The following is a 144,179-nucleotide window of genomic DNA, read 5'->3' on the forward strand; positions in this document are numbered from 1 at the left end:
ATATAATATATAAAAGAGCATCAGGTACAACATAAGCAAGGAGTTTTCACATTTCCTATTTGTCATGCACAGTTTTAAGTGGAAGTTTAAGAAGAATAACACTTCTTTTTTGGGGGGCAAGAAGGAGAGAAGGAGTGGAAACCAGGGCACAAGGGAATAAAAATCAAACAAGTTTTCCAGTGAGTAAAAACTACTGGAATCATTTCCTAAGACTTTCAAAAGAAACATTAGATGCAAAGGATATTAAGCAAGAACCTGAATGTGTTGAATTAACCACTGGGGGAATCAGAGAAATTATAGGAATTATACTTTAAATTTAATTAAGCAGTTTAAATTTTTTAATTGAGAACACAAACAACTATTTAACTTAACATGCATATTAATTCCAAGTACAACGTGCAAGTTGCAATAAGCCATTTATTGTCATGGAAAGCTTTTGTAGTCTATAAACAAGGTGAGAAAAGTAATTACTTTAAGAACAGTAACAAACATTTAGTACGTCGTCAACAGTTTTTAACACACAGAACATTTCAAAAAGATTCCCTGATTTTTTAGAATATATTACACTTAGAAAACTAAGCATTTTGTCATATAATGCAACTTGTATCAGCACCATAAAAAGCAGTAAGAAAAGGCTTATTTTACTGCTGGTACACTTACAAGATACTTCTTAGCATTTCAAATGTGTGCTAAATGCAAGTATGAAGGATGCACTGGAAAAATCAGAAATTGTTACACATTGGGGGAAAAGGTAGCTTTGAAAAGTGCCCATTGAAAACAACCTTTAGGAATTTAACAGCATTGGTATTTCTCTTTTAATCTTTACAGTATCACCAGATTTTATTCAGCAAAGGAAACATGCAGTCCTACTCACAGTTTGTATCTGCATTTATTATAAGGCTTCAGAGCACATCCCTTGACAATTAGTCATTCTGAACTGAGCTGCACTTTTGGAAATCCAAAATAACTAATGATTGGAGTTTTAACTACAAGTCAAGATGAAAAAACATTTTGGGTCCAGTTACCAAAATTTATTTGTGGCACTCCTGATGTTAACCAAGTAGGGATGGTGAGACCCTTGGATAAATACAGCTATAATACAAATCAAAGCAGATACATACACTTCACATTTTAAGACATGCGTACGTTAAAAGTGGTGCACTGCGTATTCATTGCTGAAGAACTGAATACTTAAGGTAAGAAAATTTCCAGATTTGCTCTAGAAAACAGTTTTATTGCTGATGACATTCTGTTTCAGGAGTTGCTTTAGAAGAGACATATAATGTAGTGTATGTTCCCTTCCGTGTTTTCTTCTCAGGCTTGATTATTTTCTCATTCAGGTCTTCATCTTTCACAGTTTCAAGTCTGGATCCAGCTGTTAACCTACAGGCAAAGCAGCCATTCTAAATACATATCTAATTAAAGAAGAAAAAAAATGTGACCCTCAGCCTTGATTAACTTAATCAAAAAACTAAACGAAACACCAACTGGCCTATCCACAAGTGAAAGTGGCTTCTGCAAGTATTTTTACTGCAATATTTGCAAAGCATATAAACATCAAAACAGGTCTGAATTCACATAGCAATGTTCCCCATCTTTATTTTGCCATCTTAAAAAAGATGTTGGTTTCCAATTTGTTTAAACTACTGAACAAGTCTGAGATTATGGTAACAGTTTTCAGCCTTAGGAAAAAATATCATGCCATGCATGAAAAAATAAAGATGAACATAAGTCACACACAAAAAGCACAAGTTCCCAAAGAAAGCTACCCATTAGTTCCTCATTAATATATCTCATATGACCTTAAAATGGCAAAACAATCATTAAATTTTTGTATTAATAATGGACAAAAATATAGGGCCATGCTGAGTGCAAACAATTCCTAGCCAAGCTCTCTGCTATGGTAGCCTCTGTCCCAATGGTCATAAACACCTTAACAACTCAGTTTTTAGCAACTTACTTGGGCTCAACGTAGATCTTAATTTACAATAACCATGGTTTTAAACTACCAGTATTCTAAATAGGAGAAAAAAATGCTGGCTGACACTCTGGTGTAAGACCTTCATTAAGAGGCAGGTTCTCATACTTCAAGCTAGAATTACACAAGTTTTCAAACTGCAGAATATTAGCCAACCTAACTTGACTGTAAGTGATTTTTACAAGCCTGACAACTTTTGGTACATCATATTTGCCATGTTGAGTCTTACCGCTTGTAATCTATTTCCAGCATACATAACAAATTATTGGGTTGTTCTCTAATAGCTCTTGTATGACACTGGCACTTCACTTGTTCCTGCCATATAGCCATTTTCAATGCACATGGCTTTCCTATTATTTTTCCATGTAAACAAATACTGCAGTTGCTAGAGATCACTTGCCACAGAAAGCGTGGAATAAGGAAATCTACTTGTGGAGACTTGGAAAGCTTTGTTGGAACATCACCTGATTTCTAGGGTACTCACCCTGACCTAATCTATCTGCAAACATCCCACTACTAAGTTTTTACCCCACACACAATGGCATAAACTTCTCACCAGTTGCAGTATGTGGCACACAAGTTCCTGGAAGCACTCAGTTCTCCAAAATAATAAATCTCAAAACTTCAGACCAAAGAACTAGGCTCCATAGCCAACCTTTACAGGATAACAAAGGAAAGATTACTTACCTTACAGTAAGTAATCCCTGCCATAGGATGCATGTGCCCATACGTTCTTGAAAGGAGAATGAAAAGGAGCGCCCGCAGGTCACAAGTGGATAACAGGCAGGTGTGAGGCCACCACCATTCAGTTCCTTCTTAGCCACAAAGCCAGAAATTCCACAGTAGAAGGAAAAGAGGTAGGTAGGTGGAGCTCCCACAGGGACAAGCATCCTCTCCTTCAAATACATGTATCAATGGACACTCCTCCATAGACCGCTCCCAAACACTAATTGAAAGAGTTGGTGGGTATTGGGAAGGTAAATCAAGAACTGTTCAGAGAACTGCATCAAAGGCAGGGTAATTTCTAGAAGCAAGTGAGATGGCAACATATTTGGCAAAGGTCTGAAGAGAAGCCCAAGTTGCAGTTCTGCAGGTTTCTGCTATGCGAACATCTTTCACTTCTTATAGGGGTAGCAGGGTTAGTCTGCAGTTTCACAAAAAACAAGCAGTCCTGTAACACCTTAAAGACTAACAAATTTGTTATTTGTTAGTCATTAAGGTGTTATAGGACTGCTTATCTTTTAGTATGTTTGGATTGAGCTCCAGCAAACTGGACTATCATTCAGTGACTGTGTCCCAGGTCTTTCCTAACAAATCAAAATGCAACCCAAAATTCACTTAGACACATACTGTGTAGAAACACAGTGACTTTTCATTTTTTCTGCAAATGGAAAGGTACTATATTTTGTGCAGTAACTGATGCTCTTCAAGATGGCTGCCCCGTGGGCGTTCTACTTTAGGTGTTCTGAAGCCTTGCAAGTATAAACAGATTTGTATTAGCAGTGCCCAGCTGGGCCACACACCACTTCTATCTCACACAACTCTGAGCAGTTACACAGTGGTGCATAGCCAATAGTCCCTCATGTTTTTTTCCTTCTCTGCCCCATAAAATGTGCATGGAACTCTGAAGGAGACGAGGAAGGGTTGAGGAGCACCCACGGAGACAACAGTCTCAAAGAACGTACGTTACTGTGCAAGATGAGTAACCTTCTCTACTTCAAGGAGAGCCCCTGTGGATGCTCCACTTTAGATGGTTACTGGGCAGTACCCCTCAGTGGAGAGAGGGGCTTTAGAGTTGCAGTATGGATGGTGGATAGCACATTGACTCCAAAGTATGTGTCTGAATGTATGAACTGATGCCCAATTTGTTGCTCTGCAAATGTTAACAATGGGGACACTCAGGAAGACTACTGATGTTGCAATTGCTCTGGTGGCGTGCACGCAGATGTTCATTTGGACTGATATCCACGTAGTCTCTATTCTGAAACAGCTTTTCTTAGCGACAAAGAGTGTTGGAGTTTTTCCAACTAGTATGGTTCTTGTAATATAGAAAGCTCGAGCTCCATGAATGTCCAGCATGTGTACTGTGTTCTTGGCATGCAATAAACCCAGTTGTCCAACTGGCTGCAAGGATGCCAATGAACCAACTCGTAAATTGAGTGATAGGGAAAGGACGCCCAGAAGTCACACTCAATAGTGAAATCACAGACAAATGTCTGCTGTCATACCCCCATGGGTAAGAGTCCTGTTTTACTTCAGATGTTGAGGAAGAAGCTGGCACTGAAGGATGTATAGTAGCCCTAGGTGTATCAGTGCACAGAGTATCAGTTGCGTTAGGCTGTCTGGTAGAGAGCTTTAGACAACCAACCACAATTCAGACAAGGATTTTTACATGGTACCAAAAACGAAGTATCAAACTGAGAGCCTCTGTAATACCCTTTAAGGACAAGAGTGCTCCCCAAGAGGGGCTGTACTGAGTGTGGGGGGGGGCGGGGAAAAGGGGACAGGGAAAATCTCCCCATTGCCCTAGGCCCTAGTCAACCCCACATGCCGCAGGATCCACCCGTTCCCTGCTCTGCTCCCACCATGCCTCCTTGCCCCCACCCCAACTAACAGAGCCAGGGATTCCATGTGGCAGGGCATGGCAACAGCAAATAGTGGTGGCAGCAGCAGGGGATGGCCTGCCCTTGGCCCCCCTTGCACTCACCATGCGGTGTGTGTGGCAGCCTGCTCTGCTCAGTCACACCCTCCCAACCTGCTGAAACCCACCTGCCTGCAGAGAAGCAGGGCTCAGTGGGCTGCATGGTGAGTCAGGGTGGAAAGGAGTCAGGCACTGCATTGTCCTGGGTAACCCTCCCCACTCCTGTCCATAGGACAGCTGGGGCAGCTGTTGAAGGGCCCTCAAAAGCTCAAGGTCTAGGTTGGCTGCTCCACTTCATCCTATGGAAGAGTGCCTATTACAGCATCATCTACTCAGGTTTTTTTTTTATTTTTCTGGTTAGGGACTGGTTAGGTGCTGCTGCTTCTATGAGATTTTCAAGTCTGTGATCAAACACTAAATGATCACTGACAAAATAAGCTTGAGATTTTGAAGCCATGTAGGGGAGGAAGGAGAGGCTTTCCCTGGATATGGGGCACATTCTACTGGGAGGAGTTTTAATCTACCCTTCCTATCCCTTTTGGGCCTGCCCATAAATCTCCGACAGACCTGTATTTTGAGAGGATTTGGGATTCCCACACACACCATAGGCTACTCAACTATCATAGTGGGGAGAAAACCTGGTATAGGAAAAACAAGTATTTTAGGCATAAACTATGCTCAGGCACAAAACTCCAGAAGTGTGGGTAGGGAATTCTCCTCGGGAAGACTAAAAAGGTGAATAACTGGGAAACAATGTATAAAGACTTCCACAAGGTTAGAAAGGCAAGAAGCTGAAACAATTAATAGCAAAGACTGTCTAAAGCGAAAGGCAGCTAAGGAGGAACTGAGTGGTGGCTGGAGTTTCCCTATCTTATCTATAGTTTCTTATTTGGACCACAAGATGTCATTCTGTGCAGACATAGGGCAATGAACGCTGCTCTTCAGTCTCCAAGAGCACATGGGCATATGTACATACTATAACACTGAGGTGGACGCACTCAGAATAACCAACTAAAAATTCTCTTGCTAGCTTCATGATTAGGTAAGGAATCTGGTGTCCAGCTAGACTGGAAAGCGTCATCTACAAAAAGTAGATATGTTTCTATTGCACGTGGGGCTTTGCTAGCCGAGTTACTGCTAGAGGAATTCTGCGCTAATGCATGTATACATACTTAATGAGCGTCACAGATTTCTAATTTCTTGTGAAGAAAAAAAGCATTTGACAATGTTGCTGCAATTCGTCCTTTTTCCACCAGAGGAAGCTGTGGCACAAGAACAGCGACAGCTCCCACCATGAAATAATTCCCTTTGCCCACCAGAGGGCACTGTGGTAATTGAACCAAAGGCACCACTCACAGCCAGGTGTGGAAGAGAAAGCCTGTCTTCTCCACTATGCCTCTGGGCAGGTGTAGAGACTGGCCTGTGGGTTGCTGGGGGAGAGAGCTCAGAGAGGCTCTCATAAGACCTAGTGGGAGAAGACGGGGGCGGGCAGACTCTGCATGGGATACGAGGCAAAAGGTAGAATGTGTGCAGAACTTTTCAATTTTTGGTTCCGAATTCCACAAACAGTACCAAGTATCTTCTTTGGTGATGAGCTTTCATGTGACAGGCCCACTTCTTTAGATCATAACCTTACCAGAACAGACTCAATATATAAAGCACAAAGGTCCAAATTTTTGCACCTCTGTGCTTTACATATTGAGTTTGTTCTGGGAAGGCTATGACCTGAAGAAGTGAGCCTGTCCCACAAAAGCTCATCACCTAATAAATTATTTTGTTAGTCTTTAAAGTGCTGCATGACTACTTTTTTGTTGTGATAGAACATAGACTAACACGGCTACCTCTCTGTCAAGTATCTTCCTCTTAGTGCTCTCTTGGTTTGATGGTTCCTCCACCCTTTCTTCCCCTGATGCCCTCTGGACCCTTACCTGTAAGAACCTCAGGCAGCTGAAGATATATAACAAAAGCACCCTCTGAAAGAGAATTGAAAGTGTGCTATTCTGCTCATTATCTCTGGCTCCTAATGTTTAACCAGTGGTTTCTACAGCCTAAGGAAGGAGATGATTGATTAAAATGTTATACTGTGCCTGAATTTTTGTTTGTCTCCACGCATAACACACAAGAATGTTTAATAAAAATGGTGGAATTTTCCTGACAAAATATTGGCAGAAATCCAAAACTCACAGAAGACTAATTAAAATCCAGTATGCTTACAGTACAAATTCTGGCAAAAAAAACATTCTGGCAAGATATGGGCCTGTGTCTATGAACAACAAAACATCACATATATCAGCAAGTTTCAAGCTGTAACACATTACTGCATCATGTACGTCAGTCAACAACTCCCCCACACCATGTTATCAGGTAATTAACATTTTAATCTAAACCAAAAAATACTGAGCCAACTGACAGCAAGGCAACTGTCAAGCCAGATGTACAAATTCTCTCTAACCATCATCTGTTATTTTCCACCCTAATTAAGTAAAGGAAAGATGGTACAGCAATATCTAGAGGGAACTTTTGGTGAACTCAACTCTCCTTATCGGTAAATTAGCTTCCTTTTGCCTTCACATTTTTCTTCCAATTCCCCTTTATAGTATACTGTGAAACAAACAGAGAGCTGAGGCGAGATAACTACACAGAGAATGAAGGCATGTGTATTGCCAAAGAGCATGCATCTGGCTCCTACATAGGAAAATGTCTCAGGAAAAGTCAATTTAACTACAAATTACAAATTTTAAAGAAAGGACACTGAGTAAAGCAGTTGCTCCTCCCTCTGAGGATCATGAGTTAAACAGATGTCAAAATAAAAGCTTACAGGAATTTGCCAACAGGAATGAAAACCTTGCTGTTCTCTAATGAATCTGTACTATAGGACAGTGGTTCTCTACCAGGAGCATAATGGACCCCGGGGGGTAAAGAGAGCACTTCCAGGGGGTACTTTAACTCAGTGTTTCTCAATCTTTCTTATGAATAAAAAATTGGACTTATTTTCATCTTTTTTGCACAATCTTAAGTATAATGGCAAGTTTATTGCCTATAGGCAATGTCTTCCAACCAATCAGTTACAATTGATTAAACAAATGTATTGCAATGGCAGAAAAAGGGTGCCTGGAAATTGTAGGTACTGGGGGTACTCACAATTTTTTAAAAGGGGGTTACTTTGTAAAAAAGGTTGAGAAGCACTGCTAAAGGATATGGGAGCACACAAAAGATAAGCCAAGAGGAATTAAATGAAATTACAATAGTTGACTCAGAACACTTCATCTTGCTGGGAAAAGAAAACTCAGGAAAACACACCAAAGACCAAAAAGCCTTAAGAGTTTTTATTTTCTTTTCTATATGTACCTGCTATCTAGGCCAACAGAGAGGAATACAAGAAAAAAACAAGTTTCGCCTTCTGAATTAAAATTTTTGCTTGATTTTATTTAGTCCTCATCCTTCTCCCCACTTTGACTTCCCAAACCCTCCATCTGTCATACACACTTTCCTGCCTGGTTTTAACCCCACTTCAAACCCACAGATGACTTCTCTAATCCCACATTTTCACCCTCAAAAATGCTACATAATTTTAACTGCTTGCCAGTAACCACTGAATTATGGCTGTCATTTTCTCCAAAGCCTGATGATACTGCTTCAGCAGTTAGTCATACCAGGGCACATCCTTCACAACCAGCTTTTAAGGGCTTCCTTCCTTCAGTTCAGGCAATATAGCCTCAAAGGAGGCCAAAAACTCCAGAATTCATTGTAACTACTTCGGCTATCTCAGGCCTTCCCAGTATTTGACACTCCTCATCTTTCTCCTAGGTAATTGATGTGGGAGTCAGTACTTGGGACTAATCAACTTAGAATTGGCTGGACAATAAAGCTCATAAAACCATAGACGTTCCCCTCACAAACTGAACTGGAAGCTCAAAAATTGTGCCTTCCAAAACAAAACCAATATCATCTGAATTATATCACACAAGCCAAAAAAGTGTGCACCCAATAATTTCCTTTGAGTTTCTTATTTGCTCTTACCTAAATGTCATGACCATTTCCACACAGTTGTTACAGCTGAGTTTGTTATTAAGTCCCACTCTCACCCATTAAAAAACATATTCTAGTAACTAATGGCAATAGCTGTACCAACCATTATCATTTTGACTCTTCCCTGACCAATACTGGATTCTGTCTTACCATATCCCCTCTGCTCTTCTTACCCAAGCCGCTTTCCAAGCTGCTGCATGTGTGTCATGCCTTCAGCAATACCACTTACCAAGCCACAGCCCCATCTTCATTCAAAGCCTCATTACCTCCTCAGTCCATGTAACCTATTTAAAACGTAACTAGGAAGTTCTTCCAATCTACTGATGATGCAATCTTACTCACTGTACTTTCTCAGTACTTTCCTCTATTATTCATCAAATCTTCTCTGAATTTTTAGTAAAAAGCTTCTCTAAATAGCATAAATACAAAACATAGTGAAGTGCAGCAAATGAGACAATTTTTCCAAAAAAATTGTGATCTTGCCATCTTAAATACCTCTACATGCACACAAGGAAGCAATAAACATTTTGCACAGAAATCTTTACTTTTGGTTTTTCCTGACTTGGTCCTCACAACTGTAACATTCATTCAGCATAGTTCTGTGTCTAGTTTCCATAAGATCTTTTTTAGAGCAGTTTGTATTAACTGTAGTGTATGGTCCCAATATAAAGCTAGTTAATGCATTTATTCAGTACCATAAACAGTGATAAACCAAAGCCTAGGGAAAAAATATTTCATGAACAAGTGAGAAGAGAAAAAAGGGGACCTTTTTGAGGGGTACTATAAAGGAAACAGAGTCAATGTTAGAGTGAGTGCCTCATATTCCTGCAGCAATTATTTTCTGGAAAACCAGTCTGCCTACTGGGAGCTGTATGCAATACGAAGTTGGATGACTGAGCTGACACCATGGTAAAGAACAAAGTAATAAGTCAGCTGGACTCCTCATGGAAAATAAACACTTTTTAAAAGGAAACTTAGCTTCCCCCCCGCCCCAGCATTCTAGTCCACCCTCCTTTGAGGACAGCTTCACTCAACAATCCTCTCAAGAAACCAAAACATGGCTAGACTTCTGTGGGCAGAGCTTGACCTGAAATACTAGATAGCCAGTGTTTCCTCATTATTTTACTTAAGTAACGTCAAGACCTGTCAAAGCTCAAATATTAGCCCTTCAAATGATTTCTACACACTCACACGTTCCCATGAGAATATCAGCTCAAACAGAGTAGTGTTTGTTTTACAAAGACAAAAAGCTTGGACCTCTGTGCACAGTGTTAGGACTATCATTACTGAAAGTTTGAATTAAGGGGTCAAAGTTTCAGTAATCTTGACAAATATTGGTTTTCAAAACAAAGTAGCATTGCATAACTCATTAATACATGATCTTGAATAGTAAAAATATTTGAAAGGTACCAGAGAAGTGCAAATTTTAGGCAAAGTCAAGTTTTTGTGCTACTTTTGGAAAGAAATTTCCAAAGCCCTTCCATTTGTCTTGAATGGCACCCTCAAGCTGACCAAGAAGAGAAGTCTTATATTGAAGCCTCAGCAAATTAAGTGAATCTATCATGGTTAAATTAAATATATACCAATCAGCAGAGTGACAGTCTGAATAATAGTAAACCTTAAATATCCATTATTCCAAAAATCCAGGTTTGTGATTTTAAGAGTCCGTTTCATTAGTAATCATTTTAGTCTTTTTAAAAGGTTTTGAAAAGTTGAATGTAGGCAGCCGGAACTGAAGAATTACACTGCATGCAACACTGAGAAAATAGATAAAGAAGCGAATAGCATAGTTCATGCAGCGAAAGAAGACAGATGCAGGTCTGCGCTGATTGCCATGAGCATACACACAAGATGACACTGACCTGGAGGCAGGTGGAGTTAGAGAGTTATTTCCATTTCCTTCACTTGAATCTTTGGTGTTCTGGTCTTGGATTTTAACTCTTTTCCTGGCCTTTTCAGATTCACCTATTTGTTGTGTTTCCGGAAGAGGAGTGATGTTCATTGGTGCTTCCACAAGTACATATTTTCTCTGAGGGTCATCACTTGGCTCCAAGTTTTTGGAACACGTCTTTCTTTCTTCTGTATTTTGAGATGAAAAGTGAGTAGTTTCCTTTACTACATCATTTTTGCTATCTGCTGTTTCAGATGTCATGTCCACTGGAATCTTCTCCCTCTTTTTTATGCTTTTAGGGATTTTAATTAATTCTAGGAAAGGAAGACAGTTACGCTCATATACAAAGAAGCCCATGTTGATAATTAAAATAAACTTGCAAGTTCACACGATTATTGAAATCAGCAAGATAGAACTGAACCTGTTTGTGAGACAATTTGTTTAATGCAGACCATTCCAAGATCCTTAACTACTTCTGATGAAGATATCAGTAACTCCTTAGTAGCATATATCTAAGAGTCTGAAAAGACTTACGTTGAAAGACCTAACTGGTACCTCCACTCTCCTTTTCTCACCTCTATCTTGATTCAACAACCACTTTTAAGCAGATATACCTAACTGCACATACATCCCTTCATGTTTTCTGATTATTTTTCACATTTGGGCTATTATTCTAGTAGTGGAAACTTACTGATGATACATTGTGCAGATAAAAGGCAAAAACTTCTTTTGTGCAGACTGAGCTACTTCAAATAGTACTCCAGTTATTAGTTTCTTTTTTTCCCATGACCATGGACTTCTCCCACATTTGTTTTACTACAGATGAGTATTGCAGAGCTAATGAGCAGGTTACAGTGGGGCACAGCATCCTCTCTGGGTAGCAAGTGTGACCTTCCCTAAACTTACAAAAATGCTGACTTTTTATGATTATGAAGACCCAATCAATCCATCTTTATATATATATATATATATATATAACACACACACACACACACACACACACACACACACACACACAATTTGAAGTGACCAGGAAGCCAGGGAATTTTAGACAGTAAGGCTATGTCTACATTAGCACCCCCCCTTTCAAAAGGGGGATGCTAATGAGACACTGGGATATGCTAATTAGTATTAGCATAATGGCAGCCACAGCACTTCGAAAGTGCTGCTTTTGATCACGCACAACTCATCTACATGGGCTCCTTTTCAAAAGGACCCCACAAACTTCGAAATCCCCTTATTCCTATAACAAAATAGGAATAAGGGGATTTCATAGTGCATGGGATCCTTTTGAAAAGGACCCCATGTAGATGAGCAGCGCGTGATCGAAAGCAGCACTTTCAAAGTGCTGTGGCCACCATTATGCTAATGAGGTGCTGCATATTCATTGCAGCGCCTTATTAGCATATCCCAGTGTCTCATTAGCATCCCCCTTTCGAAAGGGGGGGGGGGGCTAGTGTAGACATAGCCTAAAGGATTTGCTACTGCCTGCTTATCTCACCTAGCAATTTGTTCTTTCATTGCTTATCCTTTTACCATTGTTAATTTGCCTATGTCTCAGTCTCTTCCTGCCTGAAACACTAACTGAAAGCATCAAGTTATTAGCCATATATTGAAAGAACTTGTAGTATCTCATTCTCTCTCTTTTTTTTGTGTGTGTGTGTGGGGGAGCGCAGTGCACAATAATTTCATAAGGTATTTGTTTACAAATTAGTGCAAAAATATAGCCCTCATGGGGGAGGAATAGTTCAGTGGTTTGAGTACTGGCCTACTAAACCCAGGGCTGAGAGTTCAATCCTTGAGGGTGCCATTTAAGGATCCAGAGCAAACAGATTAAAAAAAAAAAAAAAGTTTGTCAACAATGGTGCTTGGTCCTGCTGTGATTGGAGGGGTGCAGACTGTATGACCTCTGAAGGTCCCTTCTAGTTCTATGAAATAGGTATATCTCTATATGTTAACTCAAATTCTATTAAAACTTTCTGGACATTCAAACTCAGGATTCACTCCTTTGAAATGCTTCAGCAGAAAATTTGTTCTCTTCTTTTAAGAGATGTTGAATCTTCACAAACTGTCATAATGGTGCAGTGCTCCTACCCTGCCCTCTAGTCTAATCCTTCAGTGTACCCATCTCCTCTGCTCCAAGGAATGCACTGGGATATTAAAACTGGCCTAAAATAACTAAAAGAGAAAAAACCTGAGGGTTATAGGGAGACCAGTATACCTGGCATCTTAAAGATGCTGGAACGGTAGAAATAATCACAACAGTTCTCCTAACACTGAAATAGGCTTTACTTCACTGCTGAATAAGACAACAGTTCAGCTGCCAAAGCCTTTTTAGCTAAAGGAAAATATTTTTGCAGGCAACAGAAAATGTTACCAACAATTCATTTCTAAAGACAGATCTCTGCCAATCTGAGACACTGAGCTTGCACTCTTCTTCCTGTCAGTACCTGAGATAGCTGAGCTGATACAGCTCTGAGACTCTATCGAATTCCCATTGTGGGATTAAATTTCAGTTGAAAACTGACTGTACAGAAGCTTTATAGGAGTACACAGCATCGAAAAGGCTTCTCAGGGCGACAGACTCTGGAAGACTTCACTCAGAGTAAGTACTGTGGCATTCTGAATTTGACTTTTCTCCAGTTTGAGCCATGATGGGGAAAAAGTCAAGGCTAAGAGTATGAATGAGTGCTAACATGGCAGCAAAGTCACACTGAACCACCATGTAGTCCTTTCTAGGAAGATCTGGTGAATGCAAGAAAGATTCAACCTAATGAGGATTTTCTAGTGGAGGAGAAATGATCCAGTTTGTCTACTACGCCACATTGAACGTAAGGCGGGTGGGGGTAGAGGGTAGAATAACCACCACACAGAAAGGAAGTATCAGAGGGGTAGCTGTGTTACTCTGTATCCACAAAAATGAGAAGTCCTGTAGCATCTTATAGATTAACAGATATTTTGGAGCATAAGCTTCCGTACAAAGCATCTGACAAAGTGGGTCTTTGCCCAAGAAAGCTTATGCTCCAAAATATCTATTAGTCTTTAAGGTGTCACAGGACTTCTTGTGGTTTTTACAGAAAGGAAGGAGTTCAATAGGTAAATATTCAATGAACAGCACTTTTGATTTTGTACTCATCTGTGACAATGAGCCTCCAATCATGGGTCAATGGATTCTGGTTCAGGCTAGTGCTCTCAGATTAGCTGGACAGTTTGCTGTTTGAATATGTATGTGGCTCTGGCTCAAAGCTTGGGCTCCAAAGGGTAGAAAGGTGTGGACTCCAATGCATAATAATGGACACTGCTTTGTACGCATGGCTGAGACAGCAATGTGTTAAAAATCACTTCTGTTCAGCAGATTATGGGGCTTTAAGACAACCACATGTTTAACACACACTTATTTAAGGAGAGTGTTTATGGTCAGGTTGATGACATCTTTATTTGGTTGGAAATTTGTGTCTCAAAAAGCTAGTCATAGCAAAAGAGGCACAGTGTTCATTTTTCTCAACTATATTAGTGATCAGAAATAGTTACCTTCAGGTTCATACTTCATTTTCAGCTCATCTAGCATAACTCGCAAAGTCATGTTCTCACTTTGGCAAATCTGCAGGTGCCTTTCATTGGCAAAAAGCTTCCTTTCTACTTCCAGAACCCTCTGGCTCTCATACAAAGCTTTCATTCTTTGTAAGGATAATTCGTTTCTCAAAGTTTCAGTCTCCTTACTGGGAAGGAAATTCACAAGGGTCAAATTAGGCAACAATTTACAATGAGCTTTCAAAGCTTGGGGATATACTTGCTTAAACACCCTCCCTTCCACTCCCTCATCCCCACAGAACATTTAATTGCAATTGGAAATCCAAATTGTCTAGTGACTTAGGAAAAATCCCACCTCCAAGCTGCACTTTGAATTTTGAAGTTCTTTCTATGATAGGAATAATATCTTAATTCATAGAGAACACAAGGTACTTGAACATAAATGCTTGTACACTGTAGTATTATACCTACAAGTTTAATCTGACAATCTTCTCTCCCAATAAATCACTTATGCATGGACAGATACAATTTTTAGTCTTGTATTTAACTTCAGAGTCCATACTTGCAGTGTTTGGACTGGGAACAATCCATTTGTGCTAAATACTATAGACTGGGGCACAGAGCTCTGACTAGTCTAAACAGTCATGGCTCCACTGAAGCCAAAGCTTTACTGCTGTGCATGAAGTATGCAAGTTGGGTTATTTTAGTTGGAGACTCTACTACTGCTATTGCATATGATCACGCCTGGACTTCAAACAAAAAGGAAGTTCTCAATATTTTAAATCATTTCCTCCTCAATTTGAACTAATATGTAACCTCAGATAGAGGGTGGCTACTACATTTTAAATTTTAAAACTGAAGGGTAAAAGTGAAGCCAAGGACCTCTAGAGCTAAAATCCAAGCCAATAAAAGCTTAAAAACCCTAGCACAGCAATCAATGATTGTGAAAGACATTGTCCATCACTGACATTTAGGTTTCAATTTCCTGAACAAAGAAAGACGAATATAAACAGTTAAAAGACAGATGAACCATTTTAAGTATTAAATAAAGGGCATGCTGAAGCCAAGAAGTTAGGCTGCAAAGGGATACTTGAGGACATTGCGCCTGGGGAGGAACTCTATACCCATGAGAAAAAAAAAGGGCTTCAATAACATCAAAGGCATCTTTGGCACTGTCTAAAGCAGAGGAGACCAGAAAATATCTTGTTACCATAGCCACACTACCAAGGAATAGGGCCATCAGCCTGTGTGTCACACAGGAAAGCATCCAGGTGGGTTGACAGTATGCACATGGCTGGCACTGGTGTATTTAATACAGACTAGGTGACATTAAAGTGGGTAGTACTAATAAGGCTAGTTCTATAACGCGCAAACTTGAAGTACTCTGTACTGAAGTGATCTAATGACTTGGCCGCTATACCATGGGCAGATAACGCCAAATCTCAAGATGGCATCAGAACAAAATTTGTCAGGCTTATGGGGTGTCAGACAGAACAGGCATCTCCTGTATCCATCATTTACTGAACCTGCTGCCTGGAAGAAAGGGGATTATTAAAGACAGAAGACTACAGATGAATCATTCCCAAGTGCTGGTATTGTAGCCAAACAATCAAGTTTAACTTCCAAATAATAAAATCATCAGAGTTTTACCAAACAGGCTGCTATCATGTCAGCAATGAAAACTAAATTGCACACAACTTAGTAATTTAAAAAAGAACGTGTAAAAGCCACAGGAATAGACTTTTACCAGCAAGGGTGGTGAGAAATAACGGGGGCAAAGTGGGGCTCTCTCACTTTTTCATGGTACTGATACACAGGACACTGATGACCAGATGATATTACTTGAACACATAGGGTCCCTGTGCACCAAGAGTAGAAAACATGTGGAAGCTGACAGGACAAAGCACAAACACAGATGTAAATGGATGCAGGTTACAAATTTTACTATTTAAAATAATATGGTACCTAAATTCTATTTCTTGGCTTTCAACCCTCACACACTTACTTGGAATTCTCAAGTTTCATTTGAAGCAGATCTGTATAATACCCATCTTCAACTTCTCCACCTCTTGAACTACTAGAAGGTTTTGATTCTTCCATGTTCTCATATAAATTCTGATACAAGGGAAGAGTTCAAAAACAAAAAGTTAACTAGTGGTTCTTCAAAAGTGGACTATTTCTATTCTCTTTACAGTTCAGTGTTCTGTCCAAATTTTAATACAGCTGCTGCAGACAAAAGCTACTGCTAGGCAGTCTTTGTGCTGGGATTTGATTCAGAAGTGGAGCCAAAAGCCTCCTCTCTTTTGACTGTTTCCATCCAAAATTTTGTCACAGAAAAGCAGCTAGAACCAGGGGAAAAAAAATCCTCTAGTCTTGTACACAAAAAGCCTTGATTAAAAGTGCACCCTCCTTTTCCAGTAAGCTACCCCTACATTCAGAAGATTATTAGTGAAAAACAGAATTACTGATCCCAAAAGTGTGAACAGTCACAATGTTAACTGCACCTCAGACTCTCATCTTGAACTCTATAAGGGCATCCAATGCCTCAAACTTTAGCCTTTACCTTTCTCAAAACAGACACCTGCATCCCTGCTCCTCCAGCTAGGTATTTAGGCTTGCAGTTGCCCTACAAGTCACTGCATTTATTTCAGCAAGTTTGGCCTTAGTCTAGCCCTTGTAGTTCTCCCTCAGATGCACCATTGAATACCAATGACCAGCTAGCCTTTACAAAGCAAAATACATTTATTGTAAAGGGGTGGGGGGAGGTGATTTTACTTCTATATATGGCAATGCTCAGACAATGGAATATTGCATCCATATGTAACTTTTTTAATTAGCAAGGGTGCACAGAAAAGATACAAATGTTTTTCAAGGGCCAGAGGCGATGCCCCACAGTCAATGATTTATATGTAGGGACTTACCAATGTTACAGGCCTGAAAAAAAATGCATCAGAGACCATGAAACAAGCTCTTCCCCCATTAAACCTGGTGTTTCTTTGCTCCTAGGATTATCCCATCACCAGGGGTGTTCTAGCTCCAACTGTGCAAGGGAAGAACAGGACTTGTCCCTCCCATGCAAACTGCTTTAGTTGTGGGAAGGGGAGGACCAGACCAGGGGTCCTGCAGCTGGAAGAGACTTGGAGTTGGATCAAATCTTCCCCGGGCAGCTGGGAGTACCTCAGATAAGCGGGCTTCTTCATTCTTACTGGGCAACAACTCCCATCTCCTTTCGGGTTGGGATGCCATAGCTACACGACCATGAAATTTCAGATTTAAACAACTGAGAATGGGAAATTTACCAATTTTCAAATCCTATGGCTGTGAAATTGACCATAATAGATCGTGAATTTATTAGGGCCCTATTTATAGAGCTCTGCCTGTTTAGCTCATCAAACTTGTTTGCAATGTGTAAATACCTTTATCAGGGTGAGAAAAAGATACAGTGCTCTAGAGAAAAAAGGATAACAAGAACCAAATAGCTGGATGTTATAGCCAGACAAATTCACATTAGGGAAGGGGAAAAAAAAAGGCATTTTTAAACCATGAGATGGATTACTTATTTGAAAAAGCTACCAAGAGAAGTATCGGATACTCTATGTCTTCAATTCAAAACTAGAAACCTTTGTGGAACATATGCTCCAGCTAAACTTATTACTGTGCTCAACGTGTGCAAATGGGTGAAATTTAATGAAGGAAAGCCTGTGAAATCTAGGTGGTCAGACTAAGTGATACAATGGTCTCACTGGCCTTAAAATCCAAAAAACTGAGTCCTTTGACTCTTTAGGGCTTAAAAGATGCACATAGCTGTAAAATGGAAACTTAACCTAATATGAGAGTTCCAAGCACCACTGAGATAAGAATTTACACTAAAAGTCTCCTCATTGTAAATAAATCATTTGTCTGACATTACAATAGTTAAACTTTACAGGTTATTTTGTGAAATACATACCTTAAATTTCTCCAGCTGCCTCACTTTCATTAGAAGATCTTCTATTTCACCATTTTTTTGTTCTAACATTGATTGCAAACGTTCTAGCTGCTCAAGTTCTTCCTGAGAGCCTTTCATCTGCAGTAGCGTAGCCATTTGTAACTACAAAAATAACATAGGAATGTTAGACTCGGAGAAAACCTGTCAATTCACATCCTTACCCAGGTAACGTGGGGGACTTGTCCTAACTCAGCAGCTGACATTCACCACAATACTTTTGAAAATGCTTTTCTACTCCTAGAAATACAAGACCATTGAGTTATTGCAATTAGCATATTAAATATACTCCTATACAATAAACAAGATTTTAAATACTTGCTGGTCCTGCAACTCAACCTGGACCGATTTTTCAAGTGTCTTTGTTTTGAATCACAATCAAGTGATGGTTTTCCAAGCCTAGTTATGCACTCAGTGGCTCCTTCATAAGCCCAGTTAGAATTTCACAAACAATTGTGTTGTTTTTCCATAAGAAAGCATGAAGGCATTAAAAAAAGTATTTGACTCTTAAGTAATGTGGGCAACTGGAGCCCTGCACAAACTCTGGGAGGGAGAGGAAGGAGCAGAAAGTAAGTGTAGGGCTCCAGTGCACGAGAGGGCATGGGGAAAGAGGAGACGCAGGTGGAACCCAGCGGGCAATGGTCTGCTGCAGCCCACTGAGAGGAAGGAGGGTGCCTCATGAGAGCCACTCACTATTCCTGTTTGCCCCTCGACGCTCTAAAGAAAGGAATGATTTAGTACACACAGGGAGCAGATCCAAGAAGATGTATCTGTGTAGTCATTTAGCTATAGCAGCCAAAAAAAGTTTCCATTGACCGCACACATTTTCGAAGAATAAACTGTGGCATACAAATGATTGAAAGATTCATTTCAGCTACAGCAAATACTTCTAAATGTGGATTCAACCAACTTGCTTTTGAAATGGTTCTTAAACTAGCATTTATGTAAAAGAACAAAGCTTTCATCTAGCTTTCATTTTTACAGTACAGTGTGCATCCTTCAGTCTGCATAGACTGTGGATCGCGCCCTTTAAAGTTTCAATTGAGGACTTCATTTACAGCGTCTGTTGTGACTATGAAGACCCACACGAGAGTGACAGTCCTTGCTGCATCTCTTGCAGATGTAGTGCGTGTCTGGCAAGTCCTTATTGCGCTTTCTGTGCGCTCGCTTCTCCTCTGCTAGCTGTCTGATCTTCAACTCGCCCTTCTGAAGGCCCTTGTGTAACCCCTGCCTCCATCTGCTGCGGTCGTCTGCTAGATCTTCCCAGTTGTCCAGCTCGATGTCTACCTCTCCAAGGTCTCTCTTGCAGACATCTTTGTAACGCAACTGGGGGTGTCCGGGAGGTCTTTTGCCAGAGGCTAGCTCACCATACAGGATGTCTTTTGGAATCCTTCCATCGTTCATCCTGTGGATGTGGCCAAGCCAGCAGAGTCGACGCTGCCTGAGGAGGGTGTGCATGGTTGGGATTCCAGCTTGCTCGAGGACGGCGGTGTTGGTCACTCTGTCCTTCCATGATATTCCAAGGATGCGCCTGAGGCAGCACAAGTGGAAGACGTTCAGCCTCTTTTCCTGGCGGGCATACAGGGTCCAAGTCTCGCTGCCATAAAGGAGGGTGCTGAGGATGCAGGCTCTGTAGACTTGCATTTTGGTGTGAGTGTACAGCTTGTTGTTATTCCACACTCTCTTGCTGAGTCTGGACAGAGTTGTGGCCGCTTTTCCGATCCTCCTATTTAGCTCAGTGTCCAATGACAGGGTGTCAGTGATGGTGGACCCGAGGTAAACGAACTCGTGGAGAACCTCTAACGTATAGTTTTCAATGCTGATTGATGGGGATTCAGCAACATCCTGACCGAGTACGTTTGTCTTCTTTAGGCTGATGGTAAGCCCAAAGTCCTTGCACGCTTTGGAGAACCGATCCAGCAGTTTTTGAAGCTGGTCTTCTGTGTGAGACACTACAGCAGCATCGTCTGCGAACAGCATGTCTCTGATGAGGACTTCTCGCACCTTAGACTTGGCTTTCAGCCTTGCAAGGTTAAACAGTTTCCCATCAGATCTTGTGTGCAGCAAGATGCCCTCTGTTGAAGATCCAAAGGCATGCTTCAGGAGGAGTGCAAAGAAGATCCCAAACAATGTCGGAGCAAGCACGCATCCTTGTTTGACGCCGCTCCCGATTCTGAAAGCATCCGATAATGCGCCGTCATATTGGATGGTTCCTCTCATGTTTTCATGGAACGACTGGATCATCTTCAGTAACCGTGGAGGACAGCCTATCCTGTGGAGCAGTTTGAACAGACCATCCCTGCTGACCAAGTCAAAAGCCTTGGTCAAGTCGATGAAGGCTATGTAGAGTGGCTTTCTCTGCTCCCTGCACTTCTCCTGCAGCTGCCTTAGAGGGAAGGCCATATCAACGGTAGACCTCTCTGCGCAGAATCCGCACTGCGATTCGGGGTACACCCTCTCAGCAATCTTCTGGAGTCTGCCAAGGATGACGTAAGCGAACAGTTTACCAGTAACGCTTAGGAGGGAGATTCCACGGTAGTTGTTGCAGTCGCTTCTGTCTCCTTTGTTCTTATACAACGTTACAATGTTAGCATCACACATATCCTGTGGAACCTCACCCTCTTTCCAGTACAGGCACAGTAGCTCATGCAGGGGTTCCAGGAGTGTGTCCACGGCACATTTGATTACCTCTGGTGGTATACCATCCTGATCAGGGGCCTTTCCAGCTGCAGTGCTGTCGATGGGTGTCTTCAGTTCATCCACATTCGGCTCTTGGTCCAGTTCGTCCATTACTGGTAGGAGCTCGATGGCATCGAGGGCTGCGTCAACCACAACATTCTTGCATGAGTACAGCTCGGAGTAGTGCTCAACCCAGTGCTCCATCTGTTTGGCTTTGTCAGCGATGACTTCACCAGATTTGGATTTCAGAGGTGCCATCTTGTTCTGGGTGGGTCCTAATACCTTCTTCATATCCTCGTACATTCCTCTGAGATTACCAAAGTTGGCACAGGTCTGAATGCTGCTGCATAGCTGGAGCCAGTGGTTGTTGGCACAGCACCTGGCTGTCTGCTGTACTGTTCTTCTGGCCTCTCTAAGTGCTTGCTGGGTACTCTGGCTCGGTGAGCGTTTGTACTCCAGCAGTGCAGAGCGCTTCTTTTCAATGACTGGAATCATCTCATCAGCATTAGCTTCGAACCAGTCGTTCGTGTTTCTAGCTCTTCTTCCAAACACTGACAAGGCCGTGTTGTAAACTGTATCCCTCAGATGTTGCCATTTGGATGTCGCATCGACGCCCCCAGGGCCGCTGCGCAGATTTTCCTAGAGGGTCTCTCCGAACTTTTCAGCTTTCTCCGAGTTTGCCGCCTTTCTGGCATCAATGCAGGGCCTTCCAGCAGGTTTAGAGCGGTACAGCTTCTTCGGTCTCAGCTTGAGCTTGGAGCAAACTAGCGAGTGATCTGTATCACAGTCAGCACTATGATAGCTGCGTGTCAGAAGGATGTTTTTGAGGTTATTACGCCTAGTGATGACCACATCTAGTTGATGCCAGTGCTTCGAGCGTGGGTGTCTCTACGACACTCTGTGCTGTGGCTTCGCTCGGAAGAATGTGTTTGTGATGCACAGATTGTGGTACGTGCACAGTTCAAGGAGATGCTGTCCATTGTCATTCATTTTTCCCACACCGAAGTGGCTTAAGCAGGAAGGCCATGAGGCCCAATCAGCTCCAACTCTTGCATTGAAGTCACCCAAGATGTACAGTTGTTCACGAGCAGGTATTTGCGCTACAACAGCACTAAGCACGTTGTAGAACTTGTCTTTTTACTTCTGGTGTGGCGTACAGGGTTGGGGCATAAGCGCTGATCAGGTGGACAGGACCGGCGCAAGTTTGAAGCGTGATCCGAAGAAGTCTTTCTGATCCGCCCATGACTAATTCCACCATTTGTAGAAGGGTGTTTCTGACAGCAAAGCCAACACCATGCTCTCTGGGTTCTTCTTGGGCTTTACCATGCCAGAAAAAGGTGTAGTCCTTTTCCTTTAGAGATCCCAAATCTGCGAGTCGCGTCTCTTGCAGTGCAGCGATATCAACTCTGAGCCTCTTCAGTTCCTCGTTGATGACAGCGGTCTTTCGGTTGTCACTGATGGCCTGAAGATCTTCAGTCAAGCCAGTCAGCATGGTCCGCACATTCCAGCAAGCAAGCTTGAATTGTTGATTCTCATTTCTTGTTGATTTTCTTATTGGTTTGCCTGGTGCCCAAATTTCACTCACTTGTCAGGTTCAGGACCTTAAGCCTCACGCACCCAGCGAGGCAGGTGAACTGTGGCGGGACAGTACCCTATTAGCTGGGGGTGCCCAGCTTGAGGTGGGCAGTGACTGTCCAGTGAGATGCGAGGATCCCTCCCACCGTCGAAGGCAACCCCTGGTGCTCGTTCTCTACGCCAATTGAGCAAGAGCTTATAACTGGTAACTGTTGCCTCCCGTGTTGATGCAACGCTGTTCAGCGATGCCGGAATACCTCTCCGGGCGTGAGCCTGGGCATTTGTTATGGAGACTCTGGGCTGCCCAGACACCAGTGTCCCCCTCTCGGCTTTACTGATATAGTCCAAAGGAGAGGATCACCTCCACATCTGGTACCAGCTCAGCTGCAGGAGTTGCCGGGACAGTGCCAGAAGCTGTCACCGAACCGCCTTCGGACTCCACTCCGGATTTTCTGTCAGGGTTTACTCCCTTAGCCTCTCTCCTTCCCAGGATAACCCAGAAGGCAGTGGGTTTCATTTTTATTTTTCATTTTTATGCTTTCATTTTTATTTCATCCAAATTAGTTTATCAAGATCCGGCATCATCCAAAACATCTTCACTACATGGCCTATAAAGTCCTAAGATCTGTCCTCTACATCCAAGAGGCTTCATGTACACAGATTAGACATTAAACTAAACTCAGGTATAATAAAAAAAAGGAGCAACTGCAATTAAGCAACACAGAACAGCAGTGTATATCCACTAAGTGAGACCACAGGCTGAAAGCGATGCTATGACAAAGACATTATGAACTACATTTCACTGGTTTAGAAAAAATTTTAATAACCTAATATACCGTTATTAAATAATACCAAGCAGAAGAGAGAGACATAGGAATTAAGACTATATCTATATGTATGTTACCAAAAAGTATAAAACAGATAAATGATTAACATTTTCCCTTGAACCCTGCAAGTCCTTTACCTTTAAGATTTGAGAGAGACAGGAGCTGGAAAGCTTCTGCTTCTTCAGCTTCTTCCTAACCCAACTAGTGCTGTCTCTCCCAACTCCTTTTTGCTGTGTGACGCTACCCTCCCCGTAGGCAAAAAACTCAAATCACGTGCCCTTCACTCATTTTAGAGCAGAGCCAGCACTGTCAGATTCTACCCCTCCAATATTGCTCACCATGTTGGTTGCCAGTGGAAAGAGGAGAAGGAATTGACTATGGAAAAGCAACATTTCAGATGTGACAAAGTTAGGGAAATCAACAACTTTACACCACACTCAAAGACTGGATCCACAGGCACAGGTTAGTACCTAATACACTTAGCATTTACTTGAGGAGTGAAAAGGAGGTGGCAACAGTGGGTATCGACAGAGTGTAGGATGGTCCTAAAGCATGTGATTTCCTCCTCTACTGCTACCCAGTGCTAATCCAGCTGAGGACTGTTGGACATAGTAGTGTTAGGCAAGACATGGAGAACATTACAATGCAGAAAAGAGTTGAAAACTAACAAGGCTAAAGGATGTGGAAATCCATAAACCTAGTCCTCTCTTATCCAAATTAAAATTGGCCATTTAACCTTACTATCGTGCACATATCCTAGCTTCCAGGCTATCTTCAGAGTTTCTTGTAGACAACTTTCCCCTGGAGTTTTTTCTGTAAAATTGGACAATTACATTCTAATTCAGGAGCATGGACAATATTTAATGTTTAGATGTGATCATTTTAATTGACAAGCATGTTGGAATAAGTGGAAAGGCTTGTGGAAAGGTCTAGTTAAGTGTATGACTAACTTGAGTATTGGCATGGGGATGACAGACAGGTGCTCAAGAAAGTAATAGGTAGAAAAAAGCAGCAGGATCAGAGGAGAAAGGTGATAAAATGCTTAGTTCTTGGCATGACCTGAAATGCATAGGCAGCCAATGTCATTACTGCCAATCTCTATTAAGGCACAGAAGTAAACAGTTAAAGGTACAAACAGACTCCAACAGTAAGGCAAAGGACAGCACATGAACATTTGGCAGGGTAAAACAAGGACAAAAATAGGGTAATCATTTTGCATACCTTCAAAATTTATATTGAATGACTGACGGCAGAACAAAACGGCTATTAAGTGAGGTAGCTTTAGTCTAATGTTTGATATCATCAGATGACTGAAAATATTTGTTAAGTTTTCAATAAAATATGCCTAAGAGTAATTTAAGTCTTCATGCCATGCTAACCTGGATATGGAAAGAATCCTCAGACATTTTATTTTTTTTTTTTGTATGAACAGTGCACCTGTGTTTTTTTCTCTCTAGCCCGTGGAATCAAATTCTTAACCTTTTTTCTTAAGCAACATCTTGTCAGACCTCGAAGAAACCCTGGAGTATTACAATAATGGTCATACCTTCATTCTTTGCGATTGTTCTCTAGTGAATGCATGCTGTTTTTGTAGTGACTGATATTTTACTTTCACACTGATCAGTTGACGTTCCATTTCTGCCCTACGGTCCTCCACCTACAGAACATTGTTAACACATTATTACTATGAAAACCATAAGGATGGTCAATTGGATGGTAGTTTGTAAAATATTACAATAAGAACATGAGATTACAATCATCACCAGTGACATTTCTGGAAGCGTGACTTCAACAAAACTCCCACAAAGTACATCATGTACCTTTAAGGCAGCTAAAATGAGCAGTCATTACCCGACAGAAGCAATGTCAATAGACTGCAATAGAGATTTTAGCCCCTTGTGCTATGGCTATACAAGTAAGGTAACTCCCAAGATCTCTTAATAGTACTGTATATACTAGAGTTTTCTACTGACATTTGTGCAAGTTGTCATGACATTTTTATATCCCTAGTTACATCCATTCACAGGGAGAACTTGGAACAGAACAACAGGGAACTCCCATAAATGCCATGTAAGACGACAACATCCCTTCAGTTAATTGACTTATCCATTACTTGTATGTCTCAACAACTAAACCAAAAACTGGCAGGCTCCTATATGAGGTCAGATGAAGCCCCATCAGTTAACTCCCCAGACATATTAGAGAAGAGCACCCAGTTAAGTATTCCCTCCCAGTTTAGGATTTTAAACTTGTCTTAAGATGGCAGCCAAAAATAAGCCACTAACCCTCAAGTTTCTCTAAAGAGGTCCATTGGCTTTAGCAATACTTCTACTACATTTTACTCCCACACCCCTTGCAGAGATAGAAACAGATGTCTACTACTAAGTCCCCACAACCAGCTCAACTCCCAAGGTAGTCTTTAGAGAATCATACTGGAAACCTCAGGAACAAAAATGTATCTGCATTTAGCGTGTACCTGAAGTTACAAGTTTTCAGTGATTTAATTATTCATAGTTCTCCCCAATTAACACATTATGCAATAATTGTGCTATAACATACCTCTGCAAACAGAGAATTGCCTTTGCTAGTCGGGTCCAAAGCCTGAAGCTGTGCATGATCCAACTGACTTTGAAGTGACTGGTTAGCTTCACGAGCTTTCTAGATTAAAGCCAGAAAAACAGTCAGTAACTTGTCTATATTACAGGCCAGAACTGGGCAGTAGACCATCAACTTACGGACAGGTTGTGTTCTTGCACAACCCACGTAAGTCACATTTTGAGTAACTGGTGAGAACCAAGAAACTGACCAGCACAGCAGTACTGCTGGTCAGCTTCCCGTCTCTGGTAAGTGGCAGGCAGCTGAGAGCCTGATTCTGGACTGCCTACTGCTCACAAGAGGGGAAAGTGACCAGTGCTGCTGCAGTGGTCAATTTCCCCCAACACCTGTCAGGGGCAGCAACCTGACTCTTGCTGCCCAATAGGAACAGGAAGGCTGTACCTCTTGGCTGTCACCCCTGACAGGAGCAGGGAAACTGACCGGCACAGTAGTGCTGGTCAGTTTCCCCATTCCTATGAATGGTGGGGAGCTGGTGCCTGTCTCTTGACTGCCTGCTACTCACAGGAATCAGGACACTGAGCAGCGCATGTCAGTTTCCCCACTCCTCTAAGTGGCAGAGAGCTGGCGACTGGCTCTGGGCTGCCCACCACGGATGGGAGCCAGGAAACTGACCACCACTGCTGTGCTGATCAGTTTCCCACCTCCCCTGAGTGGTGGGCAGCCCGGAACCAGGTGCCAGCTCCCTGTCACTCAGAGTCATGTTAACCCGAGATACATGGGTATCTTGGGGTTCTACTGTAAAAGTTTTCAAGATATTAACCAAGTTCCTCACAGTTGTTCCTGGAACTTTACTATTCAGCACAGGCCACTAGAAGCATTCTTTCAAAGCTGTACACACACTCCAGCAGCTGATTATTATCAACAGAACAAGTACAGGAAACTCATTTATCCAGTATTTGATCATCTGGAACTATCAATTAAATGGCACTCTATTCAGCCCCAACCACACCCTTCTTACTCTGGCAGCCTCTGGCTCCTCCACTCTCCCACCCAGTGCTCTCCACCCAGAGTGGCTCTCAGAGCAGCCATGGCCCTTGGAGCAGTGCGGTAACCGCCAGGTGCCCGCCACAGGCGGCGGCTCTCTGCCGAGTACCTGCCACAGGCAGCCAACTTCAGCAGCAGCTCCCTGGCCAGTGCGCACCAGCAGTAGGGCCTCCCCAAGCACCCATGCAGCAGCTGCCCCCAGAGCAGCTCCTCCGCCCCTTGCCCACTGCTAGCAATAGCTCCCTGTCCAGTGCAGCTGTGCCAAAGCACCGCAAGCTGGTCCCCACACCACCCTCAACAAGGTAATGGGGCAGCAGTTGAGCAGGAACCATGGCTGGGGTGGGGGAGGAAATTCGCTTTGTTATCTGGCATATTTAAATATCCAGCAGCCTCCCAGTTCCAAGGCTGCCAGCTATGAAAGAGTTTACTGTAATGTGATATGTCATTAAGGCAACTGTCTAATTCTCCCTTGGGGTGGGCGAAATGAGCGTGTTATAAATTGTACTCCAGTGTTTGAGGCTACCAGAGAGGACACAATAAGAGAAGATGCTAGCAGCAAATTATTAGGTGATGAATTTTCATTTTACATCAGTTTCCCTCCTTGGTCAGGAGGCAGTAGTCATTGCAACACACACAAACAATAGGGCAGGAAGAAGCAACAGAGTTAATAGTAGAAAAAAAGTACAACATGGATGAGTCCCCAGTAAAACCTGGTTCCTAATTTTGAATTACAAACTTCAGTGGTACATTATCACTATAGGCTGCCCTGCCCTCTAGAGGGGACCCTGGCAATTATAGACCGATAAGTTTAACATCAGTACCAGGCAAATTAGTAGAAACACTAGTAAAGAATAAAATTGCAAGGCACGTAGAAGAGCACGAATTGTTGGGCAAAAGTCAGCATGGTTTCTGCAAAGGGAAGTCGTGTCTAACTAATCTATTAGAATTCTTTGAAGGGGTTAATAAACATGAGGACAAGGGGCACCCAGTGGACATAATATACCTAGATTTCCAGAAAGCCTTTGACACGGTCCCACACCAAAAGACTTTTATGTAAATTAGGCGGTCATGGGATAGGAGGAAAGATCCTTTCATGGATCGGGAATTGGTTAAAAGACAGAAAACAAAGGGTGGGAATAAATGGTAAATTTTCACAATGGAGGAGGGTAACTAGTGGTGTTCCCCAGGGGTCAGTCCTGGGACCGATCCTGTTCAACTTGTTCATCAATGATCTAGAAAATGAGGTAAGCAGTGAGGTGGCCAAGTTTGCAGATGACACCAAGTTGTTCAGGACAGTCAAAACCAAAAGGGATTGTGAAGAACTACAAAAAGATCTCAGCAAACTGAGTGATTGGGCAGCAAAATGGCAAATGAAATTTAATGTGGGTAAGTGTCAGGTAATGCATGTTGGAAAAAGTAACCCAAATTACACGTACTACATGATGGGGTCAAATTTAGCTACGACAGATCAGGAAAGGGATCTTGGAGTTATAGTGGATAGTTCTCTGAAGACATCCACGCAGTGTGCAGTGGCAGTTAGTAAAGCAAATAGGAGGTTAGGAATTATTAAAAAAGGGATCGATAATAAGACAAAAAATATCATACTTCCCCTACATAAAACTATGGTACGCCCACATCTTGAGTACTGCGTGCAGATGTGGTCTCCTCACCTCAAAAAAGATATATTGGCATTAGAAAAGGTTCAGAAAAGGGCGACTAAGATGATTAGGGGCTTGGAACGGGTCCCATATGGGGAGAGGCTAGAGAGACTGGGACTTTTCAGTTTGGAAAAGAGGCGATTGAGGGGCGATATGATAGAGGTATATAAAATCATGAATGGTGTGGAGAAAGTGAATATAGAAAAATTATTTACCTTTTCCCATAATACAAGAACTAGGGGACACCAAATGAAATTGATGGGTAGTAGGTTCAAAACTAATAAAAGGAAATTTTTCTTCACACAGCGCACAGTCAACCTATGGAACTCCTTGCCCGAGAAGGCTGTGAAGGCCAGGACTCTATTAGGGTTTAAAAAAGAGCTTGACAAATTTTTGCAGGTTAGGTCCATAAATTGCTATTAGCCAGGGATAAAGTATGGTGCCCTAGCCTTCAGAACAAGGGCAGGAGATGGATGGCAGGAGATAAGTCACTTGATCATTGTCTTCTGTTCTCCTTCTCTGGGGCACCTGGCATTGGCCACCGTCGGCAGATGGGATGCTGGGCTGGATGGACCTTTGGTCTGACCCAGTATGGCCATTCTTATGTTCTTATACAAGGCATGGAAATCTACTCACTATATCTTCCACATACGTCTTATGTCACGAAGGACCCTTCCCTTCTCCATTAATAGTTTCCCAATTGCCAGAAGCAAATCAAGGCCCTAACGCCCAGTATTTTGGATGGAATAATGAACAAGGTACAATTTGTGAGTGTACTCCATATGTCTGTTATACCTTCAGAGTTCCAGGAAGGTTCATTCATTACCAACTTCCAATGGGGCCACAACAATGTATGTTATGGGAAAGTTAATTCCCAGGAACTGTAGAAAACTGGATTTCAAATAAAGGTTTCTAAAACTGTAATTGCCTCTTCACTGCAAAACCAGTGTGATCCTCACATACTTATATAGATCAGTTTCAATCACCCCCCTTTTGGAAGTAAGATGAAAATCAAATTGAGCCACAGACTTGTTTAACATCATTCCGCATAATCTCAACACCAGGAGTCCACTGCGTCCACCAAAATATCAACAGTAGCGTTGGTACCCCTTTATGATGTCAAGCCACAGAACTCCATCCATCCAGGAAAAACTCTACAGTATTGGAGGCAGGAGTCAGCAAGGCAACATCAAGAGACTACAGCTTCTTGGTTGTATATGTGTCCAGCACAAGGTTTCTGACCTGAGCAATTTTGTTTACTTTCACACAGAAGCATAAGTTTCAAAGGCTCTCTCTCAGGCTTCAAGGGAAAAAGGATTGAGTCTATGGGGACATGCAGAGAAGCTGTTAATCATGTAAAGCCCCTTCTCAAGATGCAGTCTTGTGTGAACTTTGGCTGTCTGGCTTTGGGCCCAAGAATTTTTGCTCTTCCAGGGAATGGGACTGGGCAGGAAGGGGAGTCTCAAATTAAATTAAAAAACTGGTGTTCTAGGGCAGGAAGTCCATTTCAACCCCCAGGACAATGATGTCAACTGCAAATGTTAAGTGGGCAACATGAATGGCTCTCCTTCACCTCAATGGGCAGTAGTAGCCCACAGGGGTTCCAACTGCAGCCCTGCACCCCCTGCCTCCTCTGCACTTTTGCCACACTTGGCTACCAGCCTTAAACTTCCCTGCTCCTTCCACTCCTTCCCAGCACTTTTGGAGGGTGTGTATCATGTGACTCACACTGTCCCCACTGCCCCCCCATTATTCAATGTTCAAGTTCTAGATGGGATGAGGAGGAGAGTAGGGATGTAGTACAAACACAGGCAATTCACTTGATCCAAAAGTGCTGGGAGGGAGGGGGCAGGAGGGAGCTGGGAACTGCAGGGAGCTGGGGCTCCAGCAAGTGAGAGATGCATTTGCGAGAGGGGGTCAGACAGGTGGTCTTTCGGTTGCAGGTGGAGACCCACTGGGATGCATGTGACCTGCTGGCTACAGGTTTCCACCACTGCTCTGGGAGCTCAAAGATGAAGCAAAAGCCACCTGCCAGCAGCTGTTGTCTTATAGACAACTCAGTAACCCCTCAGATGATAGTACAAACTGAAGAGAAAAAACCTGTATCAATATATGGTTGACATTTTCAAAGATGTTTTGGCGACGTACACATCCTTCCCCTTATTTTTTATTGAAAACATTTGGTCTCCTAGACTGACACAGAACCAAAAATCACCTGCACAAATATCTACTTTGCCGAGTTCCATTAGACTCAAATCTTTAAATCTAGATAAACAGAATTGTCGGATATGCTGAATCATGAACTCTGTAATTGTGAATAAACCCTTGGCATTTTGATTCTCATTACCAGCTCCATATGAAGTGGTATTTTGATAGCTGAGGTTACACCACTTAGTATAATACACATAGTACCTCTAAGGCATTGCAGTAAGAAACTATTTCTTTTTCTCTCTCTTCTTTTTCTTCCAGAAGGCGTTCCAACTGGCTGCGTAGATTATTGTTTGTAAGTTCTAATTGTTCTTTACTGTACTGCAATTCATTCATCTTCTCTTCAACACTGGCCTGTCCCAAAAACAATTGGTAGCAAATTATTTTACTTGTATTTTCTTTTTCATCAGTCGTTAGGTACTCTGGCTTCAGACTACCTGCTTTCAAGTGAAGCTTGCTCAAAAAAAGGTTCACACCCTTTAGCACCCATCTCACCACAATAAAAAGATTTTCCCTAGCCATCACTGCTAGCTTTTAAAAGAACTGTATGATGATACCAGTTCATTCACAAGATGCAGAATACTGTACATGAGACCATCTAAAACTGAATAAATGCAAGAGGAGACCAGAGGGTAGATATCTTCTTCAAATATAATTTTCATGCTATCAACTTACACTGAAAATATCAGCCACGTACCTTCATGCTTTCAAGTTCTGTTAGTTCAAGTTGGAGATTTAGCATTTCTGAAGACATGGTTTCATGTACACGTTCAGACATCATGCGCAGTTCTTCCGATTTCGCATTAATGACTCCCTTTTGATGTTCCACTTTGTGCTTTAGTTGTTTCTCACTTAGTCGGGTTTCATCTAGGTCTGCTTTCAGCTTCTCCAACTTAAAAACATAGTAGTTAAGCAACTGATATTGCAGACATTGCCAGAGCCACAGGCACAACCAGAAGAATGAACCAAAGGCTGTGAATTAGGATAGCCCAGGGATTCTCAAACTTAAAAATTAATACATTGCTACTATAGGAGTGGGGAGACCAAACTCTGAGCCTGACCAAGCCCCACTGCCCCAGTTTGGAGCCAAAGCCTGAGTCCCACTACCCTGGGCAGGGAAGCCACAGCTGAAGCCCTAGCCAGAGGGCCCGTAACTGAGCCCTACCACCCATAGCAGAATCCTGAAGGCATCAACTTCAGCCCTGGGTGACAGAATTCAGTCTTCAGCTTTGGTCCTGGCAAGTCTAAACCAAATGGTCACCTTATTAAATGAGATTGCAACCCACTTTGAGTCCTGACCCAAAGTTTGTCAACTGCTGGAGGTAGGCCTTACTAAAATTACAATACTGGATATCAGCTAACCAAATATGCACATTCCTAAATTAACAAAATGAGATACATGGCATTCTCAAATAGCTACATCTGCAGAAGTGATAGAAGAACATATCGACCTCTTGTAAAAATGTAGAAGGAATGACAGAATAATGAATAAAGCTATTTTGTTACCACTACCAGGTACAAGAATAAAAAGTGGTAACTAAAACATCTAGTGTGTCATACCTAAATTGTTCGTTATCAACGTATCAAAGGAGAAGTCATAGGAAGGACATCTTTTACTAGCTTAGGCAACAGTAGTACATCATGCTGATAAAGCTTCTGTTTTGCCTTGGGCATCTCTCTTAGCGTACCTCTAGCCATTAAGCCAAGGCACTAGAACTAGGATTGTGCTTTGTCAACAGTAAACCTGGCTCTCATCACCAAACTATGTAACACTGAGGTCTGCTGAATCAACATGCAGCCACCCTCTGCTAAGACATAACATACTGTTTTGTAACAGGCTACCATGAAAGCATCCACATTTCTTGTCATGACCCTTTCTTTATATTCCATCCAAACAGCACATTACACAAGCCAACTACTCACTGGAAAACTGGAAAACACACTGATCTTGTATAGAATCAGCAATATTCATTTAAATGTTATTTTCAATTAAACTTCCCAGTACTGTAGCATTAAATATCAGGGAAGTAATAAAGCATCCAGTTACACAACTAATGGATGCTGCTTATCAGTTTGTGCTACACATTTTTACTTGGAGCCCCACACCATGCCACCCCTAGTAAACAGGGAGTGGCTGGCTCAACCTCTGTCCTTGCTTGAGCCACAATCAGGCAGTTTTTAACTACTGTCTCCACCATGGGGACTGGGTTCTTCCCTGACAGGGACGTGGAAGGAATCCTAACCCCACACCAGGGACAAAAGCTGAACCAGCCTGCGTGCTGGCTCAGCCTTTTAAATGCAGAGCTGTGTTGGGGCGGGAGTTCAGTGAGTAACCAACAGAAATTTTGGCTCCTACTTGGTTACAAGGTTGCTCACTCTTCAACATACCTAATTAGTACCTAATAAAATAGCATTGAGACAATGGCTGTTTATGATAGAAATAGGAAAGTAAGTAAGGGGTCTTAAGGACTGATAGTTAACTGAATTTTGGAATTTTCAGTGCAGGTCCCAAGTACAAGGGGAAAAAAAATGTCTGCATGCCTAAATCATTCACATGATTTGTTGGGGTGACAGTTGCAATTACCTCAAGAAATACATCTCCCTAAAAATCTGGCAAATATTCCTGTATATGCACATCATTAACATTTTAACAGTTCATTACATCCCAAACCTTGTTCTTAAGTTGGCTGATTTCCTGTCCGTGGATTCTTTCAAATTGTTCTCGCTGTTTGTCCAGTTGCATATTTTGTTGCTGCTTCAGAGCATCACATTCAAAGCTCAAGCTTTCTAACATTCTACTCTTGAGCTCTACCTCTCTCTGAAGTGAATATTTCTCTTGTTCAAACATCTGAAAAACAAATGTGATAGTCATATAAAAGTTTTTGGATCTTTTCAAGTTGTTTCTCAGGCATTGGTTTATTTTAATGCATTTAGATTCTTGAGATCCAACACTAATAACTAGGACTTTTAATTATGAAGGACAGGTCAGCCGGAGTTATCTACTGCTTACTGGAGATTTTTATATCTATATTACATGAAAACAGACGCCTACCCAGCATTTTTTAACACATATTTATTTGGTAGTTCCAAATTTCCTCCAATTCTCCAGGCAGACTGCAGAATCCCCCATCCCCATTGGGGAAAATGACTCCTGAAACAGCTTGTGACATCACAAATCAACTGTCTGACAAAGAAACCTGAACACAATACAGAAGTGCTTTAAAAACATTTACTTATTTCTGTAACTGGTGTTCTTCAAGATGTGCTGCTCATGTCTATTTAAAATAGGTGCACATGGCAAGTGTACACACATTTCAATGGACATGAGCAAGCATTCAAAGACGACTGTTTTAGCATATAACTGTCATTTAAAAATCTTCACTTACATGTCACACTGCATCTATTAATAAGGAAAATAATTATTCAGATGCTTACTGAAGACCAAGTGTTTTCACAAGTGCTGAATAACTAGATCTGAATGTCTGGCAGATACCACATGACAAAATAAATGCAAGTCCCATTTATCATTCCAGCTTGCAGTATGAAGAATCATCCCAATGGTTTATTACAAGAATACCCAACTAGGACGATAGCTAACTATAAAAGGAGAGCTTGGGTTTCATCCACTTCCATGCTTTCATTCATCTGGAAATTCAGAAAAAGATGCTATTCCAAGGGCAGGATTGTATATAATCCTAAACCAATGGAATCTAATGAAACAGAATGGCAGACACCACTCTAGGATAGCGTAATACAATTAGGCCTGACGTAATTTGATTGAAATCTACAGATACTAGAAAAGGTCAATTTCAACAGATTACAAATAGACAACACAAAATTATCCATCAGTAACAGCTGGCACATTCATAGCCTTTCTATCCCTACACCTCCACTACAGGGATCGTTTGTCAACTGCCCTGCTGTCATATATGTGTGAGTGTGAGAGTGTGTGAGAGTGAGAGAGAGAACATGCATGCATGCACAAGGCTGCAGATGTGGAACTGCAGAGGGCTCCAGGGTTATCGATGCTGGATTCCTGCAAGTGTAATGTGCAAGAAACACTGTGGTCCTAGCAAGGCAGAGCACAGACCCCAGCCAGGGCCACAAGAAGGAAGAAGAGCCCTGGCAGTTTAGGAAGTCACTCAGTTGCTGAGAGGTTCCTGCCTGGGGGCAGCAGAGCCACCTGTACCCCTACTGTCAGAGCCCCTCTCCCACTAGGTGGGAAAATCAGAGCTCTCTGCTCCTCTCCACTACGACTACAGCCTTTTCCACACCTTGTGCCTGAAAGGGATGCAGTGCCATTAAGCTCCACATTGGCACAGGGATCTCTCCGTAGCTCTACTGTAATACTCATGCTCAGTCCCTCATTAGCAAGAAGCATGGGATTGGCTCCAGGTACAAAACGTTCAGTAACCAGATGGCCTTCCCCCACAGCCCTGGGCTCACAATCTCTGCTCTGCCAGGCCTGCAGCCTCTCCCCACAAGTTGACACAGGTTTGTCTACCACACTGGCAGCCCCCTCCCATTTTCAGAGCTTCCTTAAACACTGCCCCCCTTTATTTCCTACAACTGTAAAAATTCAAGTACTTAAGTCACTTAAAAGGTATTTAAAATATTGAAGTTATGCAAAAAAAAAAAAAAAAAACCACCAAACCTAAGTAGAGTCAAATATTAACATAAAACTTCACCTCAGTTTTAGTGCTCAATTCATTCCGTAACTGATCTAATTGGATCTGCATCTCATTTTGTTGCTCCAGAATATGCAAGCCATATTGTGCTGCCTTTCTTCGCTCATCTTCTGCTTCCTTCAGTTGTCGACGAAGATTAGAAACTGCCTCTGTCTCCATTTTCTCTTCTCCTTCCAGCTTCTTTTGGAAGTCTGTGCATACAAGATGAGTGAACAAATTTAGTGTCAACATAAAAACAAAGCTCAACATAAAAACCTAGTTTCTGTCTAAAAGGAAATGGAAATTCCTTTTTGCCATTCAAATATAATTAAGGTCTTGGTGCAGTGGATTTTGAAGAATAAAAAACAACGAAGGCAAGATTAAACACTTCCACTTTGCAACAGTGGGACAACCAGCCTTGGGCAAAACAAAATGCAGTGATAAGACTCTCAAGTGCTACTTAAAAACTAGTGAACTATTTAATCAATTAGAGATTAAAAATAGGCTAATCCTCAAGTGGTTGTGCAGCCAACATGAACTGGAAACTAGCAGGCAAGCTTTGAAGTTTATTACTGTTCTGGAGCAGACAAACGTTTAACAAATTCTAGTAAGAAACCAGACACATTTTACCAGACATTTCTGTTAATGCTGCTTCTTCCACTTGGGATGTGAATTCAAACCATTTTCTAGTCTTGCACCAACAAATGCAGAGTCCACAATTACATTGTGGATGTTCATTAAATAATAATGCATTTATTATATGTGTGACTGAACTCCTTAGGGGAGAAGCGTATGTCTCCTGCTCTTTGGTTTTACCCACATTCTGCCATACATTTCATGCTGTGGCAGTCTTGGACGAAGACGCAGCACACATTCCCTTTAAGGACGTTGTTACTAAAGAAAGAAAGCGCCAGTTGAAGACTTCTAAAGAGGACGACAGCATTCAACCCAACGTTTAAGAACCTGAAGAGCCTTCCAAAGTCTGAGAGGGATGAGGCATGAAACATGTTGTCAGAAGTCTTCAAAGAGCAACACGTCAGTTAAGAACTGCAGAAACTAACCCCGCCCAAAAGAGTAAATCAACCGCGTGTTGGTAGCATACGACTCGGATAATGAAAATGAACGCATCTTAGACTGAAAAGTTTTGGATTGTTATCCAACAGAACCCACTATTAGCATGGAAACATCCTCTGGAATGGTTGCTGAAGCATGGAGGTACAGATATTTATCATGCCTAGCACATAAATTCCTTGTAATGCCAGCTACAGCAAGTTCATGTGAATGCATGTTATTTCCAGGTGATATTATAAATGCAACATTATCTCCCATAAATTTAAACAATCTTAACGACTGGTTGAACAAGAAGTAGAACTGACCCTAAAACTTTACTGCCTACACATCCACTGAAAATGTTCCCTTTGCTCTTGTGAAAGACAGCCAATAAAGGCTGCAAATTTGTTTTAATTTGTCAAGTCATACTTAGTGATGGAGATTTGTGGATAACTAAGCCTTTTGAACAAAAAGGTTTAATCTTTTCTGTCTTTATTTTACTGGGCAGATGTAAATTAATAGTGTTTATCCTCATCTACAGCATCCCACAAGAAACAATTAAGTATAACTGGGAAAAATAAAAATACTAGGTTTCTGGGAAAACACAAATAATCTCTTATTCACCCATTTACAATTTGGAAGGAATTTGTCAGTGTTGCTGGATCTAGGAGCAATTTTCTGTGCAGAAAATCCAGAATCTTGGCTACATCTACACTAAGAGAAATCTTTGAAATGGCCATGCAAATCCTATCTGCTGATAGGAATAAGGGGATTTCAAAGTTCCCAGCGTCCCTTCGAAAAGGACCCCTGTCTGGATGGGCCACGTGGGAGCGAAACACAGCAATTTCAAAGAGCCGCGGCTGGCAGCATGCTAATGAGGCACTGAATAAGCATTTCAGTGCCTCATTAGAAATCTTCAAAAGGGCCATTTTGAAGTTTTGTGCTAGTGTAGACATGACCCTTATGTTACAAGTGGTAGACCTCCATGTGTATCTGGAGGGTGTTTGCCACACTCTTCACAAGGTCCTGGAACCAGCAAATACTTCAGGTAGTGAAGACACTGGGGGCATGACAAAAATGAAAGAAGAATTTGAGGGATGGCCTCTGTCATCCCAGTCTCAAGGCTGTTGGAGTGACAAAGCCAGAGATATTGCAAATTGTTGCCAATATGCTGTCCAGAAATACCAGTATGGCCATTGGCAGGCCGCACAGAAGGGGAAGTAGCCCCCAGGATTAGTCCCACCCTTTTGTTGTAGTCAGGGTGTCATTGTCAAGTTATGGACCACCCCCTGGCAGGGGGTGCAGTGGTGGGTGCACCACTTCCTGCCCCCACCAGGCAGAAGTCATGGACCAGATCTAGCCCCTGCTTACCTGTCTCCACCCCAGGAGGCTCATGGCTCCACACCCCCTACCTACTGCAGGCCAGATGCAGGAGAAGGAGCCCTACGCCTCAGGGTCTGGATCCAGGCAAACCACGATGCAGCTCCAGATGCAAGCCAAGTGTTCTCCATCCCCGCCATAAAGCATGGGGCAAGGAGGGGGCGTCAATAGTTACTTGAGGTATTTTCCTAAGCATCTCTGAGTTGTAGTCCTAAGTGAATTTTCATAAAGCATAGGAGGGACCATCACATCTATCTTGAGCAGTTGATACATTTATTTTTACTCTAAAACCAGTGTGTAAAGAAGTCAAACCTTGGGGCAGAAAGCTGTTGTACATTTCCTCTCCACATGGGGTAGGGGGGACTTCATGAACTTATGCTGTACAGTTCTCTAGGCAGCACAAGATGCTCATGCTCAGGGTCTCTGCCCTGAGCCCTCCAGCAGTTGCCTCTTCCCAAGCACCACAACGAATGGTGGCAGTCCCCAAGCCCCACCAACCCCTCGCTAGGAAACCAGCATGACCAGCAGCAATCTATCCCCAGGCTGGGGTGCTGATGATGGACATGGACATGACAGGATGGCCTGCGCCTTGGAACTGTGAGATGATTCCCATGAAGAGCTGATCACAGCATCTTACCTACTGCAGCTGGGTGTGTCCCTGCCTTTATATATTCTGATGAAAGTCACTTAAATCTCACAGGCTTGGCAGCTTGTCACAAATTTTGAGGAGTAAAAGGGACTTTGAAGTGCCCGGGCTACTTCAAAGTACCGGCTGGTGAGCCGCAGCTAGATGCAAGCGGGAACTTCAAAGTTTAACACTTTGAAGTTGCTGCAGTGGAGGATTAGCTTAATGAACTGCTGCATATTCACTGCACAGGTAAAATAGCCCCCCTACTAACTTGAAATTTCCCTCTTTACACATTAGCCCTTTTGGCCACAGCATTGTGACTGAAAAACATTTGCTGGTTGTGATCAGCAGAATGTAAGTTTGCAGTACAGCTTCCTAAAAGAGTGACCCATCCTGTGATTATATCTTATATTCTTTGTTCCTGAATGTGTACTTTTTAATGTAGACATAGTAAATGCATATTGTCGGTTTGCATAAAGCTTACCAAGAGATCCTAACAGGAAAGGAAACAGGTCACTAATACAGCACAGTTTACAAAACATCTCATTTCTGAGTCACCCATATGATTTTTTGCTCCCAGGTCACTGATACCTATATGTTCAATAACACAGGACCAAGAATCCATTCATGATAGAAACACACAAGGAGAAAACTCAGCACCATAAAGGGAGTTGTGGGGAAGAAGAGGAAGAGATGAAAGTTGACTTTTTTCTTTAATTTTTTTTAAAACGGGGCCTACTTAGGAGCAGGACCAACAGAGGTCAAAGTAAGCTGACTAAGGCAGGAGCAGAGGAGTGGCTCCATTGTTAAAAGCCAAATGTACTGCAGAAGGACCCTGGACAACAATGCCTGAAAACTGACCCTCGCCCAAAGAAAGCTCAGGAGCAATAAGGAAACTGATTCTTCATAAAACTTGGCATACGGCTATAAATTCAGATGCTTAGGGAAAAATACCTCTTGTAACCTACCAATTTTAATGTTACTATTTACTGGATCTGCATATTCTATTTAGTTGCAAGTATAATTCTTCTAGGTGAAATTAGAACTACAAACTGTAAGTCTGTTGATAGTTTTAAATGTTCTGATGAGAGCCATTATTCCTGGCCCAAACCCTAATGACTGGGTGACCAATGTAATATTTTTCTTAAACAGCTTTATTTGTCTTTTAATTTAGAAGACGGTTGGTACTAGAAAGGTATGTGACTATACCACCCAGTACCAAAAGCCTTTCTGATGCAGTGTTTTTCCATGGGGATGGAGGATTACAGAACATAGGCTAGCTGCCCTGTAGGAAAGTCTATTTAAACAATCAGTTTTGTCTTCAGCCTATCCTGGAATCCTCCTGACAGAGCCGAAGAGGAAACAATGAACTATGAAAAACTGTTGACCCAAAACAGAGAAAAAAGCAACTCAAATTTGATCTACCTGACTTGAGAACAGCTATTTAGGGTAAGAAGCTGTGAAGTTATAACTAGCTATGCATTTTCTTTTCATTTTAATTTAGTAAGTTACTGTGGTCTATTTTCACTTAAATCTAGTTTACAGCTCCTTTTCAAACAATAAAGGGAGATTGCCTGATGAGCAAAACTTTTGGAGAGATCCCAATTTATTTGGGGTTCAGATCCCTTTCAGGGGTTGGCTTCCTGGGTGGTGTGCCCTTGTACTATATCCTCCCAGAGCTGAACCAGATCACCATCTGCATTGCTCTGAAGGGAGGCGGTAACCCAAACTCTGTGCCTTGACCGGGGGAGACCAGAGGATCTGGTCCAGCAGAAGAGAGTGTGGGAGAACCACAGAGAACAAGGTCAGTATCAGTGGTATGATCAGGGGATGCTAGCAACAGAACTAGGCAGTCAGGTCTTGCGGTCTAACTGTCAAGAATGGGTGCTAGACAAAAGACCTACATCCTGAAAGTATGGTCATAGACACCAAGATAAGGTATATGCCTGGGCTCTGTTCAGACTTTGGAAGCTTTGGCTACATCTACACGTGCCCCAAACTTCGAAATGGCCACGCAAATGGCCATTTCGAAGTTTACTAATGAAGCACTGAAATGCATATTCAGCGCTTCATTAGCATGCGGGTGGCAGCGGCACTTCGAAATTGACGCGGCTCGTCGCCACGCGGCTCGTCCAGATGGGGCTCCTTTTCGAAAGGACCCTGCCTACTTCGAAGTCCCCTTATTCCCATCAGCTCATGGGAATAAGGGGACTTCGAAGTAGGCGGGGTCCTTTCGAAAAGGAGCCCCGTCTGGATGAGCCGCGTCAATTTCGAAGCGCCGCTGCCATCCGCATGCTAATGAAGCGCTGAATATGCATTTCAGCGCTTCATTAGTAAACTTCGGCATGGCCATTTGCGTGGCCATTTCGAAGTTTGGGGCACGTGTAGACACGGCCTTTAAGCGTGGGGGATCTAGCAGTTGCCTCCCTCACAATAATCTGGAGAGCCCCCAAAAAAGACAATGTTCAGCTATATACAAAGACACGTGTTACAGATATTTAGTATGCTTTCCACTATTTCTCAGTCTAATTTTTTTGCTTCTTTACCATTTTGGCATTCTACTCAGATCTAGTTAAATCATACAGCATTTAAATAACCCGGTGCAGGTTCTTATTTCTCTACAACCAAAAATAAAGAAAGATTGTGTTCTCAATGTAGACAAGCAGAAAAGCTTAGAAAATTCTGAGATGAGATCTGATTACTAATTACAGTACAGTACAATACCACTGGATGGTCAAAACTTCAATATAGAAGGAAATACAATACAAATCAGTTCCAGCTATATACATTTCAGCTCTGTAAATACATTTGTTGTTCAATTGAACCCCCCTAGGTTTAAAATATAGCGCTCAACAGCTGATTTTTTGGAAAATACTGTCCAAATTAATGTCTTTTGGGCACTTTATTTTGTAACTGTTCAAATGTGGTTAAGACATTCAATTCTTTATACTGTTGCATGATCCCACTTCAACTATTGAAGTGTCAGCCTTGAACACTAAACTATTTGTGACAAAAGCTCAATCCTAGACCCTCATTCTGAAATCAGTTAAGCAGGAAAATACCACCACTGTCTCTACGGAAGTTATTTAGGTATATATATGGTATCGGGACTAGGTGCTGAGTATATTTTAAATTTAGTTGGTGCTGTAGACAAACAAACATTTATGGTGGGATGGATTGGGAACAGTTGGGGCCGAGTAAATGAGAACAAACCGGATTTCTAAAAGGGCTCACGTACTTAGTCTACTTATTCACTGAGCCTGAGGGTTATTAGTCTTAATTGCTTTTGAAAACATAGGCCAGAAGCACCATAAAAGAAACATATGGCTAAATGGTTAACCAGTTAAAGTACAGTTTAATCATTTGAAAGAGCATCAAAAGTTGACATACCAAGAATTAATTAACAGTTGACAAATGAAAAACCATTTGTTTTCATATCTTGTACCACAAAAATCAGGTATCCTGGTCTTCAGTCTGTTTTATAATAAAACATTAAAACACTAAATTATTGTGTACAGATGCGCAACACCACTACAACAAAAACACACATGCAACCATATCAAAACCTAGCTCCCAAACAAGCCCTCACCATCTTCCTGAAGTACATACCAACTACTGATGGGCCCCCACTGCAAAGACCTGGAAATATAGCATTTGTAAACTCAAATCACAAGGCTCATCTAGTTCAGTATCCTGTATGTAACAGTGGTCATTACCAAATGTTCTACAAGACAGTATGAAAAATTTCAGTTGACTTACATAATAACCTATCCATACCCCAAGTTTCTTCCTAAATCCTTGTCTCTCCTGAGCTTTTCATCCCTTTAAAATCATAGACTCTCAACCTTTCTAAACTACTGAACATTGTTCAGGAGTCTAATTTGTCTTGCAAATCCAAAGGTTCACCTCACTAAAATTACTTGCTTTCAAAAATCAGATATAAAAAAATTTCAAAAAAAGTGTCACAGCACACTATAACTGAAAAATATTCTCTTTACCATATACGTATGGAATAGAATGAAAATATACAGAGCAGAATAAGTTACTATATGAAATTTTAATTTATAATGACTTCACTAGTGCTTTTTATGTACTTGTAACACTAGGCAAATATCTAGATAACCTTACATACTCCATCAAAGAACGCTGCAAATTGCAAGGGTATGGATAACCCTGGTTGGGAATCCCTTCTCTAAGCTATTATTTTTAAATACCCACTATTGGCAAACCTGTCATTCTCCTTTTGCATTCTAGCAAGAATGTTCACTATCTGGTACCAACAATATCTACAAATTTATTTTTAAAAGGTTCCCCTGTATTAGTTTGAAATTACCTGCCTTTCCATTTTACTACATCACCTTCCTCTTGCATTTTGTAAACTTAAGTACCTACACAAGCCACAGAACCCCTTCTGAAATAAATACTACACAAAAAAGTAGTACAAAAATTGAGGTAGAGAAATTGGATTGTGGACAGAATTGAAAACAAGATACAGGACTCATTTTTCCTATATCAGCACAGCATCTTAACATGTGTTTTGTTATTAAGTTTGGCATTTATAATCTGTATCTGGCCATAGACAAGAAGGATTCTAAAAGGTAAGATTTTTAGATATTATCATAGTAGTTAACACTATGGACTCTTCATGGCTCAAAAAAAGGAGGATACTGAGGACTAGCTAGAAACATAGGTAGTCTACAATGAAATTAAGCAGCATTGCTATTAATCGGCACAATATCTGATCAGATTTTATACTCAAGAACAGGATCATTTTTTCCAAGTTACTTGTTCAATGTTAATAAATGAATTATAACTAACAGTTTGTATTATTGATTTATCCCTGGGGTTAAAAAAACAATTTGAAATTATCCCCAAAACACAGTCTTACATTCTAAATTAAAAAAAAGAGAAAAATATTCCTAACTCACCTTTATGAGTCCATTAAACTACTCAGATTTTATCCCTCAATGCACAACTTGAAATTATATGAACAAAGTTTCAGCTCAGAGCTAAAACCGGTCATAATCAGACTTTCTCTGCACTCCTTTCAGGTCTGTTGCTGCCTTTTGAAAAATGCAAATTACACTGAAACCCCATGGAAATGCAAATCCCATTCAAATCCCATCTGAGGCAGCTGTCAGCTAGTACAGGGACAGCAAAACCACATAAGGCTGCCAAGGGACACAGACTCTGCCTAGTCCTGGTCACTAGTAGAAAACAGAAAGCTATATCCCTGGCTCACCTCTACTTGGCACACAATTTGTATATTTCAACCTGACTCCAAGACACTTCCCCCTCCTTAACTCCTTCCCCTCTCAGAATCTGAAAGAACAACCAGCAAACAAAATCTAGTACACTCAAAATAAAGTTATGGGGACTGGGGTGTGGGGGGCAAAAGACAATTCTAAAGTATTTTAGAGGTAACAACTTCATGAGAGCTTCAGTTGCCATAGCATCCACTGCTGGGCAGAGGAAGAACTGTTAGCTTTTACCGCTATTTAGGAGAACAGAACAGAATGGACAGTGACCTGCATGTTTATCATTTAAGCTGCCATTCACAGCTGCAAGAACTTTACCTGACCTGCTACAAAAATGTTACACATTAAAGTCACTGTCTATATTAAACCATATTTAAACACATCAGGTTAACTAAAATACTCACAATCATGTTAAAATACCTTTATAGTTAGTCAATAAATACAAACCCAAGGTTCAGAGTAACAGAAGCAATGAGGATCTTATAAATACTATTTAGCAGCTACATGGCAGTGCACTGAGCAACAGAAGGGAGCAGTGCATCAGTTTTCACAGCCACCACAACTGAACTCATTTTTAAATAAAAGCCCCCACCTCTTTCACTTCCCCCCACACTTCACTGGCTTTTTTAAAGCTCTGTGGCTAAAATTTTCAGCCCAATTCCTTCCCCAGACTCTCAGAAGCTGAGCAAAAATTTTGTGAAGTTACTTATCTGAAGTATCAAAACAAAAAGCAGTCAGGTAGCACTTTAAAGACTAGCAAAATTACTTTGCTAGTCTTTAAAGTGCTAGTTGACTGCTTTTTGTTTTGATAGTATATAGACAAGCATGGCTCCCTCTCTGTTACTGATCTGAAGTAATGCTTCTTTGAAAACAATTCAAGAAAAAACACATTTTTAGCTCTGAATCTGAAAACCTTAATGCAAGACTGATGGGACCCATACACATATTGATTTTTTATTCTTAATAGCAATAATGTGACACAATGTGAAGTCAAACTTCCTTCTGATTGTTGCATACCACCTCTACTTACAATAAGCAATACTCATCAGCTGTTACAGCCAGTTTCTTCAATTTGACAAGAGGCGAAACTCCCTGCAGAAGAGTCAAAGAAGAGCTTTACCTCTCACAACAACTGCTGTTGTCAGCAAACAAACTTCCCAGCCTCTCAAGGCCAGTAAAATTTTCCAAAGTGCTTTATTAACCTGGAAGCCAAAAACTCACAGAAAGTCAGTTGGAGGTTGCTGCTTTAGAACAATGACTCTCAACCTTTCAAAACTACTGTACCCGTTTCAGGAGTTGAATTGTCTTTCATACTTCAAATTTTACCTCCCTAAAAAATGAACTGCTTACCAGATTAGACATAAAACTACAAAAGTGTCACAGCAAACTATTACTGAAAAAGTGCTTAACTTCTCCTTTGTAGTATCAATTAGAAACTAAATCAGTCTAGCATTTTATGATTCAATTGAAATATAAATATTGTACTCACATTTTAGTATATAATAGTATCTAGAACAGAAGTCATTATCATATGAAATTTTAGTTTGTATTGACTTCAATAGTGTCTTTTATGTAGCCTATTGTAAAACTATGCAAATACCTAGATGAGTTGATGTACCCTCAGAAAAATCTCTGTATACCCCTGGTTGAGCACCACTGCACAAGTTACCCCACATTTAAGCTCTCTGAAAGCAAGTGTAGGTAGGTCACATTGAGCAGTCTACCTTACAAAGAGGGTATTCTGCACAGAGCTGATAGCACTGCCTTTTACAGTAAACTTTCATATTTGGCATTCTATTACCCAGAACTCACACAGAACCAGCATTTGAACTTTACATACATTTTAGTTACATATTGTACTTATGGAAAATAGTGAAAATAAATACAAATACAAACTTTACAGTGTACAATGCAAATGTTGGTAAATAAAGTACTCAGAATAAGTTTTTTGTTTCTTAATATCTAATCTTGTTTTTCTTTAGTATTATGCATTGCTAAGTACACCTCTATTATCCAGAATATTTGAATATCCAGCAACCTCCCTGTCCTGGGGCTGCCAGATGTGAAAAAGTTTACTGTACTATATTTGCTGAACACTCTCCACAATGAGAGCCTGTTTTTTTCATTTGCTTGTAACTTTATCAAACTAACTGCTTTGGCTGCATGTGTCTACCCCTGGCTGTTTCTTTTTTTTTTTCTTCTTTTTCCTCTCCCCTCCACCCCACCTCTCAACCTCTAATACTTCAGTAAAAATAATTCAAGCATTTCTGAGAACAATGTTAATTTCTGATTAACAAGGTTAATGGAAACAAATTCTCAGTGTTATGCAATAGGGACTTGAAATTAGAAAAGGGGTGGCACACATGTTGGCAAAAGGTACATTCCTATAGCCATGAAAAATCCAGCCAAATTTTGTCCAGTTGGAAGCCTTTGAAAAAAAAAATTGTAGTTCTCATACACTCAGTGGACATTTGCTGGATTTGAACTGCTACAGTCTCTGAGACTGCATCCTCCATGACCATACACCATCCCCACAAGAGTGTTTACACATGACCGGATACATCAAATCCATTGAACGTACTACATCCATGAAATCACAGAATTGCAAAGCCAGAGCCAAGGAGTGACTCATTATGCTTCCTTCTGCTTAGGGCTGAAAAGAAGACCCGCAAAGTCAAACACCAATCATTCTTGTCAACTCCAGTACTCCACCAGAATGAGAAGTGTAAAGGAAGTCAATGGGGGAGTTTCTACTGTTGACTCCCTGGAGTGGAGATCCCACAGCAACTCGACCTAAGGTACATTGATTCCACCTACGCTATTCATATTGCTGAAAGACGTGTATCTTAGGTCGACTTTGCTCTGCAATGTAGACCTACCCTACGACTGGCTGGATTAAAGAAACTGGAACAAGGAGTTGAAGAATACAAGAATAGATTGGAAGTCTGCAAAGGAAAACTAGAAAATAGTGGGAACAAGGAATGCAGGCAGACAAGAAACATCAGAGCTGGAAACGAGCTGGAAATGGCTGCACAAGAAATATGAAACCAGAAATATGGAGGGGTGAGCATAGGACTTACTAAGGAAGGAGACTGTAGTACAGAAGTCTGAGGACAAAGAAACAGCAGGGGGATAGAGCTAGGACTGGGCAGAATTAGTCAAGCTTACAGGAAATGGACAGAAAAATGTGTCCACTAAAGCATGCTCCCTTCCAGAGTTAGGAACAGAACTCAATATTTCCAAGTGTCTACCACAACTCTACTGCCAGCAAACATCTACTATTGCTGTCAGTTACACTAATAGCTCAAATAGAAGAGTTATTTAGGGCAGATCTAATTATTCTAACCTTGCTTATTAACTTTGTGGACATCAGTACATTAGATCTCTTCACAGACACAAAACTGGTATCTGCATCCTTATTGAAAAAATGATCTGCAGATATCCATATCCATAAGGCAAATGCCTGTATATATCCACAAATTTGCAAAGTATGCATCCACAGCCACAAAAATCAGCTGTAGATATCAACATTCACAGACACCCCTGGATATCTGCAGATTTGCACAGCTGGAAGTCTGATGCCACAAGAGAGACTCTGTTGCTCACCCCACTCCCCCAAGTTTGGTTCCTTTTTTTTTTTTTTTTTTTTTTTTTAAATTCTTGGGAAAAGCCCCACAAAATTTACATTAAACCAACATGAAGGTTGCAAATTCCTCAACTTCATAGGAGGTTGCCTGTTTTTTTTGTTGTGAAGCTGGAAGACAAACAATGAAGGAAGCATGGGAAAATTGGAAGACAAACACTATGGTTCATAACACAGTAACAGAGAGGGAGCCATGCTAGTCTATATACTATCAAAACAAAAAAAGCAGTCAAGTAGCACTTTAAAGACTAACAAAATTATTTATTAGGTGACCTTTCGTGGGACAGACCCACTTCTTCAGACCATAGCCACACCAGAACAGACTCAATATTTAAGGCACAGAGAACCAAAAAAACAGTAATCAAGGTGGACAAATCAGGAAAAAAAAAAAAAAAAAAAAATGATCAAGGTGAGCAAATCAGAGAGTAAAGGGGCAGAATGGGCGGGGGGGTGTCAAGAATTAAATTAAGCCAAGTATGCAAATGAGCCCCTATAGTGACTCAGAAAATTCCCATCCCAGTTCAAACCACGTGTTAATGTGCCGAATTTGAATATAAAAGACAGTTCGGCTGTCTCCCTTTCAAGCGTAGTGTGAAAATTTTTCTTCAGTAACATGCAAACTCTTAAGTCATTAACAGAATGGCCCACTCCATTAAAATGTTGACTAACTGGTGTGTGGATCTGGAGTGTTATGTCTGTTTTGTGCCCATTAACTCTTTGTCTAAGGGAGTTAGAACTCTGTCCAATGTACAAAGCATCTGGGCATTGTTAGCATATGTGGCATATATGACGTTAGTTGAGGAACATGAGAATGTACCCGTGATTCTGTGAATAACCTGGTTAGGTCCAGTGATGGTATCTCCAGAATAGATATGTGGACAAAGCTGGCAGTGGGCCTTGTTGCAAGGAAAAGTTTCAGGACTGGTGTTCCTGCAGTGTAGACTGTAGCTGTTGGCGAGAATCATCATTTTCAGTTCTCTGTGCCTTAAATATTGAGTCTGTTCTGGTATGGCTATGGTCTGAAGAAGTGGGTCTGTCCCATGAAAGCTCACCTATGGTTAAAATAGTTGTTAACCCACAGAACTTGATTTAACCCCTGCCTTTGACCCAAAGGCTTTCTCTGTGCTTCTCAAGCTGAGCAGCAGCACTTTCCAGCGCTGGGAGAGAGTTCTTCATGAGGGGAGATGCTAAAAGCGCCGGGAGCCTATTGACAGGGGCGGTCCCACAGCGCTGCCCCCTGCTGTTCGCAGAAGGGGGACTTTTTTCACACGTCTGAACCAGCAAATCGCAGCACAGAAAGGGCCAATGCAGACTTAAGTTCCTCCAAGATGCTACGCAGATCCTTAAACCCAGCTGGGCACAGCGGGTCCCTAGTCGGACATTGCTCATTTCCCGGGTGCCCAGCTTGGGAACGCAGAAGCTGGTGGAACTAACTCCTTGCACGGATGCAGTAAACACGGCCGCGCACCAAGCAATGGCGAGAACTCCCTGGGGACCCCCACCCAGCGCAGACCCTGAGTAAGGAGCACTTGGGGGCACACACGTTGGGTGATAGTAGGTACACCCGGGGGCGAACGGCGGGCCGGCCCCGCCCGGGGAATACGCCCCTCCAGCGAGCCCAACACCGACCCCCGCCCACCGGAGGAACGGCCCAGACCGGGGTAGCGCAACCGAACCGAACCGAACCGGCCCGGCGAGCGATCGCCCTCCCCAAGGGCCTGTCCCAGCTATACCTGGCCGGCGCCCCGACCAAGGCGTTCCAGCTCCGCTCGCCTCGTTCAAATTCGGCTCCACTCCCAGACTTACCCTCCAAACCTCGCGATCACTAACGCCAGCTCTCACCGCGCACCAATGCGCATGCGTCTACAGAACCCCCGTTCCCCGTGGATGCTGCGGCGTTGACTCTCAATGCGCACGCCCGAGACGCTGTCCCACTGCGCATGGGCGAAGTACTGATTTGACGCGAGCGGCAAGGGGCTTGGCTGCAGCCTGGGGTGCGGCGCGAGTTCCCGAGAGCGGCCCGTCCGGTGCGTGCTGCAGCGCATGCGTCAATAAGCTTTACTAGGCTCGTAGGGGGGGCGGGTTCAAACAGGCACGTGCGGGTGATTAAATTAAGGGTCTGCCTGCAAACGCTCACGTGTAGCCCCAGGATGCTCGCGGACTCCGGGCAAACAGCCAGCCAGGCCCTTGGTGCTAGAGCTACGTGCAGCAGATTCCGGTTTTCCACTCCGTTCTGCCGAGGAAGTGGGTGTTACGCGCGAAAGCTCATGTCCTCGTAAACGTGAGAGTCTCTGAGGAGCCGCAGGGCTGCTGGCGAAGCTGCAGAATGACGGGGCAACTCCGCTGAGGCTCCCGAAGGGGGTGGGGCAGGCGTGGGTGAAAAGAAAGGGTTAAAACAACCCATTACGAGGGTTACCGTGGTGGAGAAGAGCTGCCGTGGGAGCTTTAGGACTTCCGTGCCTCCAGCACCAAAGCATCTGAGCACATCCCAAGGGCTAAATTGTTTCTTCTCACTGCCCCTCAGTGAGAGAGAGCAGAGCCCTTCTCTCCATTGTACACCTGGGGCATGGAGGCACACAGATTAAGGCCAGAATGTCAAAGGTATTTAGGCACTTAATCTGATTTTCCAAAGTGAGTAAGGGGATGAAACTCATGAGGTGTCCAACTGCAAATTTGGGTGCCTACATGTTTTAGAAATTCTGTCATTAAGGGACTGGCCTAAGATCAGGCAGGAGTCTGGGGGAGGAGGAAGTAGAACCCAGGACTCCCCAGACTATTTCTCCAGTGCGTGCTGTGAAAAAGGAGAGGTGATGGGAGCCAAAACCAAGGTAGCCAGTTCTGAGCCTCCAGCAGGAGGTTGGGATGGATGCCATGGTTGACACCATGAAAAGTAGCACAGAGGCCAGGAAGGATGCAGAATGAGAGTCAGATGAGAGGAGATCACTTAATTCCCAAGGGTGGCAGGTTGAAATAGACACTCTCCTTTTTACTCTTAAGTCATGAGTCGATTCCCATAGTGCTGTAGTATTTTCAGAAAATGCTAAATGAGTTAGGAGACCAAGGCCATGCCTACGCTGCTGATGATTCAGGTTACAGGGATGTGGCAAATTATAATTCCTTCTCCCCCCCAGGGATGCTGCAGGTCTGAAGTTCCAAGTTCATAGTAAAGTAGTCCTGTGTGAAGAGAACAATGTGAATTTGGAACTCTAGTTCATGCTTGCAGCATCCATTCCGCAGGGGAGAGGAGAGTTACAGCACACCGCTGCTGTCTACAACCCACAACCAAGCCCCAATCTTGCCCCTTCCTTCTGAGAACCTGCCCCAAGCCCCCTCCCTCCCTTCAAGACAGCCCTCTAGCTGCCCACATGAGCCTCCCAGAACAGGGAAGATGGGTGGCTTGTCACCCCATCCTCAAAGTATGAGGAGGGCTGGCATCTCCAGTCCTGCAGCTATGGCAGGGTACACTGCCCCAATGTCTAGCGCCTCAGTACAGTTGATGCCAAGGTGCAGCCCAGGAACTGCGCTGAAGCAGAGGACATTCTAGGAGCAAAGTCTGGGTGGGGCCAGACAGGCAGTTTGGTGAGGCAATGCCTACCTCTGACTCTTATACCTGGCGCCTGTGGCAAGTCTCATTAAAAGTCATCACGAAGTAGGACAACTGCTTAAGTAACTATAGACAAATGGCCACATCACAGTTCCTCTGGTGATCTCATGGCAGCCCTGCCAGCAATTTCCATTTTTCTATCCTTAATTAAACTCCAATCAGAGGTTTTCCAGTCAGCCACAACAACCCTATTTAGGGCTTGATTTATGAAGTTCCAACTCCAAATCTTCTCTGCAGTGGCATAGAGACTAAACTTCCCTGATCTGTTCAAAGTCTCTCCTGTTTTAGCAGACTACTCCCTACCCTACTCCGTGAGAATCTGTACCCCTGCCCTCACAGTGTTTCCAGTAGAGGCCTCTCAGTAGCTGCAGTCTCACTACACCACCTTAGGCTGTCCCCTGAGTAGAGCTGCCGTCTGCTCTTTATAGGAAATTGCTTGAGTCCCCTCAAGGAAATCTCCTAGGGTAATCAGAGTTGACTTCATGTCGCTCAGGCTCTCCAACTCAAGGGCAAATCATCCTATTACAGTCTTTTTTTGCAAGTGACACTTCTGTTTGTAAATTTCTCTGGCACTTTTGAAAATATCAGAAACAGCTATTTTGGCAGTGACCAGCAGTTGTTGACATTCTAAAGATGGAAAGGAGAAGAAAAATTTCTCTGTTTACCATATTCACAACTGGGATTGGTTGCAGTAAAAACATAGCTGTGTATCGGAGAGAGTGAAAGACGAGACTGATAAATCATAGCACTGGTGACTGGAGAACAGCAGCCATTCAACAGAAAACTTGTTGCATTGCCCCCCCCCCCAAAAAAAAAACAAAAAAAAACCAAAACCCCACTATAATGACTGGAAATATGTCATAAAAATTTCTTGTTTAAAGAAATATGCATATTGATGTAAAATTTCTCACAATGTTGTAAATGCCAGATTGTAAATGGATTCTAGGACAGCCATCTGATCAACTAGACAAAAAATAAATTCAGAAGATTTAAGATGCAAAACCACAAAATATTTGAAAAGCACTGTTAGCATATGGCTAGAAATGCTAGGGAAAATGGAAATAAAGGTAAAGAGCCAGAAGGCAGTGTTAAATTTTATGCTACTAAATTAAAGGTTTTAGTAGAAATTGGATTAAGATGTTAAATTTAGACTGGTCTAAAGAGACAGGATGGACAGATGAATTAAAACAGGAACTAGGAACTAAAAATCCTTTGTTGTAATCCTGTTTTGCTATGTTCACTGAGTAATCAACTGCTCTTAATTCCCGTACCTCCACTTAGAATCATAGGACTGGAATGGATCTCAAAAGGTCATCTACTCCTGACCTCTGCACTCATGGCAGGACTGGTTTTGTTGTTTTTATTTTAATGTAAACCATCCCTGAACAGGTGTTTCTCTAACCTGTTATTTAAAATCTCCAACAAATGGAGATTACACAATCTGTCTAGACTGGTGGTGTCCAACAGGAATTTAAAGATGGCCACATTTGTGGTGGTCATGGCTTTCTATATTTTCCACAGCCCCCCTCCCACTCTAACTGAATGTCCTTCCCCAGAGCCAGGCATTCCCAGCTCCCCACAAATACATACCCCTCCAGAGCCAGGCACCCCAGCTGTCCCCTGCGACTAAATGCCCTCCCCCAGAACCAGGCACCCCCAACCCCTCCATTCTAAATGCCAGCATCTCACCAGAGCCATTGGAGCAGCCTTCAGGGCTGCCACTGCTGTAGTCATGCCCTTCTCCCACCAAGCAGTGAGGTGCGTGCGCGGAGCAAGCAGATGGCATTCACCACGTGCAGCTCTCAGGAGGAGCAGTATTCACCACAACACCATGTCCTATTCACCATATGTGGTGAATAGCGACCATATTGGATGCTGCAAGTCTAGGCAACTTCTTGTAAAACAAGGGTGGTACTTTCTTTACTTATTTATCAGGTGAATTATAAAGATTAGTCAATATTAGTACATTTCGGAAAATTTTGTAAAGGCCAAGTATTATTATATCGAGGAAGATGAAGAGAAGCTAGCAAGAGCGGTGCAGGTGTTAAATGAGGAAGGGAAGCAGTATGGATTGATTATGAACATCAATAAAATGAAGACAATAGCATTTGGAGATAACAAAATAGGAAGGGAGATCAGCATAGATGGTATTGAACTAGAGAATGTACAGAAGTTCATGTATCTGGGGAGCAATATGACATATGATCTAGATTGTAAGAAGGAAATAGCGACTAGAATAGTAAAAGCAAGAGCGAGTTTGAAGGTGATGGAAAGATCTGGAAAAGCAAAGCAATTAGTTTAGGAATGAAGCTGAGTGTCTTCAAAATGTGTGTGTTCAGCAGCATGTTTTACAGATGTGACACATGGGTGATAATGAAAGATTCGAAGAGAACAATATTGGCGTTTGAGAGGAGTTGTTACAGAAAGATCCTGAGAATAGGATGGATGCAGAAGGTCACCAGTGAAAAATTGTATAGGAAGATACAGCCAAAAGAGAACCTACTGCAGAGGTTTATACAGTGGAAGTTACAGCTATTCGGGCATATCTGCAGAATGAACAACGAGTGAAAAGTCAAGACCCTGGTATTAGGCAAAATGAACAATTCAGATAGGAGAGGCAGACCCCACAGAGAATGGGTAGATGATATAGTAGATTGGTGCGGAGCTAGTCTACAGAAACTAAGCCACTCTGCACTGGACAGGGAAAGATGGAAGGAAATAGTGAGGGGGGCACTGGACACCAACGGGCTCTGAGCCCCTGGTTGTTGATGATGATGATGAAGTATTATTATACCAAGCCCATTAAAACAACTCTACATTAAATATGTTTTAACAAAACACATTTAATACACTGTTACGCTAAGGCAACTGAGGCAAAATGTCTATGTATTTTGCAAAATGTCATTCTAAAATTCTGTAAAGCCTTTCTTCCACCTTTGATATCCATTAAAGTCATAAGTCAGGAAATTTAAGCAGCTGGAAAATCTCCAGATAATCTTCTTTATTGCTCATAACATTTGTGGTGCCTAAAACAAATGGGTGAGTAATTTGTACCTACTGTAAAGTGAGCAGTCAGTTTTTGGATGTAATTTATTTCCCCATTAGCAATCTCAGAATTGGTTTTCCTTGACTCAGCATTTTAAAACACTGACTTGGGTCTTACAGTCTTGGGCTCCATAAAAGTTATAAGAAAGGAGTTAACAGAATAACCTATCTTCCTAAAGAGAAAAGGAAATGAAAGCATCTGTCCCACAGCGCACTTCAGGGAAATAAGCATAGGCATATACAACCCTGTATCCATTGCTGTGAAGTCTGTGGAAGAGTGTGGGGTTTTCAGTGTGGCAAATGACCATCTATGGAAATTTATAAAATTTTCCATTACTGTGAATAGTAAAAATACAAGTATCAGAGGGATAGCCAAGTTAGTCTGTTTCTTCAAAAACCGCAAGAAGTCCCCACTTATGAATCTGATGAAGCGTGTCTTTGCACATGAAAGCTTATGCTCCAAAATATCTGTTAGTCTATAATGTGCCACAGGGCTTCTTAAGGAAAATACAATTATGACTGAAAGAAAACTTGGGATTCTATGAGTATTATATCTCACCATATTAGGAAGCCCCTGTGACGGATTGCTGCCTCTTGGGATTTCACCTAATATGCTGAGATACTTCTGAGCCTACCTGTTGTGGTAACCTGGGCCCCATCTCTGCCTGTCTTGCTGTGTCAGGCTGTTAAACTTCCTGCATTGCACACACAGGCAGAGCTACACTCAATCACAGAATGATGGACACTGATCACCTCTGAGAAGAGTTAGCTTAAAGGAGTTGCCCCAGCTCTCAGGTATCCACCTCCCTTGTAGTACAGGCCCAATGGTATATTATGAAATCCAGCTCCTCCCTCAATGTGGAGGAAGGTGTGCATAGTCTGTTATCCTCTTGCCCCGTTATGAATTGTACGAATTGGGTTATATAATTCATAAGTTTATTGACTGCAAAAGGTGGATTTTAAATGTTAAAAGAGGTAGCAAACAGAACACAGAAAACTAAGCAAAAAAGATAAAACGTAAACTATGCTTGAGTCACAAAATAAATTGGTTTCAATTTGTAAATCCTCATTCTAGGTACAGTTGCAGGCAGGTTACAGAAAGTCTTGAAAGCCAGTTGCATTGAAATGCAGCTTGAAACTTCAGGTATTATTACTTACACACCGAATGCCTTCCAGCTTGGGCCTGACTCTTCTCCCCCTCAGTTTGGTTCTTTTTTTCCAAGCGTGTTTCAGTGTCTCTTTGGGTGGAGAGGCAGGGAAGAACCCTGATCAATTTACTTCCAAGCTTTAAATAAGATTTACATAAGGTAGGAATCTTTTGTTTCCCAGTCTTGTCCTCGCCTTCTTTTAGTAGAAGATTATTAGAAGTCCAAAATGGTGTTTTGTAGCATGCGACAGGCCCACCTGACCAATAGAGTCACACCTACCTCCCAAGATGTCTCTTGGGAAGGAGAGAGATTAGTATATTTGGAGTGTTGTTGTTTCTAATGGGTCTCAATTTTGATGTCCTGTTGTCTGGTGGGTGTCTCCCAAATATACACCTAGTTAGTAATTGTTCCATTATCCTAAAGTTAGGAATATGGACTATCCCATTCAGTAAATCATGAACTTTCTAATGATCTCTCTGACAGCCCATCTTGCATAAAACATATCTTTGCAATTCCATAAACATAACAATATAGAGTGTAACATTGCAGCCTCTAGAGGGGAAAATGTTTGTAATCTTGTAGTATTATTCAAATGTGGAAAGAATTATATGCTTAGTAGTAAAATGTTACGATTTCAGGAGTGCTCTGAAGGAATGGTGAAGTGAAGGGAGTGTGCAAAAAAGCTGATTGCCTCTCAGAACTTCTTATATACGATAGCCTTTATGCACAGATCAGATATTTACATATGAATAATATCTTGCTAGATATCTTAGTGGCTGATATTGAAGTTGAATTCTTCATTTTCAGTACAAATTGCATTTTCATTTCTGTAGACTGCATGTATAAATGAATTAGTATCTTGAGTTTTGATTATCACCTCCCTCTATCCCTGCTACTGGCCTCTGATCTCCCTAATATTCACTTTTTGCTGCAGTATCACTTCTGGAAATCCAGGTAATCTTTAGGTACATTATTAATAGATACCCTCAACATATCCATTACTGTGACAAGTTTGTGCACACTGACCTTGCACAGAATATAAACTCATAAGCATTTGTCTTGTCCTCTGAGTCTTAGCCATTTCACAGGCAAATGTTCCTTAACAGCAATTACAGCAAATGGGCGGATTTGTTTCTTTTATCTAGGTAGTTGAAAACTAAGAGTGCTTTTGTGTAATCTCTATCTGGCAGTAGCTCAATGAGCCTTGCCCTCAATAGTAACATATGGCTAGACCCAAGGGTTTTAGCAGCCACTGCACTACACTGAGGTAATGTTGAGAATATTAAGCAGGGCGCGGCCAAGTTTGTTTTAAGCAATTTTACCAGAAGTAGGTAATTGGTAGCTGCTTAAAGTTATATGGCACAGCTGATGGAGCAAGTGAAGATTTTGGGGTTGTGGCGGGAAGGATGTCATGCTTTATCCTGGAGCATAAGTTTTCTCTGTATTTTCCCTTTCTATCAGTCCTAAGGGGTTCATGTTTTTAAACACAGGTTGAAAACCTTGTCATTGCTCTCCATGTTGAAATATTAGATGAAATCCTCAGTGGGAAAATTTACATATCCTTCCATGAGGACTTCATCCCTTTTATTTAAACAGTTCTTAAATTGGCATGAAACCAGCAAGAGACATTTATAGTTCTCATTTTGAATTAAATCCAGCTCATGTATTCAAGGTTGTCACCATGGTTTAGCAATATCAACTCCAGCAGCATTAATACCACTCTCTTTTTAAAAGTCCATGTGCATACAGCAACAGCCAGTAATATCTTGTTTTTAATCCCAGCTGAACTAACTAGTGACTCTGACCTTTCCCAAGTCACCCCTTGCCCCACAAAAGACCTTGCATCTCAGCATCCTCTCTTAAATGAAGGGGACTCAATCTAATATCACTATTGACCACAAGTTTTTGAATTAAGTAGGCTTTATAAATCACAGGTGGCAAGCTGTTACTTGGGTCTGGGGAGGGATGTCTTTCCCAGGCCACAGCAATTCTGGGAAGGCTGAGCTGAGCCGAGCCAGGCTGGGAACAGTTCTCCCCACTTGCAGTCCCTTTCTTAGCTAAATGGCTTACAGGGAATTTTAGGTGGCTTCTGGGTGAGAGCCCAGCTCTGTAGGCAGAAATGTAGAAGGATGGCATGGTGTGGTATTGATACCCTTACTTCAGGGCTGCTGTTGTCAAGGCACTGCCTTCACAGCTGTCAGCAAGGCCCAAGCCATGGATAGGGCTGGATCCCACAGACAATGGCAGCGGGGCCACAGCCAGGGCTGGGGGCAGGGACCATGGCTCACAGCAGCAGGGCCACAGTCAGAGCCAGGGCAGGAGGGCTGGATCCTCACCCAGTGGCAGCAGGACCAGCAGCCAGGCCAGGGATCACACTGTGAGGTTGTAAGAGCACCTGGGGTGGCAGGGATCATGCTGCCAGGCTACCCACACACCGGGGCTGCAGCTGGGTGCACCGAGTCTGTGCAACCCAAAGTGCCAGTGGCATCCAGAGCTCCACCAACAGCCAGCCAATCTCTTGTAAGAGCACAACACCGGCTTACTTTCCCCTATGCCACAGGAAAGTCACTCCCCTTCGCCCAGTGCAGTATCAAGGGACTAAGTAAAACATGGAGGAATACAAGTACCAGTACATGAATACTAGGGCAAATTCTTTGTGCCTTTTCCGCAGGCGAGAAACAAACCATCCCCTGAACTGAAATGACAAAAGAAATATTTTGTAGAGAGTAATAGCTCTTCCAACCTAAAGTAACTGCAGCAAATGCAAGGAGAAGGGCATATAATTGAGAGGAGCTGTAATGACAATACCACAATGACTTTATGCTTTAAGAGCAAATATGATTTCTGTTTGGTGCCTAAGGGGAAGACATGGTTTTACAAAATTTGTAAAAATGTGCAGTTCTATCCCTCTGAAGAAGTAAGCTCCCACTACTTTGTAGATATCAACTCTCTCTAAAAATAGCAAATTCTTACTCAATCCAGTCATAAAAAAACAGTCCTATGGCATCCTAGAGACTAACAAATGTACTAGGTCATGAGCTTTCATGGCTAAAACCCACTTCTTCAGATTGAAAAGGAGTGGAAAACAGAATCCAGGGTCTATATACCTGAGGGGTGGCGGGGGGAGAGGGCTGAAAGGAAGTTACCTTTCACTGGTAAGACCAATTAATGAAGCAAATTAAGTTGGATATGTCTCATTGCTGTGAATATCAATGATGGGGAAATTTCCCTTGAAATGTATTAAGCCAGTTAAGATCTCTCTTCAGGCAAAGGTTGAAGGCATTAAACTTGTAAGTGAATTCCAATTCAGACATCTCCTTCTGTAATCTTGTGGTAAAATACTTTTGTAGAAGGGTGGCTACTTTTACATCCATTATTGAATGTCTAAACAGGTTAAAATGATCACCTGTTTGTGAGTAACTACATTAAGCGGCAGCCAGACAGGTGAAAGGGGCCAACTGGGGGTGGGGTGGTACCCTACACACACCAGTCTAGAACAGCTCTAGTCCACATCTTTGAAGGTGTTTTGGGTTTTGTTCTGTGTGCTTTTTTCTTTGCTTCTCACTTGTATGTGTGCCCCAATTTATTTTTTCTGTGGACCAGTGGCCCCTGACCTCAGAAGAGGTCTCCCACCCCTGGGTTGGAGCCTGTATTCCACTAAAGTTCTCCCTCAGTTTAAGGGCTTGATTGAAATTAAGTCACAAGTCACACATTATCACTCATGTGAACCAAAGCAACCCCAGTGACTTCCAGAATATGAAAAAGATTCACAAATTAAGGGATTAATATGGGAACAAAGCTCATTTCCTTATTCTTAATCTTTGTGCAGTACAGACATGATACAATACTGTTCCTTACAGCTTTGAAAAGCTGCCCTGGCCCAAAGACTTTCAGCGTACCGTCAAGTACAAGTTGTAATGAAAACAAGAACAGTTTAAGCCGGAGCATGTGAGTGGATAACTAATCAGGAGTTGAAGGAAAGGTGAGTGTGTTTCAGCTAGCCCCGCAGACACCACCTGCTGTGACCCCATTTCCCACTCCTGTTCCATTGGGGGGGTTATGATATGACAGTACTTTTTAGAAATTTAAGTTACTTTAACCACTGACAGAAACACAAAACATTTGCTGAGTAAATTTGATTTGTAAATTTGAAGTCATCGGCTTGCAGAGCTGTCCCGTCCATAGGATGAAGTGGGGTAGCTGCTTCAGGCCCCATGCTTCTGGGGCTCCACATTGGCCACCCCAGCTGTCCTATGGATGGGAGGGGAGAGAATTACCCAGGACAGGTGGCAGCAGCAGGGAATCACCTCCCCTCCTCCCCCCACTCTCCCACATTCACCATTCAGCCAGAGCAGCAGCCGGCATGTGGCCCACTGAGCCCTACTTCTCCATGACAAGGGGAGGTGGCCTCCGCTGCCCACCGAAGTCACCCCAAGATTTCTGTGGTAAAAACAGGGGTACAGATTTTAGGAATGTAACAATATTGCATGACATTGAGTTGCTTTCTGCACAATAAAAACTTGACCCAGAGCCCATTAAAGTCAGTTGGAGGCTTTTCTTTTTACTTCAGTGGAAATTGGAACGAACCCATAACATCTGAACGAAGCTCCTTCCTCCGTATTCACCAGTGGGGAGCACAAGACTGAACCCTAGCTGTCTGTTGATAGCCTTATGTTTCTAAGCAACTCACCTTAAGCAAGGCCCATTCTAGTGGGTCAGGTAGGTAATAGAAACTGAGTGGAAATTAATCTTGTCAAGTATAAATAACTGGTTAAGGCAAGTGCTGTTACAGATTTGTTTGATAGCTTGGTGGCTGCCCTTTCCTTATCTGAAGGAAAAGCTTTTAACAAAATTGAATGCCTCAGTTTGTTTTCCATTACTGAAAATTTAAAAGTTACGCTCGTTAAAAGGCTTTAATTTATGGTTCAGGTGGTGCTCCTGCTATTCTTTCTGTACACATAAGGTGGCGAGCATTCTTAATAGAGAGAAAAGAGAAGCAGTGCCAAGAGTTCTTTACCAACACGTGTTGTATGAGAAATAGGTTATTAAACATCCTACCTTGAGTGATACTCAGTTTCGTACAATTTCTGATTAGAAACCAACAGCTGAACCGATACAATTAGTATACAGCCACTTGGCATTATGAAACAAAAAACTATGCTATATCTCAGCCTTTATCTATCACATGAAAGCAGGTAACGATAGAATTAAGAACAAACAAACAAAACAAAACAAAACAAAAAACCCTTAACAAAAAACCCACATTCTCTCAGGAAGGTTGTAGATTCTCTTTTCATGTCTTATATTTTTCAGGGATGATATTCTACTCCTTTTCCCCCATTGCAACATCATTGTATTTAGGACTACCAGTTGTTTTCTCTTTTTCTTTTTGAGCTGTACACATTACAAAGTCTTCCAGCTCTTTTTAATCTAAGAGTCTCTCTCTTGGCAGTCACTGGATAACAAGTAGGACATCTTCATGTCATTCTCCTATTTGTGAGTCCATTGATGGCTGACCAGCCCAGTTCTGAAGCTGCAAGTCTTATCACAAATCTGAGTGTATCAGTTCTATGACTGGCAACCCAAAATACAGTTTTGAAGGCCCTGAGGCTGAGTTGTAATAGTTTATGAATAATGTACAGCAAGGGCCATGGTACTCTATGGAAAGTGGGAAAGAAGCAATAATTCCTTCTCCCGCTGATTTATCTTCTTCTTCTCCTCTCAGGTCACACGGTGGCTGGGACATGGTCCAGATGCTCCTCTCTCAGCTGCCTGGGCTCTACTGAATATCTGTTTAGTGAGATAGCTACCATATACTGTACTGGGTTAGTGAAATGCTTTCTCAGGCCTGCCAACAGGGGTCAAAGGGAGCAGTTGCCCCAGGGCATGGAGCTCCATCCACTGCTACTTTGGCAGCAGCAGCAGGAGCTGGAATGGCAGGCCTCATACAGTGCCGCAGAAACGCCGCTCCGGCTGTGCACAGCTATGAGGGAGTGGGGTGCAGCCCAGCACAGCAGTCCAGACAGCACCGAGAGCTAACTGCCCTTGGTCCCACCCATTCTGCGCTTGTCCCCATCCCTTCTCGGGCACGGAACCACCCATCTTTCCCTGGGGCTTGCAATGGCTGTTGGTGCCCCTGTATTTACTATAAACATATGTTATTTAATTTAAGGGTAGGGTTTTCGGAAACTAGTGGGACAGCAACACATTCTCTCCATGTGGGTACCCTCCTGATCAGCCTGGCAGGAGTCAAAGTATTTGGGCCTTCAGAAACTTCCAGAGGTTGGTGATCCTTGGAAAGATAGCCATGCACATAGATCTGCCATTTGAACTCTTGTGCTTTGTTGTGTTCCTACTGTTTGGATTCAACAACACTTAGTTCTGGAAAGGCTGCCTGCTCTCTGTCTTAACCACTGGTCACAGCTCCTGAAGAGATGAATTGCAGAGGTTGAACTCAGTCGGCTATGCTGAGTAATCATAGTCAATATGTCAGAAGGGTGGGGGATTATGGAATCAGGTAAAGGCTGAAGACTTACATGCTCAGGGATGTGATCAAAGAGATCATCAGGGCCTAAAGGCAGCTAACCCTGGAACAATTACAAATACTTGGCTTCCCCATATATGGGCAGCATTGCTACCTGAAAGTGAGCAGATAACCAGTACATTAAGGAACTTAGACAAGAAGCCAATACAAGAACTGTAAGGTGATATTCACAAATTAGTTAATTTTTAAATCAGCTTCTTTCACAGAGTACAAACTGTGTTTCATCTGTAGGGTACATTTTCCCAATAAGAGTTTTGATTATTCAATGCTTAATCAAATACAGTGTCAGTTTTTGCTAAGTGCTGGGGCTTTATTGCTGGAGTAGTCCAATTTTTCTGATCCAGTTTGCTTGTGCAATGTACTGTAACTCAGATAGTGCTCATTTTTCATTTCATGTCCACATAATGCTTTCTGTGGCAGGGTAGAGGTTCTAGGGAAGGCACTGGATTAATTCCAGGCAGCAAGTTATATAATTCAGAGGAGGCTACTGAATTTTCATTGTATTTATTTCTTTCCTAGTTGTCTGTTGTCTATGCATCTTGTTCAGTCTTTGAAAAATTAAAAAAAACAACCAAGCAAGTCCTGGTGATGTATGAGAAGTGTTTAAGCGTCCATGTGCCTTCCCAAACATAGTGGGCAGGAGTGACAAAGGGTCAGAGTCTCTGGGAGGTCCAGAGGACTAGCAGGTGGGAGGCTGGCACCCTCAGCATGGATCAAGCCCCCCCATTCACCCTCAGTCACCAGGCAAAAACAGCAACATGGCTCCACTCCTCGATTGCTGATCACATCACACGGAAGAAGGTCAGGACCCCCTTGCAACTCACAGTTGGGAAGTGGAGTGCTGTGGCCAGCAGTTGGGGAAAAGAGCTGCATTATTCTGCTCCCCCGGACACCATTAGGTGGCGTTGTGACAAGGAGGAGGCAGGGTAGGAGCATGAAGAGGTGGGATGGGGCAAGGCCTGAGGTGAAGGGAACAGTTACTCCTGCAAATCAGACGAACCATAAATACAATCCTGTCTTTTTAGATTTTTTTTCCTGCCTGTTTCTATGGCCAGCACAATCTGCTCCTGCACCTCTTTATGGCGTTGGCCAAGTGAAGTGAGGTGTAGTACTCATCTTTGTGGCATTTCTTTTGTGTCTGTCAGATTGAGTCAGGGAACGTTTGAGGCCTCAGTGGAAGAGCCTGACTGATCTTGGTCACCCAGAGAAGCCTGTCTCATATAGGCCTTGTCTACATGAGCCCCAAACTTCAAAATGGCCATGCAAATGGCCATTTCAAAGTTTACTAATGAAGCGCTGAAATGCATATTCAGTGCTTCATTAGCATGCGGGCGGCTGCGGCACTTCGAAATTGACGCGCCTCGCTGCCACGCGGCTCGTCCCAACAGGGCTCCTTTTCAAAAGGACCCCACCTACTTCGAAGTCCCCTTATTCCTATGAGCTGATGGGAATTCAGTGAGTGAGAACTGGTTGACTTAGCTCTGCGGTCATGATGTTGCTTTGCCTGCAACAATAAGTGGCCACTATGGCTACGTCTACACGAGCCCCAAACTTCGAAATGGCCATGCAAATAGCCATTTTGAAGTTTACTAATGAAGCGCTGAAATGCATATTCAGTGCTTCATTAGCATGCGGGCGGCCGCGGCACTTCGAAATTGATGCGTCTCGCCGCCACGCGTCTCGTCTCGACGGGGCTCCTTTTCGAAAGGACCCCACCAACTTCAAAGTCCCCTTATTCCCATCAGCTCATAGGAATAAGGGGACTTCGAAGTAGGCAGGGTCCTTTTGAAAAGTGCCAGATCTAGATATGGGAGTCACAGTGCAAAAGCTGCAGCCTCTCCCCTACTTAACCAACACAGCTCCTGACCTGAAGCAACACCTACTGTTCAGTCCTGGATCCTTGTCTCCCCTGTCCCTCTCCCAACTCAAGGCACATCAGCCCTGGCTTTGTTTCATTTGTTTTCTCAGTTGAACCAAAGGGATTGATGTCTAGATCTGGCAGGTAGTTTACTCTTGCCCAGTCGCAGTTAATTTAACTAAAGTAAGCATTAGGGGAATGTGAGGCCCAGGCCGCCACTCCACCTCTTTTGGCCTCTGCTCCACCCCACTCCAACCCTTCCTCCAAGCCCCCCTCTCCTGAGTGATGTGGCCACAGTGGTTTGAGCATTGGCCTTGTAAAGCCAGGGTTGTGAGTTCAGTCCTTGAGGAGACCACTTAGGGGTCTGGGGCAAATAGATTAAAAAAAAAAAATCTGTCAGGGAGGGTGCTTAGTTCTGCAGGGGCTGAACTTGATGACCGCTTGAGGTTCCTTCCAGCTGAGATATGTATGTACAACTAGTATGGGGTTGGGGGGCTGGCCCCAGCCCTCTTTGCTGTGCTGCGTCTCAGCCGTGGCTTTCAGGGAAGGGGCTTGGGAGTGTGGTGGAGCTGCCCTCACATTCACTGTTGGTGGGAAGTGGAGTGATGCAGTTGGGTCCCAGCAGACTGGGCTGGAACTGTGTTGTTCCACTTCCTGCTGCCAATGGTGAGTGCAGGGCAGGCCAGACGCCTGCTGATGATGCCAGGTCTCCCCACCAGCAACCCAGGGAACATCACTCATGGAGATGCCTTGGGAGAAGGTGGGGGCTTTGTGCACAGCTCCCACCCTGAGAACAATCTTGTGGAGCCAATGGGAGTTGCCTGGGCCATGCTTGAGGTGGAGGTGGCTTGAAGCACACAGAGCACATGGCCCCCACAGCCAGCATCTTTAAGTAGCACGCAGGGGAATGGCAGGAAGAGGCCCTGCCTGAGGGTACGTCTGGGCTACTGGCCAGAAGCCACCTTGTTAAATGCCTCCCAGACAGAGCTGGAACCTGACACCCCAGTCCTTTGGTTACCATCTCTTCTTCCCCAGCTCACAGCCCAAAACCTCTGCATCTCTGTCCCCGTACCACCCACCCACCTAGACTCTTCACCCTCTTCACCCCAGTCACCTGCCCCAGGTCACAACCTAAAACAGCGCTTCCCCAACCCCCAAGTCACCATAGTCTTCCAGACCTTGCACCACTCATCCAGGTCAGCATCATCTCCTGCACCCATACCTACATTCCCACCTGGACCCTGAATCCCAATCTCTTGCCCCAGGTCACAACCCCCGCATTGTCCAGACTCCTTCCCAGATCCCACATACCCCTCCTGCGCCCCAGTCCCCTAACCTGAGCTCGTTTCTGCACCCAACTTCCGTTCCAGACCCTGCACCTCTTCCATTAATATCATGGAAGTATGCATCCCTTGACCACTTACCAACGCTCGTTGTGTCCTACTCCCATTAAAAATGATTGCCTCCTTCTGCTCTAGTATCACAATGGCTGTAGCACCAAATGGGTACCATTGGGGAAAGGTGCTGATAAATTGAACTAAACGCAAAGAAGAAACAAAGGCAGCATCTACACTTGCATTTCTCTTTCAAAAGAGGCATGCAAATTAGAGACATTGAAAATGCAAATGAGGTGCAGATTTACGTATCTGGCACCTCGTTTGCACATTATTCTTTCAAAAGAAGAAAAGCAGTGTAGATGTGGCTCTTGTGAAAGTAAACCCCATCTTCGAAAGGGAAGAAGGGTTCTTTCGAAGATGGGGTTTACTTTTGAAAGCCGCGTCTACACTGCTTTTCTTATTTCAAAAGAATATGCAAATAAGGTGTCTGATATGTAAATCTGTACCTCATTTGCATTTTGAATTTCCCTCGTTTGCATTCTTTTGAAAGAGGAATGCAAGTGTAGACACAGCCAAGGAGCCGCAAGAACTTGTGGGTCCAACCTTGGATACTCAGTTTGAACATGCCAACTCGATGCTTACACTCAGATTTGAATTTTGCCACAAAGTTTACATTATGCATGGCAAAAAAAGCTGGTTTAGATAAATTTTATCTTTATCCTCACCCGTTCTCTCTGAGAATATGAGAAGCATCTGACAATAGGATTACGCTGTATATTGTTCAGAATATCTGGTCCCAAAGATACTGCTTTTCAAACGTTCCTGGTTTGATTACAATATTTACAAAATTAATAGAGATAAAGGACAAATCATCCTTCCAATGTAAGCTTTCGTTGAGATTTCAATATAGTATCTTTTTATTTTGCACTGATGTATAAGACCTGGAGAGATATCTGACCACCCACACACTATACTTAAATTTAATATGCCTGCAGCATTATTAAACTTGAATTTGACATGGTTTTAGCTTTCACTTGCCTTCTGTAGAAAAGCTTTTCAACAATTTAGTTAGCATTTGCCCAAGCCCTCTATTTTATTCATTTGTGCACTACAGTTTTCGGTTTAGATACCATGACTGCTTTAGCCAAATACATATGCTGTCACAGAAGACTAAATTAATCAACGTTGGTCCCATTGTTCAGCTAGCATGAATCAGCATAACTTCATATCCATCAGAATTTGAACACAAAGAAGCAAGCATCAGCGAGGTTTTACAATTGCATTGATCAATACTTACATTCAATTTTTCCTCCTGACAGAGAAAAGCTAGGTATCAGCCTCAAGCTCTCTATTCTGGGGCAAGAACAGAAGACAAATGTTAATGAAAAATGTTGCAAACACTATTACCATGTCAAAAAACCACCCATGCAACACAACAGATGGAATAGTTTAACTACCCACATTTTTCTGAACTCATTCACAAGCTAAACCATTTCCCTCAGTAATACCCTCATCGCCTTTTCAAGAACTGTGTAAGTGAAAATGCTTTAGTCCTTCCCTCTGCCAGCCATACCACACTATATTGCTTTTGTACTTCTTGAATCTGACCAGAACCCGGTTAAGGCCAAGTGACTTATTTAGCTGATCCTGTAGCAAAGCAAGCCATCAGCTCCACCTTGTGGTGCCTAGCTTATCCACTTACTGCTTTTAGATGCGCGAGATGAGCTACTATTAATTAATACATTGTTAGAACCATTCTTGATTCTTGTTTGTGAGAGGAAAAAGCTAAATCGGGGGGAGCTGGTCAGGCTCGGGGGTTATCCACCCATGTCCTGGAAGGTTCTAGACCAACAGAGCTTTTTGAAATCATGGCAGTATGAGTTTTATAGGATTGTATTAAACAAATTAAAAATAGCAAAATCACAGTAACAATAGTTTAATTTAGTCTAATCAAAGTTAGGAACCAAGCAATAGAGCTATCAGGTAAATGCACTGGTCTCCACATTCAATTGGAATTAAATCATATTAAAATAACCCTGTTCATCTTCCAAGGAATTGTCAGAAGGTAGCTGTTCATTTTCTTATAAATTCTAAGTAAAGAATCTGATCAATTGGATTTTATAAGTTGGAAATGTTTAGATGTCCTAATACTGAAAACAAATGCCTAATATTTGAACCATTACTTCAGAACCAACTATCTATTGAAAAATCTAATCTTGCATGGCGACTCTTCTCTTTCTCCTTTTTTCTCCCCATGATACTACAATACAAACAGCTAGAACACTGTTGATAAATACAAGAGGACAGCTTTTATTTACCAAAAATAACAGATGATAATTTAAATGCTCAGGATTTGAAACATAAAAGCTCTATAATGAATAAATACATTAACCCTGGGGAAATTTCTTTCTAGACTCTTCCCAAGTGGACTTGATGAATACTCATACACATACAAGAACACAAGCTGTTTTACACCCCCAAACAAATAATGGAAAGGCTGGAATGTGTCCCAGCTAACAGAATACAGGTTGAAAGTCTCTTGTCTGGCATCCTCAGGACCTGACTGGTGCCAGATGAGAGAATTTGTCGGACCGTGGGAGGTCAATATTGTCTAGCACAGTGGTGTCCAATACATTTGCCAGTCTCCACATGTGGCAAATAGGACACTGTGTTGTGGCAAATATGGGGGTGGCCAACCCACAGCTCTCAGGTTGCATGTGGTTCTTGGAGACTTTAAATGCAGCTCCTCCTGAGAGCCCCACTGTCTGCCCAGTCTGCGCATGTGCCCCACCACTTGGTAGGAGAAGCACGTGGCAGTAGCTGCGGTGGCCACCGTGGATGTTCCAGCAGCAACCCCAGTGGGTCTGGTGAGTCTCTGGCATTGAATTAGAATGGGAAGGAGGCTGGGGTCCTGGCTCTGGGGGAGGGGGAAGGCATTTATTTAGAGGGGGGCCTGGGAGTGCCTGGTTCTATAAAGTTTTGTGTAATATAATGTGGCGAAGGGAAAGATGACAACCACAAGTGTGGTCATCTTCGAATTCCTATTGGACACCACTGGTCTAGCACATTACCAACGCTTTCACTGCTTACTGGTCTCTTAGGCTACATCTACACTGTGAAATAAAGTTGAATTTATTAAAGTCGATTTTGTAACGCTGGGTTTTATACAGTTGAAGTTGAGTATCCACAGCTCCCCACAAGTTGACTCAGCTCATCCTCACTAAATTGCCAGAGTTTGACTGTTGCAGCAGTGCATTGTGGGAACCTATCCCACAGTCCCCTCAGCCCTGGTACATTCTAGGTTTTCTCACTGGTGTGCCATGGGAAAAAAAAATGCCTTGCAAGTGGTTGTAGGTGTATGATGTCATTTTTCCACACTACATTGCCCTCATTCTCCTCTCTTTGAAAACAGACAATTCCCCTATGAGAGAAATTGTTTGAGTTGTCCACATTATGGGCCCTTTAACCAAATGTTTCCTGAGAGTACCCACTGTCATCTTCCCAGACTGCAGTGTCCTCACCTGCTTCTGTTGAAAGCACATGGCCATTTTTCAGAAGAAAACAAGGAAAAGTAGTGAGTTCAAGGGAAAGAAAACCATGACTTGAACCATGTCAAGAGGTTGCTCAACTAGTTTTCTTCCCAGTGAAAGAACACCAGACACTGGAAGAATCTTGTGAATCCATGTGAACAGGGAAAGACTTAATATTATTCACAATTAAGGGAAGTTAGGAATCTCAAGAGAAATAAAGCCAAACAGGTGGTGAGCTTCAGAAGCTGAAGCATTCATCAAAAATATGCTCTAGGAGCACACAGCTGACTGTGCCATGTCAACAGGTACCTCAGTTTTCCCTCGATGAAAGAACACTATTCACAAAGCAGGCAACCTTCAATCCCACTTTTTTTTTGTTTTTGTTTGTTTTTTATGATAAGAGTGGATTAAAACCAGATCATGTGAAGAAAGATATGGAAGGAACCATGTCAACAGGTACCTCAGTGGTAAAACTGTAGCAAGCAGGCCACTGCTGAGACTGTGGCTTCCCCCAAGCCACACACTTTGGGAGAGTACTGGAACAGTGTGCCTAGGCAGGGAGGGCAGCTCTGAAAATTGTGTGCCTAGCTGTGGGGGGCAAGCCCAAAAATAGGAGCAGCCAGACCCGGCCCCCTAACATAAGCAGGGACCAGCCGAGGTTCCTGCTGTTGACATGGTGCAGTCACCTGGTTTCTTATGAAGTGTGGGGGGGGCAGTCCAGAAGATTTACGAGGCCCTCTGTGGAGCCAGCCCCCCTCTGCCATATTGTGTGCCTAGGCAGAGGGGCCAGCCCCAAAAATAGGAGCAGCTGGAGGCAAGTCCACCAACATAAGCAGGGGCCAGCTGAGGCTCCTGTTGACATGGTGCAGTCACTTGGTTTCTTATTAGGTAGGGGGGCCAGCCCTGAAATTTTATGCTGCCCCCTGTGAGGCCAGCCCTCCTGGATTGTGTGCCTAGGTGTGGGGGGACCAGCTTCGAAAATAGGAGCAGACAAGGCCTGGTCCCTGACATAAGCAGGGGCCAGCTGAGGCTCAGGTTGACGTGGTGCAGTCACCTGGTTTCTTATTAGCCATCCCCCTGGTGCATGGTGCCTTACAGGGCCCAGCAAGCCCCTGAAAATCTGAGCTGTGGGGGGAGCCATCCAACCTGTGACAGCCCCCAAAAATATTTCCTGCCAGGGGGGAGCTGTCTTCCAAGTATGTGTTGCCTTACAGGAGCCAGTCAGTTCCCTAAAAATCTTTGCCCTGGGGGAACCAGCCCCTGGCATCCGGTGAGTCCCAGAAAATGTGAAGCACAGAAGCTTTCGGCACACACTGGCCAGGACATGCTGCTGTCTAGAACCATAGTATGCACTGCACAGCCAGCGCACGGTGTGGTGGGGCAGGGGCTAGCCCGCCAGCCTCATGGTGCCTGTGGGGGGAGGGGAAATGCCCATACAACTGTGTAGTGCAGAAAAGAAGTTTCTCAGCCTCTCCTACAAGCATGACTCCCACAGCCCAGCTGCCACGTAGAGTGTGGGGAGGGGGCTAGCCAGCTAGCTGAACTGAAACTCTAGTCAAACTAGCTGTCGTGATGGCTCCATGCTGGGTCTCTCTAAAGGGACTAGATGCGATCACCATGCTGACCATAAAGAAATGAATTCAAAATGTTGGGCTTCCTGTTTCCTACTTCCTGCACACCTGGAGAGCAGGGGAGGTAAAAACAGACACATACACCTGTGGGGTATTGCGGGATACCTTTGGGACACCTTTGGAGGCCAATAAAATCACTTTAAGCAGCACCGTTTCCTCACTAGCATTAATCCAACATTTAAATTCAAACTTGGAATCACACCAACTTCGCACGGTTGATGTAAGAATGTCAACCTTACTGCTCTGTAAAATCGACCAATGGTATTTGCAGCGAAGACAATGACATTGTAAAATTGAGCTAACAGCCTTAAAATTGACTTTATGTTTTAGTGTAGACATAGCCACAGGGGGGAAAAACAAAGCAGCAGAAATGTAGCACTTTAAAGACAAACAAAATGATTTATTCGGTGATGAGCTTTCGTGGGACACACCCACTTCATCAGATCAATTTAATTTCCAATACAGACTGACATTTATAAGTACAGAGGACCAAAAAAAATTGCAATAAAATCTGACAAATCAAATAGGATTGAAGGAAGGGGGTGAGAGACATTGGGGGTAAATTAGAGCTAAAGAACAGCACAGAACACAGAGCCAAAAGTGGTGGCTTATAAACAAACTTTATGGGACCATGAGAAACTTGGCCACACCCATGATAAATGGTCACTTGACTAACTAAAATTATGCCGAATTGCAGATGTTGCTGGACAAAAGAGTTCCAGGTTAGAGAGGTTCAACTTGTAGTAGAAGACAGCAGAAAATAAGGTACTTGAGGTATCTGGGGTTTTGAAAACTGTTCAGATCTTTCAGACTTTGGGACTTTCATAGAATCAGAGCTGGAACTGTGATCAAGAAGTCATAGTGCTTCTCATTAGCAAACTTTTTTCAGGTGCAGGGGACTGGTGTAGCCCATTTGTTGACATGTTTACTTCTTCTTTTCAAGGTAGACCAGTCCTGGAGATTTTGGAATATCAGACTTCCCTCACATGGAGGTGAAGGTGAGGTTTCTCAGGTATGTGTTCACTACCCAGCAGATTGACCTGTTTGGGTATAAGTAGTATACACAGAAAACACATAGTAGGGATGTGTGAAATTGAACTGTCAGAGGTTGACAGCTGATCCCTGTACTTTTCAATATCATAAGAAGTAATGGAGGTCAACAGGAGAGTTTCTCCCCTTGACCTCTCTCAGTGAGGATGGCAAAGTAAGTCGACTGTAGATAAGTTGATTCCAGCTATGCAGTTGCTACAGTTGGACTGTGTCTACACTAGCCCAAAACTTCGAAATGGCCGTGCAAATGGCCATTTCAAAGTTTACTAATGAAGCGCTGCAATACATATTCAGCGCCTCATTAGAATGCCGGCAGCCGCAGCGCTTCGAAATTGATGTGGCTTGCCGCCGCGTGGCTTGTCCAGATGGGGCTCCTTTTCGAAAGGACCCCAGCAACTTCAAAATCCCCTTATTCCAGCAGCAATAGGAATAAGGGGGTTTTGAAGTTGCTGGGGTCCTTTTGAAAAGAAGCCCCATCTGGACAAGCCGTGTGGCGGTGAGCCACATCAATTTCGAAGTGCCGCGGCTGCCGGCGTTCTAATGAGGCGCTGAATATGTATTGCAGCGTTTCATTAGTAAACCTCGAAATGGCCATTTGCATGGCCATTTCGAAGTTTTGGGCTAGTGTAGACATAGCCTTGGAGTTGCATATCTACAGTCAACTTTAAGATCCAGTTTAGACCTGGCCTCAGCCTTTCACTTGACTCTTATGGCATGCAAATTTCACTTACTCTCCTTTGCAGCACTTCCCTCTAAGGGCTTTGGACAAATCAAGTGCTAGGCCTTATGCAGCTTCATACCATTAGGTTTGGATTAAGTCATCCTTTGTTTTTACAAACCACTGAGACTCATTTGTGACACGCCCACCCTCCAAGCTACTTAGAAATTTTGCAGTCTTAAATCAGTTTCATCTCAATAATTTTTAAATAATATATCAACATATATGATACTTCTCTCACACATTGTTTATATTAATCACAGTTATAATAAAGTTGATATTTTTTCCAATGGCTTCTAACTAGATATACTTAAGAGCAAGGCTGCTGTTAAGTGACTGGCATGTTTTGTAGAGCACCATCTTCATTAGTCGTACTAGAAACAACTAGTCCATATTCTTTTGTTCCTTGTACTTCACACGCTGTGGCCTAGTCTACATACAGATTTTGTACTAGTGTAGCTATGTCCAAGAGGTCATTTTTAAAAGCAAATACCAAAGACAAAATTCTACTGAGACAAATCCCAAATCACTAGTGAGGACATTGCATGAAAAAGTTCTGTTGGTATAAACAAATTTATTGATAACTGCATCCACAGTAGGGAGTTATTCTGATTTAATTATGCAGATCTATTTTTTGTTATGTGACTGAATTTAACTGCCTTGGTGTAAATCCTCAGCTACTCCACTGAAGTTAATAGCTGTTGTCCCAACGCATCACAGCAATCCTAAGCTATTTTATTGTCTCATGACAATCATTAAAACTAGACTTGAATTCCGTTTCCATCTGCGGCCACTATGGCATGTTTCCAAGGAAAAGAAAACTAAAAATGCCCATAATGGACAGTTTTACTACAATATTCTAGTGGGGGGAAGACAGGGCAGACTTTATTCTTGACTTGCACTTAGAAGTTGGCTTGTATTCTGAAGCATAAAAAGTGTCCCTTGTGTACCACCTTATCATATTAAATGTGAAAGCACTGATTAAGATCTTTATACTGAAGTTTCATCTATTCTTCACCCCCATTGTCTCCCCACCCAACAGGATTGTGGAGTTAATCCATATGTATGCTAGCATAAATCAGATCAAAGATTAGCATCTTCAGAACAATTTCTTAAAATCAAAATCAAATGAAATTATATTAGTAATTGAGTGGGATAGGAAAATCAGTTTAGACATAATCAGGTCTACACCTAAAGTGGAAACTTTGGATATAATTTTTTAAAATCATCTTTTCTTCCCCCGTGTTTTATAACCACTGCTCTCATAGCAGAGTTGAAAATCTTGTGAGACAGGGTTGTAAGCCTTGAGAACAGAAAAGCTAAGCATCTGATATTTAGGATGCTCAATTCCATCTTTCTGTACAGGCACTTTTGGCTTATACCATGACCATCAGTTTGATGATGACCCTGCTCCACGACCATCAGCAAAGATGCCAAAGTTATAAGGAGAATATACAGAAAGCACAGAACCTTATTTATAAAAAAATCAAGACCATCCTGCATGAATCATCTATAATTCTACATTTTATAACTGACATATTCTTGTATTTGGGACCATTGGTAATTTTACTTGACACAGTCCTTGGCATATAACATTTACAAGTTGAGAGAAAAAGCTAAAGTCTATAATAGTTCAACATAAACAGGTGCTGGGTCATGGTTTTGCCAACTTCCTCTGAACTGGATATTTAGATAGCTTGTGGAATAGGCATGTTTTACAGTATCTTTGATGACATGCAAACAGGTAATATTTCAAGTCCACTTTTATTTGTTTAAATTACTAATGGGAATGAGTAGACCATATGAAACACATTAGCTTTTTGTCAAGTAAACATGCTTTAGAATGATGCATTAGATGTTAAATTGTGTTTAAAAGAGTAACAAAACTCGCAGAAACCAAAGATAATATATAAAAGTATTGGAAAATAGCCAGAGCATAAAGCTTGTATAATATAACCTTCCAGTTGGCTCCAAGTCTTATACAAAAGAAAGGTCAGTTTCAACTTCCTACCATTTATGTGGAATTAATTAGATATGGGATAGTTTCATTGTAAAAGTTATGGGGCTTTTCTGTTTTTCCCAAAACTCAGAGTTAGAAAAACATGTCCTTTTGCTGCAATAGAGGCCTGCATGAAGAATAGCATGACCACTAAAAAATCTTGAATCCCAAATAATCAATATAAGAATAAGTATCAGAGAGGTAGCCATGTTAGTCTGTAGCTTCAAGAACAACAAGAAGTCTTGGCACCTTATAGACTAACATATTTTGGAGCATAAGGTTTCGTGGGCAAAGACCCGCTTCATCAGATGCATGAGTCAATGCATGAGACTCATGCATCTGATGAAGTGGGTCTTTGCCCACGAAAGCATATGCTCCAAAATATCTGTGAGTCTATAAGGTGCCACAAGACTTCTTGTTGTAATATAGGAATAGTTAATCCTTAATTGGGGGCTTTAGTTGTTCAAAGTACATTGACCACCCTTTAATTATTCTTACACTTGAGTAAGGGAGGCCTAATCTCTCCATATACATCACTCTCTTGAAAGTTTCCAAAAGTATGTCTTCCATCTGGCTTAAGATCACAGGGTCTCTTCAGGTCCTTATTTAGACAAATCTTAAGTGACTGGAAATTTTATTATGAACTGCAGAATTTCATGCATATGTTTTATAAATCCCTAATGATGGATTACAAGGTGGTTTTATAAATTCTTTAAAACTAATATTTTTGAAAGTTAGTGGCAATGTATGTGTGAATTACAGTGATGTGAAACTCCTTTAAATTAAGCCATTTCCAGGTCTGATCCAGTGCCTTCTGAACTCAATGGGCATCTATACTTCTGATGGCTGAAGAGCCCCATTCAGCAATGTGCTGAGCATCTTCAGATCCCCTGGACATCAGACCAATGAGAGTGGCTCTGCGAATTGAAAGAACTTGAGTCTATGTCTTTCATGCTTGCTCAGCATTACAGTAAGAAAACAGTGGTTTTCTCAAAGCTATTTTGTTTCTAAATTTCTGTAGAGTCTGTGTCTGGAAGCTTCCCCAACGCCCTTCCTCCTGGTTTCTGGCTACAGATTTCAAGCAGCAGTATCCTTTCAAGAATTTTTGATGTCTTGGCAATCAGTTTCCAATTAAAGGGTGTCCCAAATGTGCTAAAACTCAAAAAATGAAATGCACATTAATAATTACTTTATATGAGCTACATTTTGCTTGTTTTTAATCACAGAGCATAGTAAGTGTTTAAAATACGTAATAATTTATACTTGCCATTTATGATAAGCAAGTGTTGGTTTATATAGTTCAATGTTTGCTGTCTTTCAGAAGGGGATACTAAATGGCTCAGGGAATTAGTATTGGGCTGCCAAGGCTCTGAACTCCATTTCAGTAGTTCAGCTCCTCACAAGCCTGATATTTATCACTCTTTCACAGCTGTTTGGTAACGGGTTTGAGATTATGCCTGGTACCACAGTCCAGCTACCAGAAGAGATGTGCATTTCATAACCCACTTTCCTAATTACCATTAATTGGGAGCTGCATTATCATCCTCACCTAAGAGGATAAAAGTCAAATAGGTAAAGCGTTTAACTGACTGTTTTGTCCATAGGGAAACCATGTAGGTGGGACAGAATGGGGTAATCCTACAATATTGCAACCCTATGTTGTAACTGTGTTCTAACTAGGGAGCTTCATTCTTCATTGCAATAAATATTCTATTTTCCCCTTAAGTACTGAAAAAAAAGTAAGAAACAAGAGTACAGGAAATGTTCACTTTAATAGGGTATTTAGAACAGCACGGGTCATAGTTATGATTCTAGTATATTTAGTCATAATGCCAATGTTACAAGCTGTTGTAATTATCTTGAAAATGAGTGATTTAAAAAAAAATCCATGCGTATCCAGAAATTGCAGGCACTTTTGGAAAACACAAGCCATCTCACACCTCATCTGTTTACATAAAGAGATGTAGAAAGAGATTTCCTTCTTCTTAAATACATTCCATCTGAAGGAGAACTTAAGACATTTTCCCATGACTGCAAGATAACATTCTGATTACACTTCATGACAGTTCAGTCTGTGACCTGTTTTAAATGTGGACATGCAAGTAAACTAAAGGTGCCTACTACAGTGAGGACTTAGTGTTTAATAGTTAATAGTATTAACTATTTGCAAAAAGTTAAATTTTTCCTAAGTTTACTTTTCTTTTGATTTCTGTTAATGCCTTTTATTTCTTCCTATGCTGGGATTCACCTTTACGGAGTTGTAGATCCATCAATCTAGCTGCATGAGTGAGTAGGGTACAGATGAGTGCTGCTCGGGTAAAAGAGTGCAAAAATAGACTGAGAAACAGGCACACTATCCAGATTCTCCTTTGCTCTCACCCCCACTTTGACTTTTTTATTACATTCTGTAAACAAAGTATAAAGGCTAAGTCAGGGCCACTCATGATTGGCCTCATGGGTGAGTGGTAAGGGCAACTGCCCAGGGTATCATGGTTGGTGGAGGTCTATGGGCAAGAGGCTGCAGAAGGGCTATGCCCTCCAGGGTGACAATGAAAGGGCCTGAAGGGAGGGAGCCAGGCAGTCGCACAAATACCCTGTTGGCTGTCGCAGTAGCATGGCATGTAGAGCCTCTGCCCTCCACTTTCTGCTTTTCTGCCTGCTGAACCACCACTCACTGCTCAGAGTGGCTATGTCTACACGTGCCCCAAACTTCGAAATGGCCACGCAAATGGCCATTTCGAAGTTTACTATTGAAGCGCTGAAATGCATATTCAGCACTTCATTAGCATGCGGGCGGCAGCGGCGCTTCAAAATTGACGCGCCTCACCGCGCGCGGCGCATCCAGACGGGGCTCCTTTTCGAAAGGACCCCGCCTACTTCGAAGTCCCCTTATTCCCATGAGCTGATGGGAATAAGGGGACTTCAAAGTAGGTGGGGTCCTTTCAAAAAGGAGCCCCGTCTGGACGCACCGCGCGGCAGCAAGGCGCATCAATTTCAAAGTGCCGCGGCCGCCCGCATGCTAATAAAGTGCTGAGTATGCATTTCAGCGCTTCATTAGTAAACTTTGAAATGGCCATTTGCGTGGCCATTTCGAAGTTTGGGGCACGTGTAGACATGGCCAGTGTGGTACTGAAAGGGTGCTAAAGAATGTTTACCCAGGATCCCTATTTCCCAAGGCTGGCCCTATACTACTGTAGCCAGGTTAACAAGTTACCTGAGATTTCCCTGGTATCAAGCAGTCCTTGTTTGGCATAGGAGTAGCACAGCAGACTTTATCCACCTTCTCCTTCCCCTCTTCCCCCCTTAACTTCTGATGCTCCCCTTGCCATCATCGAAAACCTTGTGTATTTATTCTTTTTTCTACTTTAGTTCACTGCAATATATCTGCATATATCTACTCAACTTCCCAAACTGTAAGCATGACTGTTCTCTTCAGGCAAGATTTAGACTCTTTGATTTTAAGGCCAGATGGGCCATTGTGATCTAGTTGGACCTTCTGTACATTGCAGCCCCAGAACCTCTTGCACTCACTTCTGTAATAGACTCCTAAATCTGGCCGAGTCACTTTAGTCCTAAAGTCTTGATTTAAAGATGTTGATTTATAGGGAATCCACCCTTTGTACTAATTTAAAAATCTGTGGCATAGTGATTAAGACATTAGGAAATTTTGAACCATCAGAATATCGAAGGTGTGTCCAAGACTTATTTCAAGGATGTGGTTAACATTTATCCATTCTCAAGAGTAACTTTTGCACAGTTGTGACATTTGTCCCCAATACATGGGGCTTAAAACTGTAGAGAACCAAACTGTCTGTGTGAAGAAGCTTCTCAGACACAGACATCAATCAGAACATTTTACCTCATGCTGACATAGGCATGGAAGTGTCTAAATAAAGACATTTGTTCACTTTTTAAGATTCTGGTTATTTTGAAGGCCACATAAGAAAAACTTTACTCGAAAAAAACCTTTGCTTGACGAGAGGAATGCTGTCACTCTTATCCCAGCAGCAGCCACCACACCCATGATACACTACACTTGATTTAAATGGACTCATTCATATTTTTTTCAGCTCCCAAACATGTATTTTAAGAATTGTGATTCCATGTAAAGATGTAACCAGACCATATCTGGTCCATAAATCACAGCATCTTTGCACAAATCCAGACATAGGGAGTGATAGGGAAGGATGCTGCTCGCACAGAAAAACATGAAGAGATCGTTATTTAACATTATTGGAAGAGTGAGAATAGCTTCCTCGTGAGACGAGATGAATAACACTGAGATGTTTCTGATGGAAAAGAAAAGATATGGATATGAAGGAGGTTTATGAAATCATATTTGGTGGAGAAAAAGTAAATAAGGAAGTGTTATTTACTCCTTGTCATAACACAAGAACTTTGGGTCCCCAAATGAAATTAACAGGTCCCCACACAATGCACATCACGCCATATCCCCATCCAATGCATAGTCAACCTGTGGAACTCTTTCCAGAGGAGGTTGTGAAGGTCAAGACTATAATAGGGGTAAAAAAAGAATGAGATAAATTCATGGCAGATATGTCCATTAATGACTATTAGCCAGGATGGCTAATTTGATTTTAGTTTGCTTTGGTAAAAAGTTAGAAAATTAGAGACATGTAGAACAGCCCAAAATCTATGTAAAAAGAACAATATGCTGGAAACACAGAACATGCCAGAATTAAAGTTGCCTGTAGAACCTTAACTTGGACCATTTGTGCATATTAGGGCTGCACCTACACTTGCATTCTTCTTTCAAAAAAGGCATGCAAATGAGGGAAATCAAACATGCAACTGAGGTACCGATTTACATATCTGGCATCTAATTGGCATATTCTTCTTTCAAAAGAAGAAAAGCAGTGTAGATGCGTCTCTTTTGAAAGTAAACCCCATCTTCGAAAGATCCCGTCTTCCCTTTTTTATGGGAAGAAGGATTCTTTCGAAGATGGGGTTTACTTTCAAAAGAGACACATCTACGCTGCTTTTCTGCTTTCGAAAGAAGCTCTTTTGAAAGAAAAGTATGTAAATGAGATGCCAGATATGTAAATCTGCACCACATTTGCATTTATAATTTCCCTCATTTGCATACCTCTTTCGAAAGAGGAATGCAAGTGTAGACACAGCCTATGAGTCTTTAATGACATGATCTGAGATATTCAGAAGCCCATAACTTGCCCAAATTTGAGCACATTTCCCAAGGATGTCTGAAGAAGCTCCCTGGTACGACTGCAGCCAAACAGTGTTCCCTCCATTTTTTTTCTATCCATGTGCAGAATAAATTTTGTTATGTGCACCAATGCATGTGCACATGTGCACCACCAATAGAAACACATGCTGCCCCCTGTGGATGGCTGTGGGCACTCTGCTAATCAGCTGGGTGGCACCTGAATCTCTCCTGGGCTGCTGCCCAAGCGCTCAGCTTGCAGAGAATGCTGTTGCAAAATTTCATGTCCCTGCTCTGAAGCATGGAGGTACTAGTTTATTTTGATTTTAATTTTGATTCTTTTTCTTAACACAGGGAAAAGTACATTTGTCCCTAACTTTGTTGCCAGAAATGGCTGAATCATTTCAGCTGAAGACTTCCAAAAGGAACAGACCTCAGCTTGAGGCAAACACCTGGCATGGACTAATTCAGCTCCAGCATCTGGTTTGGTGAAGTTGGTAAGAATGGAAAAAGGGTCTGGTGTCATCAGGGTGTCATGCAACTTCTTAACCATAGGTGGCACTCCCAGCACTCGACTTGTTGCAGATTGCTAGTGGTATCACCAGCTCAGAATATGACCCATACTGTATGCTTTGCTGTCAAACAATCTCACAAGTGATGGAAAACCTACAGTGTCAGAACTCAGGTTGCCCTTGCTGATAGTACATTATGAAAAACTACAGAAATGGAGTGGCTAGTTGCCAAAAATTCTACTATAACCTCCAAGATCAATAAAATGAAACATAGAAAAATAATGTTAAGTGCTAACGTTACCACTGCCTTGACAGCTTAACCTGACCTGTATCTAGAAAAAAAATCACCCAAAGTACTGCAAGTGATATGGTTTCTACCGTACCGTTCCTGAACTTATCCTTAACACATAAGCTTGCTTGCAGGTCCAATTGACTCTTGCTGCTTTCATTTTCTGTGAGCTGTACATTTATGATAGGCTAGTTGAAATAATGTTTTCTTTTACTTCCCCTTTATCTGTTTTAGTACAGTTGCCCTTGCATACAGAAACACAGATAGTGTCCCATTTCATATGGAAAAGGAGACAATGCCTGATTAAGTCTATTCGTTATAGTACTGGTTAAACACAATTACAGAGACGTCATTCATCACCAACCATAAATACGCATAGAATACAGTGGTGCTGTACTTAATGGTCTGTCAGACTTTGTATTAGAAACACCGATTTTCAGGAGGTTTTAATTCAGCTATAAAAAATCTCCAGGTTGAAATCTACCACACAACATCTCACCCATGAAATGTATTTGTTTTTCTGAGGAAAAAACTTGTGCCATTTCAGTTATGAGTGCGGCCCTTTGCCGTCATTGCTTAAAAATAAAATTAAAGTCTGTACATGGAGACTGTCAACTCCACCGTGAGTAAAGCGGGCTGATCTATTTTTATGTTTGGCATAAATAATGGAAACAGCTTGAATTGTCTCTCCCCCCCCATGTTATTACCGGACATGGAGCCCAGTTTTAGTCTGGTGAATGAATACCCTCAAACCAGGTATCCCTACATGCTGCCAAAGCCGTGTTACAGAGTTCTCCCATTCTGGTTAGCAACACAGCACTTTCTTTACCTCTGAGGTATTCATTTATCCTGTCCCGCTCCATCAGCCTCTCATATGTTCTTCCATTTACATTACAAGCCCAGGTTATCTGGACTTTGACTCAGTTCATTGCTCCATATCTGTGGATATTAGGGACTGGACTTCAGCCAGTCAGAGTGGGAGTCAGAAACCAGGTTAGCTGGCGTTAACACTGGGCACAAGCAGACACAGAAGCTCTCACAGTCATGGGCAAATGCTTTGAGCAACCAGTGCCCTCCTACTGGTCTTAAGAGCAGATGTGTTCTTCCCATCAACTAATCGGGCAGCTCACATGGGCACCAGCTCTTCTTTCTAGACGGCTTGGTGTTAAGCTCTCTGCAGTGTACGTAATCAGGCTGACTCTGGGTCCTCCTGATAGTGCAGCCCCTTACCCCACAGTCTTCTGTGCCAGAACGAGTCCCTTGCGAGCCTGATTGATTAGAGGCAGTGAAGGTCCAAAGCCAGCCCCCCACTGCAGAGTCCAGCTTGGCTGGAGGATTGCAAGTCCTACCTGTCACTAAGAGGTGCCAGCCGGTCTCCAGTCAAAGGAAAGGAATTCCACTCCTGCATGGGAGCACAATCCTGCCCCAAGGGACAGGGTTTGCTTGTATGCAGTGTTCTCTGTAAGCCAAGTGCTTGAGCGGCAGCCCAGGAGAGATTTAGCTGCCACTCAGTTGATTAGCAGAGTTCCCACAATGGGCAGCATATGTTTCTATTGGTGGTGCACATCTGCATATGCCTTGGCATGCATAATAAAATTTATTCTCCCCCAGACAGAAATAAAAAATAGAGGGAACATGCTTGCAGGCCACCAGACTGGCTCTGGAATGGCACTGGGAGAAGGCTGAGGGTCTGGACAGGGAGTATCTGTCGGTTCTGTGGTTGCTAGAAGCAGCAAGGTGTACATGGAAACTAGCCCCCATGCCAGGGCATCAACCTGGGTGGCAACTGCAGCCAGAATTATGCAGTGATCAGACTCAGTCGAGGGTTTTTGACAGCACATAGTGGGATTCACCACTCAGGGCTTACACTAAACCTCAATATTAACAAGCATTCCAAGTGTCAGATGCTGGTTTTTCAGTGCCCAGCATAGCAAATAGCAGTTCCAATGGGGAAACTGGGCAGCATTACCCCATGTTTCAGCATGTCATACTATTGCTGGCATGGCAATGATATTCCCCCACTGGGCCACTGCAAGGTCCCTCTCACTATCTGCTGTTGCCTATCTTCAGATACATACAGGTGAAGGCGTTATTAGCTGAGTGCAACATTATTTCTATAGCTAATTTTTAACATGGTCATAGAAGGGAACAAAGAGCTTCAAGAGTGAGGTGGTAGCAATGGAGTTCCATCCATGCCCTGTGGCTCGGAATCTGCGTGTGAGCCCAAAAGCAACAATGCCCAACAATGCCCTGATTAAGCCTGCTCTCTCGACCCTTCAACAGCACTTAGGAAGTATTTTTTTCTACTGTGATCCCACCCCCCGGCCCCATATATATTGTGGATATTTTCTGAGACGATCTCTCAGCTATATTCTGACAGCATAAGGGCACCAAAAAAACAGCTTTAATCATAGTGCCACTAATATCTTCAGTACAGACTGCTAATGCTTAAGCTGTGTACTCCGAATGGTGGTCATCTACAAGTCTCCACCACTTCACTGTGTCTTGGGACAAAACTTCTAAATGATTCCAGGAGTGCCCCAGTTGTTGTCATTTAGTCTCAGGAGATCTTCTCCACATTGTCTGAGGTCTTCCTCTCTTGCCTTTTCCTTGCAGATTCCATGTGAGAGCTTGACGGACTATGCTCGATGATGGTCTTCTGAGAGTGTGGCCTAGCCACCCCCACTTTCTTCTCTTGATTTGAACGTCAAGTGGTTCTTGTCCTGCTCTGTTCCAAAACGCCTCATTTGTGACAGTCTTGCCATTTGATGTGAAGGATGTCCCTCAGGTTAGCCAATATTGCTCAACTTTAGCATCTGAACATCAAGCCAGGACACTGTGAAGTGTTCTTGTGTTTAATGAGTCATAAAGCAGATTTTAAAGACCATCATTAACCTTCTTACCCAGATCTTGCTTACACCTGCATTCTGCTTTTATTTCTATTATACTCTCAAAATGCTCCAAAATATCCTCAAAAATAAGCTGTCATCCTGTTTAGCTTTGGCAGTTCATTCACTATTTTCAAGAGTATTCAAATTACTGTTCACATCATAGCAGTGTTCTCTATAAGCTGTGCGCTTGTGCAGATATTCAGAAGAGAGTCAAATGCCACCCAGCCGATTAGCAGAGCCCACAGCTAGGTTTATTATTTCTATCAGTGGTGTGCATTTGTACATGGTTTGGTGCACATGAAATTATTCTGCACATGGATGTTAAAAATCCACACCTGGATGGAAAAGATCAGAGGGAACTTTACTTCATAGGAAATAACTTCTATCTAGACCCCTACTTAACCAGTGTTCTTCTGTGGGCTACACAGTAAGTTATTTAAGATGATACATTATCTTATTATGTGTAATTCTTTGAGAATGTTCTCAGTGTCCCCTGTGGCACTGACACCTTGAGTCAAAGCAATTTTATATTCTTTGCAAATAGTGAAAACATCTTTCCCATGTACTGTGTAAATGTCACTGGGCATCTTTTCGATGGCTCTACCTTGTAAACATGTGTGCTTCATGTATTACTGGTTGGGAGTTGTGTGCTCCTATATAGAGGTGGGAAAAGTACCCAAAAATTTACTTGAGTAAAAATCCAGCTGCTTTCATTTCTGAGTACTTGACTACAATAAAGATGTGATGTGTTTGCATGCGTGTACGCACTTTTACTCAGGTAGTTTTCCAGAGGGATGCTGGTGACTTGTACTTAAGTACATCCTCCCCCACATCCCCAGGAGCTGTACTTTTACTGAAGTAACTTCTGGGGTACTTTTTCCACTTTTTCACCAATTCCAATTCCAGCAAGTTGGAAACCTTAGTTTAAATGTAGATTTTAATGATGTTTTGCATTTGTGCTTCTCTAATTTTCCAAAGGAAAGGCTGACTAGCTGAAAATCAGCATTTTAATAGTTAATAGAGTCTTACACAAAGTTTGGTTCTTTTCATTAAACAGATTAAACTGTATCTATAAAAATTGATCATTACATAGAATAATTTACATTTATTCAAATTCTTAATTGCACATTTATTATTGTGTTAGAAAATAGTGAATGAGGCATGTCTTCCTTACAGGATTCATTTTTTTCTGCTTGTGATTTGTGTTAAACTCAACTTGGGTGGAAATTAATTTAAAATGAAGAAATAGCATTTTTTTAATAAACCTGAATTAGTGTTCCAGATACATATAAAAAGTCTACCAGAAAACTTACCGAACATGTTTTGCATTTAAAACAGATTATTACACCAAAGAAATATTATCTGTAGTTAATCTGTAGTTAGTTATTTGAACTGATTTTTTCTGTTCACCACGTACAGCTCTTATTCCCTTGTACATCATTTTAATTTATGCATTCTAAGTGGAAAATAAGTGATCTTGCCTTTTCCAATAATGGGTTTCTTAACTGTGAATGAATTCACCACTGAGTTGAATTAGATGAATAAACCAAAAGAAAGAAAAGAGTCTCTCTGGAGCAGCTGAAGAGGCTACTGTGAAAAGGTGGTTTATCATTTCAGCCAACATTGCTTCCATATGCCCAGCCAGTGACTCAAATCCTTAAACTGGAGCAAAGTTCTTTAAAACTTCACAGCAAGTGTGCAGTGCCTATTTTTTGTGTGGTTCAGTTTGAGAGATTTTAACAAATTGCACTATTTGTTTGGGCCTTAAACTTGTTGAAAACTGACTTGGTTATCTTTTAAACATGAAACTGTATCTCCTATAAATAAATCCTTATAAGGAGTTTTATTATAGAGAGTCAGGGATTTTTATCCACTTTGTCAAACACGTTAGGTGCTTCATAGAATGATTCTTTCTGTGGTAAATTCATGGAGAAAGGGTAGGGGTGGGGGACACTGGGAGCAGCATTCACACATTACCTAGTTTCTTGGGCTGCTTGCTTTGTCTTATCTCCGGGCTTTATTGCAGTCCTTTTTGCTACCATATTTTTACACGAGAGAGACCACCCCAGGTTTACGCTCATGCGGTTTTATTAAATGCCACTATTGGATTAAAGGAAAAGGTGGGAACTAATTCTCAAACACACACTCAGATCCTCCTGCACTCATACCCTGACACAGATTAATTCATGTAGGTGAAGAATTGCTCAGGAACAGTGGGAAAACCAAGGCATAGTGGGCCCAGTTTGTCTGACTGCAGGTATGAATCTGGGGGGCAGGGCGGTGAGCTGATTGTATGACCCCCTTGTCAGCTTGCTCTCTTTGTCAGCTGCAGTACTCAGGAGCAGTCAGGAACATCTGTCCTGGGAAGAGGGGAAGGGATCCAGGACCCTGGGCTTCCTCCTGCCTCCCTCCCCACCTCTACCCACCCAAGACTCCCTCCTGCAGAGTGGTGATGGTAAGAAGAAAGCAGGAAAAAGAGAAAGCTTCAAAAGCTTTGCAGTCATCTAACCACACTGCCAGGCTTGTCCACATATTTATTCTGGAGATACCATTACTGGACCTAGCCAGGTTTGTCACAGAATCATGGGCACATTCTCAAAACAAAAAGCAGTCAAGTAGCACTTTAAAGACTAACAAAATAGTTTTTTAGGTTAGCTTTCGTGGGACAGACCCACTGGGTCTGTCCCACGAAAGCTCACCTAAAAAACTATTTTGCTAGTCTTTAAAGTGCTACTTGACTGCTTTTTGTTTTGATAGTGTATAGACTAGCACGTCTTCCTCTCTGTTACTAGGGCACATTCTCATGTTCCTCAACTAACATCATATATGCCACCACGTGCCAACAATGCTTAGATGCTTTGTAGATTGGTCAGATTTCAAACTCTCTCAGACAAAGGGTCAATGGGCACAAAACAGACATCAAAACACTCCAGATCCACAAACCAGTTAGTCAACATTTTAATGGAATGGGGGATTCTGTCAATGACCTAAAGGCATGTGTGTTACTGAAGAAGAATTATTGCTCTGTTCTGGAAAGGGAAACAGCCAAGCTGGCTTTTATATTCAAATTTGGCACGTGAACACATGGTTTAAATCGTGATGGGAACTTTCTGAGTCACTATAGGGGCTCGTCTGCATACTTGGCTCAGTCTAATTCTTGACCTTCCCCCCCACCCCTCCACTCTCTGATTTGCTCACCTTGATTATCTTTTTGTGATTTGTCCTCCTTGCTTACTGTTTTTGGTTCTCTGTGCCTTAAATATTGAGTCTGTTCTGGTCTGGCTATGGTCTGAAGAAGTGGGTCTGTCCCACGAAAGCTCACCTAATAAACTATTTTGCTAGTCTTTAAAGTGCTACTTGACTGCTTTTTGTTTTGATAGTGTATAGACTAGCACGGCTTCCTCTCTGTTACTCTCTGGCTACGTCTACACGTGCCCCAAACTTCGAAATGGCCATGCAAATGGCCATTTCGAAGTTTACTAATGAAGCGCTGACATGCATATTCAGCGCTTCATTAGCATGCGGGCGGCAGCGGCGCTTCGAAATTGACGAGCCTTGCCGCCGCGCGGCGCGTCCAGACGGGGCTCCTTTTCGAAAGCACGCCACCTACTTTGAAGTCCCCTTATTCCCGTGAGCTCATGGGAATAAGGGGACTTCGAAGAAGGTGGCGTCCTTTCGAAAAGGAGCCCCGTCTGGACGCGCCGCGCGGCGGCAAGGCTCGTCAATTTCGAAGCGCCGCTGCCGCCCGCATGCTAATGAAGCGCTGAATATGCATGTCAGCGCTTCATTAGTAAACTTCGAAATGGTCATTTGCATGGCCATTTCGAAGTTTGGGGCACGTGTAGACACAGCCTCTCAGACAAAGAGTTAATGGGCACAAAACAGACATCAAAACACCCCTGATCCACAAACCAGTTCGTCTACATTTTAATGGAGTGGGCCATTCTGTTAGTGACTCAAGAGTTTGTGTCTTATTGAATAAGAATTTTCACACTGCTTTGGAAAGAGAGGCTGCTGAACTCTCTTTCATATTCAAATAGGACACATTAACACATGGTTTGAACCGGGATGCAAATTTTCTGGGCACTATAGGAGCTCTTTTGCATACTTGGCTTAATCTAATTCTTGACTCCCCCCCACCGCCCCTCTGCTCTCTGATTTGCTCACCTTGATCATTTTTTTTCTGATTTGTCAACCTTGATTACTATTTTTAGTTCTCTGTGCCTTAAATATTGAGTCTGTTCTGGTATGACTATGGTATGAAGAAGTGGGTCTGTCCCACGAAAGCTCATCACCTAATAAATTATTTTGTTAGTCTTTAAAGTGCTACTTTACTGCTTTTTTTCATCTTTTATGTTTCAGTCCAATAGCAATTGTCCTGTCCCACTGCCCCAGCATGCTGTGTGACCATGAGTCCTCACCACTGTCCCGGAACAGTGTATGACCATGAGTCATCAGCTGATGGCAGATGGGAGTTTGATCTTCTCTTGATGGGGCTTCTTTCTCTTTCTTGGGTGGATATTTTCAAGGCTTAGCTCCTATTTTTCTCTGGCAATCCTGGTGCTTCTGGCAGTTGGCTGTCCAGACAGGCTGATTTCAGGAACTGATTCCATTGTACACAAACCCCTTTCCTCACTCACACAAAGGAAAGCTAAAGAAAGAAAGAAAGAAAGTTCTTTTACAAAAGGGACAGCCAGGATTTCTTACAAAACTTATAGTATTCATAAAAAATTTCTTACTAACGCATAATACTTAATAGAGACCTAGCAGTTGGTACAAAACAAAGCACATGAAACAAAATATAAGTATATAGAACAAAAGCTACATCTACAGAACAAAGCTACTGTTACAAAGCTTACAGAAAGTTACAGGACTTAAAACCAGCAATGACGGAAGTTTACAGAACTTACATCTGCATTGTACTGGACTGAGCAGCGACTTTATACAACACTTTCTTCCATGCTTCCCAGCTGAGAGTGATTCTGCACCAGAAATGCATGTCAAATTGTTACTGGGTAATAATGGTTTAATACAAAAAAGTCACCTTAGCTACCCAGCCTTGGTATTACATAAGAACATAAGAACGGCCATACTGGGTCAGACCAAAGGTCCATCTAGCCCAGTATCCTGTCTGCTGACAGTAACCAATGCCTGGTGTCCCAGAGGAGGTGAACTGAAGACAACGATCAAGCGATTTGTCTCCTGCCATCCATCTCCTGCCTTCGACAAAAGGCTAGGCACCATACCTTACCCGTTGCTAGTAACCATCTATGGACCTAACCTCCAAATATTTATCGAGCTCTCTTTTAAACTCTGTTAGAGTCCTGGCCTTCACAGCATCCTCTGGTAAGGAGTTCCACAGGTTGACCATGCGCTGTGTGAAGAAAAACGTTCTTTTATTAGTTTTGAACCTACTACCCATTAATTTCATTTGGTGTCCTCTAGTTCTTATATTATGGGAACAAGTAAATAACTTTTCTGTATTCACTTTCTCCACACCATTCATGATTTTATATACCTCTATCATATTGCCCCTCAGTCTCCTCTTTACTAGCCTCTCCTCATATGGGACCCATTCCAAACCCTTAATCATTTTAGTTGCCCTTTTCTGAACCTTTTCTAATGCCAATATATCGTTTTTGAGGTGAGGAGACCACGTCTGCACGCAGTACTCAAGATGTGGGCACCATAGTTTTATATAGGGGAAGTAAGATATTCTTTGTCTTATTTTCTACCCCTTTTTTAATTATTCCTAACATCCTATTTGCTTTACTGACTGCCGCTGCACACTGCATGGATGTTTTCAGAGAACTATCCACTATAATTCCAAGATCTCTTTCCTGATCTGTTGTAGCTAAATTTGACCCCATCATATTATGTATAATTAGGGTTATTTTTCCCAATGTGCATTACCTTACATTTACCCACATTAAATTTCATTTGCCATTTTGCTGCCCAATCACTCAGTTTGCTGAGACCTTTTTGAAGTTCTTCACAGTCTGCTTTGGTTTTCACTATCCTGAACAGTTTGGTGTCATCTGCAAACTTTGCCACCTCACTGCTTACCCCTTTCTCTAGATCATTGACGAATAAATTGAACAAGATTGGTCCCAGGACTGACCCTTGGGGAGCGCCACTAGTTACCCCCTTCCATTGTGAAAATTTACCATTTATTCCTACCCTTTGTTTCCTGTCTTTTAACCAGTTCCCAATCCATGAAAGGATCTTCCCTCCTATCCCATGACCACCTAATTTACATAAGAGCCTTTGGTGAGGGACCGTGTCAAAGACTTTCTGGAAATCTAAGTATATTACGTCTACTGGATCCCCCCTGTCCGCATGCTTGTTAACCCCTTCAGAGAACTCTAATAGATTAGTAAGACACGACTTCCCTTTACAGAAACCATGTTGACTTTTGCTCAACAAATCATGTTCCTCTACGTGTCTAACAATTTTATTCTTTACTGTTGTTTCTACTAATTTGCCCAGTACTGACGTTAGACTTACCGGTCTATAATTGCTAGCGTCTCCTTTAGAGCCCTTTTTAAATATTGGTGTTATATTAGCTGTCTTCCAATCATTGGGTACCGAAGCTGATTTAAAGGATAAGTTACAAACCACCGTTAATATTGAGTGTTCATCTAACATGGACAGTGTGCTTGCTGCTGAGTCTGACAAAGAGGAGGGCAAGTTTTGCCATAGTGCCACAGAGAGAAATCCAGAGAAGGGGAGAGATTTTATGAGCACTTAGTTTTCCTTGTGGTGGCTTTGCTAGCTATGTGCCCAAGAAATGCAACTTCTGACATCAGTCTTTACTTCACTCCAGCCTGCAGGCATCTGAGAAGCACACAGGAAAGAGCATGATGATGGAGCAATGGGCGTAACCGAGGCTAGAGAACCTGGAGTCAGGGTGTAAGTGCAATCAACTGAGTCCAAGCATGAGTAGGGGCCATTTTTAGCCTTTTCACTTGTTTCTACTAATAAGGAGTTGTAGCTAACTTTGACATACATAGTGACTGGCCTGAGGACAGAGAGCAGGAGCAGTCCTGAGGTAAGCCTATTGACAGGACTTCAGGTGTTTAACCCCAAAGGTTTTTTTCATAGATAGCAGCTATATGTTGGAGCTCTCTTACCAATTTACTAAACTGTAGCAGCTGCTTCCCTCCATGTTCTTCTTCTTACTGACACAACTAAGCACTACCTTCTGGGCCTAGCCTTAGAGCAAGGCAAACAAAGCCCCATACTTTCAGGGCTCCATACTCCAACTGACCATAACATCCACTTCCCACCAGGTGGTCTGGCTCTGCCACCATCAGGAGCACCACATGGAAGATGATGGCTGCTCTCATTCTTTGGCTATGTCAAGGAATGACTGAGACATACACAAAAGGCTTCAATTTCATAGTGTGTGGTCCAATCTGAAAATATGAAGGTGAGATGGTGTGTCACATGGGCCGTGTCTACACGTGCCCCAAACTTCGAAATGGCCATAAAAATGGCCATTTTGAAGTTTACTAATGAAGCGCTGAAATGCATATTCAGCGCTTCATTAGCATGCGGGCGGCAGCCGCACTTCAAAATTGACGCTCCTTGCCGCCACGCGGCGCGTCCAGACGGGGCTCCTTTTCGAAAGGACGCCGCCTACTTCGAAGTCCCCTTACTTCTATGAGCTCATGGGAATAAGGGGACTTCGAAGTAGGCGGCGTCCTTTCGAAAAGGAGCCCCGTCTGGACGCGCCGTGCGGCTGCAAGGAGCATCAATTTCGAAGCGCGGCTGCCGCCCGCGTGCTAATGAAGCGCTGAATATGCATTTCAGTGCTTCATTAGTAAACTTCGAAATGGCCATTTGCATGGCCATTTCGAAGTTTGGGGCACGTGTAGACGTAGATGGTGTGCCAAGTGTCATAGTGCAGATTAGGTGTTTAACAGTTATCGTCCTGGGTGGCCACATCTTTCCAGGCTTGGATTTTATTAAAGAGTTTCAGAAACAAAGACTATTATAAAGTAACAACTTTAATGAAGTGTTAATTTGCTTCTAGGTGAAATTCAAGCAGCTCTGTAAATACCTTGCTCTCAAACCCACACTGACTAGAAATATTGTCTTTGGTATTTTAGACATACAAAATCATCTCTTCAGACTTTGCCTGGAGACAATCCCATTCTAATGATTCAGGTCAAGAGGACAGCTATTGACATTTAGAAGTTGACATCTGAAATGCACTTTGTACCAAGAATTATTGTAAATTTGTGCAAAATATGGAAATTACAGTACTATGTCAGACTATAGGGTTCAAATAGCTGAAGTAAAAAAATGCATAAATGGATGGATACATTTTTGTAAAGTGCACATTTCACAAATCAAACTCTTATGGTGTAAACCTCCAGCAAGGTGTTTTAACAGCCGTCATTGGGCAACAGCCAAAGACAGGTTCTAGATACCATTTTCACAGTGAGATTCATAAATTTGTATGACTACATTGGCCACCTTCATGCATTCTCTTATGGGCAGGTTGTCTGTGTATTGCTGTGCCCTTCATTCTTCCCCTTCCATCCAGGCATTTTTACAGACAACCACTTAAGGAGTCACTCACCATCCTCATCAGAGTGTGGATTTATTCAGAAAAAGAACTCAGAAGTGCAATTCTGAGTCCCAAAAAATCAACAAAATGAGAGAAAGTGTTCCTCACCGGGTTTTTTTTAATCAGGTCTCATAGGGCAACCACCCTAGAGCTCAGCTTGTAACTGCTCTGCTTGAAGCTGTCTCTCCTGTGGCTTTTCCACAAACAGCTCCTTCAGTGCCCTCCAAAGGAACAAGGTTGCTTGAGGTTCCCTTCCTGCACGAGGTGTCTGTGGTTAGCTCATTTAGCAACCATGTTCCAGGCATCCGGTTTCCTGGAGGCACCCCCTCACTTCGTTTTGTTCTCTCTTTCTGTGTGACTTGAAAAATATACAAATCAGCAGCTATTCTTTGAGCAATTCAGTTTTTTCTTACGTATGCTGGACACAGATTTTCTGCAAGCTGATGTTTCAGTGTAAGAGATGTTTTGGTTTTTATTCAAATGTTTAGAATATTTGACTGGGAATCAGAGCTTTTGAGTTCTATTGCTAACCACCTCCAACCAACAGAGCAAATCACTGGTAATTACACTTTAAGTATTTATGTAGGTCCAATTAGAGTCATTGCTAGCTGAGCAACTGTATGGAATAGACGAAGTGGGTAAGGTAATGCCTTTTACTGGACCAACTGCTGTTGTTGACAAACAAGATTTCAAACCAGCAAACAACTGTATTGTCTCAGTGATTCATATGCAAACTTAAAGGCAAAGAGCTTGCCCAGCTGCTCTGATGGCTTAATTGGGACCTGCTCAAGCTTTATTTATTTGTTATGATAGTGTAGCCAATTAGTTCATTTAATCCATGATTAATTGCTGTGTTATGGTCAGCTCATATGCAGTTCCCTATATCATTAATATACGCTCCATAGATTTTAAGTTGTAGGATTGCAGAAGCGTACGACTGACAAGAATTTAGGAGTGAAGAGTTCGTATTAGATATAGAAGTAAAGAATTATTGTAATGAAAAGCCTACAGGCTGAGGCCTGCATGGGTTTAGCTCAGCCATACTAGACCACAGGCTGTGGAACACTTTATAGGTGTGGTTGTCCCAGGAAAACCTCTATCCCATTAAATTTACAAGAGAACTAGAAAAAGTGGGCCAATGGGCGATGTAGTAGGAAATAAGTTGTTATATTCTCCTCCAGCCTGCAAGATGCCTGAGTGTTACATTATGGGATGTCCTGCTTTGACCACAGGTTATCATGGAAGCAAGTTTTGCAGTGATGGGAACTGCACACAAGGAAACGAGGACTGAAGCCTGTATACATATGCTGAAGGTGTTGGAATAGTTACAACAAAGTTAAAGGGAAACTGTGATTAGGATAGTATGGGAATACCTCATTGAGACAACCCCAGCAAGAACCACTCTACTCTCCATGACTCCCTGCTCTGAGATCCACTCACCTCTCTGAAACTTTTGCTTAGGAGAGTTTGACTATAGCATTGGCCAGCGCACGGACTATCTCAGGTTGTGTAAGCGGGTAGGTGAGTATCTACATATTTTAGTGAGTTAGTCTGTTTGTCTAACTGATCAAGAATGCCTCCTAAAGAGTAAGAGCTAGGACCATCAAATTCAGCCCACAGCTTCCTCTTATCACAAGTTAAAGCAACATAAAGGTTTGGTTGCACCAGGAAAACAGGATGTGCCCAGAATGGGACTGCTTCTCCTAAAACCAAACTGAAAAGAGACAGAATCACCAAATCAAGTGCAGCTCTCAAAATTTCCATAACCATGTGAATATTGAAAGAGACTGAACCAAGATGAGCCAGAAAAATAGAATGAACCTGGAACAGGATTTCTTCTCAGTGAAACATACAGAAAGGAGAGAAAACAAAGAAATTTGGATTAGTGCGCTGTTCTGGCACAGCTGAATTAACTTTAGAAGAAAATATTATTGGGAATCAAATTGACTATAACCCCCCACCCCTTTTTTTAAACACAGTGAATTATAAGAGTTTATTGGGATTAAGAAAAAAATACACTTAATAGGACTCTCATTTTTAAAAACAAATTAAAGAGACAAATGTTAACAATACCCTTTTTAAGAAATCCAAAATAAAAATTATCATAAAGTAACACTGTATTTTGAAATACATAATAATCATTTAAATAATGCATGTTCATTTTCCTTTCACTTTCCAAAAAAAACCCCAAAAAACAAAAAAAAAAAACCCAACTTTAATTAAGTTAAGGACCTAAGGAATACCTGGTTAATCTGGTAGTAATTTATAATACAAGCAAGATTTTATCCTGGTATCTCTGTTTATGGTTACTATTCTCCTTTGTAATCAGTTACTAGCGTGCGGCAGAGCTAGAGTGGGTTCCTGCCTCTCTCTCCATGCGGCTGCTGTCAGGTCCCTTACTTTGCAATGGCTTACCAATGTTATACGAAACAAAAAATCAGTCCTGTAACACTCTAAAGACTAACAAAATGACTTCTGCCCATGAAAGCTTATGCTCCAGAAAATCTGTTAGTCTATAAAATGCCAGAGGACTTCTCATTGTTTTTGTCGATACAGACGAATACGGCTACCCTTCTGATACTTGTCCTGTGAAAGCTCATCACCTAATACATCATTTTATTCATCTTTAAAGTACTACAAGACTGCTTTTTTGTTTTGTGAAGATACAGACTTACGCGGCTACCTGTCTGGGACTATTCACAATGTTATAGGCTACACCGCTATTGGCTGTCATAATGTCGATACCCCTATGCATGCTGCCATCTAGTGGTGACTGGTATTACAGCAAAAATTTGAAACAAGTATAGCTGAAAATAAGGAGTCTGTTCTGGTACGGCTATGGTCTGAAGAAGGGGGTCTGTCCCACGAAAGCTCATCACCTAATAAATTATTTTGTTAGTCTTTAAAATGCTGATGGACTGCTTTTTTATTTTAATAGCCAAAAATGTCAGTTAACCTGTGCTGTGTGTATCCGTTATGCATTCTACAAATACTGCAAGCCCATACGCAGGAATTTCTTTAGTGGGTGCTTTTTCTGTAAATTTGGACCAACACTATCCATGCTAGGCTCTGCCCTTCCTCCGTTTCTCCCCCTTCCCAGCTCTCCAGCTGATCCTTGTCCCCTCCCCAGCCATAATACAGTGATAAAGGTTTTATAGAAGTTAACTTCCGGGATCTTGCTGTAATAATGTAAATGAAAAATAATATTCAAAATATTCCAATCTTCATCTTCAGAGATTTCCAGTTAAGACTATATGGCTACGTCTACACGTGAACACTACATTGAAATAGCTTATTTCGATGTAGTGACATCGAAATAGGCTATTTCTATGAATAACGTCTACACGTCCTCCAGGGCTGGCAACGTCGATGTTCAACATCGACGTTGCGCAGCACCACATCGAAATAGGCGCTGCGAGGGAACGTCTGCACACCACAGTAGCACACATCGAAATAAGGGTGCCAGGCACAGCTGCAGACAGGGTCACAGGGCGGACTCAACAGCAAGCCGCTCCCTTAAAGGGCCCCTCCCAGACACAGTTGCACTAAACAACACAAGATCCACAGAGCCAACAACTGGTTGCAGACCCTGTGCATGCAGCATGGATCCCCAGCTGCCGCAGCAGCAGCCAGAAACCCTGGGCTAAGGGCTGCTGCACACGGTGACCATAGAGCCCCGCTGGGGCTGGAGAGAGAGCGTCTCTCAACCCCTCAGCTGATGGCCGCCATGGACGACCCCGCAATTTCGATGTTGCGGGACGCGCAACGACTACACGGTCCCTACTTCGACGTTGAACGTCGAAATAGGGCGCTATTCCTATCCCCTCATGGGGTTAGCAGCTTCAACGTCTCGCCGCTTAACGTCGATGTTAACATCAAAATAGCGCCCAACACATGTAGCCGTGACGGGCGCTATTTCGAAGTTAGTGCCGCTACTTCGAAGTAGCGTGCACGTGTAGACACGGCTTAAATCAGCTAGTAGAAGTGAAATAGATTTTAGGTAACAGCAAACTTTTATTCATGACAATAAGTTCACAGCAATGTCTAAAACATATTCATAGCTAGTTTTTATCTTTATGGAGAGTTTGAAGTTCTTGTCTTCTTTGGAATTTCCAGCAAATATATCCACCTCTTCAGCCAAGTCCTCTTTGGCTGCGTAGTGGATGTGCATGAGTGCAAGACCTGACAACTGCTTTTGCGTCATGCAGGCATGTGTGTAATTGCACAGTCTCCAAAGAGCACTTAAGCTGCATTCGCTTTCACAGGTCATGACAGAAATAGTACAGCATATCTTCAAGAGTGTAAATATGTTAGGAAACATGACATCGTCACATTCCTTGAGGGCCCTTTGCAGTTGTATCTGACTGTTCAGTTTCTGGTTTGCTGTTATATTTGACTTTCCACAGAATGATTTCCTGATGAATCATGTCTGGTGCTGGAAAGTCATCTTCATTAGTGATTTGCAAGTTATCTTCACATAACACAAATGGCACTAAATCTAAAAGATAAGAAGACTTAAACAGCTAAATCAGAGAGCTGCCCTTCAAGCTCTGCAATGATATGAGTCAAGAACAGAACTGCCACATGTCTTCTGTAGTATGCCTTTGGAGTAGTTGTTGTGATATCTTGCTGGTGAACCTGTCTTCCATATATTCAAGGCATAGAGGTTCCCCATTGATGGCATGGGCTGCCCATACTGCATGCAGATAGATTCTACCAAATTCTTCATCTGTATTTTCTGATGTGATGCTGTACGTTTTTTTTTAACCTCAGAAATCTCCTTGTAGGTGTTAAGAACATCTATTGTTTTGCTTTGTAATTTGACTGTAATACCTGACAAATGAGCTAGAACTTCATAAATGAAGATAAATGCAGTGAGAGCCATCTGAGTACTGCCGAGCTTCTTATTACGGACAGATTACAGATGTTTATCTTAAATGAAGCTCTGCTAGGAGGCCCTGACCCTCCTGAGTACACATCCCAGGACCCAGTCAATTCCCTGCTACAATCCCATGCGGGAGAGCACCACCCCGGTCCACTACGGACCCCGCCCAAGCCTCCTAGAGGGGTGTGGCTAGCACAGAGGACGAGACTGACACAGGGATTAAGTTAAATAAGATGAAAAACTATTTTATTATTTAACACAAGCAACAACAGGCAAAAATACAGCAACAGGTGTAGAAAAGGCACATGAGGCAACTCATAATGTTAAAAGTGTACTACTCTAAACTCTATCTAATGATTACTTACTCTCAACATTGTAACAATTATGTCCTGGAGGTGAAGTCTTGTAAATATTTTATTGTACCGCACAGCAAGATAACTAGTTAACTGAATTGAGTAAAAGTAAAACAGGGATAGGATTTTTAAAAGTCCAATGAAGGTAAGGAAAGGCTTATATATCCCTATATGGCTCCTTTAAAGGGAAAGGTGGGAGTGCTAAATCACACCCCTTCCCGGGGGTGGGGTGCTAACCTGGCCCCGGAGGCCCTTAGGCAGAGCCTTTCTGTAAGGTTGCCACAGCCTCTCGGTGGCCTGGCTGTACAAACTGTACCTGGGGGCACTTGCCTCCTGCCAGGTAGGGGAAGCCAGGGAGATGAGACAGGACTATTTGTGTCCTTGACTCACAGTATTATTAGGGGTTATAAGGATAAAAAGGGGAAGGGAGGCTTTGCCTTCACCTTAAACCTAATTAATCCTATTAACTTTAACAATATTAACAATAAATGTTTCTTATTAATTAAATGTGCTGAAAACAATATTAAGTTAATAATTAAATATGATATTGTATGTATATACCCTGGGCACATAGGCCAGGCCCTGAGGGTCAGGCCCTCAGGTTCTGCCCCTCCCCCGTCGGGGAGGGTGCACAATAGGGGCGCTACCCCTGCTCCCCTTTCGGGGACCCCGATGTCCCAGGTGTAAGTCTGTATATGAAATGTCAATTTCGGTGAGTTACGTGTCTAGTCGAGTTGAAGGTCCAATCCAGTGAAAGTGTCTCGTCAGGTAAGTAGTCAAAGCCGATGGATAATGCAGCACCGCAGGTGGAGAGGTGACACAACGGCAGCCTCCGGGTTAAGCAGCCGAGTGCGCAGTACCCGCCGAAAGGTGGGCCAGTTTGACGCTCGGCTGCCACTCCTCAGAGGCCGCTTGCTGCTGGAGCCGCAGGTGGAAGGAGCTGCTTGAGAGCGGTGGGACTGCATGAGCCCAGGCCAGCACCGCAGATGGAGAGCAGCACTGAGGTGATTTCTAATTTGCTCTTAGTGATCTGAGATCAGCTCTCAGTGATTTCAGGTGCTTCGCCTCTAAGGGCTGGCCTAAGGGACTCAGCGGACACCGCTCCCGCAGCCACGCTTCCCTATACAGGAGCGCAGAGTGCTCCACAGCACCTGCTTATATTCTTAGTCCTCATGCATAATTCATGATTCTATATAAATATTCATTTATATTTAAGATAAATATTTAAGATAAATTTTCAACCAGGTCTTCTGAGGGAAGGAAAGTTCCAGAAACTCTCCCCTTCGCCCAATCAGGAGCCTGGAATTTGAACACCTGCTCATGAATTATTCATGAGTTCAGGTTACCAGGGAAGCTAACTGTCAAAAAGTGACCGTTGGGAATGCTGCCAAATGGCAGCCTGTGAGACTTTGGATTCTGCATGTGCCTGCACTGATTTTACATAGCCAAAGGCGTGTATTCCCTGGCCCACGGGGACGATAATGTCCTAAGATGTTAAAAATCATAACAAATACCACCTCTTCTTTTTTTACAGAACAAACCCATTGTTCACCAGCAATTATTTCCAAAGGCAAAGAGGCCAGGAAGTCTTCTTGAATATTCTTATTTTTCTCTATTAAAGAAATGCGCAATGCCAACTCTTCTTTGTTATGACTAGAAACTTCATCAGCCATGATACTGAAGAAAGATGCAGACTTTCTTCAAGTACTTTTTGGCAAATAGTTTCTCTAATAGTTTATTCTGAATTCTTGACAATGTGTATTTGGCTTTGTGGCTATTCAAACCAAAGCTGACTGTATGATCATGCAGAATAGGGTCATGTCTGGCTATCATTAGAAGTGCTGCTAAGAAGTTGCCACAACTGGCTGCTACATCCGCGTCTGAGGTTTCTGACCATTTTAAAGTCTTTTCATCTTCATGAGCTCTACATAATGGTATGCAATGTTTTCCACAGAAAAGAGTGGCTTCAGACACAGACTAGATAATGTGTCTCTTTCCAGTTATGCTATTTTTGGTTTGTATGGTAAAAAAAAAAAGCAGTCCTGTAGCACCTTAAAGACTAACTAGTTTATTTGTGATTATACTCACTTCTTATTTTCAGATTGGCAGGCAGGGAGGTGGCCACCTCAGCCATCCTATGGGCGGGTAGGGGAGGATTTGCGTGAGAAGGAGGCAGGCAGTGTGGGCAGGCGGTGGCAGTGGCAGCCAGCCACAGGGGATAGCCCCCACATTCCGGCTAGCACTCATCAGGCAGCAGTCTAGCCCACTGTCCCATTGCTCAAGGGGGACTGAAAGAGCACCACCTAACATGCTAAGGAAATCACAGGGAGTGACCTCCTTCAGTTGCCACCAACTTCTGCCACCCGCCCCCCTGCTCAGAGTGGCAGATGTCAGCAGCATGCACAGGATGTTGCTCCCTGGAGCCTACCCAGCACTGTAAAATCCCTCACCAGAGTGGTTCGGGACTCAGAGGCAGCCAGGCCAGTGGAGCAGGGAAGGAGGAGGCAGGCAGTGGTGCAGTGCAGGTGCCCAGGGCCCCACGGCCCGTGGGAAGTGTGAAAGCACCCTTTGTACCCCCCCTCCACATACAGGCCTATACTTCATGCACATCGCTCAAATATTTCTTTAAGCCCAAGGAACAGGAAGACTGAGGAGGAAGTATGGAATCACAAACAGACCTAATTTAAAGTAAGTTTAAAACAGTGGTTTAGTGGGGGCATTAAAACACAGGGGCTTTTTCAAACGACTGATTCGGCTTTCCATACTATCTTGCGTTCATGTGTGATTCCAAGCATTGTCAAAGCAACTGCATGCATGAAGCTGAGAAAACAGTTTGGTTTAATAGTGTTAAGTTTTATGGAACTCATTGTAACTTTACAGCTGTAATCATTCAGTTATGTGTAAAACATGTGCTTAGTGGCATGGGAGGCATTTCAAAAGATATGTGGTATAAAAAGTCTGTGAAATGCTCAGTATGTTGAACAGGGCTAGCCTCTTTAAACAACACTTGTTGGGTCACTCCCGCAAAGTTTTTATGGTTCCTGGCAAGCCCTGGAAACCCTCCCATCTCTTTAAAGCAACTTAATGACTGCTCTTTAAATACTAGACCCTTTGCTCAGTGCTGTTACATTCAAAATTCCCACAAACTTTACTATTACTCATCTGAGACTGAATACTTCTGAAGAGCACTTTACAAACGTGCAACTCTGACCTGCTTAGCTTGTCTGCCCTTTATTTGATATTCCTGTATTCTCAACCCATCCCCACTTCTCAGGAATCAAATCTGAAGTGCCTTAAACTAATTTGAACTTTCCACATGCAATTGAAGCAGATCTTCCCATTGATTTCATTGATTTTTTTGTTGAAAGAACTGATATATATATAGATCTGTGTATATATTCTAGTTTGTGTCCCCTGATATTTTATAGTTTCAGGTATGGGCCAAATCCTGTTCATAAACATCCTTTGTCTACAGTGTATTCTGCCTCATTCATAATCTGAATAGAGTTTCATGGATAGGCCCTGCCTAAGCAATTCATCTCTTGGTTCTCCATTTCATAGTTCAGCCTTTTGACCGCACATGCCCTCTGTAGTTGCTATTGACAGGTCTGTACGTGGAAGTGATCTAAATCCTTTGAAGTCAGGTTGCTTCATTTCTCCTGTTGGTTCTATCACTTTTTTATGTGGTCTTGAAACTTTGATCTCTTGAGCCTATTCTCGTGTCACTTATACGAGTGTCCAACATTAAATCTAGAGTAACTCAAAGATATACCTCCAGAGAGACAATTAGACTTTAGTCCTGTTTTCAATGTCTTTATTCAAATCAATTTCTATTGTAAGTAGAGGTCATGAAACTACTCTATATGAGTGTTATTCAAGCTTTCCTGTGGCTTTCAACCTTTTTGTCTCCTGTCAGGTAGCTCTTTTGTCCAGCACCTCATGGTACTTCCTATCCCATGACTTTTCAGTTTAGCCCTTAATCTCTGGTGTGAAACCTGACTTTCTGATGTTTAGATTTTCAGAACTACATTGAGTTTTCCTTATTTCTTATGGCAGTGAACTCTTCAAAGATCCCCTGCAGATTAGTGAAGTATGACCTCCCATGCCTGAAAACCACAATACCTATTGCAAGTTGTCAAGGAGAAACAAATTCCCAGTGAAGGAGCTGCTGAAAGATTCCTTTTATTATTTCAGAGCATGTTGAATTCAATACAATATAACTTCAGTAAAAAGGAAGCAATGGCAGACATCTCTGTCATCAGCAATAGGTGTATTTTGTTAGCCTGCTTGAAGTGGTTATTTATTCACATATTTTAAAGCCCCAAATGGGCATTTAATAATGGTCCATTTCATCACATTCGGTCTCCGGACAATAACTTTGGAGCCTCTGTCCCCATTCTTTGGTCTGTTTTGCCTTGCAGCGAGGTGGGGGTCCTTCATCCATCAGTGGCTGAGCCTCATTCTCTGTCACCTCTGTTCAAACTCAGACTCCATGGAGTTCTTGAAGTCTATCAGGAGAATTTGGTGTAGTGCCTCTGAATACCCAGAGCTCTTTAAATAGTAGGCAGCCAAATGAAGATTTTTCATTTTTTGTCAAGTTATAAAAGCATAGAAAATTAGGACTGGAAGAACTCTCAGGAGGTCATCTAGTGAAATCCCCTGCTTGAAGCTGGACCAACTCCAACTAAATCATCCCATCTTGGGGCTTTGTCCAGCCTGGACTTAAAAATCTCTAAGGATGAAGATTCCACCACATCCCTAAGCAACCCACTCCAGTGTCTCACCACCCTCCTAACAAAGTAGTTTTTCATAATATTCAACCTGGACCTCCCCACTGCAACTTGAGACCATTGTTTCTTATTCTGTCCTCTGCCGCCATTGAGAATAGATTAGCTCCATACTCATAGGAACCCCACTTCATTTAGTTGAAGGCTGCTATGAAATCCTCCCTCACTCTCCTTTTCTACAGACTAAATAAGCCTAAATCCCTCAGCCTCTCCTCATAAATCCTATGCCGCAACCTCCTGACCATTTTTTATCCCCATCCTTGATGTACTGGGGGAGCTGCCAAAACCGGACATGATACTCCAGGGCCGCTTCTACACAGGCCACTTTCTTTGAAAGTGGCATGGTAATACGTGGCCCAAAATATACTAATGGGGCACGGATGCAAATACCCCATGCCTCATTAGCATAGGTCACGTGATTTGGAGTCCGGAAGACCATTCTTCCAGACTCCAAAACACAGAAGCGTGGCCCCCGGAGGGTATTCTGGAAGGAAGTCCTTCTTCCAGAGTCCCCTTCTTCCCAAAAATTTCCCCAGGCTCACAGGTCCTCAGGCAAGGTCCAGGCCATGACCACCACCCAGCATTTCACCTGTACAACCCCAGAAGGAAACTAGTAAAGTGCTAGCATGCAGAGGGTTCTGCCCCCACAGCTTCCAATTGGAGGAACCGTGGAACATGTCCAAGTGAGTCATGGGCACTGTGTGAAACACCAGGAAGCAACACACAAAGCTGCTTGGGCAATCAGAGGAATCCATCGCTGGTTGCTATTGTGGACTCCACCTGCCTACCAGGCTGCTAAATCCTGCATTCCACTCTGGTTCCTTTTCTTCAACCACAGACCTCTGCCAACTTCCAGTCCTTGCTCCTACAACTTACCCTAATGCTGTCTCTAGATCGGATCCCTGGCTTGGTAACTGAGTCCATCTCCAACTCTGAACTTTGACTTGCTACTTGGTGCTGTCTTTCATTCTTGACTTGGGCTTTGACTAAGAAACCTAAGTTCTGCTCTAACCTCTGTAGGCCTGACCACCCACACCCTAATCATTGCAGACATATCCCCTATTATGTTGTTTCTATGTTGTCCAAAACATGCTGGTTAGCATTTAAATATGTATCATATTAATACTACTCAAATGACAAATATGCATTAATCACCAATAACATTAAGTACAAATGTTGTAACAGTGGGGTAGCCTTAACTGGCCTATACCATAATTCTAAGTATCCCGTAAGGCCTTGTATTTGCTGAAGTAAGCATTTGGCATAAGCACATAGGACACTTGATACATTTATTTTATGTCTTAGTACAAACTAGAGAAGTACCTTCATAGTTTACTACCTGGAATGCTAGTATCCACAAGAAGGAAGGAGCAGAATGACAAGTTAGAGAACTGAAACAAACTGTTGGGTTGCATTTAGTGACATGTAAAGAAATGTATAACTTGTAAAATCAAGAAAATTATACCAGCTGAAAGTGTAAGTTGGGGAGCATGTCTTCTACTAAGGTGAATGAGACATCGCTGCATGGGATTGCTCTTTGGAGACTGGTATCATTTCCTGTACCTTATTAATAAATCTGAGTGACATTGGGTATTTGGTCTGTTGAGAATATTTCATGAGGAACAAAAGTGTGGTCAAGCAATTGACTATGCAATTTATCAACATCTACATCATCAACAAAGGATAGTATTACTATGATCACAATGAGTCTCTTTTCTGTGATATGCAAACACTTTTGCAATCACATTAACAGTTTAAGTGTCTGTTTTAAATTAGGTGAGCACTGATTTGATTAAGCAGTTGGTATCAGGCATGAATTTAAATGATTACATTTGGAGGGATAATAGGACTAAAAATATGTATTTTGAAACATATTCTTAATAAAACATTAGAGTAATTAAGTATTATGCCACTGGAGGTCACTGTCAATCTACAGATCCAGAGCTTTAAAGAAAAATTCCAATGGGCTTTAATAAAGAAAGCATTAAGAAGGGCAATTTTGATTGGGAATTCTTCTGGGTAGACACATCAGTAATGCAAACCATATGCAAGCAATTGCATTATAATTAGAGCTGGGTGAATAAATGATTTTTTGGTTTGGCCAGCCACACAAAAGTCAGAACATAATACTTCTCTGAACATATTTGGAATTTTCAGCAAAGTCCGATCAGCTTCAGAGGGCCCTGCATGTCTCTCCTTATAACCATTAGCCTACCAGTAAGGGTACTTTCCTTAGATGTAGCAGTCTCAGGTTTGATTCACCATTGTGAAAACAGGGACTTATCTGTTTGGTGAGCACCTCTAATCACTAGGCTAGTTGAAGTGGGTCTGTCCCACGAAAGCTCATCACGAAGTAAATCATTTTGTTAGTCTTTAAAGTGCTACATTTCTGCTGCTTTGTTTTGTTGGAGTACAGACTAACATGGCTACCTCTCTGTTACCTCTAGACTAGAGGTTATTTTTGGGTGGGTTGTTCTCACTCTCTCCTGATCAAGCTTTTCCACTTTCTAACTACTTAGCAAGTGTGAGAGTAAGCTAAGGACATCACCTAGGAATTAGCACATGTGGATTGAAGTTCTTTGTCTGAATCAGTCAAAGAAAAGATCGGAAACCACAGCACCTACCTCCCAGGTCTATCACCTGGTGCAATGTGGGACTGCGACAATTTCCTTTTCTCTTCAAAACAAAAAAGCACTGAAGTAGCACTTTAAAGACTAACAAAATAATTTATTAGGTGAGCTTTCGTGGGACAGACCCACTTCTTCAGACCATAGCCATACCAGAACAGACTCAATATTTAAGGCACGGAGAACCAAAAACAGTAATCAAGGTGGAAAAATCAGAAAAAAAATTATCAAGGTGAGCAAATCAGAGAGTAGAGGGGCAGAAGGGGGGGAGGCAGTCAAGAATTAGATTAAGCCAAGTATGCAAACGAGCCCCTCTAATGACCCAGAAAATTCCCATCCCGGTTCAAACCACTTGTTAATGTGGAACCCCGGACGCCCTATCATTTCTGGTATTGGCACCCTTACCACCAGACTATCCAGTTTTGTGGAGTCCCTCCTCAACCCCTATGCCACCAACACTCCCAGCTATCTCTGAGATACCACTGACTTCCTAAGGAAATAACAAAACATCGGAAAAGTTCCTGACAACACCATCCTTGCCACAATGGATGTAGAGGCTCTGTACACTAATATTACACATGAAGATGGATTACAAGCAATCAGGAATACCATCCCTGATGTCACCACAGCAAGTCTGATGTCTGACCTCTGTAAATTTGTTCTCACCCACAATTATTTCCGATCTGGGGACAAGTTATACCTCCAGATTAGTGGAACTGCTAAGGGCACCCACATGGTTCCACAATATGCTAATATACTTATGGCTGACCTGGAACAATGATTCCTCAGCTCTCATCCCCTATTATCCTTCCTCTACTTAAGATAGATTGATGACATCTTTATGATTTGGACCCATGGTATAGAGACGCTAGAAGAATTCCACAGAGACTTTAACAATCTGCACCTCACCATCAACTTATGCCTTGACTACTCCACGTGAGAGACACATATCCTGGACACTACAGTACAAATCAAGGATGGCCTGATTGGTACCACACTGTACCAGAAATCTGCTGATCGCTATACGTACCTACATGCTTCTAGCTTCCATCCTGCACACATAACTAGATCCATTATTTACAGTCAAGTCCTTACTGAAAACTGTGTTTTCACCCTTGTGCTTATCTAATAGTACTGCAAAATGGTATTTTGAGATACAGAATTGTAACTCCTTAGATACAATTACATTTGCTCTGATCCTACTGACAGAGACCAAAAACTACAAGATCTTTACCAAATATTCATAAACCTGAATTACCTACCAGGAGAAATAAAAAAAAAACAAATCGACAGGGCCAGACGAATACCCAGAGACCAGCTACTCCAAGACAGGCCCAAAAAAGCCAAGAACAGAACACCACTGGTCATTACCTACAGCCCCCAACTCAAACCACTGCAACGAATTATTAAAGACCGACAACCTGTCCTTAATCAGAATGCCACACTCCAGAAGGCCCTAGGTGACAGGCGTGTTCTCTCCTACAGACAACCTTATGAGGATTCTCACCCACAACCACAGTCTATACCCCAGGAACACCAGTCCTGAAACTTTTCCTTGCAACCAAACCCGCTGTCAGCTTTGTCCACATATCTGTTCTGGAGATACCATCACTGGACCTAACCTGGTTATTCACAGAATCATGGACACATTCTCATGTTCCTCACCTAACATCATATATGCCATCATGTGCCAACAATGCCCAGATGCTTTGTATATTGGACAGACTTCAAACTCTCTCAGACAAAGAGTTAATTTGCAAAAAACAGACATAAAAACACTCCTGATCCAGAAACAGGTTAGCCACCATTTTAATGGAGTGGGCCATTCTGTTAATGACTTACTTGCGTCTTACTGAAGAGGAAGTTTGCATTGAAGAGGAATTTTCACAGCACTCTTGAAAGAGAAGCTGCTGAACTCGCTTTTATATTCAAATTCGACACATTAATACGTGGTTTGAACCGGGATGGGAATTTTCTGGGTCATTATAGGAGCTCGTTTGCATACTTGGCTTAATCTGATTCTTGATTTCCCCCTTCTGCCCCTCTACTCTCCGATTTGCTCACCTTGATAATTTTTTTTTCTGACTTGTCCACCTTGATTACTATTTTTGGTTCGCTGTGCCTTAAATATCGAGTCTGTTCTGGTATGGCTATGATCTGAAGAAGCGGGTCTGTCCCACGAAAGCTCTTCGCCTAATAAATTATTTTGTTAGTCTTTAAAGTGCTACTTTACTGCTTTTTTCTTTTGATAGTATATAGACTCGCATGGCTCCCTCTCTGTTACTTTTCTCTTCAGTGACTCCTGAAGCTGCTTCAACAAAATGAAGAGCTAGAATGATTTCTTTGGCTCACCAACATTGCTCTCCCCTTTAGCTTCTTCTCCCTCCTAGTGATCTCTTGGGCCAGGTCTCTCTACCAGGCGGCTAGGCTTGTCAGGCAGTCCCTGTCTGGCAGTATTCAGCCAGTGAAAGAGCTAAATGCAGATGTTTAGCTTTAATAAGAGGTCAGTTTGTTCTATCATGTGTGTCCCAGGGATGGAGCGCATCAAGCCTTGCGGCCTGCCACATCCGACCCCAGAAAAGAGCGAAGGAGAGGATCCTTCATGCTGCTGAGAGTGGTGGTATGGGACAGAGTCAGTCAGGATAAGAAGAGCTGCAGGGCCAAAGTCAGTTCCTTGCTCGATCAGGAGGAGTGTAGCTGCTGTGTGGCGGGCTGAGATTGCTGCAGGACATCAGACAAAGTAGCACTGCCAGAAGCTGTGGAGAGGAAGGGGTAGCCCTGAGCTGGTTGCTGGGGCTCCATCAGAACAAGCTTAGAGGTAAAGGTGAAGATGGTGCAGGTCCAGAGGAAGTGGCCAGAGAGTTAGAGCAGCAGTGTGACTCAAATAAAGGGACACTGCAGATAGCTGCTATCTACGAGGTTGCTGGGCTGAGACCTAGAGCAGGGGTGCACTCAGGTCCACCCCATCCTCCATTAGACACAAGTGGCCTGGACATGGAGAACTGTGGCTTGAAAGGTCCTAAGAGGCAGAAGGCTTTCCATCAAGGAGGGGCATGCAGGGCCACTGCTCTGTCCTGGAGCATGGACAACTGGAGGGAGATGTAACAGAGGGCACTGAGAGAGGCCTCTGCTGGACTTGTATCCCAGGAGGGGATTTGCTTTTCTTTTATTACACAGACCATGTGTGACTCAGCCAGAGGAGCGAGTTACCAAAGACACAGCAGAAAGGGCGCCTGTTATACTTCCTGACAACCTTCAGTACGCTAGACTGGTGGCTACAGTCCCAGCCTCCCTTTTGATCTTACTGAGAGAACCAGTATTCTTTAGCCTCACCATTCTCTTTAGCATACCCAATGCTTCATAGGTGCAGGAAAGAGGGGTGCAGGGCTCCAGATTTTGCACCCCTTACCAGGGGCCCACTTACCAGCCTATGTCCAGGGGCCCTGCTGCCAGCCCTGCTGCCTTTGGAGCTCTTGGCTGCTGGCCGCACAGGCTCTGCTCTCAATTTTGGGGACTTAGACTCTGGGGGCTCTGCTGACACCCGGTATCCTGACAGTTCTGCTCAAGACCACAGGACCCCAAAAGTCAGCCCCAGGCCCAGAGCTCCACAGCCACCTCCAGCTACAATTTTTTCCTGCACCACTGCAGTGCTCTGACAATCAGTGTTAATGACTCCAGTGTTAGTGTAGTCAGAGAAGACAAGGAATTACAAGAAGCTCCCTCAGTCTATCCATGACATCTCTAGGAAATCACAGCTATGCTTTCAAAATGCAAGACACGCTTTTCAAAAGTGTTTACAATGTCGGGGAGGCACACGATGAGGTAGAGACGTCACTCTGTCACACAAGGTTATTCAATATACTGAAAAGTGAATTGGAGTTTTGGTCTCACGCAGTAGAATGGTAGTTTAACTGCACTGCACTGAACAGACATATAAATACATACAGATAAGAACTAATAAGAAATTAGATAAGTGTCTCGGCTACATACAATAATATTGCTGGAAGCACCTAGCTAGCAGCGTTATGCTTTTAACAAAGTGTAATAAGTCATACACCTTAATGGTATTAACTCAGAGGCCTATGAATTTTTAGTTACAATTTTAGAACACTGTTTTAGTTTTGATTAGTTTACACAGTTTCTTTGCTGCAGAAAATAATGCTGCTGGTGGTAACCTGCCAAAAAGCATTTGGTATGGAACAAAGATTTATGCCTGTGCCCAGGTACTTGGACAACGTGAACCCAAGTAAAATATTGGGCCCGGAGCAGTCAGAGGAGGGACAGCATGGACCACAGTGGCCCACATGTCAATGTAGATATAAAGAAATGACTAAGACTAATATTAGGGAGGAAATTTTTTTCCACAGTAAATGCAGTGCTTGTGAAAGGCGCTAGATTGAATGCCTGAGATCTGTGCAGCCCACTGTGTTTGCTGCTCACCACATGTGACACATAGGACACTGCATTGGGGCGAACACAGAGGTGGCCAACTCGTGGCTCTCAAGCCTCATGCAGATCTTGGAGCCTTTAAATGCAGCTCCTCCTGAGAACCGCACGTGGGGAGTGTCATTTGCGCATTCCACACACGTGCCCGAGCATTGGCTCCAGCAGCTATTCTGGTGGCTCTGGTGGGTCGCTGGCATTGAATTAGAATGGGGGCGGGGGAAGAGGAGGCTGGGATGGAGGGGAACTCGGGTGCCTGGCTCTGCGGGAGAGGGATGGCATTTATTTTGAGAGGCGGAGTGCTGGGACTGTGGCGAATAATGTGGTGAATATGCAAAGATGACAACCACAAGTGTGGTTATCTTAGAATTCCTAATGGACACAGCCGCCTTAGATAAGCAAGAGTTATGAACATGAGACTTGACCCAACAAGCAAGAGACAACATAACATGCCTTTTGTCCTGATCTACGGAGACCACAGTATGACCGTTTTCATCTTTATGGCCTTCCATTGCTTGGCCTCTCTGCTCAGGCTACCAGTTAGGCTGCCCACAAGTGCTCTGTGTGATACAGCTTTGTTATCTCTAATTACCTGCTCTGAGATTTCATGTTCATTTCATTTATGGCTGTTTGGATTAATGACTGTCAGTCACTGACTCACTGCCATCTCAGGATAGGCTTGAGCCAGCTATCTTATTATTAAAGTCCAAGCTTCTCTTATAACCTAAGTCAGCCATTTCCCCAAGGCAAAACCTTCTTCTCCAGCCAATGGAAATGTTTTACTTCAAGCTATTGGGAAAATATTAGGTGCTTATCTTTAATAATACTGAATGTCCTCTGCTTTCTGGGGCACAGAGTAGTGCTTTAATTGGAAAAACTGTGTTTTCACCCTTGTGCTTATCTCATATTACCACAAAATGGTGTTTTGAGATACGGAATTGTGATTCTTTTTGCCAATCCTCTGCAAAGGCAGCATTCTGATATAATACTAGGTTTGAGTCTGTCTACAGAGCAAAGTTATTTCGAAATAATTGCAGTTATTTCAAAATAACTTTGTGACCGTCTACACAACACAACTGCTATTTTGAAATTATTTTGAAAAGGGGACAGCTTATTTTGCAATTGGTAAACCTAATTGTATGAGGACTAGCACCTACAGACAGGTATTTTGAAATAAGGGCTCTGTAGACAGGGAATAAGGGCTATTTCAAAATAAACCATATTGCTCCAATGGCTCTCCTTCAAAATAGGGTCTGTTGTGTGTAGATGCTCTGCGCTCAGCTATTTCAAAATGCATTTTGTGTGTAGCAGCATTATTGTGAAATAAGCTATTCTGGAATACCTCTTCCAGAATAGTTTATTTTGAAATAATGCTACTGTGTAGAAATAGTCTTTGGCTCCAGTGTTTCCTGTAAGCTGTGCTCTTCTGTGGCCTATCAGCAGAAATTAAAATGCCACACAGCTGATTAGCAGGGAGCCCATTGCTAGGTTTTATGTTTCTATAAGTGGTGCACATTCACACGTCTTTGTGCACCCAAACATTATTCTGCACATGGATGGAAAAAATCTGTACATAGATGGAAAAGATTAAAAGGAACATTGTTTGGCTCCAAAATGAAGTTGGTGAGGTGGTCCAGCTCTCACGTTATTTTTAAAATTTGGTTCATCCTTCATTTATCTTTTATTCCTGGCACATTTACCTACCTAAAATGCCAGGCAACCAACTTTTTGATTCCAAATTTTTCAGCCACACAGAGGAATGACATACTTTGAGACTTCTTTGCTAATTCATCTGACTGCATAACTGTCCACACTGAAGAGAACTTAATGCCCTAAAATGAAAGTTTAATTACTGCAAGCTCCCATTTCAGTATGGTGATTGGCACTGTATTTCTCACAGTTCATTCTTCTGCCTAAGCCAGTTGAGCGAGGGCATCTGCTGAAGTGAGCCAACAGCTGGATACTTGTCAAATCGTCTGACAACTGTACATTTATGAACTATGACAAAGCCTCAAGAAGGGTCTTAAATCTGAGTGGGAAAATAAATTTAAGATTTGTTCAAAAGCTTTTTTTTGGCTCTCATTTTATCCTTCTGGTATGAATTGTCCCACAGCATATCATTAAGTGTCAAGACACCAAAATGACTTAGAAATTGAAGGCTTTTTTGTCACTAAACTTTTAGGTGACAATTTAGCATAAATCCTGTAATCATGAGATGACTGGCTACCTCCACGACCTTACCTCTCACACCATGCAGGGAGTTTAGCAGTCCAGGACTGGGTTCTGCTTATGCATAAACTAGATTTTAAACCTACATCAGTATTGGGCATTGATTACTGAAGGATGAAAAGCTACTTTTGATAATGGAAGTATCTACACCACCAAATGCCTGATAGCCCATTGCCTCCATGCAAAGCTGATGTGTGAGAGTGTACAGGGGGCACATGTATCCACCACATCGTCCCCACACACTCACCATGAGAGTCATGCCACTTTTGATGAGTATGAGGGTAGTTGTGTCCTTCCCCCACAACGCCACTCCGTGGGAGGGAGGACTGCCCCTGCACCCCCCAAAAGCTTCATGGAACATCTGTGGGAAGAGGAAGATGGGGCAGAACAGGGGTGGTTATTTTAAGTAACAAGTCACTGAAATATCTTCTGCAGCACAAAGTCTGTATTCCAAAATAGCAGTCCTGATTCCAGCAGCAAACCTAGTGCATCCTTCTTATTATATCACCTCCGCTTTCACAATTAAGTGATTTAAAGAAAAACAGAATATATGACATTTAATTGCATTTCACACTTCATATTTAAAATATCGTATAAACTTAGTGGAAAATCCTCCACTCAAGATGTGGTATTCTATTCAAATTTTGAGTAAGTTGTTTAAGCCATAACAACATAAGGGCAAACCTTTTCCATATGGGATTGCTATCATCTACCAATCTAAGATCCCTGGAAGAATAATTTGCCTGAGCATTATGTTGTGCATTTGTGACTTGAGAGGATATGAAAATATTTCATGTGGTTTAAGTAAGGATTTTCTTCAGCCCAGCATAGCAGAATGTCACCGGATGCTGTTAATACAATTTTATATGAAAGTCAGCTAGATGTTATCAGTCTGAGATTTATTTACAGCCAGGTTCTTGTCACTCCCGTGTACTCACTCATATACTTGTTCACAAAAGCAGATAGATGTGCAAAAGTGTTTTGCATTGTTCCAGATAACACTGGACTAAGCTACATTTCATGCCAAACCTGCCCCACAGACAAGGTCCAGTGTGTCTTCAGCTTTAAAAAAAAAGTAAAACCTTAGGTTTCATGGGGTTGGAAAGAAGTCCTGCATTTTTATCTATGGGGAGCAGACTCCACAAAATTGGTTGAATTAAACCCCTCTCCTTTGCAGTTACAATCAGTCATCACCAAGCATTTTTCCAGTGTGAAGTACATGGCCACTGGGTCCTGAAAAGCACATTCCGTATGCAGGCCTATGTTGTTTCCTTGCAGGGCCAAAGGGACTAACCACTCAAGTGAGGCACAATGTTTGAAGTGGGAGAAAAGTGGCTGTGTAGTTTGATTTAGGGCTTCTTCACTATAATTTTGGTACAGTCACATGGTGCTGTGACAGATGTGAGATGTTGGAAGTGGAGAACTTCCAATGACTCTTATATAGAAATGTACCTGACACTATGAGGAAAAGGTATATTCATGAACTTGTGTGTCCACAGATATTATATGTATCTTTGGGAACCAGGGAGAGTTAATGAACTTCTCTCAGGAACAAAATCCATGGGCAGAGGGAGGTTAATTACTTCAGATCCCAGGACAGGCAAAGAACTCCAGAGAAGTACTACTCTCTGGAAGGAATTGCATATACTGGTTCAGACCAGGTTCAAGAAGCCAAAGAGAGAGCTCTTTGTATAAATGTGAGGCTGAACTGGCTGAGAGCTCCCTCATTTTGAACAAAACCTAATGTGAGTTTGTGCCTATGTGGTCAAACTCCTTCTGGAAGAGTTTTAAGGAGTAGGAGATGCCAATGTCTCCATGAGGAAGAAGATTAAACCCCGTAGGCTAGCATACACTTATACTGTTGATTGTTTTAGGTCACATTTTCTCTTGGATAGTTCTTCTTAAACATACTGTGCTTTGTGAGAGCTCTCAGCTCTCTGGCAATCACTGTGCCGGCTTCAAGTGAGCAGAAGGGGCTGGCACTGAACGAAGGTCAGACCTGTTGGAATAAGCATGTGAATTGGAGGGGGACCACAAGCCTAAATTCTCAATTTAGCAGGAGGGAGACATGGATTCCCACGCATAGACGTGAGTGCTGGAGACCAGAGCCTGAGAGGTTACCCCTTCAGCAAATACAGAAATATAGTTAACCCCAGAATTGTGACAGATGCTAGTTTAGAAGTTTGCTTTAACGGACTGTTACTGCACCACTGGCTAGGATCAGATACCCCATTTGCATCCCATTCTAGAAGTAGAGAAATTGTATGATATATAAATATACCATGATTGTCAACGATGAGTTGGTGTTAAGGCTACTGTATTTAGTGGAGCAGGCTCTCCAATAGTCTGATCACTATATAACTGACAGTCTGATAATACAAAATGGCCAGGTTCTTGATGTAGGAAACCAGTATTTCCTCATGGAGGCTGAAATCTGTCAAAATCAGGTGCATCTCCACTTTAGTGTATGGTGTGTGGCAATCTAGTTGCCACCATCCCCTCTGTCCATGACAGACAGCTTGGATGAAGTGGCAAATTCAGCCATGTATCTCTTTTTAAAAGTTCTACTCCCTTCAGACTCCACATCATATTGATGACTTCAGGATGGCCTCTACCTTGACAGACATATAAAGCACCATAGCATCCTTGAAGAATACATGTACTTACTGCATATCTCTGTCCTTCGCTATGGAGCAACACAGAAACCTTAAAGAACAACTGACATATTAGTTCTCTGCTCCCATTGCAGGTCTACAACTGGTCTTTCCAGGGCCAAATAAAAGCTGTGCAAAAGCCACATTCAGAGGGTCTCCCCAGTACAGGAAGAGTTACAGGGAAGAAAGGGCATGTGGTGGAGTTTCTGCTTTCCATTGACAAAGGTCCTCTCTAGGAGTAAGTCAATTTTGGGCCTTCAGGGTGCCTAGTGGCAGCTTTAAGAGTCATTGCACCCAGTGCTGGTCCCAGGCCCACTGACAGGGGAGGGCAAAGGGGGCAATTGCCCCTGGGACCATCATTTCAAAGTGGCCTGGAAGGTAGCAGTGGCTGCGGCCACAGCTCTGGTCTCCTCTGAAACGCTGCCGCAGGGCTGCTCCGGATGCCTGTGGCTGTGGGGAACAGGGCAGCAATGTGGTCTGGGCGGTTTGACATTGAGAGCTGATTGACATTGGCCCCACCCTTTCCTCTGTTGACCCTGTTCTTTCTGGGGTGTGGAGCCAGGCCCACCTTGCAGTGGGGCCTGTGGCATCTGTTGGCACTGCTGGTGCGTCCTGAGAAAATCAAAATCCCCATTCTGTCATGGCAGAGCAGAGGTTATGGCCTGGGACAAAATCAACTGCTTAGGCTGGAAAAAATGTTTTGTTTTCTGCAATGCTAACCAGATATCATCCGTTTGCTACTGATGTGTTTTCAATTAAGCTGGCACAGACTACAATATATGGTTTGGTCTTCCATTTCGAACAGAATGGAAATCTTTGTTAGTCTCCTCTGGCACTTCATGAACATGTGATTACAGTGTCATGCAATTACCTTTTTAATAGTTGCTTGCGAATGGTTCATTATGTTTTAATTTCCACTCTTAACTACAATCTTATTTCACAAACAAATGCATTCTGTGACTTCTTTTTGTAAGCAATGTCCAAGATTATCACACAAATGCATTACGCTCCATGATTTTTGTCCTCATTTAGTCTGTCATGCACCAGGAAGAGTTATCACAGCATGTTAAAGCCTACTTTATTATCCTCTTCTTCTCATTATCTTTTCTGTGACAGATATTCTGATAAGTAGTACAAAAAATGGTACTAATTTACATCATCTCATGTCAAAATTCATAGGAGCAGATAGTGTTATCGGTTCCAGGGTAACCCATTAACACATAAAAGCTATGTCTACACTATAGAGATCTTTCAAAAGAAGCCCTTCCAGAACATCTCTTCTGAAAGAACCTCTTTTAAAAGAGTGCGTCCCCACACAAAATGGATGAAAAGAGCGATGTGCTCTTTTGAAAGAGAGCATCCACACAACCCCTGCTCTTTCAAAAGAACGGCCCGGGGATCGAACAAAGAGGCCCAATGAGGACTGCTCTTTCGAAAAAAAGGGCTTACAGATCATCCACGTTTTCTTTCAAAAGAAGCTTTTGGGGGGAGGGGATGTGTTCTTCTGAAACAGGAAAGGAAGAACAATTTTGAAAGGCGTGCCCGATTCTTTAAATTTACTTTTGAAAGAACACGTTGTGTGTGTAGACGCTCCATGGGATCATTTGAAAGAGACCCCTTGTTTTGAAAAATTGAAAAATCTTGCTAGTGTAGATGCAGCCAAAGTGTTACCTGTTACCCGTTCTGCTGTTTCAGTTACCCCTCAGAGAATGGGTAGATGATGCAGTAGATTAGTGAGGAGCTAATCTACAGACACTAAACCACTCCACACTGGACAGGGAAAGATGGAAGAAAATAGATGCATCAGACACCAATGGGTGCTGAGCCCATGGTTGTTGATGATGGTGAATGTTTTAGTTACACACAGTCTCATGATCATGTTTCTCTATTTCTTTCTCTTCTGTATTACTTCATTTACTTCCACATCATTTGGGTTCTACAAATTGTATTTTGTTTTATGTATTAATATCGCTGCTATTGTACTGAGATATGGTCTGTTCTTATTTTTTAGCTTTTCATAAAAGCTGCATGAAATACCCTTCTCCTTTGATGCTTGGTTTTATCTGTGTATGTTTGTTTAAGCTGAATTGTCTTCATTGTTCACTTGTCTGGAAAAGGGATGTTAATCATACTGTTGTCCCTGAATCTAGAACCTCTTCTACATTGTTAGAAACTGCGTGGCTTAAAGCTCTGTCTCCAACCAGAAAAACCAACCTCAGAGGAGCAGACTTTGCTTTCCACCAAACTGTCCTTCACTGCATTCTGTTCTACATTGTTGGGATCTAAAAGAAAGCCTGGAAGAATCAGAACCTCAGTCTGTATTGTTTCAATGGACCTATGCCATACTCCACCTGAGCATCTGGCAAGACCTTTTCAACCACAGATCTTGCTACTTTGCTCCGTCATGAATTCCCTCATAGCAAAACAATGGTAGAGTTTCTGTCCTTTAATGCCATTACAAGAACCCCAAAATGGCCAAATCAGTCTCCAATCAACCTGAGTTAATTTAATAATGTATGTAATCTATAAGTCAACTTTTCGTTCCTGTTGGGATTTCAGTTTAGCATCCTATACAGAGCACACTCTTGGATTAGATAAGTGCTTTTCATCCTGAAATAGAATTTAAGGCATTACTTCATCCTTAATTTTGCAGCTTATAATGGCTTCAAATTTAGATACATCATTCAACTTATACTTCAAGTACGTAAAGGTAAACCTATCAAATACATCTTTTATCTCAACAGTTGAGGTGGCTGGAAATTTTCCAACAAAAGTTTTGTAGCAATATGGTGATGCAGACCTCAAATCTGTTATGGAAATCTTCTGGATCCAATCCAAATTATCCAAATACTACCCTGAGGACGTGACTGATCCTGAATCAGGGAGTTTGCTGGACCAGGGAAGTCAAAGCTGGCCCTTCTGCTGATGGACTCCAGGCTCTCCTTGGGTCTGTCAGTAGATGGACTGGACTTCCCTCTGAGCTCTGAGGCCCTGGCTCAGCTCTGGTGCCAGACCTGGTCATCAGTTCAGCTCTCCTCCTGGCGGCCAGCCAAGCTCTGCTGCTGGTCCTGGCCTGCTGCCCTGACAGCTTAGGTCCTGGTCCCCAGCCCTGGTTGGGCTCCGCTGCTGGCTCTGGCTGTTGGGTTCCATGACCCCAAGTGGGCTTTGCTGCTGGCCACAGCCCCCGCTACCAGGTGCCACACTCCTAGCTGCGGGCACCCTGCCACATTTCCAGCCATCAGCATCCCAAATACTGGACTCCCAGGAACCAAGCCACTCTAATCCAGGGGATCTGTGAACCAGCAACATCCTTAGTCCTTCCTGCCCATGGGCATTGTTGGACCAGAGATTCCTGGACCAGTGAGGTTCAACATGTGCTGCTATTAAATCATACATCAAGAACCTGAGATCCCTTTATCAACATGAAGTAAGCTTTATAATCCTCTTGAAAGGGTACAAATGTATCCATTAAACAGATGGATAAATTATGTCATAGTAGCTAATTCAATGTCATGAAGGAGATTAGTATCATAACCACAAATTCAAATGAACTTTCTCAAAAAGTTAAGACCAAATGCACATGGAGCTTTGCAGACTGCATTCAACACTCTGGAAGACAAAGAGGGAGCAGTGTTATCTATCAACAGGAGTAACAGTCTTCCTTTAGCTAATCTTATGAAGCAAATATGCAGTTTCAGGGTTTGTGAGTGGTGTCATACTTAGTTTGACTTATCACAGCATCCCCATTGTGGGAGGTTGATGAGGGAAATTCTCCCATCAACTTCCCTTACTGCTTGCAATTCTGTGGAGTACTTGGATGGATGGGAGTATGATCAGAGGTCAATTTAGAATGTCCCTACTAGACCTGCTAAATCAACCCCCCAGAATATTGATTTCTGGGGTGCTGATCTACTAGTAAATGTAGAGGAGCCCAGAGATTAAGAAATTAAGTATCAAATTCATCCCCACGGTTGTATCCTTTTTGACTTCACAGGTCCTTAGCCATAGATGACTAGGGACCTACTTATTTCACCACATTATGCCGTCAGTATTTCCTCTCCACTTGTGTTCGAGGACAGGTCTGCAAGATGTACCAGCCTTTGAACTTAAACAAGGTTTAATCATCTCACTTTTTATAAGATTAAAAGCGGATTTTTTTTTCTGTGCAAGCTTTTATTTTTGTTTATCCTGTACCTATTCCCCCATTACACAATGATCTATTAATGTCATGTGGCATAAGAGTTGCCAAAATATTGATTGGCTGTGTAGTTCATAAAAAGCAGCTTAGGCTATTGAATCTTGGTTTTTATATCTTTCCATGCAAAACATGAATTTTCCAAGCTTTTAAGTATAGTAATGAGAAACAGTTTTGCAGCCTGTCATTGGCATATGGGTTATATTATAGTTTCACAAAAAGTTCAGTAAATTTAACTTAATAGCTTTCATACCAAAACATGCCCAAAATTGTATTGCTGCAATTGCATATTCTTATGATTCCCATAAAACGTTCACATTCATTTGCAGATGTTTGCATTCTTTGTGACTCTCAGTGCAATATCTAGTCACTGAGAGTATGGTTACCATGATGACCCAATGACATGCTCTTCCTCCAAAGAAATTGCTGAACTGTTCATTTATTTGGGTAGTTTTACCTGATGATGCCCCCCCATCTCCACACCGTGGCACCTCTCCACAGCAGGAAGTCTACACTAAAGTGCTAAAATTTGTTCTCAAAGGAGACTCGAGTGACCCACAGGCTTAGTCTGGACAGTCCAGCAGACTTGAGCTGCAAAGTGTTTTGAAAGTTCCACTCAACAACACTCTGTTTAGTGTTCTTATATTTTACACGTCACCCTACGCTCAGAGGCGAAAAGGACTTAAATGGGTACCGATATATTGCACCCCCCTGGGGAGGGGCTCTCCGGACAGGCAGAGGGACCACAGCAGAGCCAGCTGGTGAGGAGGCAACCACCTATTCTGCAGCCTTTGGAGGGATTTTCAGTTCCTATGTATGTGTGGGAGAGACAAATCCCTCCTGGCTGGACCCTGTGCCATAGCAGTTGGATTTTTTAGGAACTCCAAGACTGTCAGGTTGCAATGACCCCACTTATTTGTTGATGGGCATTTTTTAATTTATTTAATAACAAAGAAATCTGCCTTTCGGAACTATTAACAGGACATTCTCAGCTACCCACTTAGCCACTGCTCCTTATGTTTCCCTCTCAATATAGCGGGGAACCTGTTCCTCCCAGACCTCTTGTTTCCCAGTGAATTTGTGGCACTCTCTAAGGTCTTCCAGCTGGTAGCTCAATTTGTGGCATAGTCAAAAGGCAACAAAGGCCTCCAGGCACTGGTTTATGTCCCCTAGCTTTTTTAAGGAGGAAAATAAAAGTTTTTTAAGATTTAGAAAATTGTATTCATCCTGCTAGGGCTGTTTCTTTCTCTGAAGTAGATGGATAATTGTTTCTTCAGCTGTCGCTATCTATATATGTGTGTATATCTAGCACATTTTAAATAGAAAATTGTTAATTTGATTGAAAATCAAAACAAATAACAAATTTGGATTATACAGAGTAAACTCTTTCATATCTGGCATTCTATCATCTGGAACTCTCAAATGATCGGTATTTTAACCCGAAGTAAACTTTAGTCACATTTTCCATAAGTACAGCACAGTGAAAGTAAATACAAATAAATACAGCACACGTTTACAGTATACAACACTGCTGGTTTGGTAAATTAAGTACTCTGCATGCATTTTTGTTTGTTTCTTAATATCTAATCTTATTTTTCTGTAGTATTGCGAATTACTAGGTATACTTCTCTATTGTCCAGAATATTTAAATATCCAGCAACCTTCTGGTCCCAGGGCTGCCAGATATGAAAGTGTTTACTGTAGTTAATGGACGGGCATACCAGTTTCTGGTATTTTTCAAGTATAGCCCATTTGCTTTGTTTGGAGTCCAGGTCTCAACTGATGAAATATTTTCCACCTGGCAAACATTCACATGTATGTTTATACCACTTTTTCCCTTTAATCCACACCTCTCCTGGGTGCAAAGGCTGCATAGATAGGTGTCAAGTCTATGATTATATTAAACAAATTCCCCGTGTTTGGATTTTTGTGTGACAATCAGATTTATGGAAGGCTCCAGTGGGGTCCACACCCCCTCCTACCGCAGCAGGAAGATGGTGCAGAGCCTGGCTGACCCACTGAGCTGTCCACATTTGCATAGCACGTCAAGCTGGCTTGGCCAGCTCTGAGACAGACCTGGGGGCAGTAGCCAGGATCCTGGCAAGGAAGGATGGCAGCAGAGCCCTGGTGTGTGGGGTGGTGGCTCGGAGCCTGAGGGTACTGCAGTACCTCCCTGCAGCCTTAGTTCTTGCACGGATGTTTGGGGGTGCAGGGTCAGGGCTAGGAGTGGGGTGGTCAGGATAGAGGCTGCTGGTATAGGAGAGAGTGCCAGTGGGGAGAGCAACGACACCATTTCAGGAGGGCTGGTGTTGAAGGGGCAGCAGTTTCTCAGACTGGGTGCTGCTGATCTTCCTCTGACAATCAGGGAGCAAGGTGAAGCACTCAGCTTGACTTCCGCTGCTGCTTCCCTGGCCGGCTGGGAGCAAGAGGCAGGAGCACAGGCTGACCACTCTGCCCTCGCTCACCGGTAGTGGGGAGGGCCCTGAGAGTTCCAGGGACTCCTGGCTGCAGTTCAGCCCCCACTCCCCATCAGTGGCACTGGGGGTGGAAGTAACTAACTTCTGGGGCAGCGCTGGGAGTGCCTATGCCCAGCCAGCCCCTTGCACCTGCTGGGCTGCAAGCTTCTTAGCAAGGTAGACCCCAGGGGAGCTCAGAGAGCCCAGCTGGGAGCAGCTACAGGAGAGCTCTGAATTGCGTCTTGCTGTGGCCATGGGCCCACATGCACGGTAGCATCTGGAAAAATAGTTCTCCAACGATTCAACAGTTAGCAATAAGTTGTGTTTTATTTGCCTACAGCGAGAGCTGTGTTGACTCCACATTCTATTTGGTTCAAGCTTCCATTCCAACAAGTGAAGCCGCAGGCTATTTTACTCCTCTCTTGATGTTTTGAATTATCCTAACCCCTCCAGCACCTGTAGCTTTTTGAGACAGATGATGGGCAAACGTTTCAGTGAAATGCCCTTTGTTAAAGGTTCAAGTAGTGGCAAAGCGGGGAGAGGTTTTCTTCAAAGCTTTGATCTAGGCTTTTCAAGTCAAAGAGAGGTGTTTTGTTCCCTGATAAATGTGATGCCTTCTATGTAGTGCCCCCTGGCTTGGCCAAGTGTAACCCACCGCCCGGGGGTGTGGTTTATTGTTCCATGTAGTGGTGCCTAGACCACTTACGCAGAGAGAGAGAATGAGTCTTCCCTACAGCATCAGCTGAGCACTAGCTGGCTTTAGCTCAAACTGTAGCAGCCCCCCCCAGTAAGCTTCAGAGAGCCAGGTTCAAAGCTGCCTCTGGATAGTTACACAATCTATAGCTCCTTCCTCACAGGGTCACTTAAAAACCCAACCAATCACAAAGGGCAAGAGCCTCTCTGCTAGGATTGTGCTTTATTAATGCCATGGCCATGGCTACACTACCCCTCCTTTTTGGAAGGGGCATGTAAATTATGTTTGTTGAAAATGCAAATGAGGTTCTGATATGAATATTCAGCACCTCATTTGCATAAAGCAACCACATGACCCATCAAAAGTGCTGATTTTGATCTAAAAATAGCTGTGTAGCTGGTGTTCCTTTGACAGGGTGCCCCAATTTTGAAAGCACCCTCTCTTCCCAAATTTTTTTGGGAAGAAGGGTGTTTTTGAAATCGGGGCACCCTTTTGAAGGCACCCCAGCTACATGGTTATTTTTAGTTTGAAATCAGCATGTTTGATGGGCCATGTGGCCGCTATTATGCAAATGAGGTTCTGCATATTCATATCAACACTTCATTTGCATTTATGAATGGCCATAATTTACATGCCCCTTCCAAAGAGGAGGGGTAGTGTAGCCACGGCCCATATAGGCATGAAATAAAGGAATTGCCCACCACTTCTTCTTGGTCCAGTGTTTCTTTCTAAAACCATTTCAGTCGTTCTGTATGTAATCCTTTCCCTCACCTCACAACCTTCACTGAGAGAGATCCACAAATAGTGCCCCTGCTCTGAGGGAAGACACTGAAAATAAAGCAATAGCCTTCTTCCCAGAGCTTGTCCTCTTTGAAGGGAAGGTAGGGGAACTCTCTGGGCTCAGTTTTCTTAAAGAAACAACAGGCTGGGCTTTCTTTGAACATTTTTGTGGGACCTGCTTTCTTTCGCCCAACATCTAGCTCTGCCTTCCCCAGATCTTCATCTGCTTTTAAAGTCCAAAAACTTAAAAGAAAATGAGCATGGTTATGCTGTTACATGCCCCCTTAGACTTTTTGAAAATCCTGTTTTCTCTAATTAAACTTCCCCAATGTGGCACTTAGGGTGTGTCTACACAAGCCCCCTCCTTTTGGAAGGGGTATGCTCGTGAAGGAGTTTGGAAAATGCTAATGAGGCACTGCCATGACTACAAAGTGCCTCATTAGCATAGTGATGGCCACAACAATTTGAAAGTGCCGCTTTCCAATCCCAGGCTGCCCATGTAGCTGGGGGCCTTTCAAAAGGATGCCCCCCTTCTTCAAAAGCCCCTTCTTCCCAAAACAAATGGGAAGGAGGGGCTTTTGAAGATTGGGGGTCTTTTTGAAAGGCCACTGACTACATGGGTGGCACAGGACTCACAAATGGCACTTTTGAATTGCCATGGCTGCCATTATGCTAATGAGGTGCTGCATATTCATGACAATGCCTCATTAGAATCTTACAAACTCCCTCATTAACATGCCCCTTCCAAAAGGAGGGGGCTCGTTTAGACACACCCTTAGTGTGGCCATCCTTGTCCTGACATCCCGTGTCTCCTGTGTTTTATAGTTAACTATTTGCTCTGAGTAATTTTGGCTAATTTTAGACCTGTTTTAGGTCCACTTGTCTTCTAATTGGAACTCAGATTAGAATTAAGGATCTCCTTAGTCATCAGCTCATTATCTTTACTTTTGATAATGCTTCTGGAATTAAAAGTGAGCAGAGAGCAAGTTACAACTCACAAACCTGAAAGCAAGTTTCTTGTGACCTTTCATTTTGTGCCTGAGAAAGAGGTCATACATGGTTAATATTATGATTTTTAGGTTTAAAATGCACTTCTGTTTATTTAAATAAATTCTGGAGATTGAATTGTTTATAGATGAAAATAATGAAGCTTGCATTTTTTGATTGCTTGTCAAGAGTATTTGTGAGTTCCTGCTGCTTCAACATATCTCTTTTTTAAACTTCCGTGTGAGAATTTATCATTCTACAGAAATTATTCTGTTCTACCCTTAAAATTATTTTTATATGGCTTTCTATACAACAGCTTGACTTCAAAACTTTCAAGGAATGGTCACTTGAAATAATGAAGCTGTCTAACCATATTTTCTTTGTTGTTTGCTTTTCACAAACAACACCAGGCTGGATTCATCAAAGAGCGTATTTTGAGAGCCTGACCATGTCCTAAAACTTTAAATATGAAAATGGCCTGTACATGTGTTCAGCCAAAATTAAGGCTACATCTACACTTTCGGGAAGATTGATGATGTTGTGCTCAATCTTCCAAAGTTCGATTTAGTGCACCTGGTAAGGACGTGCTGAATTGAGCTTATAGGGTGCCTGCATCAGTGCTGGTACATCTGCCCCTCGTTAGGAATAAGGAGGTGGAGATGGAGCAGAAGCCTAAATTAAGGTATGCTGACTCCAGCTATGTAATTAACGTAGCTGGAATTGCATACATTAATTCAACCTTCTGCTGTAGTGTAGAACTGGCCCAGGTCATCCAACACTGCCCCTCAAACTAATGGATCTAATTATAATATTGTGACCATGAATTCTTGTTTCCCCCATCCAATTTCATGCATTACTAACTTGTTAACAGGTAGCCACAATTATGCGGGTAATTGTGTGGTGTAGTGGTGCGCATGTGTCCAATTTTGTGTCCATCTATCTAGATGATTTTAAAGGTAAGTATTTGACATTAAATATGTATCTAAAACTGTCTGGTTATATTTTAGACTAGAAGTTTTAATGGAGTCTCCTATAATGGGAATGTTACAAGCAATAAACCTAAAGTCAGATTTCAGAGTCTTCCTTCCTTCACCATGGCAGTGCAGGGCTCAGTCAAGATTTGAGGAATACTATTAGTGCTAGTGCTAAAAGCAGGAAATGTGAGGCTGTTTTAATCCTGAGGTATCACATTGCCAAAGATCTCCATTTGGCAGCCTGGATTCGTGTCCCAATACAACTGATGGATTTAGTTCTTTATTCAGTGTCAAGTGATGCGTTTCAATGTGTTGACTGTGCTGCCTTTTGTTCCTAAATGGAGAGTGAAACTCATAAGGTTCCCACTGGATTTTTGAAGCAATATAGCATCTGTTTGAATCAACAGCTCAGCTGTGCTCAACAGTCTGAGAGTCTGTAATTGATCAACTTTTCTCCCACAAAGTGCTACTGTCACATCAGGAACTACCATTATACTAAGACATTCAGGGAATTGGGAGATAGATCAACCCAAAGTTCAGAAATGCCATTACTTACAAACAATGTCTTCCAGTGAGGGCCTTAACTCTTTATTGTTAGGCAACCCTAGTGTGACAAGACAAAATATACTTTTTGAAATGTATAGTAGCTTTGAATAACCAAGTTATTTTTGTACCATAAGGTTTGCCCAGCTGAAGTACATCTTTCATAGTAGCTTGTGCTGCTGAAAGGACCATTTTATTTTTTACTAGAAGATTTACTGGGTGTTGTTCAGGTCCTTAACTCAGTTAAGGTGTTTTAAAGACAGTGTTATTTTATTCAGTTGTTTTTATTTCAGATTTCTTTAAAAAGAGATTGTTTACTTTTGCCCATTTAATTTTTTTGTAATTTTTTTGTAAACAGTAACAGAGAGAAAGCCATGCTAGTCTATGTGCTATAAAAACAAAAAAGCAGTCAAGTAGCACCCAGAGACTGCTACTCCAAGATAGGCCCAAAAAGGCCAAGAACAGAACACCACTGGTCATCACCTACAGTCCCCAACTCAAACCACTGCAACGAATTATTAAAGACCTACAACCTATACTTAATCAGGATGCCACACTCCAGAAGGCCGTAGGTGACTGCTCTGTTCTCTCCTACAGGCAACCTCCCAACCTTATGAGGACTCTCACTAACAGCCACAGTCTATACCGCAGGAACACCAGTCCTGGGACTTTTCCTTGCAACAAAGCCCACTGCCAGCTTTGTCCACATATCTATTCTGGAGATACCATTACTAAACCTAGCCAGGTTATTCACAGAATCACGGACACATTCTCCTGTTCCTCAACTAGCATCATATATGCCACCATGTGCCAACAATGCCCAGATGCTTTGTATATTGGACAGACTTCAAACTCTCTTAGACAAAGAGTTAATGGGCACAAAACAGACATCAAAACACTCCTGATCCACAAGCCAGTTAGTCAACATTTTAATGGAGTGGGCCATTCTGTTAATGACTTAAGAGTTTGCGTGTTACTGAAGAAAAATTTTCAGAACACCCTTCAAAGAAAGGCTGCTGAATTCTCTTTCATATTCAAATTTGACACATTAACACGCGGTTTGAACCGAGATTGGAATTTTCTGGGGCTCGTTTGCATACTTGGCTTAATCTAATTCTTGACTCTCCCCCACCCTTCAGGCCCTCTACTCTCTGATTTGCTCACCTTGATAATGTTTTTTCTGATTTGTCCACCTTGATTACTGTTTTTGGTTCTCTGTGCCTTAAATATTGAGTCTGTTCTGTTATTGCTATGGTCTGAAGAAGTGGGTCTGTCCCACGAAAGCTCACCTAATAAATTATTTTGTTAGTCTTTAAAGTGCTACTTGACTGCTTTTTTGTAAACAGGAAGGGCACTTTTAACAAAAAAGGCCTATAGTCAGTTTGGTTTCCAGTAACATTTTCTTCTATTTTTCAAACTTTAAGCATTGATTTAGCTGTGCCAAAACAGAACGCTTTTCCATTTTATCTGCCTTCTGTATGGTTTATTAAGAACCAGTCCTGTTCCAGGTTCATCCCATTTTTCCAGCTGATTTTAGTCCAGTCTCTTTCAATATTTGCTTGATTATGTGAGCTTTGAAGACTGTACTAGATTTGGTGATTCCATCTCTTTTCCAATGGGCACATCCCGTTTTCCTGGAACAACCAAACCCTTAATGTTGCTTTAAGTTATGAAAAGAGAAAGTTACATACCAAATTTGGTAGTCCTAGCACTTATCATTTAGAAGGGGTTCTTGAGCAAAGAGACTAACTCTAAAATATATAGTAAATTTATTCATTTTGTATCAGTTGGAGGTAGGTGAGTCAAAGCATGAAATTCATGGTTCATCACCTGCTCCAGTAAGACATGAATTAGGCTTATTTTTATATAAGCTGCTAAAAATCAGATGTAAAAAAAAAATGTTTCAATTGCTGTCTGCTCTGCAGGAAATTGAGTCTATTACCTATCTGCTGGCAAGTCAGAGCATTATTTTTAAATATAACTTTACTGCTTTAAATAGCCAAATCCAAAGTAGGAAACATGCCTTAAACAGAAGGAATGAAGTCATCTGTAATAGCAGAAGCCAAGCTCACTTAAAGCCAAATTGTGCCATACTTGCTCTGGGTTAAAGACATGGCAATGTGAGCCTCTCCTCCAGCATCCCCTTAACTTAACCATGGTTGCCTGAGCTTTCTCCTTGGTGAAGCCTGCAACGCTCAGCAGGTCACAGGGGCTACGGCTACACGTGCAGCCAACATCGAAATAGCTTATTTCGATGTTACGACATCGAAATAGTCTATTTCGATGAATAACGTCTACACGTCCTCCGGGGCCGGCAACGTCGATGTTCAACTTCGACGTTGCTCAGCCCAACATCGAAATAGGCGCAGCGAGGGAACGTCTACACGCCACAGTAGCACACATCGAAATAGGGATGCCAGGCACAGCTGCAGACAGAGTCACAGGGCGGACTCAACAGCAAGCCGCTCCCTTAAAGGGCCCCTCCCAGACACAGTTGCACTAAACAACACAAGATACACAGAGCTGACAACTGGTTGCAGACCCTGTGCCTGCAGCATGGATCCCCAGCTGCCGCAGAAGCAGCCAGAAGCCCTGGGCTAAGGGCTGCTGCCCACGGTGACCATAGAGCCCCGCAGGGGCTGGAGAGAGAGCATCTCTCAACCCCCCAGCTGATGGCCGCCATGGAGGAACCAGCAATTTCGACGTTGTGGGACGCGGATCGTCTACACGGTCCCTACTTCGACATTGAACGTTGAAGTAGGGCGCTATTCCTATCTCCTCATGAGGTTAGCGACTTCGACGTCTCGCCGCCTAACGTCGAAGTTAACTTCGAAATAGCGCCCGATGCGTGTAGACGCGACGGGCGCTATTTCGAAGTTGGTGCCGCTACTTCGAAGTAGCGTGCACGTGTAGACGCAGCTAGGGTGTGTTGTTGGGTGACATTAAGGTAAAGCCAAAATTCACTGTGCAGTGAATGGTACACGGAAAATTGTCCTCAGTGCAACAAAACAAACTTGGAGAGTGGCCCTTCAGCTAACCATAGAGCTATGCAAATATTTTTTTTGCTTTACTAGCAAATAATATTTTTTTAAAAGACCCAAAACAATTAACAACAATTTGTGGCAATCAATATTTCATTGCATCATTCACCATTTAAAAATATTAATTAAAATCAAATTAAAGAAAACTTCAAAAAATTCACTTTGAACCCAAAAAATGCACAGGGTTTTAATGTTTTTAAGTGTGGAGCTTTTGTGTCTACAAAACTATTTAGAGAAACTGACACATGAGATACACATTTTCATAGAAAAAGATTTCAGCTGAAAATTGAACCCACCAAGCATAGAGTCACATGATAAGTTTAAATTAAGCTTTGAAACATTTGTGTTTTGTTTTGTTTTTCAGTTCTGATGAAGGTTGATTTGTTCTTGTATCTCAGCTAGTTTTTCTACCTCTTACATTCTTGTAAGCATCTAAGTATTTGCCTTGGTTGTCTTTGTGACAATTATTTCCAGTAGTTGGTGGATTCTTTATTTAGTACATCACAATGCATTGGCAATATTATAAGTTTTATTTATAAGCTGAGTTATGAGAGTTTAAGAATATTTAATTGTCAACATGCTCACTTTTATCACAACACCGTGACATCGTCAAGTATCAGAGGGGGTAGCTGAATCATAGAAGAGTAGGACTGGAAGGGACCTCGAGAGGCCATCGAGTCCAGCCCCCTGCCCTCATGGCAGGACCAAGCACTTTCTAGACCATCCCTGAAAGCCGTCTATCTAACCTCTTCTTAAATAGCTCCAGTGATGGAGATTCTACTACCTCCCTTTGCAATTCGTTCCAGTGTTTGATCACCATGACAGTTAGGAACTCTTTCCTAATGTCCACCCTGAACCACCCCTGCTGCAATTTAAGTCCATTGCCTCTTGTTCTATCCTCAGAGGCAAGGAGGAACAAGTTCCCTCCCTCTACCTTATGACACCCTTTTAAATACCTGAAAACTGTTATCATGCCCCCCCTCAATCTTCTCTTTTCCAAAGTAAACAAGCCTAATTCTTTCAGCCTTTCATCATAGGTCATGTTCTCTAGACCTTTGATCATTCCCATTGCTCTCCTCTGGACCCTCTCCAATTTCTCCACATCCTTCCTGAACTGCGGTGCCCAGAACTGGACACGATACTCCAGGTCAGGCCTAAACAGCGCAGAGTACAGCAGGAGAATGACTTCTCGTGTCTTGTTCACAACACACCTGTTAATGCGTCCTAGAATCATGTTTGCTTTTTTTGCAACAGCATCACACTGTTGACTCATATTTAGCTTGTGGTCCACTATAACCCCTAGATCCCTTTCTGCTGTAGTCATCCCTAGGCAGTCCTTTCCCAGTCTGTGTGTGTGACACTGATTGTTCCTTCCTAAGTGGAGCACTTTGCATTTGTCCTTATTAAATTTCATCCTGTTTACCTCAGCCCATTTCTCCAGTTTATCCAGATCCTTTTGAATTATGACCCTATCCTCCAAAGCAGTTGCAACCCCTCCCAGCTTGGTATCATCTGCAAACTTAATAAGTGTACTTTCTATGTCAATATCTAAATTGTTAATGAAGATATTGAACAGAATCGGTCCTAAAACAGACCCCTGCGGAACCCCACTAGTTATACTTTTCCAGCAGGATTGAAAACCATTAATAACTGCTGTCTGGGTATGGTTATCTAGCCAGTTGTTCACCCACCTTATAGTAGCCCCATCTAAGTTGTATTTGCGTAGTTTATTGATAAGTATATTATGTGAGACCGTGTCAAATGCTTTACTGAAGTCTAGGTATACCACATCCACCGCTTCTCCCTTATCCACAGGGCTCATTATTCTATCAAAGAAAGCTATTAGATTGGTTTGACATGATCTGTTTTTAACAAAACCATGCTGGCTGTTCCCTATCACCTTACCACCTTCCAAATGCTTGCAGATGTTTTCTTTAATTACCTGCTCCATTATCTTTTCTGGCAACAGAATTTAAGCTGACTGGCCTGTAGTTTCCCAGGTTATTCTTGTTCCCCTTTTTATAAATGGGTGCTATATTTGCCCCTTTCCAGTCTTCGGGAATCTCTCCCGTCTCCCACGATTTTCCAAAAATGATTGCTAAAGGCTCAGATACCTCTTCTATCAGCTCCTTGAGGATTCTAGGATGCATTTCATCAGGCCCTGGTGATTTGCAGACATCTAATTTTTTTAAGTAAATTTTAATTTGTTCTTTTCTTATTTCAACTTCTAAACCTACCCCTTTTTCACCAGCATTCTCTGTGTCAGGCATTCCTTCAGATTTCTCAGTGAAGACCAAAACAAAGAAATCATTAAACATCTCTGCCATTTCCAAATTCCCTGTTACTGTTCCTCCCTCCTCACTGACTAATGGCCCTACCCTCTCCTTGGTCTTCCTCTTGTTACCAATGTATTTGTAAAAAGCCTTCTTGTTTCCCTTTATGCTTGTAGCTAGTTCGAGCTCATTTTGTGCCTTAGCCTTTCTAATCTTGCTCCTGCATGCTTGTGTTGTTTGCCTATATTCATCCTTTGTAATTTGTCCTAGTTTCCATTTCTTATACGATTCCTTTTTTAGTTTGAGATCATGCAAGATCTCCTGGTTAAGCCAAGGCAGTCTTTTGCCATGTTTTCTATCTTTCCTACACAGCGGGATAGCTTGCTTTTGGGCCCTTAATAATGTCCCTTTGAAAAACTGCCAACTCTCCTCAGCAGTCTTTCCCCTCAGTTTAGCTTCCCATGGGACCTCACCTACCAGCTGTCTGAGTTTACCAAAATCTGCCTTCCTGACATCCATTTTCTCTATTGTACTGTTTTCCCTCCTACCCTTCCTTAGAATTGTGAACTCTATGATTTCATGATCACTTTCACCCAAGCATCCTTCCACTTTCAAATTCTCAATAATTTCCTCCCTATTCCTCTAGAACAGCTTCACCTCTGGTAGCTTTTTCAACCTTTTGGAATAAAAAGTTGTCTGCAATGCAATCCAAGAATTTATTGGACAGTCTGTCCCCTGCTGTATTAGTTTCCCAACATATACCTGGATAGTTGAAGTCCCCCATCACCACCAAATTCTGGGCCCTGGATGATTTTGTTACCTGTTTAAAGAAAGCCTCATCCACCTCTTCCACTTGGCTAGGGGGCCTGTAGTAGACTCCTAGTAGGACCTCATCCTTGTTTTTTACTCCTCTGAGTCTAACCCAGAGACTTTCAACCTGTCCATCTCCTACGTCCATCTCCACCTCTGTCCAAGTGTGTACATTTTTAATATACAAGGCAACACCTCCTCCCTTCTTTCCCTGTCTGTCCTTCCTAAGCAGGCTGTACCCTTCAATACCAACATTCCAATCATGAGTATTATCCCACCAAGTTTCTGTGATGCCAATGATATCATAGTTGTATTCATTTATTAGTAGTTCCAATTCTTCTTGTTTATTTCCCATACTTCTTGCTGAGTTACACTGTATCTTCAAAAATGAGTCTTTGCCCACAAAAGCTTATGCTCCAAAATATCTGTTAGTTTACAAGGTGCCACAGGACTTCTTGTTGTTTTTGACATTGTCAAGGAACTTTTTGTAAGTCATTTTATAAAAAGTCCTTAACTTGTTGAAGTCAAAAATATTTATTGAGTTAAAGGAGGTATTTAGAAACTGAATTTCAGTTTCCTTCATTTTTTAAGTCAAGGGTATTCTTTCTATTTTTGTAGAATAATCATGTACTATAGATAAAAATATTAGTAGGAAGCAAGTCAACTGTTAGGCCAACAAATGTAAAATTCAGTTGAGTATCCAGAGATTCAAGAAAGAATTACCTTTCAGTAGAGTGCTCCCCATAGCTACAATCTGAAGGAAGCATCTCTATATTGTACACATGCTCCTCCTCAAGCCATATGCCCTTTATCCTTTGAGGGGAGAAAGTGGGAACAGGGGCGTGGGTTTTTAAAAACTTATTTCCTAGAGTATTGTTATTTATTAAGGGAACTCCTCTTCTCCCACCTCAGTTTTGTCTGTCATGTTTAGAGCCAAATCCTTGACTGGTATAACTGCGAAAATGTTCACTCTAAAGCAGTGGTTCCCAGCTGGGGCCTGCACACCCTGGGGGATATTGCCAGGGTGCATGCAAAAAAAGATTACAGGAAATGATCATCAAAAAGAAGTTTTAAATAAAGTGTATAGTTGCAATCAATTATTTTCAATTAAATGTGTTCCAATAATGTTATTAATCACCGTCCAAAAATCTATTTTGTGGTTTCTTTTCCTTTAATAAAGCGTACATAGTGGCGAGAATTGGCGTTGATGGGGGTCCATGAATAGTTTGGGGAGGCTGATTGGGGGTTCATGAATGCTTTTGGGAAGGGTGATGGGAGTCACTAGTGAAAAGGTTGGAAACCACATCTCTAAAGCTTTTTATTTCCCCCTCCACACAGAAACATTAGGGTTCTGGTCACACTAGCCCCTCCTTTTGGAGGCGGTATGGTAATGAGGGGCTGGGGGCCTTTTAAGACCAAAACCAAATGGGAAGAAGGGCTTATGAAATCAGGGGGTTGTTTCAAAAGGCCCCCATCTACATGGGTGGCATGCTTTCCAAAAGCGGCATTTTCAAATCACGTGCTGCTGCCATTATGCTAATGAGGTGCTGCATATTCATGATAGCGCTTCATAAACATATGCCGCAGTGCCTCATTACCATGCTCCCTCCGAAAGGAGGGGCTAGTGTGGCCACAGCCTAAGTGTTCTTACTCAAAATACACGTGCTTTTCAGGGTCCAAGAGGTAGGCTTCAGTTTGTCAGTAATCTGGATTCAACAGCTATCATTGTGTCTTGATACCGATATTTTTGGGATGCTAAGTCTTCACTTACTCTGTTACCACGACACTGTTTATGGAGGTCCAGTACAGTGTGTTGCTTTCCTATCTGATTCCTTAGCCAACAAACCCAGCCTCCGAGCACACTGGACTAGTTTTTCATCATTCTGAAATGTGTTCCACTGAAGCTTTGTTTCTCGCAGCTGCTCCTCTCAAATGTCTGAGAACTCCACATGGATGTGTCAGGTCACAAACTTTCAAAATTCAAAGGATTTTCCACGTTGCTCTCTTGAAAGAGAGTCTTTGCAGACAGCAACGACAATTCCCCACCCAGGGGAGCAGTTTCTTTAATCTGAAGCTCACCTTGCTCTCAAACTCAGCTAGTCAGTAGTAAGGTTGTATTAAAAAACCGAGATCTTAATTTGCAATATTTGTTTACTGATTTTAAGGGTTTCCTCCTTCTAATGCCTTAGAAATTTGCTACCATCCAGGTTCAAGCTCAGTTACAGAGAAGTTGCAAATCATTCCGCTTGCATTCAGTGTTTGCTTCCACCACTCTCCAGATCTGGTAAAAAATCAGGTCATTGCAACGAGTCCCTCAGGTTCTTTGTACATGTAGTCTTAATACAGGAGAACTTCAGGTCACAGACCACATTTACACTGATGAGAAGTTACTGACATACTGAAGCCTTTTCTATGAAGGAAAATACAGAAGCCTTCAAGTGGCACATGTCCTGCAGCTCCATCAGGTGCTGGGTCTAGTAGCTCTTTGTCCAGTGGTGGCACCTCAGGTGGCCCTGGGAGTGGGGTCCAGGCCTCCTCTGCCTCCTGGTCCCCTTCAACAGCCTCCTCCTCCTCCTTCCCAGCGTCATGTCCCCTGGGGTGGGTGATGACAGGCTCCTCCAGGCCAGAGTTGACCATCTGGGGTGGGGATGGTATGGTCCTGCCCTGCAGGATGCAGTTTTGCTTTGCATAATACAGGCAGCTAGTGGGCGCTGCTCCGAAGAGGACCCAGTGCTCCCTGGCCCTGGTGCAGGTCTCTTGGAGCTCCTTCACCCTCATCTGCATGTGCTCCTGAAGACATGGCCCTTCGCAGCGATGCTGTCAGCCATGTGGCTGTAAATGACCACATTCCTGCTCTGGGTGTGGAGATCCTGGAGGTTGGCTTCCTCCCACCAGACCTCAATAAGGTCCTGGATCTCAGCACCATACCAGGAGAGAGTCTGTCTCTTCCCACCTGGTGCTGGCTCCCAGGAGGAGGTGAGGGAGGCACACAATTAGCTGCGTTTTGTTAGCCAAGTTTGGGCTAGTCTTGAGATGTGTGGTGCCATATCTTCAGAAAGGGAGTGTGCTTTTAAGATAGCATCATTCAGTGAGGAGTAAGTCAGCATTGTTTTGAAACACGTAAGTGTTTGACGTTGGGCTGTCGTTGATTCATTTGTCTGTAACATAGTAGGGCTTACCCCTCCAACTGTAAGGGACAGGTGCCTCCCAGAGGCAGATATTACTTTGAGTTCATGATGTCCATGAAATCTGTTTAAGTCAAGTCTGGCTCTAGTTATTTGGATTTTTTTTAATGTCTACAGAAGAGAAGTTTTCAGTGTCCTTGGCCCCGACAGTGAAGCAACAAAAAGCCCATGCATAGTGGAGTGATGTGGAGTCCAGGGTAGCTCCTGGCTTACCTGCCTCTAGGGTTATCCCAAAAGGCAAATAATAAAAGTTATCTAACAATTTCTTCAAGCAATAGTTTGTGTTCATTGGTTGGGCTTTCACCACAGGCATGTTGATGAAAGACTTATTGGGCAGACCCCAGACCCCTTATGAGCCCACTGGGTACATATGAAGGAGCGTCGTATCCACTAGTTTGAATCAAAACAGTTATATCTCTGGTGCGATGTAGCTCGACGAAACAACATTTTTGATCAGCAACATCTATTAGCTCACTCTGAGGGGTGAAGCTTCATTTGTAATTCACACCAACTGTTCTGCACAAGTTATTAGTCATTTAACCATTCATCAAACTTGCCTCGTTCAGCCATCTGCACTGTCAGCAGGAGTCTGAAACATGATCATACACAATGGTGTCAGAACTATTCCACTATTCATATTGGAATCCCTATAGCATAAGAATAGCTGTGCAGTGTGTGTATTGTTACCTTAAAAGAAATTGCAGGCTGTTGTGCCAGGGTTCTCGAATGGGAATATATACCAAATATATGTATTGTTTCACATTTTCCTGTTCCAGCTTTTTCATTTCTCTATATTCGCTCTCCCCCTCCCAACAAAAACATGGACAAAAAAGGTAAAGAAATAGGAAGGAGAGAAAAGAATTAACCATTACAACATAATGAACAATTCAAAAGCAGTTTGGAAATAATACATGAGACTGGAGTCTGGGATTAGAAACAGCTGATGGGCACGGAAAGCCAAGCAGATGAAGGACTACTTTATGTTCCAGTTCTTGCCACCAGAGCTGGCTGTTTGTGAAGTAATTGTGTAGATACTTTTCTGAGCTCAGCACGCTGGGTCTTTTTCCAACTTAGCTACTTTTTTATGCAGGGAATGGGGCAAATGAAGAGCAATATTGGATTATGTTCATCCTGAGCTGTTCTGGTTATTGGACAAGAACTTAAGTTGGCCAACTTAAAAAAAAAACAAAAGCCATCAAATGGCTATTGGCCTCCAATATGAGGAAGCCCTTTTCAAGCAAGTAAGATCAATGACTGCTAATCACTGCTTGAAAATTAGGAATCACACTAGGAAACTTTTTAAAAATATATTTGGTCAACTGAATCAGACTTCTACTCACTTGAAGTTGGAGTGCTGTGTTTTAATGCAGTGGTTCTTAACCTTTACTGCAGCCTACACCCCTTTGGTTCTCAAAATATGTTCTCACACCCCTTATCAAAAATCAAAAATGGAGATGGGAGGCCTATACACTTTTAAATGCATATGAACCATACACAAAATAGTTTTATGTTATTACTCGCCACAAATAATAGTACGGTAGTCGTACAAAAATACGCGAGTATTACCCAGAGCTGTTGTGGAGTTTTGCTGCGGACGTAGACTGTAACTGGCACACTAACAGTTAGTGGCTAACTGAATTCAAACAAAGCCACTGCACTGCCACATCATCATCTGTGCACGCATCGAGAAATACCCCTCAACGTGGCAGTACAGTGTATTTTGTAATGAGATTTCACTACAATTAGCTTAAAAACTTGAAAATAATTGTTGTTTGTATATTACAGTAATTGTTAAAAATGTATAATGTTAATAAATACATAGGTTTGATGAAACAAAGTAGTTGTACTTATGTGCCTGTGCTTAATTTGTGTTTTTGATTATTTACCATCTAAAAATATCTGGCATTTCTCGCACCCCCAGAGAGGGCATCACACACTTCCAGGGGGTGTGTGCACTCCATGTTCAGAACCACTGTTGTAATATAACTAGTATGTGTTTCCACCTTTGTACTGTACTGGGAAAGACGCGATCAAGCTTTTTCCTCACTTTCTCCTCCCAAGTTGTCATTTCTTGAAATTACATCACCAAAACTAATTTAATTTTTAACTCTGCTGCATTAAATTTGCTCATTCTGCCAAAAAGAACTGCAACATCTGCCACTTTTCTATAAAATGCAAGTTATTTCCATGCCTAAGTGCATAACTGGGGAAGTGATTGCTAACTCCAGCAGCTTGTGTACACTGATAAACATCTTTTTTTTGGCCCAAACTGCTTGTGATGGAAAAAAAGTCCAACTGATATGATGCTGCACTTCTATATAAAATTGATTTTCTACAGCTGCATCAGATGCTAGAACAACAGAACAGATTTTTAAAAGGCTGTGAGCCGCCATAAATGCTGGATGCTCTTAGCTTTGCCCCTTCTGCTTGAGGTCACACCCCTCATGGGAGCACAAAGCCAGCCTCCCTCCCCACACATACACCTTGTCCAGGGGCCTGCCAAGGCTGTTGACCCCACTGGGCACATGACATGATACTTGTGGTGATGCTTTGGGCCAGAGGGCTTAGGAAATGAGTGAAAGTCTATGAGATCCTAATGGACGTAGACCAGAGGCTGACAATATGCAACCCATGGACCTGATCCAGCTAGCCAAGTCTTTTAATCTGGCCATAGGAAAAATATATCCAGAATAACTTCTGCAGCTTTGATAGTGCCAGGCTCAGCAGGTATTTTGAAATGCAGTTGTGCAGGGACATGCAATACACTATTTTTCCAATAACTTCTGAATGCTTTCATTTGGGAACTAAGGTTCCTAATGATCTACTTGTGCAACCTAATGCTCAGTATGGAGTTGGGTTTCCAAACATACTGCTTAAATGCAGTTGAAGCAGAAAAAGATTGGTTTGATTTAGCTCAGCTAAGATAATTTGCACCCAGATCACTTTTGTTGTTCATGTTTCCCCCCAGGTATAAGGGAGTGCCATTGTGGATCAGATCCATGTAGGGCCCCTTATAGTCAAGTCATGTAATAGTTCTTTTAAATCAGATGGACAGTACTGTAAGGTCTTTACTTTTTTTTCTAAACACCTTTTATATTTGAACTCAAGTGTTATATTTTTGTAGGTTAAAAATTCAATTTTTACTTAAGGGATTCATTTCTATGTGAAGGTGAAAAGAATCTGTAACATGGAAAGATGATAAAAACAACCTGGGGCACAATGTTGTCCTGTGCTTTCTAATCACAAAAGACTGATTAATATTGGGAGTGCCCCCCCCCCTAAAGTTAATGGCATTCTGTATGTAGCAAGAGCATAAATCAGAGGACAGTCAGGGCTAGGGATATCCAGTGCTACCTAGAGAGTCAGTCTTACCGCTCAGCGTCTGATATCCATGTCCAGGTAGGTGCACAAATGTGAAGTTCAAGTTGAAGGACGGACAGAGGAGTGTTGTGGGTCAGAAGAAGTGATTTAAGGACAGGCTGAAGGCACACATGACAAAGTGCAGCATTGGGGTTGACACTTGTGAGAACCTTTTCCAGGACCATCCCCAGTGGAGGGTGGTAATCCAGGAGGGGTTGGCACAATTTGAGAGGTCCCACCACAGCATAGATGAGGAGAGGTAGAAAAGGAGAAAAGAGTGTCAAAAACTGCCCCAGGCCCTTCAAACAGCTAGTAACACCTCCCAATTCTGTGATAAGACCTACAGCTTCAGAAATGGTCGGGTCAGCCATCAACAGACTCAAAAATCAGAGGGATGACATGAACACATCCTACTTGTTATCGAGTGACCGCCAATAAGATGAAGAATAGACCCAATACTAAGCTGAGCACCTGCAACTTCAAAGAATATTTACTGGTGCTCTGAGCCCCTTTAGTGTTGTGTTATTAATTTGGATGGACAAATATACTAATCCCTGGTAGAGGAAAAACAATAGAAAACAAAATGACAAAACGGAGTCCTACTCAGTTTAGGATGGACATGCAATTTACAGCTTGGCAGCTGTTGGCCACAGGAGAGCATGCGGCTGTTGAAGCCTTTCCCAGAAGAATATTTTTTTCTTTTAACATGTTTTTCTTTTCTGTAAATCACCTTTGGATCAAAAACCCTCAGCTTGGAAGACATTGCACTTGATTGAAACAGGATGCTTCAGCACATTCTATTAGGAGGATTTGCTTCTCTGGAGCCAACAGAACTGAAAGCCAGGTCTAATTATTTCACACTTTATGTAACATCATATGAAGTCCTGCCAATATAACAAGGTCTGTGGGCCAGGATTCCTGCATATCAACATCCACAGTGCAAGCTGACCTGCACATGAGACAAGATGGCTAAGAAGGAGTCCTGCCCTTCATAGCAAGGGCATTTCAGAGTTATACTGTGGTTCTAATTCCTTTTGGCAGTTCTATTTACTTTCACCTAGTAAACACATTTTCTGCCTTTATTCTTTTCTCACTTATCTTGGACAGCAAGTGGTTTTCTTTTGCAATTCAGTAGCTTTAACCAAAACATCCATGTTTTCTGTAGCCCATTTCTTGTACTGTGACTCGTGCCTATGTGGAACCTTATCACTGTGAAAGTTGTTTTTCTTTAAAGCATATCACAGATGTAATAATTTTAATTCTTTGACTTTATTTCTAACTTCACTGTGAAAAATACATCTACAGTAATACTGTTGTCCTTAAAATCCCCATTTCAGACTTTTTACAATGGCTAAGTTCTCTGCAATATGCCAAATCATTGCCATTCTCAATGTAGATAATCCTACTTACATCGGAAACAAAGACTACATTTTTTATATTTAAGGGCAACTGCTGTAATATGTATTTTGAGATGAAATTCACTTATGTGCATAATGCCTGCATTATGTATCATAGGAAGGGCATGACTGATGTGTCTGTCTCTGCACTTTCTCTGCTGCAGGCCTGTCTCCCAGCAAATTGATGCATAGGTGCTGGAAGTTGTTTGAAGTGATTTCCATTATATGTACAGTTTACAGTTGACTCAATGGCTCTCAGCACCCCCGCCCCCCAGCCCTAAAACTAGTTAATTACTCAGGCTTGGTTTACACTAGGCAGATAAGTCAACTGCAGATACACAATTATAGCGACAGCAATTGTGGAGCTAGAATCGACTTATCTGCAATTGACTTACCCGGTCAGCCTCATTAAGGAAGGTTGACAGGAGAGTTTCTCCCATCAACTTCCCTTATTCCTCATGATAATGAGGAGTACAGGGGCCGACTGCAACCTCTGATAGTTTGATTTCATGCGTCTCCACCAGGTGCGTGAAACTGAGCCCCTGAAGATCAAATCTCAGGGGGTTGATCCTCCTGGTAATGTAGATGTGGCCTTATAGCACTCTGGGTTTGATCCTGCACTTCTTCATGTCTGTCACAAAGGACAGTTCGATGGCATCAAGTACAAGAAATGGAAGCTTCCCTGCTGGATCAGATAATGATCCATCTTTGCCACTATTCTGTCCATGAGAGTAGCCACACCCAGATCGTCTGGGAGGAGTTAGAGAAGTAGCGGTGGATGATTCTAAGATTGACAGAAGCTGGACGAAAAGATCACGTTTAGGGTTACTACAAGTGTGGGGTTGCACCTCTGACCATCTAAGCTAATAGCCATTAACAGACCTATTCTCCATGAATGGATCCAATTCTTTTTTGAATCCACTTATACTTCCTGCCATCACAACTTCCCATGGAATAAGTTCCACAGGTTAAATGTACCTTGTGTGACAAAGGGCCTTCTTTTGTTTGTTAAACCTGTGACCTATTAATTTCATTGGGTGACCCCTATTCTTGATAATGTGAGAAGGGTGAATAACTCTTCTCTATTGATTCTTTTCTATATTATTCATGATTTTATAGAGATCTGTTACATCCCCATTTAGACATCCCTTGTCTAAATTATGCAGCTGTAGGGATTGTCCACACTACAAAGTTGTCAACTTCAGTTTTGTCAACCTACAGCTGCTGCTGTAATTAAATCACTATTGCAGATCCAGACCATGCACCCTGTGCCAGCAGAGCATGTCGACAGTAGCTTCTCTTGTATCAACATAGAGCGGTGTACCATGAGTAGCAGTCCCACTATGCAGCTGACTGTGGGGTGTTTCAGGAAGGCTTTGCAGGGCCTCATGGTGGCAGGTTCATCACTACGTGATGCAGTTTTATCAATCCCATCATTCCATGGACATACAGTTTCATTTCACAGTGCATCTGATAACCTGCACGCCAGCCATCTGCCACAAAGCCTGGATCCTGCTCTGTTTTTCAATACAATTCATTGTGAACACAGCACATCTGATCCTTCAGTATTCCATGAGCTATTTGGCTGAAGGGAGCACTTTAACAGTGAACCACAGTAATGCGTGTTGTCATGTGCTGAGCCTGGCATTATTTGTACCATATTATGAACCTTGTAATCACTGCTGTGTTTCCCTACCTTTACAAACACACATGCTCCTATTGTCTGTGTTGTTAGCAGTCATCACATGATGGAGAACTATAAAGATAAATTCAGTTTCCATAAGTAGATTTTCATTCATCACCCATGCAATCATACTACGTGTATGCAGTTTACATCTATATGCTTGCTTCAGTTCTTAATTTGTATGTGGCATTGCTGTGTCCCTATCATAGCCCTTCTCCATTACCTGAGTGATCTGGCTTTAGATCTCAAAGTTTCTGCAGCTGGGAAGGAGCTGTGACTGCATAGCTTTTGTCTTTCCACACACCAGGAAATCCACCACTTCCTATGTACTCTAGGCAGAAGTAATGGCTTCTTAGAGCCATCATGTTCAGTGAGGCCGTTACTATGTGAGCTTTCCATGCTGAGCTAACAGGCAAAACATGTTCAAAACGTCCTCCAACTTTAAAAGGGGAGGGGCACATACCTGAGTTCCAGAGCAATCATGATGAGCATTGTGGGACACCTCTTGGAGGTCATTTAGGTCAGTGTAAGCAATGCCATGTCTACCCTGCTCCTGCAGCAACCTAACTAAACTGACATGCGCACTATGCTTCCTAAGGAGCGGAATTTCTCAGAGGCCTGTCCAGAGAGACTTCAAGAACTCTTTCTTGAGTGGTAATAGCTAATGTAGACCATCATTTGTATGTAAAGTAAGCTTTGCCAGTTGATGGCACTAGTAAGTAAGAGCATTTTGTTTGTGATTGAGTTATCCAAGTACAAGTTATCTTAACTAAGCATTTGTGTGGGAATTTTAGCATGTGCAGTCTTATTATCACTTCTTGTTTGCTGTCTCTTGAAACAAATAAAAGTCAAGATTATAAAAAACTCAAACCGGCACTAAGGGCATGAAAAGGTACTTTAATGTATAAGCCCGCTATAATATATCTTGAAAACTGAAATAAACTACTGGACATGATATAATGAATGAATATTCTTATAATAAAACTCTTCCAGTTAATACATACGGTTATCTCTTAGATCAAGGGTCAGCAACTCCCCGCTGCCACTGCCATGGGTGCCAAGAGTGACACACGAGTGAGTTTTCATCAGCACTTAAGGTGGGAGCTCAGCTTCACCGCCTCCTCCTCAATGCAAGCAGAAGCTTGCTCAAAGCCACGCTGCCTGCAGATTAACAAAAGACCAGCTAATGCTTTCAGCCACCACCTAAAGAGTAAATTCTTGCACCTTAATTTATTTATTAACGAAGCTGGTCTAAATAGGACTAATAGCAACTTTAAAATATGTCACCAGCAGTCAAACCATGCATAGAGGTCAAAAGGTCAAATTTTCTCACTCCGCCTCAGAAAGGGTGCTGACCCCTGTGACCTGGATTGCTGGGTAACACATGCCCCCAAAATAATAGCATTGAACTAAAATTCTGCCAGGGCAGAATGGGGACTGATCCTTTACTTTTGGGAAACAGTGTAAAATGCTGTATGGTTTGTAGAGTGGTTCTTATCTCTCACCTTCCGCTCAGTATGATGTATTGCACTGAGCTAAAAGTGCAAGTGTGTGACACAGATCTTCTCCAGATTGTTCTGAGACCAGGAAGTGCCTTTTGGTTTTAACAACACACCGACTGCATAAAGATATTAGAGGCATCACATATCCTAAAACAAAACCAGATTCCATGACACCAAGCTTGCAAGACACGGTTTGTCTTTGCCCCTGTTCCATCTGAAGAGCTTATGTTTTTATATTCTGCCTCAGAGTCAGTGAAACCAGGGGTTCTCTAACTTTACTGCACTGTGACCCCTTTCTGACAACATAAATTACTATAGGAAGGGGAGGCCAAAGCCTGAGCTCACCCAAGCCCTTCCACCCCCCCACAACCACCTATCTGGGAGCCAAAGCCAAAGGGGGCAAAGCCCAAGCCCCATTGTCCCAGGTGCAGGCACCAAAGTCTACGCCCAAAGGCTTGGGCTTCAACCTTGGGCCCTTGCAGGTCTAAAGCCAGGCCTGGTGACCCCATTAAAACAGGATCATAACTCTCTTTGGGGTCCCAACCCACAATTCAAGAACTGCTGAACAAAACCAAAATAATTCATACTCTATCCTTATGATCTGCTGACCGTTTTATTGTGTTCTAGGAAGCATGGTCTAGTGACTCAGTACTAGATACACAGGCTTGGGTTTTAATATGAGATTGGTCAGAAACATTTCATGACCTTGGTTCATACCTTGTTCCTCAGAAGTATTTAGGCATGTAATTCACTTTGATTTGGGAGTTAAATACCCTTATACTATTTGAGGATACCTTTTAAATACCTAAATACCTTTTGAGGGTCCAGTCTTTATGCCTCTTCTTCTATGGTATTGGAAAGACCTAGAAGACAAGAATGTCCAAAGTGATCTGAGCTCCTCACAAGGATAGTAGATGCTTTTATGTGTGGCTTTTCTCGCCTCTTGAAGGGAGGCTGAGAACAAGGACCTTGTCTGTCATGTCAAAGTATCTGACCTTCCCTCATCTTTCAAACATACATCCCTTCCCACCTCTGCCACACCCATGTGTATGCAAGCATGTTCTTGTTTAAACAGTGTGCCACAATTCTTTTCTATGCCCGTGACCCTCAGAGCAGTTAGTCACACAAGGTAAACTGGCCTAGCAGTCGTTCATCTGATAATCATTTCAACCATCAGCCAAGTGGAAAGAGAAGTATTCCAGCTCCTCGCTGAAACTATGTCTCAAAGCCATGTACAAAATATATTTGACTATAATGTACCATGAGGGACAGTCTGAGCAAAAGGATAGCTAAGCCAAAGATACATTGTCACATTTGAACACAAAAATGTCATTGGGAAAGAAGCTAATGTTTTCCATTACAATACACTGAACTTTTTTCTTGATCCCTTGGAATTGTTATAGTTTCCAAGTAGAATGTAATTAGCAGGAATGCAGACCTCCATGTGTTGTAATTGAAAAATGTTTACAAAAATAAATCACTAACAGTCAGTTCTTTAGATGTTGCTTTGAAAGTCTCTAATTGGATTATTAGCAGATGGTGCCATTTCTTTTGTCTTGGCTCACAGAGGTCTTAAAAAAGACTCATTTTTTTGGTTAAATTTAGCGGCTCTTTATCTGGAAGAAGTAGCTTTTACCAGTGTGGCTCCTATTTATTGTGAAATAGTTGTTAATGGGAATCTTAGTGGTCCATGCAAGATCTTGCTACAGAATATTCATTGTAACCTTGCGAAGATTACAATGAAAATTGTTACCTTTTCGCCTTGTTTGTACCTCTTCCATTATATAGTTGTGCCTTTCTCCTACCCCATCAAATTAGGTCATGTGCTGGAGACAGTCTCCCTCAGTTCCTGTTCAGATAGCTTTTGTATCTCCAAGAGACAAATACAGTTTAGCTCTCACCTGAGTCACTCTGAATTCAATCCCCTTCCTGTCAGGCTAACCAAGTCATACAAGATCCCCAGACACAAAGTATGCTCTCTCCCACCTTGAACATCTCTTTGGCCTACCCCCAGGCTCAGTTCCCAGTCCTTCTGGGTGTGGGACAGAGTGTAGAATCCATAGTCTCCTCCAGATCTTTATGCAGGGTCTTCCTCAAAAATCAGGCCTGTTGATCAGGTGCATCTATGGGTTGGCAAACCTGTTGGTTGAGGCCACCTCATCCTAAAGGACCAGCCAACCTAAGGCAGTGCACAGAAGCCTACATTTCTATAGGTTTTAGGGTCAGATTCTGAGGTTCTTATTGAGACATCACTCCTTTTCAAGTCAATGTATGTTTAAATAGAGACATCAGTGGACGAATTGCCCTGTTGTGGAAAACAGTGGAGAGAAGTAATGCTGGACAGAAGTTTAAACTCACTGAAATTTCCCCAGGCATGCTCACATCCCATGGAGAAGGCTTTGCCTGCATCTGCCCACCTTGCAGATCCTGGGACACAGCACCAAAGATGCTGTGCCTTTTCATCAGTTCATTTTGCCCCATTTAATTCCTCTTCACCCCTCTAATATCTCCTCCTTCCTCACCAAGAAGTGATTCTGAAAGTCTCCTGTGCTTTGTCATTGTATTGAGTTGCTTGCACATGACTACCTCTATGTAACTGTTGTATGACAAATACATGAGACAAGGGCATTTAATTGTCTTTAATGGTGACATGTCTAGCTTCTGAATATAACTGCCCCACAACTTACTATGTGTTTTTAGAGGAAAATGTTTTAGTGCCTTATATATCAGTCAATTGCCCTTCAAGGCTGTCATACATAGTCTGTGTCTACACTAGCCCAAATCTTCAAAATGACCATTTCGAAGATTACTGATGAGGCGCTGAAATGCATATTCAGCGCCTCATTAGCATGCTGCCAACTGCGGCTCTTCAAAATTGCCGCTTTTCGCTGCTGCGTGACTCATCCAGACAGGGCTCCTTTTCAAAAGGACCACGGGAACTTTGAAATCCCCTTATCCCTATGAGCAGATAGGAATAAGGAGATTTCAAAGTTGGAGGGATCCTTTTGAAAAGGAGCCCTGTCTGGACGAGTCACGCAGCAGCGAAACGCAGCAATTTTGAAGAGCCACAGCCGGCGGCATGTTAGTGAGGCACTGAATATATAGTTCAGCACCTTATTAGTAATCTTCGAAATGGCCATTTGCATGGCCATTTTGAAGATATGGGCTAGTGTAGA

General features: G+C 42.5%; 1 protein-coding gene and 1 long non-coding RNA gene across 9 annotated transcripts; one reads left to right on the forward strand and one right to left on the reverse strand.

Moving 5' to 3' along the window:
- Positions 1-342: 342 nt before the first annotated feature.
- SPDL1 (spindle apparatus coiled-coil protein 1) lies at positions 343-49,044 on the reverse strand. 7 transcript variants are annotated; one of them, XM_075009529.1, is made up of 12 exons: positions 43,256-43,557; positions 35,291-35,481; positions 33,274-33,450; positions 31,300-31,494; positions 30,807-30,956; positions 25,696-25,794; positions 24,683-24,793; positions 18,020-18,160; positions 16,076-16,185; positions 14,071-14,258; positions 10,511-10,727; positions 343-1,383 (listed from the first exon to the last, which is right to left on the reverse strand). In XM_075009529.1, exons 2-12 carry the CDS (start codon positions 35,447-35,449, stop codon positions 1,233-1,235), a joined length of 1,698 nt encoding a protein of 565 aa, XP_074865630.1. In that variant the 5' UTR covers positions 35,450-35,481; positions 43,256-43,557; the 3' UTR covers positions 343-1,232. The 7 variants fall into 7 exon arrangements, with proteins under 7 accessions (XP_074865630.1, XP_074865628.1, XP_074865629.1 ...); XM_075009527.1 differs by having other exon boundaries at positions 10,511-10,853; XM_075009528.1 differs by having other exon boundaries at positions 1,249-1,415; positions 10,511-10,853.
- Positions 49,045-49,172: 128 nt separating this feature from the next.
- Positions 49,173-82,527, forward strand: LOC142021258 (uncharacterized). 2 transcript variants are annotated; one of them, XR_012647633.1, is made up of 6 exons: positions 49,173-49,255; positions 58,886-59,007; positions 70,869-70,937; positions 74,714-74,779; positions 79,263-79,371; positions 82,292-82,527. It is a non-coding gene; the product is annotated as an uncharacterized LOC142021258 (long non-coding RNA). The 2 variants fall into 2 exon arrangements; XR_012647634.1 differs by lacking the exons at positions 70,869-70,937; positions 74,714-74,779; positions 79,263-79,371; positions 82,292-82,527 and adding exons at positions 59,596-59,744; positions 60,751-62,039.
- The last annotated feature ends 61,652 nt before the right edge of the window (positions 82,528-144,179 follow it).

This window comes from Carettochelys insculpta, chromosome 15, assembly GCF_033958435.1.
Source record: "Carettochelys insculpta isolate YL-2023 chromosome 15, ASM3395843v1, whole genome shotgun sequence".
Taxonomy (NCBI): Eukaryota; Metazoa; Chordata; order Testudines; family Carettochelyidae; genus Carettochelys; species Carettochelys insculpta.

What these genes read in the sequence shown, in the direction of transcription:
- SPDL1 (XM_075009522.1), bottom strand. Translation starts at nt 35,449, where the DNA reads ATGGAGACAGAGGCAGTTTCTAATCTTCGTCGACAACTGAAGGAAGCA. An exon ending in CTTACTGCAATGCCTTAGAG is followed by an intron (nt 25,795 to 30,806) that starts GTACTATGTGTA and finishes GCTTTAATCTAG; the next exon opens with AAAGCTCGTGAAGCTAACCA. An exon ending in ATGAAACTTGAGAATTCCAA is followed by an intron (nt 14,259 to 16,075) that starts GTAAGTGTGTGA and finishes TTTCCTTCCCAG; the next exon opens with TAAGGAGACTGAAACTTTGA.